Source organism: Lactuca virosa, chromosome 5, assembly GCF_052849685.1.
Source record: "Lactuca virosa cultivar CGN04683 chromosome 5, Lactuca_virosa_CGN04683_v6, whole genome shotgun sequence".
Lineage (NCBI taxonomy): Eukaryota > Viridiplantae > Streptophyta > Magnoliopsida > Asterales > Asteraceae > Lactuca > Lactuca virosa.
Genome location: NC_136430.1, coordinates 140,991,934 through 141,136,112, shown reverse-complemented (window position 1 = coordinate 141,136,112; position 144,179 = coordinate 140,991,934).

Sequence of the window (144,179 nt, the reverse complement as noted above, 5' to 3'; positions counted from 1 at the left end):
TGGTGGACAACAATATCTTTGGTCGTCGTCAGCTGAATGGTCCTTAATTATCTAGGAACTTAGGATCACATTGTCTTGTCACTTATAGTATGTCCTAATTTTGTCACAATCTCTCGTGTTTAAGTGGACCACAATACCAGCGATTGACCAGATCTATTCATGAAGGGAGAGGTACTGATAAACGGATAAAGGCTGTCTAAAAACTTTGATCCCAATAAAAACTAAACAAAAATTAGAAAATTAAAAAAAAAAATCCAAAAACATTAGAAATTCAGAAAATCCAAAAATATGTTGGTTATGGAATGTGCTTGCAGGTGATGTGATAAGAAGTGATATAATCATGTGATAACAGGCAATCTTAATTTGTGTAAGGGACTGAATCTGAATTGTCTAGGCTCTGTGTTCCATGCGCTGGTAGGCACGAGAGATTAAAATGGACTTGACTAGGCATTAATGAACTTAAGGAATCTAGAGACTTGAAAAATCTTGACCTAGATAGATCCATTTAGCCTGACAATACGACACTCAGATAGGTTGAGCAGGGATATATACATGATAATCCACTGGTCACATTAAATTAATTTGTATCTAGAACTGTGGTTTAACTCTTCCTCGATGTACGAACTTTGTCCTTAATTCCGGTATTGATGGGGCGACTGGGGAATTCCGATAAAGTAGGACTGTAGGAAATTATTTTCTTGCTTTCTTTCTGTTAGTCATATGTTGCCTCCTCTGCGTGATTGAAATACATCCGACCTGGACTGCAACATATGCAATTCTATTTCTCTGCATCTTCTATCTATGCAATTCTTCCTGTCTGTTAGTCATATGCTGTCTCCTTTGCGTGATTGAAATACATCCGACCTGGTCCTTAAGGAATATTATCTAGGAACTTAGGATCACATTGTCTTGTCACTTATAGTATGTCCTAATTTTGTCACAATCTCTCGTGTTTAAGTGGACCACAATACCGGCGATTGACCAGATCTACTCATGAAGGGAGAGGTACTGATAAACGGATAAAGGCTGTCTAAAAACTTTGATCCCAAATCACTCTTAAAGTTAGATATCTTTTTTATTTTTGTTAAATTTGTTCATAGTTTTCTTCTAATTTAAATATTAGGGGAGAATTAAAAATTTTCAAAACCAAACAAAAATCAAAAAATTAAAAATATTTCTGTTTTATTTCTTTTTCAGAAAATATGAAAAATCCAAAAAAATATTGTGTGCTAATTTTTCTTTTAGTTTTGTTTTGTCTTGAAAAGTGAATTCAGATGTAGATGAGACTCATGGAAACTGAATCGAAAATTTCTGAGCCAAGGCTTCATCTGTGAGCATCGAAGAATTCTCATTCGAAGGAGCAAGAAATGAAGATTATTCTTTCAACATTCAATCCTTCAACCCCAGAAGTAAGGTGAAGCTGATTTGAAGATTATGTGACAGATTGCATTGAAGCCTCCTCAATCAATTTGCTGCAATTCTTGAACCTGCTGAAGTGATCCTGAAGATTAGTTCTCTCCGATGTTCTCTCTGAAGATTCTCAAGCTGAAAGCGCTATCTTTCAAGAATCAGTACAAGAAGCCTCCTCACCCAGTGTGCGTTCAATGTCAAATTCTGAAGAAAAGCCCAAATGCTCAATATGAAGTCATTTATTGAAGATTCATCAAGTTCATCTTGAAGCTGTGAAGAAATCGAAGATAAACGCTGAAGCCAGGCTCCCAATGAAGATTGACAAGAAGAGCCAGCTACTTTTTAGGGGGAGCTTATTTGGTCAAACAAGAAAAGAAAGCTATAAACCAAGGGGGAGATTGGTGGGTCAAAATTTTGGTTTATACTTTGCTTTTCTAAGCATTTATTGTATTTATTATTTGGGCCTTGAGTTTGTAATCCATATATATATATATATATATATATATATATATATATATATATATATATATATATATATATAGATATATATATATATATATATATATATATAGATATATATATATATATATATATATATATATATATATATATATATATATATATATATATATATATATATATATATATATATATATATATATATATATATATATATATATATATATATATATAGAAGTAAGGGGTGAGGAGGGGGTGTGGCCTAGAGGAGAGTTATTGGAGAGGAGCATATTGTAGAGAGAGAAACAAGAGAGAAGAAGAGTGTGTGTGAGAGAATCTAATATGTATGGAGTATCACTCATATCTTTGAATACATCATAGATTCAAGTTATTCTTCTTCTCCTTCTTCTCTATTTTGATCTGGCATCATCTAATTGATTGGGATTCCGCACCATAAATTAGATCTAATTGATACACAAGCAGATTGGGGACTTACAGTTAGGGAACTGCGAGAACGACAAATATCACAAGACAGGCGTATGTACGAAATAGAACGCCAGTTAGCTAAATCCAGGGCCGGATCCAGTAGGAAGTAGATTATACTTTACTCACCCTCTATTTACTCTTTTGGTTATAGTTAAGTCTGCATATATGTTCTAGCGTTATTTTTCATGTTTTTCAGTACGAACGTGAAAAATTTCATTTTCGGTAGGTCGGTTTGATGTCGATGTTTTCCCAGTACAATGGTGTATTGTAGACCTGTTTAAGGTTAAATTTTTCAAACTCTATGTACTCAATATACCAGTATAATCGACATGTATTTTCATACTCTTTGAAAAATAACCATTCAAAATTCATAATATATTATTGCAAGATTGTATTTGCAGTAGACTTCTATTTCAAATTCTTTAAAAGATTCATATTGAACTAAGGTCAAATTTTCCAAACTCTATGTACTCAATATACCACTATAATCGACATGTGATGTCTCATATAAACACCCCTGGTGCAAGTGGATCAGGAGTTGGTGCACATCCCTCTAACGACGGTGAGAGTCACGGGTACTCACGAGAGTGTACCTATAAGGATTTCTCGAACGCCAAACCCAGGACCTTTAACGGGACTTGAGGAGTGATGGCGTTAAGACAATGGATTGAGAAGACAGAGATAATTTTCGAAATCTTCTCCTGTCCGGAGAGTAGCAAGGTCAAATTCGTTGTTTGTAGCTTTGCTGATAGAGCCCTAACATGGTGGAACGGCCATGTTAAGTCACTGACCTTGGTAGTGGCTAACTCTATAAGTTGGGAGAACTTGAAAACCATGCTGATGCGGGAGTACTGCCCGCGGGGTGAAATTCAGAAACTTGAGCAAGAGCTCTGGGGTCTTACTATGGTTGGTTCAGACATAACAACCTACACAAATTGATTCTGTGACTTAGCGATACTTTGTCCGGACATGGTTGCTCTGGAGAGCAAAAAGATCGAGAGGTATATTTGGGGACTGTCGCCCCAAATTTAGGCAAGTGCCATTGCTTCTAGGCCTGTTACCTTTGACAGTGCCAAAGAGCTGGCACAGTCGCTCATTGACCATGGAGCTCGTCAAATGTAAGGTCCTGAAAAGGATCTTTACCAATGATCAAGCAACAAACAATCACAGATAGAAGAATAAGAAGAAAAGAAATCGAGCTTGCACACGTTTATATTCAGAAAAACGTTAGGTACAACTCGATGGAACACTCTGTAAACGCAATGGCATCAACCACCGCACAATGACCTACACGTCTGTTATTTATACTAGACAGGACCGCAAACAGGGTTTACGACCGTAAACTGGGTTTACGGCCGTAAACGTGTTTACGGCCGTAAACTCTGTTTACGGTCGCAAACACATTTTCTGACCAAAGACACATAAACATCTCACAAACTGTATTACAGACTCCTACAGAACAAAATACAATGAAAGCCTAGACCAAACCATTAACTGGACTCTTCAATCTCCCCCTTGGTTTGGTGCTAGCTTGGACTCAGCTTTTGTCGACCACCAACACATCATATTTTCCCATAGCTCTGTTGCACATCTCCTTCTCGATAATCTCAGCAACCATCGAAGTGTATTCCTTTGCAGCGGACTCAAAAAGTTCTTCAGCCACCACGATCTAATGAACGGAGAGCTGATGTATATCCCACTTACCAAATTGAAGCAAATCCCTCTTGTCATACAAGCGGATACAATCGTCTTTAAGCTTGATGACAGCAGCAGTTGTGGATTCATCATACACCCAATATAGCATAGATGCGAGAGATCCATCTGGATAATTTTGAAGAACGGGAATCTGCTTAACTTGAGCAGTAGCGGGCCACATCACTGACCGAAGGGGATGACTTCTTTTGGGATCAATGATGTTAGAGTAAACCTTGATTATAGACTCAACAGTCTTCATAGAAGGGAAGCCCTTAGCTACTTGATCTTCTAAAAAGGATTTGAACTGAGTCGCCCTGTGATTGTTTGATGGATTTGAGAAAGGAGCTTTAGAGAGCTCCGTAAGATCAATCCTAGTAAAGGAATGAAAATCGTGAGCATCTTTGTATAATTCAGTATTGCCGCTCTTTCTTCTCACCATAAACATATTCATAGTGTCATGGAATCCCCACGAGATGATTCCTGACCTATCACCATAAACGTCTCTGAAACGATGTTCGCCCAGATCCGTAACGGTGATCTGTGGTTGATCCCAGGGGGCATTATGATCTGCGCTCCTTTTGAATAGAAGTTGACCCTTTTCAGCTGACTTTGCCAATTTAGCGCGTTTTAATGCCATTACACTTGGAGCCTGAGCCGGTTCTTTCTCAAAACGATTAACGATGGTGGTCGTCCTTGTAGGTTGTGGAACTATGGGAGTATCTTGATCAGGAAGATAGATCTTTGGCTCGTCAACAGATGACTTGAATTTGTCGCCAAAGTTTTCTTCCAGCTTCTTCTTAAGATCGTAGTAGTTGGCGGTCAACAGGCCGAAATGCGTCTGAAGGTCAGTAATTTGCTTCGACTTCAGAGCTTTGTCTTCAATAAGTTTGGCGACTTGAATATTGAGCTTTGTATTCTCAGTCTGAAGGTCTGCGACCTTGATATCCAGCTCAATATTTCTCTGATCTAAATCAACATTTTTCTGATTCAGAGCATCGATCTCTTTCTGGAGTCCAAGAAGTGAAGGATTCTCTTCTCCTGAGCTGCCACCCCCAATAGAAATTCCTTTGCCATGTGAGGGAGGCGTTGTGAGTTGTTCTCTGGCCAAAAGCCTGGCTAACTTAACCGAGGCAACATCATGCTCTGGCTTGGGAGGAGAGAAATCCGTGGGGAAGGAAGATCCACCAGCTTCATAGAAGGTACTAGGACCTTCACTGATAGGTTCAGATGACACGATAACTGGAGTTGTTAGTGGAGCTATAAAACTTTGAAGTGTACCCGAGTCAAGAATTCCCTGTCTAGGGTCAAGTCTTCGTCTTTTTGTTGGAGGTTGAGAGACCTGTGTAGTTGGGTGATCACTTTCCAATGGCTCAGATGTAGGTAAAACAACATCAAGGGGAGGAATCCCTGATACTGTCACCATAGGAATTGCTATTTCCGCCGTTGGATTGGTAGGAGGAGGCGTGGCTTCGAGAACGTCTTCTTTTTCCCTTATCTCCGTTGCTGGATGAGCAACTTCATTGATATTTTCAAGCAGTGTGTTGAGGTTTACGCCGGTCATGAAATCTTCATTGCTACCGAAGTTGAGAGGAATTTCATCGTTATCGAATCCTGTGAGGTCGAGGCCTTCGTACAAATCAGTCTCCGTTCTAGACCCCTCATTGTAATCTCCTTGTACCTAAACAGATGTCAATTCGTGTTCCTCAGCTACTTGAGCATTAGCAGCTGGAGTTTCTTCTTCATCAGGATCTGAAACTGTGATGACATCTTCAGAAACAACTCTCTCGGAGGAAGTGGGCTTAGAAGACATCTTGTCAGACGTTCCCATGAGATTCGGAAGATTCATCTATTTCAACAAATTTTCCGAATTTCACGAGAGGATGTAAGCCTTGGAAGACGACTTTGCCCTTTCGATTCTGCTTGATGAGACCAATCGTGTGTGGGCCTAATGACTTTATATCCAGCTTGTCACCATCTTTGATCATCTTTGGGAATTGGTTGTCGATGAACATCTGAATAAATCTCGAATATAGCAAGAATGCATCTCTGGTCTGCCGGCTTATAGCGTTGATATTTACCAAGAACTCATCCAAAATGAACTTCGAGAAGTTGAATTTGATGCCAGCAGCCAGTGAAACGATTACCCCTGTGTTCCTGAGAGAGATTTCATCAGCTCCTGATCTCCTTCCCGAGATACAGCTCACGAACACATGCGTCAAAAATCTCCAGTAGGGAGGCAAAAGCTTCTTCACCGTGGGAGGGTAGATGCCCTCATATCCCATCCTTTTGAGAATCTTTTGAACATCATCAATCCCAATTTCAGTAGGAAAATCGGGTTGATCATTGATCATCAATGTTTCTCTGATATACTGCTCAGTGATTATGATCTTGCATCCTTTAACCACAGCTTTAACAGCGAACGCACCATTGTCTTTTGACATCTTGGCCGTCTGCCAGAACTCCCTGACAATGTTCTGATAAATGATTGGATTCACAGTGATGGCACAAGCCAGGCAGCATTCTCTTAGTCTGTAGATCATTGATCTGAAATCTCCATGAGCAACAGGAGGTTCATCCAACACAATTGCCAGGTTATGCATGTCAGCAAACTTAAGACTCGCCATTGATCTGCACTAAACCAGGCCAAGTAAGAAAACAAAGTTTTTAAACAATTAAAGCTTTAAGTTTTCTTAATTAAACAATTTTATTTTGGCCTTAAAAAAAATTTATTTTGATCAAAATTTTTTTTGAGTTTACGGTCAATATTGGTCAAACAAGAGTTTACGGTCCAAAGTGGGTTTACGACCGTAAACCCATTGCAATGGCCACCTGACCGTAAACTGAGTTTACGGTCGTAAACTCAGAGGAGCTTACGGTCGTAAGCCCAAAAGGAGTTTACGGTTCTTGAATCTCCCAAAACCGTAAACCCTCCCCAAACCGTAAACGCCGACGAACACATAAACGACGATTAATCCTCTAGTTTCAGTCGAATCGATGAACCAATAGCTTTTCCCCAGTCGGTTTTAGCATACCTTCGAAGTGAACTTACTGATTTCGCAAAATCTCACAGAAAATTTCAAGGATGAGAGAGAGTAGAGAGAGAAAGAGTTTGCGGCCGCAAGGAGAAAAGGAAGGTGAAAAGGGTTTACAGTAGTAAACCCAACCTTTTATACCTCCTTAGAGTTTATCTGTCTCCCACACAGTATTATGCACAGTCCAAATCCCGATTAAATTTTCAAAAATAAAACTTTTTGAGGATATTAAGATAAAAGTAAAATTAAAATTAAACTAAAAATAAAATAAACTAATTTCTAAAATTTAAGAATTAAAAAACTTAAAAATTAAATTTTTGACAATTATAAAAATAAAATTAAAATAAAATAAAAATAAAAATAAAATTAGAATAAACACAGACAAAATTTATCTCAAAATTCACTGAAAATTATTTTGTGACACTGGGATCAAAGTTGTTAGACAGCCTTACTCCACTTGTCGGTACCGTCTATCTTCACGTCTTTGTCTGGTTGATCGCCGGTATTGTGGTCCACTTAAACACGAAAAATTGTGACAAAATTAGGACATACTATTAATTATAAGACAAAGTGATCCTAAGTTCCTAGATACTATATCTTAAGGACCATTCAGCTGACGACGACCACAGATATTGTTGTCCACCTAAATTTAGCAGCGAGATCTATAGACAATCTGTGAGTGTTCAATTTTAATTGTACTGGAACATGTTTCCCGCTTCCTGATATGCTCCAGTAATCAAGGACTTGAAGAATACTCCTTACATCGGGTGAGCAGACAATCATTAAGAGAGAATATAGATTTAGAATGCATATGCTATACACCCAGGTCGGATCTCTTCCAATCACACAGAGGGTGGAACATATGATTAACTGAAGTTTTAGAGGGATTGAGAAGTAGAATGGTGCATATACTGTGTACCAGGTCGGATTGTGAGTCACACAAAGGAGACAGTATATGGCTAACAGATAGAAAGAATTGCATAGATAGAAGATGCAGAGAAATAGAATTGGATATGTTACAGTCCAGGTCGGATTTTGAGTCACGCAGAGGAGGTAACATATGACTAACAGACAGATAGAGAAAGAAAACAATTTTCTACAGACCTAATTCATCGGAATTCACCAGTCACCCCATCAATACCGGAATTAAGGACAGAATCCGTACATCGAGGAAAAGTTAATCCACGGTTCCAAGTACAGGTTCTTTAATGTGACCAGTAGATTCCCATAGATATCTCCCTGCTCAACCTATCCAAGCGTCGTATTGTCAGGCTAAACGGATCTAACTAGGTCAAGATTTGTCAAGTCTATGAATTCCTTAAGTTCAACTCTGCCTAGTCATGTCCATTTAGAATCTTTCGTGCCTACCAACGCATTAAACCTAGAGCATAGACCCTTCAACTTTGGGTACGTTACGCAGACTCAGATTGCCTGTTATCACTTGATAATATCACTTCCCAGTACTATATCAACAAGCAAAACTGAAAGCGACAATATTTTTGATTTTTCTGAATATTTAACGTTTTTGGATTTTTGAATGTTTTCTGAAAAAAATAAAACAGAAACAAGATGTTTTTGGATTTTTTTTAATTTTCCAATTTTGTTTGGTTTTTGTTTTGTTTATTTCTCCCCCTAAATTTGTGCATGGGTGAGAATGAAAACACTAAAATGCGCAAATTTAAACTAACCTAATGAATAACAAAAATTTAATCCTCAAAACGAATCATTTTTATAAATCCCACAAGCACATCGAATCGAGCTTTGTTAAAAGGCTTGGTGAACAGATCCGCCACATTGTTGGCAGTGGGAACCTGTTCTAGCCTAATGAGCGAGCGCTCATAACAATCTCTGATAAAGTGAATTTTGATATCAATGTGCTTGGTTTTGGAGTGTTGGACAGGATTTTTAGTTATTTGAATTGCGGCCTCATTATCACAGTGAATTGGGGTTTCTAGATAATTCAAATCGTAGTCCAACAGCTGATGTTGGATCCAGATAACTTGAGAACAGCAGGCAGATGCAGCAACGTATTCTGCTTCTGCTGTTGAGGTAGAGATGGTATGTTGTTTCTTGCACTGCCACGACACCAGCCTATCGCCAAGGAATTGGCACCCTCCTGATGTTGATTTCCTGTCAAGCTCACAGCCTCCATAATTACTGTCAGCAAAAGCATATAAATCAAATTCAGAATTTTTCGGATACCAAAGACCCAATTTTGGGCTGCCTTTGATATACCAAAAAATTCTTTTGACAGCAATAAGATGAGAGAGTTTAGGATTAGCCTGATAGCGAGCACATTGACAAACTGCAAACATGATGTCGGGACGACTTGCAGTAAGATACATCAACGATCCGATCATCGATCTGTAGTGTGTCTGATCTACGGATTCGCCATCAATATCTGGATTCAGCAGGGGTCTTTCAGCCATTGGTGTCGATGCAGGTTTCGCGTCTTGAAACTCGAACTTCTCAAGAATATCCTCCACATACTTAGCTTGATGTAGCAGGATTCCGGTTGAATTTTGTTTGACCTGAAGCCCCAGAAACATGGTCATTTCACCCAGTGAACTCATCTCAAACCGCTTTTTCATCACGCCTTCAAAGTCTTTGCAAAGTTGTGGACAGGTAGACCCGAAGATAATGTCGTCAATGTAGATCTGGACTAGTCTGATCATTACCAACATGCTTGATGAATAAAGTTTGATCAATAGTGCCGCGAGAATATCCATGCTCGAGCAAATGCTTTGTTAGAGTCGCATACCATGCTCGAGGAGCTTGATGTAACCCATACAATGCCTTGTCCAACTTGTAGACATGATTAGGAAACTTGGAGTTAACGAACCCAGGAGGTTGATCAACATAAATTTCTTCCTTCACCTTGCCATACAAGAAGGCAGTCTTGACATCAATTTGGTAGACCGTGAAGTTCATGTAGGAAGCATTTGCGAGAAAGATACGAATAGCCTCCAATCGAGCCACAGGAGCATAAACCTCTATATAGTCAAGACCCTCAACTTGTCGAAACCCGCGAACCACCAACCTTGCTTTATTGCGCACTATTACACCAGAATCGTATTGCTTGTTACGATAGACCCAACGCGTGTCAAGAGACCTTTTGCCCTTCGGTAACTCAACCAACTTCCAAACCCCGAGCTTTTCAAACTAATTTTGCTCTTCATGCATCGCATCTACCCAGCTAGGCTCATTCAAAGCCATGTCAACGTTCTTGGGCTCTATTTGAGATATAAAGCAAGAATAGAGACATGCATTGACATCTCCACTCTGACTTCTGGTTTTAACTCCGTCACCCAGCTGGCCAATGACGTTATCGATCGGATGATCGCGTTGAATTCTTGAAGGAATGTCTTGGCTGATATCATTGAGTGAAACAGGAAGAGTGTGAATGTTGAAACCTCCATCATTTTCTGATTGATCCACATTGGATGGATCTGCTACAAACTCATTAGCAATTTCTTCAGGAAAGAGTAGTTCCATAAAAGTTAGATTGACAGCGGAAGCATCTCTAGACATGAACTCTCTTTCAATAGGGTTAAGAGGTGTAGCATCAGCATCAGGAGTTCCATCTTGAACTTTAGACTCTGGAATATCAGGTTGGTCAGATGACTCCCCCTCAGGTGGAGCAGAGGACTCCCCCTCAACCGTTGGAGGTCTGTAAACAACTTCTTCGTCTTCGTCTTCAGAAACAATCTTCGAACCAGAAGAGGATCCATTTGAGCCATCTGAAGACACATTTAAGGATTTGAAAAGCGATGTGTAATCAAATAACCATTCAGGACCCACTCGAGCGTCTGTTTCATTCTCCTCCAACCATCGCACGTCATAGGATTCAACAATCTGCTTAGTCTTCATGTTGTAAACCCTATATCCGATGCGCGCAGCATATCCTATAAAGTAACAATCATTGGCTTTGGCATTGAATTTAGGGTTGGATTCCAAGTGAAGAAGGGTGCAAGGGCAGCCAAATACACGGAAATGGCTGACTAAAGGCTTGTGTCCATAGAGAATCTCGTACAGTGTCTTCATCTGTGCTTTGTTGATTAGAACACGATTCTGCACGTAGAAAGCAGTGTTAATCGCCTCGGCCCAAAAGAAAACAGGTAATTTTGAATCACAAAGCATTGTCCTTGCAGTGTCATTTAAAGTTCTATTTCTCCTTTTCAGCAACGCCATTTTGTTGAGGCGTGTGAGCATAGCTGTATTGACGCACGATCCCCTTTTCTGCGCAAAAATGGTCAAGAACCGCATTCTTGAACTCAGTTCCATTGTCAGTACGAAGCGCCTTCACCTGGTCGTTGGTTTGTTTCTCAATCATCACAATGAACTTCTTTATCAGATCAGCAACCCCCGCTTTGTTGGATAAGAAAAAGACCCACGTAAAACGAGAGAAATCATCGATCACAACTAGACAGTACGAGCTTCTGTTGATGCTCAAGACGTTGACCGGGCCAAATAGGTCCATATGCAATAGTTGGAGCACCTGACTGATTGAGTTGACTTGCTTGGGCAGGTGTGGTTTTCTATGATGCTTTCCTTGGGCACAGGACACACACTTGTCAAATGTAATGAAGTCTCTGGCAGGTAAGCCTCGGACCATCTCATTCTTAGCAAGGCGATTCAAGTTTTTCGCGTTAGCATGACCGAGTCGTCGGTGCCACAACATTGCGTTTTGTTCGGAGACTTTTGAAAATAGGCAAGTGACTTGTTCAGGGATGTTGCTGTTCATATCAATAATGTAAGCATTCCCATCCCGCTTAGATTTGACAAGAATCCACTCTTCCGGGATGACAATGCCTGGCTTGAGAATCATGCATTCTTTATCGGTAAAATGGGTAGAATAGCCTTTATCGCAAATTTGGGAAACACTCAACAAGCTGTGCTTTAACTCGGGAGCAAAGTTGAATGTCGCTCAATTGGGAGACGTCTCCAGTCATATGTCGGGAGCAGCCGCTGTCGACATACCAGGGACGGGCGACATTCCTCCGCAACTGTCCCTGCAAAATGTGTGGGATCATTTAGATTTGGGAACCCAGGTCATCACTGTCCTGGGTTTCCTTTTCGCTTTCTCTGATTTATCATATAAAGATTTCAAATTAGGATCCTCGTTCCTAATCACTTCAGAGGATGGAGATGATGGATTGGAAATTGATTTGGGCATCCAATGATATTTAGGTTTTACAACATTCTCAGGTGGTTTTGAAATAGGTTTCTTATGAGTTTACACAGAGCCTCTGGATGTTCTACCCGAAGTGGTTGAAGATCCAGAATTGCTTTTTGACGAAACCGATCTTGGCGGAGCCTTGTTCGGTTTTGGAAAACTATTTTCAGCTTTGTTAGTAAAAACCTTTTTATTCTTATGAAAAACAGCCCTTTTTCTGCTTCGATCATCATTCCAATCATCATTTCGAGAACGAGTTCTTGAGGATTTTCTAATTAAAGACCTTCCTCGAGATTCGTTCTCTCCTCTTGGTGACAAGTAGTTCATAAAGATCCTATTTTGACAATTCCTAGCTATATGACCACCAACACCAAAATTAAAACAAATTTGTTCATTATTTGAACTTGTACTACATTTCTCAGATTTATTTTCTTGACAGACACTCTTACTCTTCTCAGAAGAACATGCATGAGAAATAGGTTGTGAGATAAGTGAGGGTGCCTCAGATGGTGTGACTTGTGGAATTGATGGGTTTTCATGAGAATCACAAGCATCAGAATTACCAAACAATTCATCAAACATATCAAAAAAATTAAGTTCAACAGTAGCAGATGTGGAAACATCACATGAAACATTATTAGTCTTAACATCAGAACCACAAACATTTTCATTTGAAACAGAAATATCAGAATTAGAAACAGAAACAGATTCTCCAGCTGCAAGCTTTGCCTGATCTAATGGTTGATCTGCAGGGGAAGTAGAAATGTCAGTACATTCAACATTAATAAATCCTCCTGAAACGAAACCAGATGGCTTGCCATAAACCATAAACGGTTCATTGGCAATCTTATCCTTGGATAGGAGTTGATACTGATATGTATGATTATAAGGAGGAGGTACACTATCATATCCTAAACCCTTTGACTGATTTCGTTTGAACTGCATGCAGTGATCGATCATGTTGGCAACTACCTCGCTTGATCCATCAAATTTTCTAAAATCAAAATTTGCAGTTTCAAATTGTCTTTTTAATGTATCAAGCTCGGTAATTAGCGCATCATTTTGTCTTGTAACATAATCATAAAGCTCACACTTTTCACTGTATTCTATTTGAATTCTCTTAAAGTCCTTTATTTTTGTCTCTAACTGGGCCTTACGGGGTTTATGTCCTTTCCTAAGCTGATAACCCTCATATCTAAGGTCCTCTACTTCTCTACGTAATAATTGAATTTCATCATGAAGAAGTTTAACATATTCATTACAAGCCTGAGAACAAGACGGTAGATTTACCTCACTTTTCCTGGGCTCGGAAGTAGAAGACACCATTAGAGCAAACTGCAGCTCCATCATTTCTGCTTCGGGATCAGCTACATCATTCTTCAAGGAAGAATCATCAATCTGAGCTAGGTGAGCATTTTCTGGCCCTGAGATATTCAAAGCCTGAATCTGGTCCTCCCAGTCAAAAGACTGAGCGACCATAGCAGTTTCACAATTAACTGCACCACCTGCACGGTTGTTTCCCACTGCAACCATCGTCCTGTTGTTGTTAGTCCTACGATCTGGTTTTGGACACTCACGAGCAAAATGACCCGACTCGTGGCAGTTGAAACATCGCAACATGCCCTTGTTGAATCCCACCTTCTTGTCAGCATTCATTCCCCAGTTGCTCTTCCCTGTCTTCTTAGCAAACTGCTTGGCCCTGAAAACAGCCATAGCAATCTGCCATGTAATGTCCATATCTTCCACATCTTCAGGATGAATCTGATCCAGGTCGGCAAATGACAGATCAGGTGGAAGCTCTCCAGCTACAAAGGCATTGTAGCAGTTAACAAGCCCAGTGGCTAGAGCCAAATTTTCATCAGTGTCTTTAGTGTTTGAGGAAGAGGCTACAACAGGCACATTTGGAGAGGGAACAACTTGTGGAGTGATAAATGGCTGACTTTGTGGAATGGATGATGCAGCAGCAAAGGTTTGAATCTGAGGTTGTTGAGCAGCAAACACTTGGCCTGAGGAAGTCATGATTGATGAGAGAGCATTGTTGGATGAGATTCCAAGATTCGCAGTAGAGTACGAGTTCACATGGTTAATTTCTCTCTGTTTGTCATCAATATCACAAGCTTTGATGATCGCCATGATTTCAGCAAGAGTAAGGCGGTTTAGATCCTTGGTCTTCTTAATCACATCAACATTCATATCCCATGATCTAGGAAGAGCATTTAGAAGCTTCTTGTTAATCTCTGACTTGTTCAAGAAAATCCCAGATATGTTCATGTCAGTGGTGAGAGTTGTGAACCGCTGCAGCTGAGCCTCAAGAGTCTCTCCTGGAATGTAGTTGAACATATTGAACTTTTGTCTCAACATGTCCTGGTGACTCTCCTTCATATCTTCATTGCCCTCATATACCTCAATTAGGGCTTCCCACAAATCTTTAGTTGAAGTGTACTCTCGGAACCCTTGAGCAATATCAGGAGATAATGCCATGGTTAGAGTGGCTAAAGCCCTTTCCTGTTCTTCAACTTTCTCAAACTCCTCATCGGTGTAGTTTTCAACAGCCTTGTCAATCACTTGGCCTCCGATTGTCATAGTGATTCTAACAAGGCCTCTAAGAATGCTTCTCCAGACTTTGAAATTCTTCATTTTAATGTATTTTTCAATTTTGTACTTCCACTCAGGAAAACCATATGCAGACATTAATCTTGGAATACGCGTAGTAGTGCCCATGACAGTATCAAGTTCGTGAAAATGATTTTGACTTTGAGATTCCATTTAAAATTAAAGCAGATTGAAGTCACAAAAGAGTTTAAGGTTGATGATGATTACGACCGTAAACTGGGTTTACGGTTGAAGAGTTTACGACCGTAAACTTGGTTTACGGTTTAAGTGATTACGACCGTAAACTGGGTTTACGGTTGAGCTGTTTACGACCGTAAACTACGTTTACGGTTGATGAGTTTACGGTTTGTACGTTTACGGTTTAAGCGTTTACGGTTAATGAAGCTTGGTTTACGGTTTTTGAAGATTCACAGTTTACGGTTGTTGAAGATCTTGAGTTTACAACCGTAAAAAGGGTTTACGGTTGGCAGTAAACTCCCAGAAAGCCTTCAAAAACACGTTTTTGCAGTAGATTCAGTTCCTTTAACCACTAAAACACTAAAACCAATCTTCGAACAATAAGAATATCAGTTTAAGCACCCCAAATCTCGATTGAATGAAGCTTTGACACCGGTTTTTGCTCTGATACCAATTGTAAGGTCCTGAAAAGGATCTTTACCAATGATCAAGCAACAAACAATCACAGATAGAAGAATAAGAAGAAAAGAAATCGAGCTTGCACACGTTTATATTCAGAAAAACGTCAGGTACAACTCGCTGGAACACTCTGTAAACGCAATGGAATCAACCACCGTACAATGACCTACACCTCTGCTATTTATACTAGACAGGACCGCAAACAGGGTTTACGACCGTAAACTGGGTTTACGGCCGTAAACACGTAAACTCTGTTTACGGTCGCAAACACATTTTCTGACCAAAGACACATAAACAACTCACAAACTGTATTACAGACTCCTACTGAACAAAATACAATGAAAGCCTAGACCAAACCATTAACTGGACCCTTCATCAAAACTCTGTGGTTGCTGCTCCAGAACAGCCGAAGGGAAACAACAACAACAACAACAAGAACAAAGGTTGGAATAAGAGGAAGGGCAAATCTTCTCAGGAACCCTCAAAGAAGCAACAATTAGTGGCAGTCCATGCTGCTACTGTACCTGCTGTTGTTCCTGCTAACCCTGCGCCAGCTAAGCCTTATGCTGGTAATCTCCCCAAATGCAACAAATGCAATTTTCACCACAATGGAAATTGTCGGGAAATGCAGTGTCGTAACTGCAACAGAAAAGGGCATACTGCCCGATTCTGTAGATCACCACCCCAACCGATTAACCAAGTACCTGCCGCTGGAGTACGTTAAGCATGCTATCAATACGGTGAAGTGGGGCATTTCAAGAGAGATTTCCCGAAAGCTATAAATGTCGCTGGAGTTGGGAGGATTCTAGCATTGGGTCACGAAGAAGCGGTGGCAGACCCTGCCGTGGTCACGGGTACGTTTCTTCTCAACAATACTTATTCATGCATTCTATTTGATTGTGGTGCAGAGAAGAGCTTCGTGAGCCTAATTTCAAATACCTACTACATCAAAACTCCCAACCACTAAATGAAACTTTCACAGTTGAAATGGCTAACGGAAAATCTGAATCCACCAACGATATATATGTAGGATGTACCCTTACCTTAAATAACTTTTCGTACCCAATAGACCTTATGCCGGTCTCTATCAAACGTTTCGACGTCATAATAGGTATGGATTGGTTATGTAATAACCATGCTGAAATCCTATGCTATGAAAGAGTCGTTCGCCTGAACTTGCCAACTAACGAAACTCTTATTATCTACGACGACAAACCCGGAACGAACCTTCAGATCATTTCTTGCATCAAAGTACAGAAGTACCTTCGCAAGGAGTATTGTGCTTTCTTAGCTCACGTGGTAGACAAAAAGCAAGAAGTGAAAGACATCGCGAGCATTCCTGAGGTCTGCAACTTTCCCGACATTTTTCCCGACGACCTTCCAGGAGTGCCTCCCGAACGACAAGTCGAACTCAGAATCGACTTAATCCCTGGGACTACTCCTGTAGCCAAATCCCCCTATCGTCTTGCACCTTTTGAAATGCAGGAATTATCCAGCCAGCTTAACGAACTCCTTAGCAAAGGTTTCATAAGACCAAGCTTCTCACCCTGGGGAGCACCGGTTTTGTTCGTAAAGAAGAAGGATGGATCATTCCGTATGTGCATAGACTACCGCGAGCTGAATAAACTTACCATTAAGAATCGATATCCTTTGCCTCACATTGACGATCTATTCGACCAACTTCAAGGTGCGAGCTACTTCTCAAAAATAGACTTAAGATCCGGGTATCATCAGTTACGAATTTTGGAGGAGGACATTCCCAAAACCGCGTTCATAACTCGTTATGGTCATTACGAGTTTGTAGTGATGCCATTCGGATTGACGAATGCACCTGCTGTGTTCATGGACCTAATGAACAGAGTTTGTTGTCCATTCCCGGACAAATTCGTCATAGTCTTCATTGATGACATCCTTATCTACTCCAGAAGTGAAGAGGAACATAGCCAACGTCTTCGTCAAGTATTGCAAACTCTTAGAACAGAGAAACTCTATGCGAAGTTCTCAAAGTGCGAGTTCTGGATCAGGAAGGTTGATTTCCTAGGTCACGTGGTCAGTTTAGAAGGAATACACGTGGACCCTTCCAAAATAAAGGCAATCGAGAACTGGCCAGTACCCAAAACACCTACAGAAATCCGTCAATTCTTAGGTCTTGCTGGCTACGATCGCATATTCATCCAGACTTTCTCCCGAATTGCTAAACCTCTTACTACCCTGACGCAAAAGGTTGTAACTTTTAGCTGGGGAGAGAAGCAAGAAACAACGTTCCAAATGCTGAAGCGAGCTCTGTGCAGCGCACTGATCCTGTCTTTTCCTAAAGGGACAGAGGATTTCGTAGTTTACTGTGATGCTTCTAATCAAGGGCTTGGATGTGTTCTTATGCAAAGAGGAATGGTTATATCCTACGCAGCAAGACAGCTAAAGACACATGAGGTGAACTATACGAAACATGACCTTGAGCTAGGAGCAGTAGTATTTGCTCTGAAGATTTGGAGACATTATATATATGGCACGAAATGCACAATATTCACGGATCATAAAATTCTTCAGCATATCTTCGATCAGAAAGAGCTGAACATGAGACAACGATGGTGGGTGGAGCTACTGAGCGACTACGAATGAGAGATTCTTTATCACGCTGGTAAATCAAATGTAGTAGTTGACGCCCTTAGCAGAAAAGAATACTCGGGACGCCGAGTAAAGTCGTTGACCATGAAAATCCATTCACATCTGTCCACACAGATCAGAGAGGCTCAACTCGAGGCCTTAAAACCCGAAAACGTGGCAGGTGAAACCCTGAGAGGAATGGATAAGAACTTCAAAGTCAGGGAATGGATAAAATTCTTCAGCATATCTTCGATCAGAAAGAGCTGAACATGAGACAACGATGGTGGGTGGAGCTATTGAGCGACTACGAATGTGAGATTCTTTATCACCCTGGTAAAGCAAATGTAGTAGTTGACGCCCTTAGCAGAAAAGAATACTCGGGACGCCGAGTAAAGTCGTTGACCATGACAATCCATTCACATCTGCCCACACAGATCAGAGAGGCTCAACTCGAGGCCTTAAAACCCGAAAACATGGCAGGCGAAACCCTGAGAGGAATGGATAAGAACTTCAAAGTCAGGGATGATGGAGTCTATTGTTTCTTGAACCGGATTTGGACACTAAAGTTCGGTGGTTACAGAGACGTGGTTATGAATGAAGCACACAAAACTCGATACTCCATTCATCCAGGTTCAGACAAGATGTATCTGGATCTCAAGAAACTGTATTGGTGGCCTAACATGAAGGCCGAAATCGCTACCTTTGTGGGAAAGTGCCTTACTTTTTCAAAAGTTAAGGTAGAGTACCAGAAACCTTCAGGTTTATTGCAACAACCTAAAATCCCTGAATGGAAGTGGGAGCGGATTACGATGGATTTCATAACTAAGTTACCCAAGACATCGGGTGGTTATGATACTATTTGGGTAATCGTCGATAGATTAACCAAATCCGTACACTTCTTATGTCACACCCCCGAACTAGATGGCGGAAACGTCTGACTTAATGTAATAATCGATATTGGACCCAATCCTTGAATGGTTTATCTGTTTTGTCGTTAAATTGTAGTATAGGATTTAGAATACAATTAGTGTTTACTTTTTGACGTTAAAATACTTAGTGTTGTTTATAACGATATTTTTAGTTTTGATAAAAATACCATTTTTAAATCTTCTTGTTGTAAAATTTTATATCTTTAATCAAATTCTTTTAGAATTTACATATTTGACTCAAAATGTTTATTTGATCATTTTAGTCCCTTTTTCATATAAAATTTACATTTTCAGCTCTTAATGGTACAAAATGACACTTTTAGTCATTTTTTATGAAAAATGACATTTTATTCCATTAGATTATTTAACTTGGCATTTTCAGCCCAAATAAGATCTTAAATTAAAATTTCTGCCCAAAATACCACTTTTGACGTTTTCAGCCCTTATTTGCTAAAAATTTACATTTTGGCCCAAAATCTAAAAACTTTGCATTATTACTCCAATTTAGCGAAAAAGGACATTTTCAGCCCTTGAACTTAATTCATTCACGTATTTGACTTTGTACTTGGATAACATTACAATTTTAGTCCCAAACTTCCATATTTTCGCAAATTTGGGCCCAAAAACCGTTGGGCCCAAATATAAGCCCAATAAGCAAAAAGTTATGTTTTTGGTCCTTTGAGATGTTTTATTTCCATAAAATCATATTTTATATAGATATATACCATATTATCCTTGTAAAATCGAAAATGTCATCTTTTAACCAAATCTTTGTTATTTTTGCAAAAATGACACCTATAATAATCTTGGCCTTGTTTTTCACCTTTTAAACATAAAGATTCTTAGATCTTTGAAATATGTTGTTTATTTTTTTATTGTTCATGTATCCTTCACAATTTAGCCATAGATTTCGAGATATAGCAAGTAATATCATATTTTTACAACACAAACCAAAGAAATCACATATAACAAGCATACACACATAGATCAACACATAATACTTGTATTCTACCCCAAAAACAAGAAAAAACCGAAAACAAGGGGGTATGAACTCACCTTGGGGTTTGTTGGTTCGGTTTTGAGGACGATGTGGAGAGATTTTTGGTCATAGCTACAAGTTGGAGGTACTTTCGAACTTAGAGGAGTTCTAGGAAGCTAGATCATGAAACAAAGTTATGTAAGAAGGAGTTTTAGTAATAAGTTTGAAGTAGATGTGTGTGTTTGATACCAATATACCAAAGGTTGAAGAAAACTTGATGAAGATCCTTAAAAACCCAAGCAACTTCGAGATTTTGAGGGAAGAAGGAAGATGTTCTTGAGAGAATTTGGAAATTGTTTGAAAGTGAAATTTCGGTGTGGATATGTTGTGCTCTCGGCCGAGGATAAAAAGAGAGGGGAGAGAAGGAGATGTGATGTTCACCTAGATGCATGAGACATCATGCCTTGATATCCTTTGGATAAAAATGATGTGTCAAGACTTAATAATCCCCATTAATCCTCCATAAACCCCCTTTTTTTTAACTTGGGCTGAAATAGGCCAAAGAAAGAAGGAATGAGTTAGTTAGGCCCACTTCAATTCTTGGTTCGAGATCATGAGGTTTATAGAAAAATTTTCGGCCTATTGGGCATTTAGGGTAGTTCACGGCCCAAATTGTATAAAAGAATTGGTTTTATGGCCCATTAAAGCTAATTGAGTCAATTATGGCCCAATAAGGCTTATTGGAGTAGTTTATTCTATTTTAGGCCCAATATGGCCCAAAATGTTAAGTCTCATGAAAGTGGGTTGAATTAGAGCCCAATTAAGAGTTCTAAGCCCAAACTAGTCAAATTGGAGACTTATTGGTCCATTAGGCCCAATAAGAAAATCCTAGTCCATATTGGACTTAAACCGAGATTTTTAGGGTTTCCAATCTTTTGTTGACTATTTGAAGTGTTTGTATAGAGTGTTTGATGAAATTTTGGTGTCATTGAATGAACATCATGCATGTTTTCAAATATTTGGTTACAAATGTTATCATCATTATTGTTACAAAAGCATAGAATTCCTAGTTGTGACATCATCCCCCCGTTAGAGGGAATTTCGTCCCAAAATTCTCTTTGAAGCTAGGTTTAAGAATGCGAGAATAAGTGAGGGTACTTTTGCTTCATCTGCTCTTTGCGTTCCCATGTGAATTCCGGTCCACGCTTTGCGTTCAATCGAACCTTCACAATCGGAATGCGACTTTGCTTAGTACGCTTCACTTCCCTGTCCATGATTTCAACTGGTTCCTCGATGAACAGGAGATTCTCGTTGATTTCGATTTCTTCCAATGGGATGACGAGAGTTTCATCGGATAAGCACTTTTTCAGATTGGAAACATGGAACACTGGGTGTACGCTGCTGAGCTCAACAGGTAGCTGCAGCCTATAGGCCACTGGACCGATTCGGGCAAGAATCTCGAATGGCCCAATGTATCGTGGGCTTAGTTTTCCCCGTTTCCCGAAATGAATCACCCCTTTCGAGGGAGAGACCTTTAACAACACCTGATCCCCGACTTGAAATTCTAAGGGCTTTTGTCGTTTATCAGCATAGCTCTTCTGTCGGTCTCATGATACTTGAAGTCGAGCTCTGATTTGAACTATCTTCTCTGTCGTTTCACGTATGATTTATGGCCCTGTTAAAGCATTGTTTGGTGTCTATCCTCTTGCTAGTTGAGTGTCACCTACCTCAGTCCATTACAACGGTGATCTACATTTACGACCATATAATGCTTCGAAGGGAGCAACTTTAATGCTCGTGTGATAACTATTATTGTATGAAAATTCAATCAAAGGTAAGTGGATATCCCACAACCTTTTGAAGTCTATCACACATGCTCGAAGCATATCTTCAAGCGTTTGAATGGTTCGCTCACTTTGACCATCCGTCTGTGGGTGGTAACCACTGCTCATGTCGAGTTGTGTTCCCATAGCCTTTTGTAGTGATTTCCAAAAGCGTGAAGTGAATCTACTATCTCGATCTGAGATGATAGATATTGGCACTCCATGGAGTCTCACAATTTCCTTGATGTAGATTCTCGTCAATCGTTCCATCTTGTATGATTCCTTTATTGGCAGGAAATGGGCGGATTTTGTCAACCTATCGACTATCACCCATATGGCATCCAATCCATCAGTTGACTTGGGTAGTTTGGTCACAAAGTCCATGGTAATCCTTTCCCAATTCCACTCGGGTATTACCAGCTGCTGTAATAGTCCCGAGGGCTTTTGATATTCTACCTTCACTTTAGCGCAAGTGAGGCACTTGCCAACGTAAGTGGCAATTTCTGCCTTCATGTTAGGCCACCAATAATATTGCTTGATATCCATGTACATTTTATCTGAACCCGGATGGATGGAGTATCGTGTCTTATGAGCCTCATTCATGACTACCTCTCTGAATCCCCCAAGTTTAGGGACCCAAATTCAGTTAATGAAATAATATGTTCCATTCTCCTTGACTTCGAAATTCTTTTCCATTCCACGTAACACTTTGCTTGTTATGTTTTCTGTCTTCATGGCATCAAACCGAGCTTCTTTTATTTGTGAGAATAGATGGGATTGGATGGTTATCGAAAGAGTTTTCACACGACGATTAGAGTATTCTTTTCGACTCAAGGCATCAGCTACCATGTTAGCCTTTCCTGGGTGGTACTTGATTTCACACTCATAATCGTTTAGCAGCTCAACCCATCTTCGCTGCCTCATGTTTAACTCTTTTTGATTCAATATGTGTTGGAGGCTTTTGTGGTCAGTGAAAATGGTGCACTTTGTACCGTAAAGGTAGTGCCTCCAAATCTTCAAAGCAAAGACCACAACTCCCAATTCGAGATCATGGGTGGTATAATTCACCTCATGTGTCTTTAGTTGTCAGGATGCATAAGCTATCACCTTCCCACGCTGCATTAGTACACAACCTAAACCCTGATTCGAAGCATCGCAGTAAACTACGAAGTCCTCAGTTCCCTGTGGTAATGATAGTACTGGTGCACTACAGAGAGCTCGTTTCAGAGTTCGGAAGGCAACCTCCTTCTTTTTTGTCCATTCGAATGGTACGCCCTTTTGTGTAAGCATGGTAAGAGGCTTGGCTGTTCTGGAGAAGTTTTGGATGAATCTTCTGTAATAGCCTGCGAGACCCAGAAATTGACGAATTTTTCTGGGTGTCGTTGGGACTGCCCATCCTTCAATAGGTTTGATCATAGAAGGGTCAAATGTATCCCTTCTTGGCTGACAACATGACCTAAAAAGTTTACGCTACGGAGCCAGAAATCACATTTAGAGAGTTTTACGTACAACTTTTCGGCTCGCAGGGTTTCCAAGATTTGTCGGAGATGTCGACTATGTTCCTTTTCGCTTTGAGAATAGATTAGGATATCGTTAATGAAAACGATTACGAAGTTGTCAAGAAATTCTCGGCAAACTCGATTCATCAGGTCCATAAATGCGGCAGGGGCATTCATTAGACCGAAGGGCATTACAACAAATTCATAATTTCCATAGCGAGTTCGGAAAGCGGTCTTGGTGATATCCTCCTCCCGGACCTTGAGTTGATGATAGTCGGATGGCAGATCTATCTTAGAGAAGTAATTTGCTCCTTGAAGCTGGTCAAATAGATCGTCGAGTCGTGGAAGTGGGTAGCGATTTTTGATAGTGAGCTTATTCATCTCTCTATAGTCGATGCACATCCTAAAGGATCCGTCCTTCTTTTTAACAAAAAGGACCGGAGCTCCCCAAGGCGAGAAGTTGGGTCGGATGAATCCTTTATTCAAGAGTTCGCTGAGTTGGCTTGACAATTTTTGCATCTCCGCAGGATCCAACCTATAGGGAGATTTGGCGATGGGTGTAGCTCCTGGTACAAGGTTGACTCGGAACTTGACTTGTCTTTTCTGGGGGTATCCCCGGATGATCTTCAGGAAAGACGTCACGGAAATCGCAAGCTACTGGGATATCTTGAATATTAACCTCCTCCTTGGATTTATCCACAATGTGAGCCAGAAATGCGAAGTCTCTCTTTTGTAGACACTTTTGTGCCTTAATACATGAGATAAGACGAAGGTTCGTACTGGGTTTGTCTCCGTATATGATTAGGGTTTCGTGGTTAGGGAGATGAAGGTGAACGACCTTCTGTCTGTTGCCTCCACCATTGTTTTCATTGTGAATCTGCGCCAGTGTTGCTGTGACAGCAGCAGATACAACTGCTTGAAATGCAACTGAGTTGATTTCTGGTGGTGGCGGTGGTTGATTGTTTCCACGGTTTGGTCTTTGCGGCATCTTGCTGTTATGGAACATAAAGATGTTGAGTACGTGTTGTACTTAAGTTGGGAATTCCGTGAATCGATTGTGCATCTAAGTGGTTCCATATATTTGCACCAAACAATAAGAATATAAAACACATAGCAGATAACAACATCACGATAAAACACATAATGTCTTCAACTAATAATATCCGTACTTTGATACATGAAAATTTGCCCGAAAGGGCATACATAAGGGTACAAAGTTCGACAGCATAACAACTCTATGAGTAGTGTAATCACTTAAACATTAAGTCGGTAGTACATAACATGGTAAACATAAGAGAACATAGTAACACTGGCATTTGGTAAGGCTGGTCCTAATCACGACGAGATGCATCGGGGGTGGTGATGTAGATGTGGATGCTCCCTGAAGTCGTGCCACCTGTCGCTCCATGTCTCGAAGTCGGGCCTCCCACATCTCCAGTCCCATGTGGAATTCCCTGATAACTTCCTGCGTTTCCTGCGCGGCCCTTGCAACTCTCTCTCGCATTTGATGCATGTGGTCAGCAGTGTTCTGAGTTAGGTTGTCGGTATCCCTCAATCGTCTTACCACAACAGGAAGTGCTCGGTCTGCCGGTCCTCCATCCCTCAGGTCATAGAATTCCCTTGCCATGTCGTACGGGGGTCGCTGACCTTGCTGCCTACTCCATCTCCAAACGACAACTCCCCATGGGGGTATAGGGCCATTAGGGCCCATCCGATGTGCTGGCACCCTAACTGGAAATGGTGGGTTGATGACTACGGACTCTGCGTCCGAGTCATCGTTACTATTGTTGCTAGATTCTTCCCCTCCAGAGGCAGCCACAGGCTCCGCAGGTCCGTCTTCGATCCCATCCCCTTGTTCCTCCTCAGGTTCCTCCTCAGACTCCTCTTCAAGTTCCTCCTCAGACTCCTCTTCAGGTTCCTCCTCAGGTTCCTCCTCAATCCATCCGTTATTCCCATGATTAGGGAAATACGGATCTCCAGGAAGATGGAAGCCAACCATACTGTCTGCAAGAGGGTATATAAATAAACCATTATTATTCCTAAGATATTTTAGTTATTATTAAAATTGGTTTGATGTTCTCCTCGTGGTTATCAAAAGGGTATGCCTTAGGGTTACTGACCATTGCGATTGCTCCATGGCATGTGATAGTTGTATTCTGAAGTAAATGTAGTTGATCAGGCTACATTCATCACTAATACAACTGTGAACAGTCCTGGCTTAACCGAGATGTCAGGATTTTCCCAATGTCTTATATGAATTGTTATTATGTTTATTTTTCTAAGTCGCACAAGTAAGAGTGTTTATTATTATATTTTATTTGTTTTGTTCAGAGTTATTTAGTCCCTCTTTGGGTTTATAGTTGCATATCAATGTGTGGTTAGATATGCTAGTTCACTATAAACAAAGCTCTAATACCAACCTGTCACACCCCCGAACCAGACGCCGGAAACGTCCGAGGGCTCGTGTGACTTACATTGAAATATCATCACAATGAATATACATGAAACATAACATAAGCATCACCATGCATTAATACATTACAACCGTCATTGTTCACATCAAGTACATTGTTTACATTACATAATCCAAAACATAAATTGTTTATCGATTGACATTACACTAAAGACATTTCAGAAACACGCTTGATAATTCTTCAATCTAACAGTTACCTGAGAACACAAGTTATTTTGAAAACGGTCATCATATATAATTTTGGTGAGTTCATAAGCAGGTTTGATGTAAAAATGTTATGTATTGTTTGTAAAACCCAGAAAATCCGATATTTTCTGTAACAAAAACTGTTTACGAAAAAGGTGTGATGATCCATAAGTATACGTGTATATGATTTCAAAACATGTAAAAGTGAAATGCCTTTCATAATTGTTCCTTGTATCATAGTTGTTGTAAGTAGGAGTGAAAAATGTCGTTCCTCGGAAAACCCGATGTTTTCCGATTTAGATAGTATGATAGTTTTGTATTATTGTATGATCACTTTGCATCGTCACAGCGTATGAATATGATTTCCCATGATTACTTAGATGGTAATGGATCTCTATGTGAGTCGTTATAACCATGCATAATAATGACTAATTCGCCTGTCTTGGCATTTTATCGAATGCCGGTTTTGGATTAAGATTTTGGCACCCTAGACTGGCCAAGTCTAACTGTACCGAACAGCTCAGGTGTGGTGGAGTCACCCCCCTATAGATCTATACACAAACTCTCGCTCTCCCTCCAGAAGACTCTGATTATAACTACAGAGTACGACCGACACTTATTGGTGCCACCCGTTATTTCTCACTAAATCCAAATGAAATTGAATAACATTGTTTTATAACCCGATTTATGTTTACGTGAATATAAGGTAAGCCTAACAGACAAGAAAGAGGACAACGGAGGCCCACTAACTTTGTATGTTATTACAGGCTTTCGAGTATGCTACAGACACGTTATAGCCCATTAAGGATATGATGAATGTTTATGACCATATTAGCAATGCAAATGGGCCACTAAGGCCCAATAGCATGTCGAAGCTAATAAAGGCCCGTCGGGCATGTAATTGGGTCACCAAGGCCCAATATACATGTTTTGTTTATATCTGGCCCAATAATCGATATTGGACCCAATCCTTGAATGGTTTATGTGTTTGGTCGTTAAATTGTAGTATAGGATTTAGAATACACTTGGTGTTTACTTTTTGACGTTAAAATACATTTTAGTTTTGATAAAAATACCATTTTTAAACCTTCTTATTGTAAAATTTTATATCTTTAATCAAATTCTTTTAGAATTTACATATTTGACTCAAAATGTTTATTTGATCATTTCAGTCCCTTTTTCAAACAAAATTTACATTTTCAGCTCTTAATGGTGCAAAATGACACTTTTAGTCCTTTTTGATGAAAAATGACATTTTAGTCCATTAGATTATTTAACTTGGCATTTTCAGCCCAAATAAGATCTTAAATTTTAATTTCAGCCCAAAATACCACTATTGACGTTTTCAGCCCTTACTTGCTAAAAATTTACATTTTTGGCCCAAAATCTAAAGACTTTGCATTATTAGTCCAATTTAGCGAAAAAGGTCATTTTCATCCCTTGAACTTAATTCATTCACGTATTTGACTTTGTACTTGGATAACTTTACAATTTTAGTCTCAAACTTCCATATTTTCGCAAATTTGGGCCCAAAAACCGTTGGGGCCCAAATATAAGCCCAATAAGCAAAAATTTATGTTTTTGGTCCTTTGAGAAGTTTTATTTCCATAAAAATCATATTTTATATAGATATATACCATATTATCCTTGTAAAATCGAAAATGTCATCTTTTAACCAAATCTTTGTTATTTTTGCGAAAATGACACCTATGACAATCTTCGCCTTGTTTTTCACCTTTTAAACATAAAGATTCTTAGATCTTTGAAATATGTTGTTTATTTTGTTATTGTTCATGTATCCTTCACATTTTAGCCATAGATTTCGAGATATAGCAAGTAATATCATATTTTTACAACACAAACCAAAGAAATCACATATAACAAGCATACACACATAGATCAACACATAATACTTGTATTCTCCCCCAAAACAAGTAAAAATAGAAAATAAGGGGGTATGAACTCACCTTGGGGTTTGTTGGTTCGGTTTTGAGGAGGATGTGGAGAGATTTTTGGTCCTAGCTACAACTTGGAGGTACTTTCGAATTTAGAGGAGTTCTAGGAAGTTAGATCATGAAACAAAGCTATATAAGAAGGAGTTTTAGTAATAAGTTGGAAGTAGATGTTTGTGTTTGATACCAACTTACCAAAGGTTGAAGAAAACTTGATAAATATCCTTAAAAACCCAAGCAACTTTGAGATTTTGAGTGAAGAAGGAAGATGTTCTTCAGAGGATTTGGAAATTATTTGAAAGTGAAATTTTGGTGTGGATGTGTGGTGCTCTCGGCCGAGGATAAGAAGAGAGGGGAGAGAAGGAGATGTGATGTTCACCTAGATGCATGAGACATCATGCCTTGATATCCTTTGGATAAAAATGATGTGTCAAGACTTAATAATCCCCATTAATCCTCCATAAATCCTTTTTTTAACATGGGCCGAAATGGGCCAAAGAAAGAAGGAATGAGTTAGTTTGGCCCACTTCAATTCTTGGTTCGAGATCATGAGGTTTATAGAAAATTTTTCGGCCCATTGGGCCTTTAAGGTAGTTCACGGCCCAAATTGTATAAAAGAATGGGTTTTATGGCCCATTAAAGCCAATTGAGTCAATTATGGCCCAATAAGGCTTATTGGAGTAGTTTATTCGATTTTATGCCCAATATGGCCCAAAATGTTAAGTCTCATGAAATTGGGTTGAATTAGAGCCCAATTAAGAGTTCTAAGCCCAAACTAGTCAAATTGGAGACTTATTAGTCCATTAGGCCCAAGAAGAAAATCCTAGTCCATATTGGACTTTAACCGGGATTTTTAGGGTTTCCAATCTTTTGTTGACTATTTGAAGTGTTTGTATAGAGTGGTTGATGGAATTTTGGTGTCATTGAATGAACATCATGCATGTTTTCAAATTTTTGGTTACAAATGTTATCATCATTATTGTTACAAAAGCATAGAATTCCTAGTTGTGACATCTTACCAATAAAAGAAACCGATAAGATGGAGAAGCTAACAAGAACTTACCTCGAAGAGATCGTTAGATTGCATGGTGTGCCAATATCTATTATTTCAGACCGAGATAGTAGATTCACCTCTCGTTTCTGGCAGTATTTACAAAAATCTTTGGGAACTAGGCTGGACATGAGTACAGCCTACCATCCACAAACCGACAGACAAAGTGAGAGGACGATTCAAACTTTAGAAGACATGTTGTGAGCTTGCGTGATAGACTTTGGCAAGGCATGCGATACTCAATTACCCCTTGTCGAATTCTCTTATAACAATAGTTATCACACTAGCATAAAGGTTGCTCCTTTCGAAGCCCTTGATGGCCGCAAGTGCAGATCACCTATGTGTTGGGATGAAGTGGGTGACACGCAGCTAGCTAGAGGTCAAGTTCCTGATAGTACTCTTACTGGTCCGGAAATCATTCGCGAAACTAAGGAGAAAATCGTACAAATCCGGGAGTGACTTAAAGCTTCTAGAGATATAAAGAAAAGCTACGCTGACAAAAGAAGAAAACATTTGGAATTCCAGGTTGGTGACCGCGTCATGTTGAAGGTCTCACCCTGGAAGGGCATGATACGCTTTGGAAAGCGTGGCAAGTTGAATCCAAGGTACATAGGACCATTCGAGATTCTTGCTAGAATCGGTCCAGTAGCTTACGAACTCCGACTACCAAAGAACTAAGTAACATACATCCTATCTTCCATGTCTCTAACTTCAAAAAGTGCTTATCCGACGAGACACTTGTTATCCCACTCAAGGAAATCGAGATAAACTAGAATCTCAACTTCGTGGAAGACCCCATAGAGATCTTAGACAGGGAAATAAATAGAACCAAACAAAGCCATATCCCGATAGTGAAGGTTCGCTGGAATGCAAAGCGGGGACCGAAATTCACTTGGGAGCGCGATGATCAAATGCAACAGAAATATCTACATCTTTTTCCCTAATCATTCTGTATCACTTTGATCAAAATTTCAGGACGAAATTCTCTCTAACGGGGGGATAATGTAACATCCCATTATTTTATGTTTGTAAAGTCAACCCTAGTCCACCAAAGTCAAACGAGGGTCAACTTAGGTCCTTTTTATTGTTTGGGATTTTATTTAGGTTATAATAATAACCTTTACTTGTTAAAAACCTTAAAATAATTACACTTGAATTTAGAAGGAAAAGGCTTAAAAACCTAGAAACTTCGCATCTTATTCCTTCGCTTCGGACCGCAAACACTTCGGGCCGCAAAAAGGTTTATAGCCGTACACTCCTCGGACCGTACACTCCTCGCAATCGTAAACCCTCGCAGCCGTGAACGAGGCCGTAATCAGACTTCGGCCGTAATCAGAATTCGGCCGTAAGCTCTCCGAATCTTAACGCCTCAGAAACCGAACCTTTTCGCATTGGGGCATGTTCTCGGTCGTAAACACTAGCCGACCTCGGACCGTAAACGAGGTTCACGGCCGTAAACCCTCGGACCGTGAACCCTAGCATATATATATGTTCCAGCTAGTTTTTACTTCATTTCTTCACTTCCACTTGAGATTTCAAGCCTTTTTCTCTAAAGTATCATCCACCAAGAACATCATATCTCCTCAAGAACACAACAAGATCATCCTTGTTCATCTTATTCAAGTGTTAAACACTAGTTCTTCACAAGATCTAACAGGTATAAATTCTTGATCTTCTTATCACTTCAAGAACACCCTTCCATCTTCATTTACTAGGCTAAAATCCATTGATTTCACTAGTTTTCATGAAGAACACGAAAAACACGTGAAGAACATGAAGAAAAAGCACCTCAAAACCTTTGAATCTTCTTAGAATCTGGTCTAGGATCATCAAGTGTTCATCATTCTTCAAGAACACGTGGTCGTAAACTCCTGGCCGTAAACCCATTTCAGCCTCCAATCTAGCTTCAAACACTTCAATTTGACTGGTTTTCTTGTGGGATTTCACTCGTGGAACTAAGCATCCAATATCAAATCATCATTTGAATCACCCTCCAAAAGGTGAGTTCATACCCCCGTATTTTCATAGCTTTTACTGTTTTAACGGGGTTTGGGGGGGGGGGGTGAATACAACTCTAACACAAAGATTTTGTGTTATAAACAATTGGTTTCAAAATATCATATCAAAATGGATTTCAGTTATCATCAAATCAAATGTTTTCAAAAATTGTGTTAAAATGACATCAAGTCACCAAAAGCATTTCAAAATCTTAAAACATCTTTTAAATGATTTTATAACATTATGCTTTCCCCAAAAATCATATATATATATATATATATATATATATATATATATATATATATATATATATAAGATTTAAAAGGTTTAGGACTGATAACTCACTTTGGTCCCTTTTCCTTGTTTGGATGTGGGATTATAAGTATCAGTTATTTGTATGAATGTCATTTATATTTTACTTATATATATTTGTATATGTATATAAATATAAAAGTTATTTCATTCAGTTTAGATACCCTTTGTAACAAGCTGAGCAAGGGGTTGCATTCATGAACAATTAGTATCAATTCAGAAACTACATATAAATTATAATAGGTATAATTTATGATTCATAGAACAATAATTCATGATTCAAGTATACTAAAGCACACTGTTTTACATGAACAAAGGTTTGATTCAAAACTAATCAAGAGTATACATTTTTCATATACTAATTCAAGGGCATACTGTCAATCATTCATTTCAGAATGATTGGGTTTTCACTTATATTATACATGTAACGTCTATATGCTTTTTATGAGTCATTTGATTCAGGTTGTTTAATTCATTTAAACAATATAGTTAAAGTCCTGATATTATAACCAGAATCTCCAGTCGGGGATCGAAACAATGTGTGTATAGATCTATATTGGGATTGACAACCCCGCACTCAGACTGCTAGCTACAGTGAGGCATACACGCCTACGAGTGGCAGTTGTTATCAACAGCTTTAACGCATTCATAGCGTTGGGTCAGGCCATCTAGTCAGTATGGTTATAATAACTTATTAAAAAGATATTAACAATACGTTAGTGTATAATTAGCTAAACATAAGTACATTTTCAAAGTACTAGTTTTACAAGATACAATTTACAGTATTACATTACAGTTTACAATAACAGCTGATGAAACTAGGCACACTCACAGTTACAAGTTTTACATAAAGGAATACAAATACAGAACATTGGTTTACAAACATAATGGTTTTATGAGATTAAAACTACTTTTCATATACAATAGAAAATGTAGGATTTTCTGAAACATTTTACATATTCAAGAAACAGAAACATACTTTCAAACATAAATACTTATGCACTCACTCAACTTTATGTTGATACACTCTTTTCAAATTACTTGTATTCTAAGGGAGTCAGTAGACAGGTACTCCCCGAGCTTTTGAGAAGATGGAGCTATTTTGAGTGTTGTCTTCTTCTTTTGTATAACTATTTTGGTTTCAATATACAATGATTGAACACATGTAAATACTTATACTTTTTAAATACAATAGTGTTATGTACCATGATTACTATAATGCATTTGTTGTGATACTACAAATGAAGTCATCCACCCCCGGACGTTTCCGCCGTCTGGTTTGGGGGTGTGACATGTAGCTAGCAGTTTGGGTGCGGGATTGTCAGTCCCGTATAGATCTATACACAAATCTCCCGCTCTCCATCCGGGAGACTCTGGTTATAATTTATAGGACTTGAATATGTACCCTGATGGGTACCCGAAGTAGTGCCTCACAACCATGTATTAACTAGTTTACGTATAGTGTTATAGTGTTCTCTTGTAATTGAAACTGTATGTATTACCTTGTAGCGTAAAATAATTATACTCAAATATTTATTTTAGTAGTGTATCCTTGTATTAGTGAATTAGAGTAGTATTCCATAAACTATACCTATTATAGTTTATATAATTTTTTCTGTGTAGTGTCCTTGAACTTTGTAAAATAATGTTGCGTTTTCCCCAAAATATACTTTTAGTAGTTTGTATGTATGCTATTGTATCATTTCTTGAAATTAGAAAAATAGTGTATTGATTCACAAACTATACCTATTATAGTTTAAATGTATGTCTGGTATGCAATGAAAGTCTTAGTAATTTAACAGTTTGAATAACACGATAAGACGATAAGATAAGTACCCTTTTGCTCGAGATGTTACAAAAGGGTTAAGATTTTATTTAGATAAGATTTTATTCAAATATGCCGAAGGCATATATATATATATATATATATATATATATATATATATATATATATATATATATATATATATATATATATATATATATATATATATATATATATATATATATATATATATATATATATATATATATATAAAGATGCACTTTGGGATAATAAAAGTATAAAACATTTGCAGTAGTTTGAAATATATTTTAAAAGTGTTTGAATCAGTTGAAAGGATTGATATGCTTTAAAACTGTTTCTTGTCACTTTGTCCGTGAATAACATGTTTCTTGTCACTTTGTCCGTAAACAACATTTCCCTTTTACTTTTGGACCGTGAACTCCATTTAATGCATTGATTTCTTGGTGAAAACTCAATTAATGAGGGTTATTTATGTTTTAAACCCTTAGTATTTCAACCTATTTTCATTTATAACACCCTAATTTAGCTTAACTTTTCAATTCATACCTCTTTGTTAACTTTTTAGACAAGCCTTAAGACTATAAATGATAAAATGCAACACGGATTGCACTATGGTTTCGCTTGTACTAGGTTAGGGTTTTGACCATGCTAGGTCTAAAATTTGGAGTTGTGACATCATCCCCCTGTTAGAGGGAATTTCGTCTCGAAATTCAACTCCTAAGTGGTTACTCGTGAACTAGGGGGAAGGTGGGTACTTCGATTCTATCTGATCCTCGCGTTCTCCAGTGAATTTAGATTCTCGTTGAACGTTCCAGCGGATCTTCACTGTTGGGTCTGTTGTTCTGATTGGTGGAGGGTGTGTGGGTTTGGATTACTCGTCTATGTTTATCCAACTGGTAGGATGTCCACTCGTAGTTATGGGCAGATTTTGTCCTGAAGTTCATGGTTGGACTCATACTTGGTTCATCTATCATCGCCTCATGTATACAAGTCCCTAGCGTCGCATATACACACATCCTAGGTCCGTATAATCTTAATTATATACCACCCTCGCGTATACACCTAACAGTGACAGGTTAACTGTATTTGTCCCTAGCCTTCGTGCTTAAACTTGACTTGCTTCATATGGGGTATTCCCAAAAGGTCTGTTGGGGATACTTCGGGAAGGTTACGGAAGGATATAATACTCTTCGCATGAGTACTTCAGAGGTTTGAAACGAAAGACGATTCTGAGGTTCGTATCTGGTTTGTCGTTAAAAGTGATGAGAGTTTTGTTAATTCGGTTGGTTAAAGTGAAGGGTCATTTCGATAGTACACGTGAATGGTATGGTGAGGACTAAGCCAATCCATGTCGGATGACAACATCGGATCTTCTTAGTGAAAAATGTATTAAGCCGGTTCGAGAGAGACGTTTGTTAGGGCGATAGTGCATCTTGCGTGTACGCGATAGTCCATTCTGTGTGTACTCGATAGTGCATTACGTTTTGATCAGTGTTATTATTACTGCAATTGATTCGTACCACAGCAAGCGAGTACTTGCAGTAAGAGTATTCTGATAGCTAGTGGTTATACTTCGTATTATGATCCCTACCAGATCCCTCTATGATCGTTTGGTGTATACAAGTCATGTGTAATCCAGATTGATAAGACCATCGGCTAAGTGACTCTGTTCTAAATCTAAAACCAGACAAGCAACATGAAGTAAGGCGGAATCACTCACTCTAATCCTGCAAGATCTTAATTATACCTAACCCTGATGTATACACTAAGTCATCACAACTCACCTGCAAGGATCCTAAGTATATATATGTGTATAAGTGTTGTGATCTGATTGAACGAGAGAGTATTTTAACTACTTTTTAAAAGACAGTAGTTTTAGCAAACATACCACGTACCATACAAACATATGGTACTTAAATATTCTTGTTTTTGAAACACTCCCAAAAGTCCTAGTAAGGTTCTTTGTTGCTTCTACTGGTTCGGTCGTCAAACTCCTCCTGCCCCTCCGCCATTCCTCTCAGTTGGACAGTCCCTCTTGAAGTGCCCCGTTTCACCGCATAGGTGAAATATTGGGCTCACACTGGCATTGGTGTTCGAGGTGATGTGTCGAGCCGGTGTCCTACAAAAACGGGCAGTGTGCCCTTTCTTGTTGCAGTTCTTGCAATATTTCACCCGTTATACTTCCTTGTGATGGAAATTGCACTTGTCACACTTCGGGAGTGGTCCATCATATCGAATGGTTGGTGCTGGAGTGGCAGATGTTGTGGCGGATGTTGAGGCAAATGTCGTGACTGGTGTGGTGACTACAGGGGCAGCCACGGGCTGTTGCCTCTTAGCAAGTCTTTTAGATACGTTACGTTCCTTTTTGTTCCAAAACTTTCGTTTCTTCCTCTTAGGTTTGTGGTCTGAGGTGTCCTTGTCGGTAGATACTCACTGGTGTCCTTGATTGTTATCACGATTAGTATTGTCGGCACCGCTTCCGCTTCCGTTGGCATTGTTAGCATTAAGTTGTGCCATGACGGCAGTTACATCTGCTGTAACTGCAACTTGAAAAGTGGTGGAGTCTATCTGCAGAATTGGTGTCTCACCGGTTGGCTGATTTCCTCCTTGTGAAGACATGATTATGTTGCATGACGAGAAACGATCTCGTGAGTAGTGATGATCATTGCTAGTTGCATTCTCACAATTTATATACACATATACAAATTTCGAGTTTTGCTGAACTATTCTCAATGTTTCTGTTAAACATCCCTGAGATGGAGTTATGGTAGTGGGTAGAAGAAGGTTTCGTACGAGTGTTAAGTTTACCCAAGCATGCTTATTTGCGGAATTCTGATGGGATCCGGTGCATTAGTACTGGTATGATTGCAACCTATAGGTCTATGAAGAGGCATCTTTCAACCATAAGGTTTACAAGATGAAATCGTAATAAGTCTTTAGTAGGGGCTACAAGTCGAGTGTTATTTAAACTAAGCTATCTTAGTTCCGATTGTATCATGTTCCGACTCTTATAGTGTTCTGAAAACAATTCATAACAGAGGTCTATATAAAAAAGACTTATGAATTAGTAGTGGCTACCATCGAATGAATTTCCAGTGGATTGTATAACTGTTACTAGTTGTTATGAAAGACGAGTTAAACCTAACACATAGTGTGAGAAGTGTAATCACTAACTCACTAGGTTATATTAGTTTATTAAGTGTTAGTGTGACGTATATAGTGCTTGGTCCCTTCGCGTATCTCGTGAGTGGCTTCCCTTGTTCTATGTCCTTACTATGATTATCCTAGTTTCGGTTGGTAGGGATTGGTTGCCTCTGAGCATTCCTATGGTGTTCGTGTTCTCCACGGGTGTGTTGAATCTTTGCTATATCCTGCTTCAGGCTTTGTTACTGATCTCCATTGATTTCACAACGGAGGGTCGGACCCCGAATGTCCGAGCGAGTTTCTTATGTCTGATCTCGCTATTGTAAGGTTTAGTAGTGATTACTCTGGTGTCTTTCTCTGCGGCTGATCCCTTCTTATAATCCTCTTCATGAACCTCTTCTTTTTCTTCCTTGACTCCTCTGTCGGTTGTTGTAGTGGAGTGGCTATATCTATCTATGTTGATTTTGCGAGAACGGGAGAGTCTAAAGAATCTATGAGATTTAAAATAAACAATTTTATCTTATGGGTGACCCTTACCAGGTCCTCCTATAATCATGCAGTGTATACAAGTTGTATATAACTTAAAATTAATCAGACCTTCGAATAAGTGACCCTACTCTAAAACCACAACTAAACAAGGAACATGATATAGAGCGTAGGTCACAAATTCTAAGTCTATAAAATCTCAATTATACACAACTCTAGAAGTATACACTCCGCAATCATAGACTTTCTAATAAGGGTCTTTTAAATTTTCACATATGTTATTTATAGTGCCTAAAATACTCCTATAGTATTTTAGTATTGTATGCCTGATTCTAGAGCTTCTTGGTATATGTACTTGATAAGTTTTAAACTTGTTTTCATCTTATAGTACCATAAAATACTCCTATAGTGTTTTAACTTTATGTTTTGTTCTAGAGATCCCTTGTATTTAGGGTTGGTAAGTTTTAGACTCGTTGCAACACCACTATCACTCCCAAACACATGTTGGTCATATCTCAAATAAATATAGTTGATCAGGTTATATTCATCCAAGATATGATTACATACCTGCCTAGGTTTGACTATAGTGTGCAACATCTAAATACTTTTGTTTTGTTCTTCTTATGATACTTGTTCTTAGTATGTATGTACGCATGTATGTATACTTATATAAGAATACTTATATTTTAAAAGTATACTTTTAGTCAGAGCACTTCGGCCCCATTGTATTTATAGTCGTATATCTTTTATGGGTTGATATACTTAGTTCACTATAAACAATGCTCTGATACCAATCTGTCACACCCCCAAACTGGAACGGCGGAAACGTTCGGGGGCGGAGGACGTCATGTATAGTATCACAACAATTGAATAATAGTAATCAAAGCAACCACAACCATTGTATTGATAATATAGTGTTTACATTGTATTTGAATCACATATGATTGACTCCATAAGTAAATTGTAAAATAAAGACTTGAAGCTACCATGCTTTGACTTCTAGAAACTATGCAAGTGCCTGTTTACTAGTGTCCTGAGAATACAAGTGGTTTTGAAAGAGTGTCAACATTAAAGTTGGTGAGTTCATAAGTATTTGTATTTAGAAAGTATGTTCTTTGAAAACCTTGGTTTGTTCCTCCAGAAAATCCTATATCTTATGATGTAAAGAAATGAAAGTTTTGTTGACTCACACATGTAAAAACATTGTATTGAAGTTATGTTTTTATGCAAACCTTTTTGTATGTATGCCCTAGTTAAACGTACTTACAAAAAAGTATGTTCTGAACTAGAAAATAGTATGTTGTTCTTGTATTTAGTGACCTTTGTTGTACTTATATTTAGTGACCTGACCCATACCTGTTCCCCCCTATGTTTACTTAGTGTATACAGATTATACATTAACATGATCGAATAAGTAGTAGATTGTGTGAATATGCTCTAAGTCCAGAACCAAACAAGGAACATGAAATGAAGCAGAAGTCACTCATTCTACTGCTTATCGTATCCTATATATATCACCCTGGTGGATAAACTAAGGGATCATAGAATTTGCATTATGGTTCCATTCTTAATGTATGTTCTTGTTACTAAAAACGTAGTATAGTGTTTATACTGTAGTAGTGTCCGTAGTGTCTGTAGTGTCTGTAATAGTGCCTGGAATCCACCAGAAGTAGTGTAAGAGAGTGTACTGTAGTTTGACTAATTATCAAAACGTTTGTATGAAATCCTTTTCCCAATACGTAATTGTATTGTACTAGTAGTGTAGAGAGATTTGATATTAACATAAAAATCTTTGAAGTAGTGTTAATCCCGTAAACCTTGTTTATACTATTGTGAGTTTGATATAACCATACTAATATGACCTATTGGCCTCTACGACGTTCTTTAGGCGTCGGTATTTATGACATTTGTCACACCCCCAGGCATGCCTGCCTAACTGTAGCTACCAGTTTGGGTGTGGGATTGGCAGTCTTGTATAGATCTAAACACAAATCCCATGTTCTCCATCCGGGAGACTCTGCTTATAATTTATAGGACTTAAACCTGTACCATGTTGGGTACCCGAAGTAGTGCCTCAGAACCTTGTATTAAGTAGTTTACGTATAGTGTTATAGTGTTGTCTTGTAATTGAAAATGTGTGTATTACCTTGTAGCATAAAATAATTATACTTAAATAATTATTTTAGTAGTGTGTCCTTGTATTAGTGAATTAGAGTAGTATTCCATAAACTATACCTATTATAGTTTATATAATTGTTTCTGTGTAGTGTCCTTGAACTTTGTAAAATAATGTTGCGTTTTCCCCAAAATATACTTTTAGTAGTTTGTATGTATGTTAGTGTATCGTTTCTTGAAATTAGAAAAATAGTGTATTGATTCACAAACTATACCAATTATAGTTTAAATGTATGTCTGGTATACAATGAAATTCATAGTAATTTAACAGTTTGAATAACACGATAAGACGATAAGATAAGTACCCTTTTGCTCGACATGTTACAAAAGGGTTAAGATTTTATTTAGATAAGATTTTATTCAAATATGCCGAAGGCATATATATATATATATATATATATATATATATATATATATATATATATATATATATATATATATATATATATATATATATATAAAGATGTACTTTGGGAAAAATAAAAGTATAAAACAATTGCAGTAGTTTGAAATATATTTTAAAATACTTTGAATCGGTTGAAACGACTTGATATGCTTTAAAACTGTTTGAAATCTTTTCAAAGTTAACATAAAAATTAGTTTGTGTTTTACTTGTATTTCCCCCCCCCCCCCCCCCCCCCAAACATTGGAAAATAGTGAAAACGTAGGAGTATGAACTCACCTTCGTTACGTGTTCGTATATTGGATAGTGAAGCGGTAGAAGCGATCATCGGGCTAGCGCACGTACGAAAACGTTACCCTAAAATAATTATATTCGACGTCGTACTTAAATTAATAAGAATGTTAATTTAAATAATGTGTTAAATAATAATTTAATTATAGGGAAGACTTACAATTAATTTGGAAATTAATTGGAAATGTTGGAATAGAGTTTTCACTTGGAAAATGGGGTTTACGGTTGAATGAAATGGGTTTACGGTTGGATCTTAGGAAAATATGAAGATTTGAAGATTGTTTGAAGATTTGAAGATGGGTTTTGAATGTTCTTGACAGAAATATAAAGATTTGAAGATTTGTGGCCGTAAACTCTTGAAGATTGAAAGAAAAGGGGGTGTACACGGATGATAGTTGAGAGCAATTTGGGAGTGGTTCACGGTTGGAAATGTGAGAAATTAATTGGTTTACGGATGAATATATATATATATATATATATATATATATATATATATATATGTATATATGGAGTACTTACGGTTCAAGTGGTAGTGGGCCTTGATGTTTACGGTCCACAAATGGACTTAAAATGGGTTTTTAGCCTATTAAGGAGGTGTTCACGGTCATGCTTGGTCGTGAACAACATGTTTCTTTTCACTTTGTCCGTAAACAACATTTCCCTTTTACTTTTGGACCGTGAACTCCATTTAATGCCTTGATTTCTTGGTGAAAACTCAATTAATGAGGGTTATTTATGTTTTAAACCCTTAGTCTTTCAACCTATTTTCATTTATAACACCCTAATTTAGCTTAATTTTTCAATTCATACCTCTTTGTTAACTTTTTAAACAAGCCCTAAGGCTATAGATGATAAAATGCAACAAGGATTGCACTGTGGTTTCGCTTGTACTAGGTTAGGGTTTTGACCATGCTAGGTTTAAAATCTGGAGTTGTGACATAATGTAATGATCATATCCCAATATATCAAAACATTATGTTATATTTGTTACAATGTTCGACTATCCAAATACTAAATCCAAATCAAAATCCCATTTCTAGAATAATAAAGTCCTATAGCTGAAGTGTGACCACTCATACTTAGCTTAAAAGGAAAGACTTTATGAATGGAGTAACTAAATTTAATTTGTGTCAATTCTTTGAATATTATCAAATCCAAAGGAATCTTATATTTTTGAAATCTTTCAAGATATTGTTAATTTATGCAAAAAAAAAAATTAAAACATTAAACATTCATCTTTATCTGTTTATATAGATTTTACATTTCAATAATGTATCTTATCATTCGTAAGTTTTTAATTTTAGAAATATTTTCCAATTCAAGGTGATACAATTGTTCTTAGTCGAAATGTTATTTCAAATGATTAAGTATGTCTCATTCGTACAAGATTTGGAATATCACTATCCTCCCATAAGTTCTCAGTAAGCATACATGTTTCTTTCATCTTGATATAAACGCATACCTTGTATCTTCATATTAAAATGACTATTCCAACCTGGAGGTGTTTACTTTATATCCAAAAATAGATCTTAAGCTTTACGAATTTTTTTAGGATAACAGGGATTAAGAAAATCGCTAGGGTAATCTATATAGATATCTTTTAGTAGATGTCTATTAATAAAAGTTGTTTTTCTTGAAAAATATATGGCATATCTCATATTAAGAATATGTAGTTATGATTAATAATAACCTTATCAATCTAATCTTAGCTACTTGTGAAAAGGTTTGATCATAGTCAATGTCATGAGTATGATAAGGACCATAGCCAATGACATGAATATGATAAAAGTATTTTATTAAAAGTCTTGCATAATCTGTATAGACATCCATGCATGTATTCATTCTATAAGAATTTCTTACTCCTTCTATCCTTGCTATAGAGAACAAGATTAATCAAGCCCATACTTGATTATTACACATGGATTACATCTCAATATTTATGACTCTAATTCATTTATCAAATTCAAGATTTGGTATATCATCTTGGTAGTTGATGGATTCATTAGAAACCATCAAGAAGAACTCATCAATGAGATACTCCACATTTCTACCTTTATTGTGAACAATTTGTGTTTGTGAATAGCTATTATTCAAGTTCAACAATTCCTTATTGAAACCAGGGCCAACAGTTGCTACATCAGGCTTACTAAAAGCTTGCTTTTTACCGATTTATCCCTCAGAAGAATAAGAGAACTTATTCTTGGTGGGTATGTATAATCAAAATTCCCTTTTAGAATATTCTTCATATATGTAATTTTTGGTGTTTGTATTCAAGATACAATTAATAGTGATTAAGGTATAATACCAAGAGCATAAAGGAAGATAAATTCTACTGATTATAATGTAAACTTTATCTGGTAATGTCTAATCCATCCTTTATTATCACTTAAAGCTTTAGATGGTTTTACTGGATTGTATCTCAACTTTATATTTAAAACCTTCAACCAAGATTTCACAATTATACTTTACCATGTAAAATATAATTATGACTAAAATAGTTGTTAATAAAGTTGATTGGTATCTTGCATTAAATCATACACATTCACTAGAAAACAAGTCATACATCATAGTACATAGTTCCTTAATAATTATTTCCTCGGCAGATTATTGAAAAAAGGATTAGTAAACCTTTATATATAAATAAGATTCACAAATGTCAAATAAGCTACATTATTTGCCTTTAAATATCTTTTTCTTGAAATTGGAATATGTGTACTTCATTAATATAATAAAGATAACAATTTCTTAGATAAGTTTAATTTAAAACAAGTTTAAGTCAAAAGTGGTTGCATATAGTACTTAATTTTATTTACTAAAATATTTATATTTAATTTATAACTCTATTAAGAGATCCAATATCATAAATAGAAGTTAATCATTTAAGAATATGAACACTTTCGTTATGAAAAAGGATCACGTAAATAATCAAACATTTAAACAAAATAACTGATATATATACATATATATATATATATATATATATATATATATATATATATATATATATATATATATATATATATATATATATATATATATTAACATGCCAAATTTAAAACACACATTATTCCAAAACATTGTTTTATATTAGAAGTAATTTATGCTCTAAGCATAAATAATGAACTAAACTACGACAGTGTAGTTCCAACTTGCTTGTGCTCAGCTGGTTACTCATCTGTAAATATATGCAAACAAGTTACAAATATTATATTTAACATTTAAGTAACAATTACTTGAGTGTTATATGAAAATTATAAGTTTTATCTAGTAAATACCTAAAGTACTAGTCTCTTCCAAACTTTTCTTTCAGATAAGAGGAGCAGTTCCTCTTCCAGTATCTGGTTTCTCCATAAAGAAACTAGATCCATCCTAGTGGACCTTCTTGGACTTCTTAGTCTTAAAGGTTTTCATTCCATAAAACATGGGCATAATATATCACACAAGGTGACTCTTTTCAACCTTGCATTATTCCATTGTTTGAACTAATTTAAAACAAATATCACTATATTTATTGGAATATTGCTTAACGTGTTATATCAACAGATATATATCAAAATTATCGAAGACGTCCTGGAACTTTGGAATAACTATTCCTAGTGTGATGTTAGAAGCTTCTTGAGCATCATAGTGATTCCTTTACTATATATCATGTACACAATTTCACATCTCTCATGAGATTGTCTCTCAAGACATGAACCCATTCATTGAAGTTGTATCCGTTGAATGTTATTGTTCCCCTAAGTCATTTAAAGAAAATGACAATTCATGATTATGAGAGTGGATTATTTATATATATAAAATTTTAACAAAATTCATTTAGTATTTTAAATATTTAATATTTAATAATTAATACCCTTTTACTTTCCTAAAACATGAGTTATCCAAGTCTAGGATCCAAGTTGCAAAACAAATAAATGGTTAGGTATCCTTTATCCCATCCATTTGAATTCAACCTGGTAGATATCGATTATCAATTGTATATTACAATATAATTCCTAGATTTATGGGACCATTAATAAGAAGATTAATTAGACTTGTTTGATCCCATCTATGCCTCATAACTCTCTTGCTTACGTGTCCTTTATGAAGAAAGTTTTCTGATCAAATCATCTAATTTGGAAAACTTGTGTAATCAACCTATAACTTGGTTATAGAAATCGCAAAAACACCTCGGCCGTCAAAAGGTAACGCTAAGCGGTTAGGTATCATTTATCCAACTAGTGCATACAAGACATGCGCGAGTGTTCTTCAAAAAGGATTGCATAAATTTAAGGTTTGTAAGAGATCTTTGATGTTTTTATAATTCTTGTTTAAAAAAATATTATATCATGGTTATTGCATGCATCCAATAAACCATGGTATACTTTAAAAAATCATATTTTATGTAAAATCACATTTTATCAATGTTCTTTTATAAATCCAGTTTATAACACTGACGCGATGAAATTTTAATAGCTAGTATTAAGTTTGATGTTTGAGCGCTTTAGAACATTTGTAAACCTTTTAATGAAACTTCCTTTTATAAATTAAGATTTGGAGTTTGATAAGTTTATTTATGTTTGAATATTATTTTTTAAATTTTAAAAATTAATTTATCAACCATAACAATAATAATGACATAAATATAAAACAACACAAACATATTAAAACACATGTGCATAAGCCAACCAACTAATTAAATTTTGTAAGCCCATCAGAAAATGATAAGTCTTAAAGGGACATTTAAAGGGACCAAAATTCTTCTAGTAATGTTGTTGTATAAGCTCCCACTTGAGAAAACACATTTGCTTGAAAAAGTTGAAAAGCTTCTTGAAAGTAATATTTCAGCAACATGCAACACTTTTCACAAAAGGTTGTAGAAAGGTTGCATTAAGTACAATAGCTCCAAGGCAAGCTACCAACATCAACACCTTTTGCAACAGTTTGCAGAAAGGTTGTCTTTGCCCCTACACACTTTAAAGTTGCGAAAATTACCTTTTGGTCTTCAAAAAATGGGTCTATCTTCATTTCTTGTTACATTTTTGTACAAATAAATTTTTTCTAGAAAATAATATATTATTTACAAAAATAAATGAAGAAAACTAATCTATTTAATTATTACATACCATATGAATAAATAAATATTACAACCACTTTTTCAACAAATCAACACAAACAACAACACAAAGGTCATTGGCTAGTTTATGCACATCATACACTATTATATACTCAAAATTATATAAAAACAACTGTTTGTTTTTCTAAGACAACTTTTACGACTAAAAAGATGCATGTAAACTTTTAGTCATAAAAAATAACAATTATAAAAATTTTAAAGTTGTAATAGAAAATATGTATGGATTTTTGTTGAAAAGAGAAAATCATCCCTGTTTTCCAAAAACAAAGATTTCTTCAACATAACAAATTACCTATCTAATCTTGCAAAAATGGATCTGATACCAATTGTTGGATTTTTATTAAAAAATTGTTTCAAAAACATAAAGATGGAAATGGAAGACTTTGATTTTGAACAAAATAAAACTAGTTTTATTCTCACCAAAAGATCATTTAGAAAGACTTAGAATGATTAAACATAACAAACCAAGAAAAGAATTACAACCTTTGAAGATTTTGGTTCCTTTTGGCAATTAGGAAGTTGATGAAGATGACTTTAAGCGCATAGGAAGACGCCCCCTAGAAGTATCCACCAACATTTAGCCAACTTGATAAGATGCTAGTCTTCATCTTGGAATAAAAGAATCTCTGAAGCCTTTAAGAACAAACAATGTTTTTTTTCTAAAGGAGAATTTAAGTAAAGTATCAACTTCTTCCTACTTTGATCATAACACTTTAAGAGACAAAACTAGAGAGAATATGGTGGTGAGAAGTTTAAAATTTCGTGGTTTTCAATTTTGAAAGAAGGGAGAAAACTAGTTCTTTTAAATCCTTACTTTAAGCTTTTATCCCATGGGTCTTAGCACTTTAAGACTTGTGCTTTATCAAATAAACTAGTCATGCTACCTAAGAGCATGGTGTGTTGAATAAATTAATCAAAAGCAAATCCTCTTTCTTCTTTATGGTCTCCTTGAATAATTTTTAAAAAGGAGTTAGTTTTTATATAAAATCTATTCTAATTATTATAACTTATAAAACATATAAATCCATATAAGAGAAAAATCCCTTTCGATCCAAAAAGATGTACATGACACAATAAATCATACCTTATGATATATATTACGATATGTTTTCATACTTAAGTTATAAAATTAATATTTCCATGAAATAAATATTTTCCAATTAATTACAAAATTATTTTTATTTATCAAGGATCAAAAATCTTATAATAATATATTTGCATCAAGTTGTTTTTAGTGTGACTCTTAAGGACCATATATTTACTAGAAATGTCATTGTATAATGACTCTTGGGCAAATAGATATTTCAAAAACATTTATCTGGTTTGATTCCTTATGCAGGATTACCTGGGAGTCATGGAGGACATATGGATATGGATGAAACTTCACTTTCCATAAGATAATCAAGAGGTACCACGTATACCAGAGACGGAGGATGAGTTTGATCCCACAATGCCATTACCAACCAAACCTATATCTGTAAAAGAGGACCCTGATGAAGAAGAGGAGGTTCCCTTCGAGGAAGAGGAATCCCTCGAAGAGGATGAGTCACCTGATGGAGTGAATGAGGAGAACTAACCTGATAGTTCCCATACCCGGATTCATCATCTAGTTATGACCCCGCAAATCATGTTAAGACGGAGGTTCAGGTGGGGGATGACAACACCAAAGAGAGTGACTTAAAGCACTTACAGCCAATAGAGGTTCTATCATCTACACCATCACCTTCTCACAGGTCTTTCAGACTACGTATCGCAGGTCGAAGACGAAAGAATACCCCTAGAAAATCCACTCCCATTCCTTCCCGGAAGAGAGAAACATCACCTCCATTATCACCTAGAGGCACAAAAAGTCTATGCCCTACCCATAGATGGACCCCTCATATTGATAAGTGGACTGAGGAGGGCATCATTGGACTTTATGAGGTAGGTGGGTCATCTCAAGCCCCATTACGAGATCCCATCTGAGATTCTCCAACCGATAGGGCAATATCAATATTAGTCCCATAAGTATCTTGACATGCATATAGGATACATCATACAAAGGATGATCTTTGGTCATTACGGAGGGATGTTAGATTGTTGGTTGATAGAGTTCGTGAGCTAGAGCAGGGTGATATTGATGAGATGAGAGTCCTTCATGCCTACGGTAATCTTGAGGAGGCTCATTCTCAGATTCAGTCACAACAGCTCGAGATAGGAGAGTTAGACCATCGCGTGGAAGGGTTAGAGCAGAAGGTTATGGTCTCTGAGATCAGGGCGGTTACTTCATAGGTCATGATCGATTATCTTCATTTCCAGATGGCACAATTACGTGCATTGGTAGTGGTTTCCTTTGGGATTTGGTAGTTAGCTCTAGCGATGGATGGTAGTAGCTATATTTATGGGTTTCTAGGACGTAAAAGTTGTAAACAGATAGTAGTATACTGTTATATCTTTTGTATGCAAAATAGATATTTTTCCTGTTCAAACCACTCTTTTGCATGATTTCGAAAATCATGTCGTAAAAAGGATCATATTTATAATCAAACTTAAGTAAATATATGAATAATATGTGTTTCCCGAATGAATATCTTGCATTGTGAAATGATTACGTGCGATATAACAAACATACCTGATTGATATTTTTTCGCGACCCTCAAAATATTCTAAATCCCGCAAATAATAAGAAAAACGGTCAAGGAATTCTAATATCTAACAATTACCTTAACATTAATATAGATTCATGTATTGTACAAGAAGTAACCTAAGAACCCAAGCCAACCCATATCATAAACCTATGAACCCAACGGCTATTGAAGCGCTATTATCCCAAAGAGTTGCCGCTGCAATGGCTAATTTGGAACCTAATAGAAATACATGATTAGGAGATGGAACTGGAGGAGAAAGTTCCCAGGGAGACAATCAAGTTCCACTTAGGACCTATACTTACAAGGATTTTATGAACTGCAGCCCAAAATCCTTCTAAAGGAATGAAGGTGTTGTCGGTTTAACCCCATAGATAGAGAAAATGGAGTCTATTTTGGAAATTACTTTTTGTGCAGATGACTGCAAAGTACAATTTGCTACCTGCACCCTGGTAGATGCATCCCTAACCTGGTGGAATAGTTATGCAAAGACTATGGGCATCATCGTTGCTAATGTCATGTCTTAGGATGAACTGAAGAAGCTCATGATACAGGAGTATTGTCCATGCGAGGAGATGTAGAAGATGGAGCAAGAACTATGGATTTTGGAGATAAAACAAGTCGATGTTAATGCTTACACAAACCGATTTAATGATTTATCTATCGTGTGTCATGAAATGGTTACTCTGAAATATAATAAGATAGAGAGATACTTTTGAGGACTTCCCTAACCCATTCAAGGATTAGTTACTTCCTCTAAGCCGACAACCTAGGATAGTGTTAAAGGGTAGACTTTCAGTATGACAAACCAAGAGATATGTCGTGGCACCATGGTTCCAAAGGTTTATCTATAAAAGGCAGCGAGTAAAAAGAGGAAGTTTGGAAGAGAATCCAAGGGAAGGGCTAGGAAACAATCAAAAAAGAATCATGAAGAGGTTTAGAAGTATGCAGTTACAACGATAACAATCGAGACTACGAACCTGAGACAATATATAGGGGGTAGTCCAAAATACAATCAGTGTGGTTATCATCACCTCGGTGCTTGTTGGATTTGTAGCAACTATGTCAAGAAGCGCTACCTTATTCAAAAGTGTAGGTTCCCAACACCTACACCATCACTTGTGAGGAATTAAGGAGCGTCACACCAGTAGGAAACAAAACTCGTTATGAATGTGGAGAGATTGGGAATTACAAGATGAAATGACCAAATTAGGAGCAGGGGATGATGTCCATGTGCCAATAGTGGTCACTGGTAAACACTTCATTAACAATCTATATATAAACATACTTTTTGATTCTGGTGCCCATAGAAGCTATATTACCCATAAGTTTAGGAAATTAGTGAATCATCCATCTACTAAACTTCGGGAAACATATATAGTAGAAATAGCCAATAGTCAAATCGATAACACACATGAAGTACTAGAGAATTACACTTTAGAGTTAAATAATCACACATACCTTGTCAACCTCATGCATATGGTCATTGGAAACTTCAAGTCATAACTGGCATGAATTGGTTATACCTTCATCACGTTGAGATTTTATGTTTTCTGAAATTAGTACGTCTTTCTTTTCCGAACGAAGAATCCTTAATCATCCACAATGACAAGCCTAGTAAGAACCTTAGGATCATTTCATGCATGAAGGCCATGAAATATCTACAGAAGAAGTATTTCGACTTTCTAGCGCACGTTGTCGATAATAGAGACAAGAAGAAAGAGATAAAGAAGGTACCTCAGGTGTACGAGTACCCTGATGTATTCCCTAAGGATCTACCTGGATTACCACATTCACATAAAGTAAAATTTTAGATTGATCTGGTTCCGGGAGAAACCGCAGTAGCAAATTCTACCTATAGATGTTCACCATGACAAATGCAAGAGCTCTCTAGCCAACTACAGGAACTTCTGGACAAAGGCTTCATCAGACCAAGCTTTTCACCTTGGGGAGTACCTGTAATATTTTTCAAAAAGGAGGATGGATATTTCCGGATGTGCATTGACTATCGCGGGTTCAATAAACACACCTTCAAGAATCTATTTTCTAATTCCCCGAATCGACGAACTTTTCAAACAACTTCAAGGATCACGTTATTTCTCCAAGTTAGACTTGGGATTGGATGGGTAACCGTGTATGAAAACCATACTTAGATAAATTTGTGATAGTATTTATCAACGATATTCTGATATACTCATGAATCGAGCAAGTGCATGGGCAACATCTATGGATGTTCCTAGAATTGTTAATGAAAGAAAAGTTGTACGCCAAATTATCTAAGTGTGAATTTTGTATTAGAGAAGAACACTTTTTAGGGCACATAGTTAGTAATAAAGGAATTAATGTTGATCCTTCCAAGATTCAAGTTGTGCAGAACTATGAAGTGCCCAAGACACCAACCGAAGTGCGTTAATTCCTAGGTCCCACATGATATTATATGAGATTCATAGAGATCTTCTCCTAAATAACCAAACCTCTCACAACATTAATGTAAAATATGATAAAATATGTTTTGGGAGACAAATAAGATACTGATTTCCAAATATTGAAGGAAATGTTGTGTAGTGCACCAATAATATCCCTTCCAGAAGGCACATAATACTTTGTCATGTATTTTGACGTTTCACATCAGGGATTAGGATGTGTATTAATTCAAAGAGATAATGTTATAGCATACACCTCATGAAAACTCAAATGAGAAGTACTACACTACACGGATCAAAAAAGTCTTAAGCACATCTTCGATCTAAGAAAGATGAACATGAGGCAAGCAAGATAGCTAGAGGTGTTGAATGATTATGAATGTGAGATATGTTATCACCCAGGAAAAGCTAACGTAGTGGCTGATGCCTTAAGCCAAAAAGGGTGAGGCAAACCCCGAAAGGCTAGAGCACTCACCAGGACTATTCAGTCAAATCAGACCATGCAGATTCTAGATGCTCAAAAGGATGGTCTCACGGAAGAAAACAAAAGTATAGATGATCTGCGTGGGATAAAAAAGAAAATTAAATTTAAGAATAATGGAGCAAGGTATTTAATAAACTGAATTTGGGTTAAAAAATTTGGTGATACTAGGAAACTAGTCATGAATTAACTTCACAAGAAGAGATATTCCATTCAACCCGAAGCAGAAAATATGTATTTTGATTTTATACGTATGTACGCAAGTGCCTGACCTTCTATAAAGTCGAGGCAGAGCATCAAAAGCCACCAAGATTGTTACAAAAAGTTGAAATCCCATAATGGAAGTGGAAACAGATTTCAATGGACTACATAACAAACTGCTCCGAACATATAGTGGTTTCGATACTATATGGGTAGTGGTCGATACACTGATCTAGTTCACCCACTTCCTACCAATGAATGAGATAGATAAAGTAGAGAAGCTTACCGGGACGTACCTCTAAGAGATAGTCAGGTTACATTGGGTGGCGTTATCCATTCTCTCAGAGAGAGATAGCATATTCACCTCATGATTCTTGAGAAGCTTATAGAAATATCTTGGTACGCATCTAGACGTGAGCACAACCTATCATCCTTAGACCGACAATCAAATTGAAAGAAAATTCTAGACATTGGATGATATGCTTAGAGCATGTGTGATTGATTTTAAACATGCATGGTACACTCATCTGTCACACCCCAAAACCGGAACGGCGGAAACGTTCTGGGGTGGAGGACGTCATGTCAAGTATCACAACATATACAGTATAGTAATGAAAGCACAACAACCATTGCATTAATAGTAATAATTTTACATAGGTTACATTTAATAACAACATCAAAAGTAGATATAGGAAATAACATAAGCTGCATCTTGGTACTAGGCTGACTTCGCAAAAGCTCCCGGAGTGTACCTGTCTACTGATGACCTGAGAATACAAGTTATTTTGAAAGCGAGTATCAGCATTTTAATGCTGGTGAGTTCATAAGTATTTAATGACATTGATATAAATACATGTTTTTCTTCAAAATAATCTCACTAGATAATGGTGATTTAAGTTTACAGAGTATCAGAATCCTTTCCAGAAAATCCTATACTTTCTCATAAAAGTAGTCTTCTACCAAGACCCAATTGTTTTATGTTTAAGGAGTAATTTCCCCCAAAGGTAACTATCATTATCAAAATATAGTTTATACTTTAAGAAATATGTGAGAAGATCACAAGCAAAAGTACTAGGGAAAATACTATTTTACCTCAGCAGTAACGCTGCTGACTAAAAGTGAATAAAACATAGACTCCAGGTGGTATCGAATGAACCATACGCCTCGTAGAGTCTAAAGGAATGAAGTATAGACTCCAGGCGGTATTAAGTGAACAATACGTCTCGGAGAGTCTAAGTGAATGAAATATAGACTCCAGGCGGTATTAAGTGAACAATACGCCTCGGAGAGTCTAAGTGAATGAAATACAGACTCCAGGCGGTATTAAGTGAACAATACGCCTCGGAGAGTCTAAGGGAATGAAGTATAGACTCCAGGCAGTATTAAGTGAATAATACGCCTCGGAGAGTCTAAGTGAATGAAATACAGACTCCAGGCGGTATTAAGTGAACAATACGCCTCAGAGAGTCTAAGTTAACCTTTAATCCTAAGTAGGTCAGTTTAAAGGTTTAATATGAGGCCTAGTGTATAACTAGGAAAATATATTATGATGGTTTCATATGTAGAAAATACCATGATAATACTTATTACCTTAAGGCCATGAATTATAAGGTGATTGCAAAGATACTCGTAACCATACTGATTGACGGATGTAAACATGACGACCTGCTGGCGTCGGAATGAATGTGACATTTGTCACCCCTTGGCTTGGTCGGCCGGGACTGTAGCTAGCAGTCAGGATGTGGGATGGTCTGTCCCGTATAGATCTATACACACAATGCCCGCTCTCCCTCCAGGAGACTCTGGTTACCACTCGACAATGGTGAAATCCGCGTCATCAGGATGTATCTCGTGTTTTGATTTCTATATACCTTTTTTGTTACTATATGTACAAGTTCTTAGAATATAGATATAACTAAGTTCTCCTTCATGAAAGTTATGGTTGGTTTCTAAACTATACCTATTATAGTGTACTCGAGAGGTTATCTAGACGCCTTTGCTACCCAAAGGTGTTGAACTGGAATAAGAGTATTAACATCTAACCAGATATACATAATATATAACTAGGACTTCAACGACACTCGGACAAATAACCGGATGCTCTAAGTCCACAACCAAACAAGGAATAGGAAATAAAGCGGGTTATCAGTCCTAAGTCCTTCAAACCCTACTTATGTAACTATATCTATATAGACATGATTCTATCAAGAATATAGGTTTAAAAGACTTTGATAAAAGCTTGGTAATTTAAAAGAGATTTTGGTACTTTAAAAGAGATTTGAAAACAAAATTTGGAAACCTTTAGCTGGATAAAACAGTTTAACATGCATAAATCTTTTTGCTATACAGTTATTAATCACATGCGATTGATATAATAACTTTATAGTTCAACTTGTATTCCCCCCATAAAAGCATTTAAAATCATTTAAAAAGGTTGATTAAGGGGTATGAACTCACCTGAAGTGGGTGATTCGGATGAACGGGTGGTATAGGATGCTAAGTGTCAAGTGAGGACTTGAACACACACGCGGATCCTATTGAGCATGCAATGATACATTTATGTATCTAATTAGTCATTTAATAACTAATTAAGCAAGTAAAGACACTGAATTACATGAAAACACTTTGTTTCAAGTGCTAGGAGTGCTAAGGGTTGCATCTTGAGAGAGTATGGCCTCACATTAGAGTTTACTCCCCATATGGTAGTATCATATGGGTTTACGGTTCTGGGACCATTTCCCCCATGAGTTTACGGCCGTAAACTCATGGTAATGGTGCCATTGGGTGCTTTAAGGTTCTACACCACACAAGGAAGTAAGCTAGACTCGAATCCAAGGCTTAGGAAGTGACTAGGGCTCGAAATCGCCCTTCTTTGAAGTTTACGGTCCTTACACCACTCCTTGGGAGTTTACGGTCATAAACACATGTGTTTACGGTCGTAAACCCATGAGTTTATGGCAGTAAACTCATGGTTACCCAACCATTTCATGTTTTGGTGTTTCTAGCTCATGCATGCAAGGTTCTAGTCCTTTATACAAGCCATAGAAGGTGTTAGGGGCACCTAAACCCCACTTGAAGGTGTTTACGGTCTAAGGAGATCTCCTTGAACCGTAAACACATATGTTCTTAGGGATTTTGATGTTCTTCAAGGGTTTAACATGTATTCTAAGCAAACAACTAGTTAGGAGGAGTGTACTTACTTATAGGAAGCTTGTAGGAGTGTTTAAGGGCCAAAAACACTAGTGTGTGTTCTTGGTGTTTTGAAGAACACTTGAAGATCTAAGAAAAGAGGAGATTTCCATGGTTGAAATCGAGTATAAACACTAGATAAAGTGTTATTTGAACGAAACAAGGAAGGAAACACTTACATTTTTGGCGGATTTGAAGAAATGTGATATGATACTTGAGAGAGAATCTTGGGTGTTCTTGAGTTAGGAAGTGAAAAGTGAGCTAAAAATGACTAAGTGTCATATTTATACTCTTTAGAGTTTACGGCCGTAAACTCCATGTTTGGGGCCGTAAACTCCAAACTCTTGGAGTTTTGAGACTTACGGGATGCACGACAACCTCTAAAGTATACTTCCTTTTATTTGTTCGCTTAACGAGTATAAAAATAAAACACCCAACGGACTGAAAACCGGCCAAAAACGTACTAAAATGAATTTGGATTTAATTTGATGTGCTTGACTGCGGAGTTTATACAAATGAAAATTTCGGGTTGTCACATCATCTGCCCTTGATCGATTTCTCATACAATAATAGTTATCTTAGAAACATCATGGTTGCACCATTTGAAGCTCTCTATGGTCGAAAGGGTCGATCAACAATATGTTAGGCAGAAGTAGGATATATACTCGAGTAGCAAAAGGAATTCAAAGGAGATACCTTGCTAACACGCGCAAAAATCAACTATGAGACCACTAAGAAGATCGTGGAAGTACGAGAGCCTTTGAATACCGCTCGAAGTCGTCAAAAATCAACTATGAGACCACTAAGAAGATCTAGGTTGGAGATAGGGTTATGCTAAAAGTCTCTCCTTGGAAAGGATTCACAAGGTTCCAGAAGCGGGGTAAGCTAAATCCAAGGTACATAGGACCTTTTGTAATCCTCGAAAGGATCAGTCCAGTAGCCTACCAACTCAAGTTGCCTCAAGGACTCAACAGTGTGCACGACTTTTTTAATGTGTCACAACTCAAGAAGTGTCTCTCTGATGATGAACTTATTTTTCCTTTCATTGAGATTCAAGTCAATGCCAAGCTAAACTTCATCAATGAACCAATAGATATTATGGATCGGGAAGTTACAAGGCTTAAGCAAAGTCGTATGCCCATAGTAAAGGAACGATGGAACTCTAAGCGAGGACCATAGTACATGTGCGAACAGGAAAATGTAATAGAAATTAGTAATTAGTATATCATGATTTTAGGTTAACGATATATTAAAGAACGTTGTGAAGAACATGAAGGTACAAAACGCTTGTTAAATGGTTTTGTTGATATTAGCGATTTTGATCTGATAATCAACATATAAAAGATAATTACGGTGTTTGTGATCAGTATCCAAGGAGTGGAATTAAGAATTGAACACTATGCATTGGAGATTCGCTATTTGAAATAGAAACTGTGAAGTTGAGTGTAATGGTCTCGCAATTGTTTCATAGTAGATTTAGTTGATAACGTGTGGTGGATGTCAATTTTGGAATCGAAAAGGAGTTGATTCTTATCGAGTAGGTCAAAGCAGAATCGAAAGTTTCAAATTTTGATTTGCGTTAATGTGTGGTAACGGAAGTCTTGGAGAAATAAGAATGAATAGATGATATCGATGTGATATGGAAATCGAAAGTGAATAAGTTTGAGTATCGAAAGTTTCGATTGAAGATGGGTTGGAGGCGAATGTTTGAATGTCAACTATGGAAATGAAAATCTCTTTGATTTCAATTGTGAATGCTCAAAGGAATAGTTTCAGATGTGAACTTGGAGATTCTGAGTCAAAACTTGGACTATAAAGGATCAAAAGTGTTGGAAAAAGGGCTTGGAATCGAAAGTTTAAGAAATCAAAAGAATTAGATTGTGAGCTCAAATGATTAAGTTTCAATACTGAAATGTGTATTGGAGATGCGAAGTCTAAAATCAAGGCTTTGAAACGAAAATGATTATGTTTAAGAGTCGAAAGTAATCTTTCGATTGGTGATAGTCGAAAGTTGTTTGCTCGGTATTGAGAGTTATGAACAATGGCTTGGAGTCGAAAGTAAGGTTTCGACTACGGTGATGTTCTTTCATTTTGCATCTACATCTGGAGTTGCATTTGGCGAAGATACTCAATTAATTCATATTCAGTCCCTCAAGTTTTAGTAAAATGACTCTTTTTATCCATAAATCATAATCTTGTAAAATATTGAATATTTTTTTAGGGTTTTCAAATAGTGGTCATTTTTGTAAGAATTTTTCAGAATATTGAACAAGTTTATTTAAACCTTTTTTCACAACTTCAGAAGATCGTCAACATTAAAACATTCATTTATATAGACAATAACATTTGCATAAGAATCATTAGGTATTTTATCATAATCATCTATCTTACTTTCACAATCATAAGTAGTCTCATCTATTTGTTCTCTTTTGAAAGCAAGAAAAGGAAGTAATTTCCTATGTTGTTCATCACATATATCTGTCGAATGATAAAATTCACTCAATTTTCCATAAAGTCTTTTGGTTGAGTTATAATAGATGTTATGTTGTTTCACTAACATAATGTTATCCATCCTAATTGTGTCTCTTTCTACTAAACGATTTGTGATTCTAAGCTCTAGAGACTCAACTAACCCCTTATTTTCTTCCAATTTATTTCGAGCTTCGTATAACATGGACACGGATTTCTCATCTTCACTACTAATGGAAATTAGCATGTCATGAAGATAATCACAAGTATTATCAAAATCAGACAAAACAACATTATAAGAAGTAAGAGGATCATGTACCTTCGCTGTCATTGGTGATTTTGTTGCATCAGTCGATAAAAAACACTTTCCTGAAACTCTTTCATCCTCACTCTCAACATTCAAACTCATCTCTTTTCCATCTTCCTCTTCAAGCTTTGCATACAAAACGCCATGAGTAGGGTGGTGCATCTCTTAATCATCTAATCCTAAAACCAGATTTGATAAGTACCTTCATCTTCATCATTCCCATTAGTAATCAATGAGGTTTTCTTCATTTGAGAACGAAGTTCTTCAATCTTCTCCGCATAATAAGGTTCGCTTTCACTCTTTCCTCTTCTCTTCTTTCTACCTTAACATGTAGTCTTTTGTTAAATTATTGTGCCCATTACAATAGTTACAATTGTAACCATAATCACCTTTCAACTTGATTTCTTTCTTCTTCTCACTTGAACTCTCGACCTCCTTCTTTTCAACTTTCACTACTTCCTTCACACCTTTATCAGACATCGACACTCCCTTACTCTCAGAACTATTTTTGAACTTTCCATTGAATGGATTCTAGAAAAACGTCTTGACTTTGTTTTTAGAGTAATATGCAACTGCTTCGTCATCTGAGCTAAGTAAGAATCCGTCTTCACCATCTTTTTCATCTTCATCAGATTCAACTCCCTTGCGAGAGACTTTCGACATTAAGAACAATTGTCCACCCAAACTTCATTTGTTCTCTTCAGCAATATCTTTAACCTCATTTTCATGAGCTTTCAAGATGTTGTAGAGATTCGACAGTGAATAACCATCAAAAGTCTCTTGTGTTTTAATCATCAAAATTTCGTTTCGACATTCCTTTCTCAAACCCATGAGAAAAGTCAAATTGAACTAAAGTGTCGAACGAGGATCTCCATAAGAAGTACACGTGAAAAACAATTCATTCAATCGATCATAATATGATTCGATTAATTCACTTTCCTTCTGCTTGAACTCGCCTAACTCCAACAAGCATTGAGTAACTAAACTTTCCTTCGTCCTCTTGTTACCTTAATACTTCTCCTTCAAATTGTCCCAAATTTGTTTTGTATTTGAACATCCATGAACATAGTTGTAAAGCATTTGTGGAAGAGCTCCACGTAATTCATGCAAATACCTTTTGTCATTTTCTTTCATCTTATTTCCTTGCGTTATAATATCTTCAGTAGTAGCAGCAGTTCCAACAACAATTAACATCTCCGGATGAAATGGACATGTATTGATTGACCTCATCAGATCTTCATTAATATCATTTAAGTAATCCTCCATTATGTCAGCCCATTGTTCGTAGTATTCAGGAATCAACATTGGAATTTTTGTTGTGGATCAAGGAAAATGAGAGAAGTTCGTCATCGTGTTCAAGTTGAAGTTTTCCATTGATGAACAATTTTTGAAGAAAGAAAATTTTGATTTAAAGAAATATCAAAGGGAAATTAATCAGAGATCAATTGATTAAACACACAAAGTGAAGAATCGATACAATTCAATCGATTGACACAAGTTTTCTGTTTCAATCTGCGAAATATTTGAATCGGAAAGAATGATTCAAAAATATGGAAAAATACGAGAATAGAAAACTTCAATCGATGATATGAACCCCGCTCTGATACCAAATGTAATGTGTTATAAATGATGATCTAATCAATTCATTATGTAAAAGCAATAAAAGACACATAATAGATATAAATATAATCTGTTTGGCTCAAATTCACGTCTGAAAGAGAACAAAGTGTGAGAGTACAATATGTGATGAAAATGTTCGAACCGCTAATATGACCTAAGTACTTACCTTTTTTATAGGGTACATCAGACATACAAAAAATACAAGGAGTATACATGACATATTGAAACTCTAATTGCCTTGTAAGTAGATTACATATCGAAAGTGCTCAGCTTTCGATACTTACAGACACATGACACAAGATATAGCTTTCGACTCTCACTACCTACTTTCGACCCTACACCACACCTCTGTAGATGCATGTCATATCTTACTTCCATGATTTAAATATCAAAGTTCTCTTAGTTTCTATTCAAATGTGGGGTATTCTTGGAGTTTGAGTAGAAATTGTGCGGCGTTGTTGGAACTTTTTTTTACACAAAGACACATATATGGGATTTGTCCCACACAAGAAGAAGAGAAAACCTTCTCCACTGTATATGACTTGTCCTAATCATTTAATTAATAGGAGCCAGTATTGTTTCAATCATCTTGTGTTTGAATTGTGGTGTTGGATTAGTCATATAGAGCTAGCAAAGACTTGGATTTATTATATTTTAATTGTCAAAGAAAGGGCCTTGCACCTTGGGATTCCTGTGCTCTTCTTGACTACATATTATATTTTATTATTAAATATCTAAAATTAATTATTAATTAAACTTTTGGTTAGTAAAAACTTTTATTAATAAAAGTCAACTACATGGTAGTTTATGGAAGTTATTTTTGGTTGGTGCTTTACAACCACCATTGGCACCCTATAAATACTTGGAGTCTGAAAGAATTTAGAGGCTAATGAACCACCCACACAATCTATACATTTTCGTGAATAAATTTTTTTATCCTCCAAAAAGCCCCATGCAAGGGTAATTTCTATCTTAGGACACTACAATTTGCAGTCCTCAATCCATATATTTTCATTGTTGTAATTTTGTTGTAAACATCAACATTCAAGTATGTATTCTGATTTGTGAATCTTTGATATATAAATTAGATTTGTTTTTTATTTTGTTTGTTAAATTTCGTCTTTGATTACTTTTGTTGTAGCGATCGAAGAGAGAAAATCAAAAGGCTGAAGAATGGATCAAAATTTCTTCATCAAATCACATGCAGAAAAACCTAAGAAATACTAAAGCTCATATTTTCAGAGATATTTTTTATCTAATAACTCTTGATGTTTTCAATGTTCTCACCGATGATTCTCCATCCCCTCCCACTGGTCCTACCACTACTTAAGGAACAAATCCACCCAATGCAGGCCAATTAGCAGAAAATATAAGGGTTGTGGAATCCTAGATTTAGATTGAGTAAAATTGCAGAAATTCTATTATGAATGGCTTGGTTGATTTTCTTCTTGATATCTAATCTATCACTCCTATTGCAAGAGATATATGGGAATCATTAGAAAAGAAATCCAAAACAGAAGTGGCATATTACAAGAAATTCATGATTGGAAAGTTCAACAATTTCAAGATGGTGGATGTCAAATTTGTCCTCAAAGAAGTGAAGTAACTTCATGTAACCACTCATGATCTTGAAGTTGAAGGTGTGGGAATAAACTCTAACTTTCTTGTTGGTTCAATCATTGAAAAACTTCCTCCTTTTGGAATAATCTCAAACTATATCTTAACTAGTTAACTAATGACATTAGTTTTGAGCAATTTGTGTTGAGAATTCATGTTGAAGAAGATAACATATTGAATGAGAATGCTGATGCGAATTGCTTGGAACCAAGTGCAAACTTTTTTAGAGAACCAACTGTTGGATTAATGTCTAAGTCCATAACTATAATTGGTAAGACTTGACCCGACCCGGCATGGTCCATTTGGGTTGCATGGCATCATGTATTTGGATAGACTATAATGAGAGAAATAAAACTTAAGGTTGGTTAATATATTATAAGTTCTAATATATTAATAAGGTTATTTAATTAGTATTGATCAAGAATTAATTTGGAATTAATTAAGTGATCAAAAGGAGACTAATTAAATATATGGGTTGATTGTGTAAATCATTCATTCTTATATATGTGGGCTTGTGATCCACGATTCCTTATGTTGGAGTAAGTCCATGGGGTGACCCATGGATACTCCATGGAGGTTAAAATCCATGGAGCATAAGGAATGGGTAAAGTTATGAGTTACATGGTGTAACCCTAATAGCCACCATATAAAAGAATCCCATGGCTCAAGAAATCGTGCACTAATGTGTGAGTGTGAGGGCTAGACGATTTCAAGGAGTGTTCAAGTTTCTCTCAAGTTATTCCAAGTGTATTTGGTGTTGTGTGAACCATTTGAGGTGTCACACTTAGGGCACTAGGCACTCAAGCTTCATGAAGACATTCTACATCAAAGAGGTATGTATTCTATCTTGTTATATTTATTATTTTGTATGCTAGATTAGGATAATACCTTGGATGTTCATAATTGTATGTATAATAGAGAAAACATAGATCCAAGCTATTTAGGGTTGCATGTACACTTAGGAGTGTTAGAATGCTCATAACCCAACAGTGGTATCAGAGCCTAGGCTTGTTTTCTTGTTATACTTGCAAAAGTAGCTGAAAAATCGAGTTGGATGCATATATTCGATTGTTTTGGCTGGAATTGGACTAGGAACATTACCCTAAGATGTTTTCGGACTTATAAACTTGTTTTTGATGTGGTAATGTTCATGCTAATCCAATTTCTAAGATAATTGTCATAATTTCCAGATTTGTATTAGTTTGTATGTTCATGCTAATTTCTTGAAGATTGATGATTTGAATTATCTTGTTCTCATGAGGTTCTTAGATTAATAGAAAAGTTGTGTGAAATAGTTGTTTTCAATCCATTTTAATCTAAGAGTTGATTCCAAAGTGTGTTTTTGTAACTTGTCCTCAAGTTATATGAAAAGTCACATTTAAGAATCATAAAACTCATAAAAGTTGGCAAAGGTTACAAAATGAAGAGTCTAGTTCTAATTAAATGGTTTTATGACTCCATAACTTGTCCTCAAGTTATGGAGGTTCAAGAGTCTCTTCATTAAATTAAAAAAAAAGTGTAACCTTAATTAGTTCCATAAGTTACAATAAAAAAAAGTAATTTTTTTTTTATTAATTAGTTTAAAGTCTTCCATAACTTGTCCTCAAGTTATGGAACTTGAAGAGTTTTTTTTTTTTTTTTTTTTTTTTTTTTTTTTTTTAATTAAAACTACTTTAAACTCATAAGTTATGGAATTAATTAGTTTTGAATAGTTTCAAAACTTGCCCTCAAGTTTTGGAATTTGAAAAGTTTTCACTTATGAATACTTTAATTCCAAGTTAGCCCTTAGAATTTTAAAAGTTAAAATTCAACCCTTATACTTTATAATATAATAAGTTAATAATATTTATATATATATGTATAAGAGTAAAGTCAGTCTTACCGTTAGTAGGCCTCATTCACGAAGCCGGTCTATAAGGGGGTATAAGGTTACTGCCTATAAAATGGCAGTTTAATGGGTGTCCACTCTCACCCACCGCTTCCTTGACTGGTGGAGGGTCGTTAGCCGAACGGGTAGGACAAGGACTATAATTCTCCTTTCATTAAAAGTATTAATGATAAATACTAAGTAACTAAACTCTTATTAATACCCAATCTTAGTTACTTAGGAAAATGTGAATTTGGTGCTAACCCATGAAATTACACTTTGCACTTTGCTTAAGTCGTTGGTGGAGCGTGTGTGGTTAACCGGCACACTAACCTGGACTTAACAAGGTAGGCAAAGGGTAACTTAATATTTATCATAGTATCGGTGGAGCGTGTGTGGTTAACCGGCACACTGATTAAGGGGTAAATATTAAGGGTACCAAATATATTTGCATGGTTATTCACACCTTGTTTTGTGATCCTCGGCATCCCAGTCACAAAACCTGAAGGGCACACTCGAGATTGAAACATGCCTTTGAACAGTTCAATGAATCTCAAAGATCTAGGACTTTCAAATCCAATTAAAACCTAATAAATTATTTCATTTTTCATGGTGGAAATTGGTGAATCGTCATTCACCTACCTTCAAATATTTTATAGCTTGGTTTACGGCATCCCTCTTCTAAGTTATAAAATAGTTTGTTGGGTCCTAGCCTTAATATTTCATATTGGGTGTCATATTAAGGACTTTAAATCAACTATCTTGAATATCTCCCAAAAAGATGTCTGGTCTAGACATTTATGATCTTCCCAAATCTCTTGAAACAAGCTTTCCTAAATGAAGATGATGTCCCATGGATATCATACTTCTTTCACCTCCTCCAATTATTCTCCCTAACCCACAAGTTCCTAAAAAGTTCAAGGTCACTCAAGCCCTATTGGCAAGGCAAGGTCTAGGTGTGATCACATCTTGGAGATGTAGTCACATATTGACAAGCCGGGAGAGTTGGGTGTCAAAGTCTTGAGAAAGTTGGTGGCTCAACTACTTTCTAAGTCACATAGTGAGTTCTTTTGGGAATCCTATGAAACAGACTAAGACAAGACCCTTAATGATCTTATCTATTTGTTAAGATCAACTTCCTAAAACACTATGGACATTGACAATGATGACATTGCATATCCAGTAAAGCTCTCTCTTCCCAATGGAAAGGGATCGGCCATAGTCAACTCGGTTGACCCAATGGTAAAGAGAGAGGCGAAGTCTGAGATAGTCCCATTATCAAGGGTCCATAGGTAACTATTGCCAAAGGAAGGGGCATTGGTTACGAAACTGCCATATTTACCTAAGGATGTTAAAGTCAATAAGTTTGGCTCTACTTCAGGTAAAGTCCATTGTCTAACTCTATTAAGTACATGCTGATTCTGATCGCGAAGATGGATTTCAATCGCATGGTTCGGTGATCAGAATTTTGGGCTATTACTTAAGAGTTATGATATTTATATTGCTTAGGAATAGATAACAACAAGGTTTTCATATGGATTGTAAGGATAAGTTTTTCCGCAAAGTTTTAAAATAAAAGAAAAAGGTTTTGATTTTATTTATTTTAAGTATCCTTACAATGGCATTTGTGAAAAGTTGTTGCTTATAAGATTCCATTGATAGCAATATTGGAAAAATGGATTTGATTCTTTCGGTTGTGGTAGTGTCTAATATTACCAAATAAGGAAAGATTCTCATCACCCAAGGTTCAATTGGACCGAAACTTGGAATCATGCAAGTTGTATAGTATGATGAATGAGAACTTTCAGCTTGGAAAATTAAGACTAATTCCTTATGTGAATAAGGAAAGGACTAAGGGATCGAGTACACATTCTTGTGCACTGGTCAAGTCCACCACAAAAGATCAAGAAGACTATTCGTCATGATTTACTTAAGTTCAGTAAATATGGTTATACTTATAAGTTTAAGTATAAGTCTGTAGCATTGGAGAAGTTTCAATGTGAGACAGAACGAATAAGAAGAATCAAAGTATGGCAGAAAGATAAAAGTTTCTCAAATCTGAAAAGATGGGAGAGTACTTTAGTATCATGTTTATGATCATCTTAATGATTAAGATACCATATCACAATTGGTCCTCTAAAGTCATCTTAGTGCATTCTTATGACTAAGAAGAGGAGTCATGAATTGTTGAAAGGGTTAAATAAAAAAGATGAGTCATACTTCGTACCAAAACAATTCTTAGAGTCATACTCCAAGATTGTAACTTGAGTGACATATCTTAAAGAGGGTTTGTTAACACTAGTCAAATGTAAGATTAAAAGGTTATCTACTCTTGTACATTTGAAATTGGTAAGTTGTGATGTTTTGGATAAAACAGAGACCAACTTAGGCCAATTGTGTAAAGTGTTAGTCTTGATAAAGAATCCGCACTATCTCTTGAATAATTGACAAGGGAGTCTTATATGTCAAGAGGACAGTGGGAGTCTTAAAGCTCTTGAAAGTTTCAAGACTTAATCAAGAATAAAACCTAAAGTCTTCACTAGCACACGACTTGAGGTTTATAACCTATCGTGTTGAAATTTTTGTGCCTATTCAAGTTGGCTTTGCATAGGAGTTCTGAGAGTTCTCAATTGGTTGCACAACTACTTGGAAGCAATGGCAGGCACCTGAGCTGCCAAATGGCAAGAATTTAAGATTGCACAAGTTTAATCAATATGAGTTTGGATTTGTCACTAACCTTGTCTTGTGATTATGGTTTTGACAAATTCACATGGATAAGAACACATACACTATTAAATCTAAGTGTCATAAGGTTTCTCTCCGATTCATGAAAATGATGGTGAGGAAACTCTTTCACTAAGTAGATTTTAGCTAGATAGCAATTGTGATATTTGCATTCTCAAAGTCGTTAGTGGAGCGTGTGTGGTTTACCGGCACACTAACATGGACTTGTGAGAAGTGGCAAAGGTCTAAACAATTGAGACTATGATGACGGCATCCCTTTTCATAGTTCTAAAATTGTTTAGACACACATGTGAGCTATCTAAGAGAGGTGTATGATTTTGATAAAGTTTTATCAAAACAATCTAGTATCAGAAATCTGAACTTTTGTAAGAAAGTCAGCTGATTTCTGAGTACATGTCAAAGCTAGTGGGAGCATAAGTGTTATGCTAATAATCATCATGTTAGTGGGAGCATGATAATTATGACAAAGGTTGCAAGTTAGCAATGTTAATTATAGAAAACAAAAGTTTCAATTTGTGAGGTTTCAGGGGTTGAAAAAGTTGTTTTGCTATAATTAAAGGAGAGGATATACTTCATTTCAGTTCTAAAGGCTTAGATTGAGACCTTAATCATCTTTAGTCAAGAATATATATATGAATTTCATGTTGGATTGGTTCAACTTAAGGAAATTCTATATATTGCGTTCTCAAAATTCGATTATGATTACGACATCCCTCTTCATAGTCAAATTTTGAAAACATGGCAAATAAAAATATTGTAGCAAAAGACTGGTCTAGAATCATGTCTTTATGTGAGACATCATGAATCGTGTACCATTTGCTTTGGGTACAAGATCGATTGCATGTGCTATAATATTTGTCATTTCTAAATTTTTCCAAATGCCCAGAGGCATTAAGAAGGGAAAAGGTCTAGAATTGGATATGACTAAAATGATTAAGCAATTGTCGAGGACAATCTAAGGTTTACCAAAGATTGGTTGCTCAAGGACAGTTGGAAGTATAATGTTAATTCTGGAAGGACCATATTGACATAATCTGTAAGGATGCAACTCTTGTTCAGAAGTGATAGTCAAAATGGAATATGGAAATGTTTCAAAGTTAGAAATTATTCAATCTATGTAAGATTAGGAAACTTAATGAAAGAAGGATGTTTCCAAGGAGCTGATCTCCTTTGGAATGCTCTGTAATGATTGTTGTCAAGTCTTTCTGACTTCGTGCATAATCATTAAGAGGATCAATGCATATAAGTTTAGAATCTAACAGATTTCAGTAAATGGCATGAATTTGGAATTCTTGCATTTGCAATAAGGATTTGGGACTGTGAAAAGAGGATCATTGGAGTGATGTTCAATTGATCTATTTTACAAAGTAAAGATCATAGACAAACATAGTATGCATACTTGGTGTATGGCATGACTAGTGTTTAGAAAACATAGTGTACATGTTTGGAGCATGGGACAACTATTGTTTTAAATTCAAGTATAAAGTTGATAAAACGAAACAATGAATAATGAGTAATCAGTATGGTGATAAATAAAAGTGTTTATTTATATTCATAGGGTTTGATACCATATTTGATTCATTTATTCTTGTGTTTCACTTTGCATGTTTTGACTTCCAGAATAACTAAGTCGCTCTTCCTGAATGATTAAGTTATTCAAACCATCCACAGTCGGTCATATGTTGGAAGTAGATATGAATCAAGACTGTCATGGGTTGGTTTGTAGAGGTCCAAGTTGGTGGACAAAGTGGTGCTACAACACTCATGAGTGCTCATAAGTTCTGAGTATTGGATCCAACCCGCGCTCATTTGAATCACTTCATGGATTTTATCACGAGTGATCATGAGACGATAATATCTTATATTCTTCAAACCTAGAGATATTAGTTGTTACTATGAGTTGGTTATACATTGATTGCACGAAAACGCATTGGTAACTCGATGTTATAAAACGTGCCTTTGTGTATGATTCAACAAGTAGTAGAACAAGCCATATGAGTCGAAGTTTATCCATTCCTTTTACCTTCGGGATAAAAGCGATATCTGTGGGCCCCTCGATGATTTAAAGATGATACATGTGAGTGCTTGGCCAAGCCAGGACATATTTGATCTGTTTAATCAGTCAGTCATCATGAATCGGAAATCGGGAAACAACAAATGGACAGAGAGAATGATTTTAATCCATGTCTCAGTCCATATGATATCTAGAATGGAGGAATATATGATCCCTTATCTAATGGACAAGTCATTGATAAAGGTCAGAGTTCGACAGAAGCTTTTGAGAGCTACGATTGCTGATCGGTTCCTGAAGTCATACGCAATAATAGTTTTAGACTTATCCAAGTGGGAGACTGTTGGATTAATGTCTAAGTCCATAACTATAATTGGTAAGACTTGACCCGACCCGGCATGGTCCATTTGGGTTGCATGGCATCATGCATTTGGATAGACTATAATGAGAGAAATAACACTTAAGGTTGGTTAATATATTATAAGTTCTAATATATTAATAAGGTTATTTAATTAGTATTGATCAAGAATTAATTTGGAATTAATTAAGTGATCAAAAGGAGACTAATTAAATATATGGGTTGATTGTGTAAATCATTCATTCTTATATATGCGGGCTTGTGATCCAAGATTCCTTATGTTGGACTAAGTCCATGGGGTGACCCATGGATACTCCATGGAGGTTAAAATCCATGAAGCATAAGGAATGGGTAAAGTTATGAGTTACATGGTGTAACCCTAATAGCCACCATATAAAAGAATCCCGTGGCTCAAGAAATCGTGCACTAATGTGTGAGTGTGAGGGCTAGACGATTTCAAGGAGTGTTCAACTTTCTCTCAAGTTATTCCAAGTGTATTTGGTGTTGTGTGAACCATTTGAGGTGTCACACTTGGGGCACTAGGCACTCAAGCTTCATGAAGACATTCTACATCAAAGAGGTATGTATTCTATCTTGTTATATTTATTATTTTGTATCCTAGATTAGGATAATACCTTGGATGTTCATAATTGTATGTATAATAGAGAAAACATAGATCCAAGCTATTTAGGTTTGCATGTACACTTAGGAGTGTTAGAATGCTCATAACCCAACACCAACCACTTCCAATAAAAATCATAACAACAAGAAAAGGAAGAATGGCTACAAAAAAATCTTCCAAAGATGGCAAAAACCATGGCCCTAACAATAAGAATTTGAATCCAAGTTATGTTTGTGGTAGAAATGGATACAAGGCCAAGGATTGTAGATTTGGGAAGGGCCGAGGAGGCAATGGTGGAGGAAACCATGGACACAACAATGGTAGAGATTCTGGTGCAGGAACTTCTGGTCAAACGAATATGGTTGCATCATCAAATCAGTTTGTTGTAGTGATTCAAACCAACATGGATAGAAATTGTGTGGATTTGTTGATTGATACTCGAACCATAAGGAACATTTGCAACTCTCGAACCATGCTCTCTGTATACTAGAACGTCTCTGATTCTGAACCAATGTTTATGTGGAGTGCTATTAATATAAAAATTGAAGGAAAGGTAAAAGTGAGGCTGAAACTGACTTCCGATAAAGAACTTCTTCTTATTGATGTCTTGCATGTTCCTAAAATTACTAATAATCTGATTTCTTGTCCTATTATTCATAACAAGCGATTCAAATTTGTATTAGAGTCTGATAAGTTTGTTTTCACTAAGGGTGGGGTGTTTGTTAGAAATGGATACCTTAGTGAAGGTCCCTTCAAAGTGATAGTTTTACCTATGTACTATGGTGTTTAAACACCAAACAATTATGATATAACCAACAGTAATGCTATGCAATAATAGGCACCACCAACCCTTCTTCCATGTATATGCATGATCCTTCAATTTTATGACATTCTCGATTAGAATTGTCAATTTTCTTTCTATTTAAAGAATGGGAAACTTTGACATGTTGACAAAATGTTCATTAGATAAAATTATGAAATGTGAATTTTGTGTAGAATCAAACTTCTCACAACATCCATATAAATCAATTGAAAAATCTAATGAAATTCTTCGCTTAATCCACCCTGATTTATGTGATTCTTGACCAACACATACAATAGGTGGAAAGAATTATTATATATTTTTTATTGTTGATTACAGCAAGTATTGCTATATTTCTTTGTTAAATACCAAAAATGAAGCCATGAATTCTTTTAAGAATTATAAGGCTGAAGTTGAAATCCAACTTGATAAAAATATCAAAATTTTAAGGTTGGATCGAGGATGAGAATATGAGTCCAAAGACTTTGCAGAACTTTTTGTTTACATGGTATTATAGATCAAAAAATTGCTCTATATACACCTCAACATAATGGAGTGGTTGAAAGGAAGAATAAAACATTGAAAAACATGATTAATTCAATGCTAATTACTTCTGGAGCACCACATAATCCGTGGGGAGAAACATGTCCTGCAGCAAATTCAATACTTCATGGAATTTCTCATAAAAAGGGTAATAAATCAACCTATCATTTTTGGAAAGGGAGATAACCCTCTTACCAAAGGAAGAGAGTGTGGGGTTGCCTTGTTAAGGTATAAGTACCTCTTCCCAAGAAGACCAAGCTTTAACCAAGGACCATATATGGCATATATATTGGACCTACCATGAATAGTGTAGCCTATTGGTTCTTAATATATAAATCACATTTAGTGTTATCCATAACAACACCATCAAGAAATCAGCAAAGGTTGAATTCTTTGAAAATGGTTTCCTTTTAAGGAAAAAGGGAAAAAGGTTTCATACTCTAGGAAAAGACCTCTAGATGATAGACTAAATGAAACCGATAATGATAACAATTTATAGTCAAATAAAGAGAGTTATTCATTGGTTCAAGAAGAGAACTTAAAACATAGAAGAAGCAGTTGGGGTAAAATTGTTAGGCGACAACAAAACAAGTTAAGCACTTCAGACAAATATCAAAATTAAAAAAAAAAACTTCGGTGAACTCACAAAACTTCTGAAAAAAAGTAAATCAAAAGAACACGATATTTAACGCTGTAGGGTTTCAAAGCACTCCGTGGATGATGGCAATGGGCCCCTTGATGAAGTGTAGGTTAAAAGCCCAAGACTTGTATTTTCCCTATAAATAGTCATGTATTATTCATTATTAGGGTTAAGAGTGAGGCAAAATGTAGCCGCCACGTGAGGTTTCTTATGTAGTGTTAGATTCTTTAGTCTATGCTGAAAGTGTAATTTATTCCTCATCTTTTGAATAAATCGAGTGATCATTCGACATATCTTCTTTATTTGTGTTTGTTCTTATTTTCCGCATCTTGTTCATCAAATCTCAATTAGGGTTTTAATCCCAACAAGTGGTATCAGAGCGGGTCTTTGAAGATCTATTGATTTTTGAAGTATCGATTCTTGATTTGATGATTTTCTGCAGAAGTTATTGAAGATTTTTGGTGTTTTTGCTGTTTGGAATCAAGATTTCTGTTCAACTTACTGTTCATGGGGATTTATGATGTTCATTTACTGTTCATATGGGTATAATTTCGATCCAATTCTCCTGTTATTTTTCATTTGTCTTTGGATCTAATCTAAATTCGTACCCTAAACCAAATCATCTAGCCCAATTTTTTATTCATATTCATTCAGCCGATCCTATATTGATTCATGAGCCCATTATTGTCGCTGTACTGTTCATATGTTTAAGCCCATCTATTGTTCTTTGAAATCGTTAGTTCTGAATCACGCAAGTCAAGACATCTCAAAATCCTTTGTTCAAATCAAGCGATTCTTCTGCTTGATAACATGTTCACGAATCTTGTTCGATTGACCAATTGATTTGTTCTTAATTCTGGTTTCATGTATCTATCTGATCATGAATTGTTCACATTCGAGATTCCAGATCTGATTCAATCAACCCTGTCTTAACATTGATTTTGTTTTCTAATTGATAATGATTTTTTTGGATGTTATTAAATGTGAATCATCTCTTGTTATTGTTAAGATCGATTGTGATTTTGGGGTCCAAATTTGTCATCCGATGTTTTTGAGTTTAAAGAACAGATGAAGTACTGTCAAGAACAGATGAAGATGGTGATAAATTCGATTGAAGTGATGTTTGATCTTTAAATCGATTTGTGAAAATCAATTTGGTGTTTGTCAAGTATTGGGTTCCGATGGCCAACGTTTTTCAAGATTCAATAAAGGAATCTGATTTGATTTACGATTTGGAGACTAAATCGAAATTATGAAAATTTTGTTTGAATTCGCAACGATAATGAAATTGAATGCTTGGAATTGGAACGCAGGCGATCTGAACGAAGGGTGTCTATTTGTGATCGGAAGGAATGGATTATGAACGCAATCAAAATGAAGGAATCGGAACAGATACATTTTCTGTATCTCGATTTGAATTGTCAAACAAGAAAAGTCAAAATTGTTGTGAAAGCCTTTACCTACGAACAAATGAAATCGTATCTCAACTTGGATGAACAAGGGTCAAAACGAAAAGTTAAAATTGACTGTGAACATTGGAACGAAATCACTTGGAACAAAAGAGGGGAGGACCGAAAGCGACCCTATGGTTCGGCTTGGCTAAGGTTTCGCTCCTTATTCTCATCGTGATGCTCGGTTTCGTTTTTGTATCAATGAACTTGGGTTCGCTTTTTAATGGTTGGAGCGAACGAAGGATGAACCGAAAGCGAAAGGGTGATTCGCCTGAAGGCGCTTGAAATGGAAATAGAAATGAAAGGAACCAACCTTCGGTTGGGTTCGCTTCAGGTGAATTATTCTTAAGCTTGGAACGAAAGAGGGGAGGACCGAAAGCGAACCTATTGACTGGGTTTCGCACCGAGACTGTAACAATTTGGCACCTGTTCTTTGTGGTGATCCGGCTTGGCATCGACTACGAAATGCTCGGATTCACATCTTCATTCTCGGAACGAAAGTGTAATTCGTGGGTGTTGATTATTTGGATTTGTGGTCTCGTATGCGAACATCCGTTTGAAATCGCCATTCCAGTCACCGTTTGTTCGTTTAATCAGTCGTTGCGTTCTTATAATCAGGGGTAAAGTGGAGAAGAAAGCTTGTGTTACATTAATGGTCCTTGCAACTTCAGCGAATTGACTCTTTTGGTCCCTATACCTTTCATGCCTTGGCAGTTTTGGACCATTTCCAGATTTTGTAACAAATAAAGGGGTATATTTATGCAGAATTACCATTCCAGCCCCTGAATTTCAGCAAGTGACAATTTCAGCCCATTTTTCGAAAAAGTTTGCAATTTTAAGGGCTGGTGAACAGTTTTGGATTTTTTAACGCACATATTTTTTCGTGAAAAGAAAAATTCAAGATTCCATCAAGTCTTGGCGGTTCGGAAAGTCGTTTTTCGTGATAATGTCAAAATTTCATGACTTTTTCGGATTTTATGCTTCATTGTATATATCATTTTGTCGCGGGGGAGCATATTAATTTTTTATCCATTCAAGATCATTCTCATGACCATTTGAAGGCTTTATAATGACGTTTTCGATTATAAATCGGGGGAGAATTTGGTGTGGCCATTTGAAATTGGATTTGTGACTTTCCAAATCCAATGATTTTTGATAAAGCTTGTGGTAGAATTATGAAGGTAGCTTTTACAGTGGAAGTTCTTCATCGAGCTCTGCTAAAGCTTTTACAGAGAAGTATCTTTACAGTAGAAGTTCTTAATCGAGCTCGGCTAAGGACTTGTTATATCTCCGACTTCTAGTATTTTCTCGATCAAGTGGCGTTACGAATCTTAAAATTTGGGTTGTTACATGATAATTTTTGGTGGCTTATATCATTAGCTTATTTGAAGATCATTGTCACTTGGAGGGGGAGCTCTTCAAAGACAAGAAGTGATTTGGTTTCTTTGTTCTAAAATGGGTTTTTATGGCGGGTTTGGTTTTCATGAAGTTTTTTTTTGGGATTACATTCAAAATGAAGTTTAAAGACATTACTTCAGTGCTTGATTTATATATCCTAGAGCCCGTGTTTGAAGACTATTGAAGAATCAAGATTCGTGGATTGCTTCATCTATTCATCGTTGCAAGATCTTTTTATTTGCTAGATGCTTGTTTTGGAAGTTAAAGCATTGTCATCCATTCCATACTTTGAGGGGGAGATTGTAGGGTTTCAAAGCACTCCATGGATGATGGCAATGGGCCCCTTGATGAAGTGTAGGTTAAAAGCCCAAGACTTGTATTTTCCCTATAAATAGTCATGTATTATTCATTATTAGGGTTAAGAGTGAGGCAAAATGTAGCCACCACGTGAGGTTTCTTATGTAGTGTTAGATTCTTTAGTCTATGCTGAAAGTGTAATTTATTCCTCATGTTTTGAATAAATCGAGTGATCATTCGACATATCTTCTTTATTTGTGTTTGTTCTTATTTTCCGCATCTTGTTCATCAAATCTCAATTAGGGTTTTAATCCCAACAAACGTGGTTCGGTCAAGAAGACCTACATCCACGGGCGAACGATAGAGATACAAGATTTTTTGAACTTTATGGAACTATTACAAACTCTCATAATTGTATCTCACTTTGAGCTCTCGCATAAATATAGAAATTTACAATGATGAAGGTATGAGCCTATTTATACTTGAGCATCAGCAACACACATGATGGAGCACCTTGTGCCATAGTGTGGCATGATGATGTACAAGTTGCACATCATGAACACAAATGGCCCAACATTGATCATGGTGGCACGACATGGTGTAATCCTTGAGAAATACCAACTTCTAAGCATCATTGAACGATCTTGAGCATCATAGAGGACTTCATAGCATACTTGGCTCATCAGGGATACCATGGCTCGTCAAGGAACCAAAATCACCCATCTAGAACCATGATGACACAACACGTGCGAGGATAACACAACATGCTTCAAGTGTGGTACAAGTTCTTCTAGGTTGGAGCAACATCACCACCTTGGCGCAACACGAACATGCTTGGCACAACAATATAATCCATGGCACAAGTGGAAACCTTGCGGCGCAACAACATCGTTCTTGGCCCATCCCTTTATCAGATGATGTAACAAGGTCCCCTTATTGCTCCATATCAATCCTAAGTGCTCCAAACCTCTTCCAGGTGCTCCAAACACTATTTGGCACTTGATTCGTTCCTTTGTCAGATGATCCATTCCTTTGTCATATGCTCCGTGAACTCCAAGTGTTTCATTGTGATCTAAGTGCTCCATGTTAGACAACACTTCATACCCAAAAATCTCTCACTTGAAGGGTTTAACAACTTCATCCGCCATTCAAGTTTCACCATTCCTCATAGAACTCCCTCGCTCTCTGTCTCTCTCTCTCTCTCTATCTCTCTCTCTTTCTCTGCCAAACCCTTCTCTTCAAACTTCTGAAAGGTCAGTTGAAGCAATGCAAAGCATCAACTTCTCAACAGTAACCACCTTGGTGAACATATCGTTTGGATTCTTCGTCCCATATATTTTCTTTATGTTTAAAGTTCCTTTATTGATTAACTTTCGAAGGAAATGGTACCTCATTTGAATGTGTTTCGTTCTGCTGCTAAACACTGGATTCTTTGCTAAGTGAACTGCACTTTGGTTGTCACAATGCAGTAGACATTCTTCCTACTGCAGTCCATGCTCTGACAAGAAACTCTTCAACCATATGAGCTCTCTGACAGCTTCTGTGAGTGCCATGTATTATATTTCTGCGGTAGAAAGAGCAACACTCTTTTGTAACATTCACATCCAGTTGATTGTTATACCTCCAATGGTGAACACAAAACCCGTTGTGCTCTTGCCTAAATTTGCACATCCACCTAAGTCTGTATCAACGAACCCTTATAAAACTACTCATTTTCCTCTGAAACATAAGGAACACTCACTTGTTCTTTTTAATTAGAGTAGCAACCATTTTACTCATTCCCATTGTTATCTTCCTGGATTTGACATGAATTTGCTCACAACTCCTATTGCATGATAAATGTTTGGTCTGGTGCATACCATCGCCTACATTAAATTACCAACTATAGATGCATTGAGAACTTTAGCTATGTATTCTCTATCTCGCTCTGTTTTTGGGTATTGCTTCTTGGTAAGTCTCAACTAACTCCCTAATTGTGTACTTCTAGCTTTCGCATCTGCCATGCTGAACTTTTCTGTAATTTTATTCATGTACTTGCCTTGTGACAGTTTTAGTGTACCGGTAACTCTGTCCCTGGCTATGCTCATTCCCAATATTTGTTTAGCAGCCCCTAAGTCCTTCATCTCGAACTCACTGGCCAGGAGCTTCTTTAGTTTGTTGATCTCTTGCATTTCAGATCCAACAATCAACATGTCTATAACAATAGGATTATATAAGCAGAGTTGAATTTCATCAAATAACAACAATGATCCATCTCACATCTGATGCACCTATTCCTCTGCATGAAGCTATCAAACTTCAAGTAACACTGCCTTTGAGCCTATTTCAAACCATATAGACTTTTCTTTAGTTTGCACACCAGATTTTCCATTCCAAATGTAGGAAACCCTTCTAGTTGTGCCATGTAGATTTCTTCTTCAAGGTCGCCATGGAAAAAAGTTGTTTTCACATCTAGTTGCTCTAGATGGAGATCTTTAGAAGCCGCAATTCACAAAACCATTCTGATTGTAGTCATCTTTATAGCTGGAGAAAAGATTTCATTATAATCAATCCCCTGTTATGTTGGAAACCCTTGACTAACAACCATGCCTTGTATCTCTTTTTGCCATCAGTCTCATCCTTAACCCGAAGCACCCACTTGTTTTGAAGTGCTTTCTTCCCTGCTGGTAGCTTGACCAAGGACTAAGTGTGATTCTTGTCAAGTGAGCTCAATTATTCTCCTATATCCTTCTTCTACAATATGGTTTCTTTCATCCTCAAGGCTTCTGGATAAGACTCAGGATCGTTATTCTCTATCGGCAATAAGAAGTTTACTGAAGGAGAATACCTTACTGGAGGTGTTCGTACTCTAGTGGATCTATGGACAATAGGAGTTTAAGTTTCTACATCTTCATTCTCTTAACTACTATCATCTATGCTCCTACTATCTCCAGTTTCATCAGAGCTCCCACTGCTTACTGAACTTTCACCTATCTTTGGAGTACTAACATGTTTTCTAATGTTTTCTAATGAAGTTTCTTCTAACTCAACTTGTTCTTTGTTTTCTGGTTGTTTGTTACTGCTTGGGCCTTTAGCAAGTTCATCCTTCTATAGCACATTCTTATTGAACACCACATACCGACTTCTGATAAACTTTTTGTGCTTGTAATCCTAGAAGCAGTATCCCATATCGCCCAACGCATAGCTTATAAGGTGCACTTCCTTGACTTTGCCTCTAGCTTGTCTCTCATAGACTGTTTGACTTTTAAATATGAGAGACAATTGAAGAACTTCATGTGTTTGAATGAAACCTAGCGACCATGCCATTCTTTCTCTGAAATCATGAACCCTATGGGAACTGAGGGTCCTCTATTGATTAGCTATGCAGCTGTGTTGACTGCATCTGCCCAAAACATCTTAGGTAAACCTGCATCCAGTCTCATGCTCTTCGCCCTTTCATTCAATGTTCTGTTCATCCTCCTAGCTACTCCATTCTGTTGAGGTGTTTCTGGAACGGTCTTATGCATCCTGATTCCATGTTCAGCACAGAAATCAATGAATTCTTTGCTACTGTATTCACCCCCATTATTGGATCTAAAAGACTTGATTTTCAAGTTAGTTTCATCTTCCACAATTCATTTCCATTTCTTGAAAGATCTAAAAACTTCAGACATATGCATCAAGAAATAGACCTAAACTTTCCTAGTGCAGTCATCGATGAATGTAACATAATATCGGGATCCTCCCACTGAAGCAACAGATGTGGGACCATAAACATCTGAATGAACAAGCTCCAATTTCCCTGTCTTGGGTGGATGTCCTACCTTCACGAAAGTAACTTTCTTCTGTTTTCCAAGAACACATGGCTCAGAGAAATCTATTGTCACGTTCTTCATATATGGAATTCTTCCTTTGGGGGAAGCATCTTCATTCCTTTTTCACCATCCCTCGAACATCATGTGCCTCATCATCAGAAACTTCAACCATGTAAAGTTTTACCCCTCTTCTGACCTCTAACAACCACCAATTTTCCCTTTGTCACCTTCCACCGATGATCACCAAAAGTGACATGGTGACCTTCATCATCAAGTTTCCCTACTGATATCAACATTCTTTTCAAGTCTAGAATGAACTTGACATTCTTCAAAGTTCACTTCGTGACCAAAGTAGTCTTGAGAACCACATCCCCAACACCTGTAATATCAAGGCTCTTGTTTTCTGCTAGTCTAAGCTTCCCTTGGTACTGCGTGAAATTCTACATTACATCTTTGGAATGACTAGCATGGAATGATACACTAAAATCCATGATCCAGGATTCATCTGAGTTTTTTAACTACATAGATAATGGTATCTCCTTCAGAGTCTGGTGCAAATTTCATCTCATTCTTTCCTTTATCTACAAGAGGCTTCAGACATTGATTCTTGAAATTTCCATTTTCTTTGCAGTTCCAATGGGTGATGTCCTTCCTGTTTTTCGATATACCTCTTTTCCTCGACTTTGATCTTCCTCTACCCCCACTCCCTCTATTGGACTTCCTTCCTCTTTCCTTGGTACTAATAAGAATGTTAGAGGATTCTACAGCACTTCGTATGCGCACATCCTCATCAAGGATTAAGTCGTGTATGCCTTTGAATGTCAGCTTGGCACCTCCAGCTGAGTTGTTGACTGTTGTCACTGTTCCTGATCAACTTTTAGGTAATGATGATAATAGTAGCAGTGGTTGGACATCATCTTTAAATTTAATCCTAACCGATGTCAAAGAGTGACATAACAAATAAGAAGAATCTGTTAGGCAGAAAGATAAAGGTTTCTACAATCTGAAAGGAAATGAGAGTACTTTAGTATCATGTTTTGTGATCATCTTAATGATTATGGAACTATGTCTCAACTGATCCTCGAAAAACATTTTATTGCAATTGTTTGACTAAGAAGAGGAATCATATATTGTTTAAATGGTTCAATTGAGAGATGGGTCATAATTCGTTTCTAATCAAGTTCTAGAGCCATGCTCTAGTTACTTTGAATCGTATCTTGAAAATTATTTCATAATAAGTCGGTTTATAACACCTCCTGAAATGTGGAGTACTAATTTTTTCTTACTCTAGCACATTTGGAATTGGAAGTTATGATGTTTTGATTAAAATAAAGGATGAACTAAGCCCAATTCCACGAAGTGTTTCTTGTTGGGAATCCACATTAACTTTTTAATATTAGTTTTTTCTCGTCAAGAAATGTTCCTTGAGAGAGAAACTTATATGTCAGGAAGTCAGTCAGAGTCTTATGATCTTGAAAATTTTTAGGAGTCAATCAATAATAAACCTTTTAATTATCACTAGAACACGACCTGAGGTTGATAACCTATCGTATTAAGTTGAGACATTCTTGTATCAGTGCACCTTCTAGTTGGGTTGACAATGCTTATGAGTTCTATGGTTCTTATTTGACTGCAAAAGGAAAAGCAAGTTGGTCAGTGAAAGTACATTGATCGAAATGGGTGAGCTGCTTAACAACATTGAAGCACTGGTAGGCCCTTGTGCTACCAGATGACAAGAAATTAAGAATAAGAAAACTTCAGTCCATGAATGCGAAATTTGAATTTGGTTTTGTCATAAACGTTGTATATTATTTTAGGTTGGAAATGATAGATTCCCATGGATGGGAATTTATACACCATAAAATCTAGGTGGCAAAAGGTTTCTCTCGAATTCATGAGAATGATTATGAAGAAACACTTTCGCTAGTAGATTTTAAAGATATGATAAAAATCATTATGGTTAGTAGTTGTGTTAATTGTGCTCTCAAATTTGCAATATGATTACGACATCCCTTTTCATAGTTTGAATTGTGAGAAATGGCAAGGAAATGTTTGAACTTTCAAGACTTATGGCTATAAGTTTTAAAAGGTTTGAACACATACACACACATGTTATCTAATGAAGGTGTATAAGCTTGAGAAGTCTAGTTAGAGACTTGTTGAAGAATTACATATCATAAATCTATAGTTTAGTATGAAAGTCAAGAGCATTGATTTTTAAAAGTCCAGTTGATTTCTGGGAACATGTCAAAGCTAGTGGGAGCATAATTGTTATGCAAGTGAGAGCATAAGTGTTATACTAGTGGGAGCATAATTATTATGCTAAGTGTTGCAAGTTGGCAATACTATCTGTAGGAAACAAGATTTCAATTTGCAAGTTGAAAAGTTTGGAAATTGTTTCACTATAGTAAGTCTTAAGGGAGCATACTTCGTTTCAAATATAAAAAAAATTAGATTAAAAGATTTAATGGAACTTATTCTTGGACATATATGAATATCGTGTTGAAATGATTCAGCATAGGAAATTCGATATATGAAAATATTACAGCAAGTGACTGAAAAGATATCAAGTATTTATGTAATACATAATGAATCGAGTCCTATATGTTTCGAATATAGGATCGATTACATATGCTATAATATTCACTTGTTCTGATTTTTCCAAATGCCTTGGGCATTGAGAGGGAAAAAGGACTAGAACTTGGTGTGACTAAAGTTGTTAAACAACTGTCAGGAACATTCTGAGGTTTACCAAAGGATCGGTTACTTGTGGACAGTTGCAAGTATGGTTTGCTTTGTAATAACCATATTGACATGTTTTAGACTGGGATGATTCTTGGTTAAAATTGATGGTCATATGGGAATATGGAAAATTTTCCATAATGGGAGTTGATTATTAAAATCTACATGATGTGAGTCAGAAACTTTAATGCAAGGAAGGTGTTCAAGGAGTGTATCTTGAATTTGAAACTTCATTACTTTGGAATTGTCTTTAGTAACGTAGCTCCAATGGAACATTTTGTGATATCGTCGGCTAAGTTTCTATGTCTTTGAAGCCTCAATATCACAGAAGATCGATGCATGTAAGGTTGGAATTCTGACAAAATTAGTAGTGACTAGAATTTGGAATTGTGAAATGAGCATCATTGGAATTCTAGAACCTCCCATAAAGAGGGGAAAGAAATCTAGAAGCCTTCTAGGGTTTTCTTGGGCTCTAAGGGTGCCTTGGATGCCTTAGGGAGGAAGTTAAAGGATTAGGGTTATCTTGGAGATACCTTCCTTATCCAACACCTTCCTAGACTCCTATATAAACCCCTAAGGGTTTGATATTTCGTTCGTGAATTTTCCAATAAGCTTAGGGCTGAAATTCTTCTCTACTCCTCTCTATCTCTCTCTCTCTCTCTCTCTCTCTCTTCAAGATCCTTGGTTGCTAGGGTTTGGATGTGAACCATTAGAGGCGCGACACTTGTGGCGCTTGCTACTAAAGGTTTTCAAGAAAGGATTCAAGATTGTTTAAAATAAAAATCTTTAAGGTTAGTTTTCTTATCTCATGAATTAGTTTGTTCATAGGAAAGTTTTGTGGATTATACTTGAAAGACATAGATCAAACTAGGTTGCATGTGCCCTAATTAATTGAATCGTTTGAATAAGTTTATGCTTAGTGCATTGTAGATGTAACCCAAATAACCCATCAGCTGCACCAATAGTAGCCTCAGTTACAGCGCCACAGCACTCATTCAAAGTCTCAAATAGCATGGTTGTTGCGGCCACCTCGGCGGCAACGACCCTACGGATCTCATCGTTACTAGTACTCAGCCTCTCGGGGTCACTGGAGCCTGTACCTCGGGTAACCACCATACTAAAACACACAAGAAAACCATCAGAAACAGGATAAAGTGCATACATAAACACTTACACACTCCAGTAAGTTCCTTAGTTTCCTAATATTCCTTCTTAAGTCGCGTACGGAACCGGTGCTTTTAGTAGTAGGGGTCCGATACTACGTTCCGCACTTACCCGTATTTGTCTCAAGTCGTCCTCTCAAGACCCTAAGTCACAAGAACTCTATTTCTCAAGAGCATTTATACACCCATCATGTCAGTTCCTCAGAACCACTGCTAAGCATCTAGGTACTCTTTCTAGACTGCTTCCCAACACCGCCACACCTCACAATATCTCCGATATCCTCTTCATTTGCTTCGCGTATGCCAATCGTACACAATACAAGACTCGATAGATTGTCGAATAAATTATTCCACCTTAAGTCCACAACCAAACAAGGAACAATAAGAAAGGCTAAATAAAGCATTCTAAGGCTATAAAACCCTAACTATCTACAATTATGCAGCATACACTAAGAAAATAGTAATGATAGATTCAATCTTATAAAAGCAACTTCCTAGGCTAAAGGCATCACAATTCAGGCAACCCTATCACACTTTTCATGTAGGATTCTTAGCTTATCACTGGCATGCAGTTCTATCAGTTCATAAGATATCAGCTTTACAATACTCATAAAATAAATAGAGATATATTGGAAAACTGCCACTCGTGCTCTAGCTGATTGAACGCACTGTTTCACCGGGGTTTTCTCCTTTGAAATTCTTCTTTTCCTTTAGAGAATTTATTATAAAAATTCTCAGATCCTTAGTTTGAGATTGGAATTCCGCTAGAGTTCATCCAAATCCCTCAAACCCCCGCTCTAATACGAAGTTATAACATTCAAATTTTCAAACCAAATTTTTCATTTTTAATTTCATATAAAAACATTTTTCATAAAACCATCTCAAGAAAGCCATAAGGTCAAATCAACATAAAAATATCAGAGTGTCCCAAAATATCTGGTAACATAATCTTTAGGCGAATGTGTACAATCAAGTATTCGCTTTCCCACAATCCTCAGAATTACCTAAAACACATTTAGTCAAAAACTGTAAGCACAAATCCTACTGAGTTCCCCAAAATACCACATATAACACAACACAAAATAAGCAACCATGGGTTATCATCAACCCTGGGGACAACCAAAGTCTCAGTGGGCAAACAGCACGCCTAGTGGGTTACGAACAAACCTGGAGACTACCCGAAGTCTCAGAACAAAAAATAACACATATCATAGTAAATAGCATATATAGCCAACCGGTCATCACATAAATAAACACAGTTTTCCAAACATGTAAGAATAGTGAGGAGACTCGCCTTACACAATTAACTGATAGAACTCACACCCGAATTGTTGGAACTAGACTCTGGCTAATTAAATAACCCAATTAACCTTAATTAATAATTAAGTAATTTACCACTCACACTACTTAGATCAAGACAAGTCTAGTCCATACATAGAGAAAAATGTCATTTTGCCCCTACAAAACCCCTCACAATCCACCTAAGACACAAGTAGTCAAAGTCAATGAAAATCAACACCTTACCATGACACTCGGTGTACTCAACTCTACGTTGGGCGTAGAGTGCAAGGCAAGAGGGACGGGCTCATATCTGGCTACGGATTGCATAGCCAGACGTATGCTTAACGTATGCGGATAGATGTCAAAACCTCCTCTTTAACATCAAAATCATTAAGACATTCATTCCAAACTCAGATTTTGCCCCTGAAGAACGTCCTAAACCATAAATTCTCTGACTTTAAGCCTTTTGCATGGCTAAAGAGAGCTTAACGTTAAAAACCCTAACTTTAACATCACCAAAAGCTCCAAAACACTTGCTTGATGGGAAGGAGAAGGTTAAGCTACCATTTTTATGACTCATAGAACCTAAGACCTTTGAAAGGATAACTCAAAAGCCCTGGAGTACTTCATACTCACAAGGATCTGAGTCTTGGGATAAAAGAAGCATCAATCCATGAAAAAACAAGATCTAAAAATATAAGTTCCAAGTTAATAACTTTATACCTTCAGAAGATGGATAAAGAGGTATAGATTCTGGATCCAAAGACTTAAAAACACCACCACTTCTTGAATGATCCTTCCTTCATAACCAAAAGGCACTCAAAGGTTACTCTCAGTCTCTAAATGACACTCACAAGGCTAGGGCATAAAGGGAATGGAGGCTAGATGATAGGATATCCAAGGAGGTATAAGGTGATTAAATAGGGGTCACAACCCTAAAATTTAGGGTTTAGGAACTATGCGAGTACACCTGGCGTACCCACATAACGCCCATCGTACTCCCTCCTCTGCCTTGACTTATCTGCTGACTTACGCCCGACATACAAGGATAGTACACCCAACATAAGTAGCCAAACTACAAGTAAAACAATATGAATGGCTAAAAATGAAAGTATCTAGAAACGAGTGTTACAACAAATCAGATAGATGTTGCAGACAGATCAGAGTCGGAAAAAGAGTTATGCCAACGGACGTCGATCGAAGTTAGAGTTCCAAGTCGGCGATATGGTTCTACTGAAGGTATCATCCTAAAAGGGTGAAGTTAGAGTTCCAAGTCGGCGATATGGTTCTACTGAAGGTATCACCCTGAAAGGGTGTAATACGCTTCCAAAAGAAGGGAAAGTTGGGGACCCGGTATATTGTGCCATTTCGAGTGCTTACCAGGGTTGGCAGGGTAGCTTATCGGTTGGATTTGCCTGAGGAGCTCAGTCAAATTCAAAACAACTTCCACATTTCTCAGCTTCGGAAGTGTGTGGCTGATGGTTCAACTATTATTCCTATGGATGATATTCAGGTTGATGAATGCATGAATTATGTTGAGAGACTAGTGGTGATTTTTTATATGAAGTCGAAGGCCTTGTGCAACAAGGTGGTATCTTTGGTCAAGGTATAGTGGCAACATCGGAAGGGTTCCGAATGGACTTGGCAACCCGGGATAGAGATGCGGGAGCACTACCCTGCGTTGTTCACAACAACGGAGTTCAAGGACGAAGTCTGCTTCAAGTGGTGAAGAATTGTAACATCTCGATTCCAGGTATTTTTTATTTTGACCCTTGTTATGAGAATTTCTAGCATTTTGGTCCTAATGGCATTTTTGTAAATTTTGGGAGTTGCCTGCGCAAGGTGGGTGTACCCAAGTGTACGTTGGGCATATGTGCCCAGGGGCCAAACCCTAAGTTTTAGGGTTTGGAACCTATTTAAATGTGACAACCGAGAGGTTTTCGCCCCTGATCATCATTAGGAAAGAGTAGGAAAATAGATGTAATAGCTTAGTATTGTAATATTTAATTTTTGAGGTAATAAGAATCAGGTGTGCTATTACATTTATTGGTTAAAAACGTCCATTAGGCTAAAAATATTAGCGTCTGAAAAGTTGTAACGTTTTCTAAGAAAGTTAACGTACTTGGATAGTACTCATTAACATGATCTCAAGGATATAAGATTTGTAAAAATCCGACACCAAAATAGAGTGTTATACATTTTTGTAAAAATAGAAATAACTTGCGTAATTAAAATTAATTACATCAAAAGGGTCTTAGAGATTGGTTGAGTTTTGACTAAAAGTTAAAAAATGAGTTTCGTAGTACTCCTCGAGATATAAAATTTAGGAAAAAGTTTGCCGAAAATGGAGTCCATACAAGAGATATATAATTATTATAAAATCGTATATTTTTAAGTCCGTTAGGCACAAAAAGTTAAAACTAGCCAAAACAACGTAAAGTAGAGTTGTTGTACCTATTGAGAACATCACATAAATATAGAGAGGGCTTAGATCGGAGCTCACTCGAAGAATTTATGATTTTTTGCAAATATCTTTCGTGTGCGACGAATGCACATTTCCACACACCGCACACCTGACACCGGATTCGAGTAGATTGCGAGAGACATACCCGAGTGGGGGAGTAAAACGTGGAAACTTTCGGATGGAGCCACGATTGTCACACGTGGTGCACATAGATATTTGTCTGGCGCACACCTCTAGAACTCGACTATAAATAAAGGGTTGTGCTATTCTCAGTCCTCACACCCCATACACTTCTCTCTCTCTAACTCTTGAAGTAGTTGACGTCTAGAGCGATCCCTGCAGTCCTAATCCCGATTCAACCCTACATCAAAGGTTTCGCGCGACTAGAGTGAGTACAAGGCACCTATTTTTACTATTTTAAATGTTTTACGGGAGCAAATTGTGACAACCCAAAATTTTTTTGCTTTTAAAGCTCAGTCAGTCAACTCATCAGAGTGTCAGACTCATTGGTAATGAGTTCTAGCCTAGTTAAAGGTCATCCTAAGGAGTTTTAGCCTAGTACACTTAAGGAATAAGTGTTGGGAAGTACCTGCTAGAGACATTGTGCAACATTCGAGCCTTAATCCTCATCAAAAAGGAGTTCACGACCACAACACTTGAGTTTATGGCCGTAAACTCAAGGTGGGTCGTAAACTCCCCCCATATAGGCTCATATCCTTCAACTTTCTTCATTCTCTCATTTCCAACTGAAGAACACTCCAATTCTCTCTCAACTATCATCCCGATTTTCATCCTAGATCTTCAAAAGTGGTAAGTGTTCTTCCTTGATTTGTTGTTACACTTCATCTACTAGTTACACTCTTTGATTTCATCCATGAAAAATCAACTTTTCTTAGATCTTCAAGTTTCACCAAGAACACCAAGAACACACACTAGTGTTCTTGGCCAAAATTGACCCTTTCAAGCCTCTATATCGTAAGTACTCTTCCCTACACTTGATACCTAGTTAAGACTCATGCTTAGATCCTTGAAATCATCAAGAATGAGGGACCAAAAGGAGTTTACGGCCAAGCCATCTCCCATGGCCGTAAATCCCTATAAAGGTACCATTTTGGCCCTAAACTCCTCCTAAGGCTTGGATTTGAGGCTAGAACACTCCCTTGTGCTTTGTAAGACCTTGAATCATCACCAAACTCATCATTTAGAGAGTTTAAGGCACAAGAGTAAACACCCTTGGCCGTAAACTCCAATTATGGTCAAATCTTGGACCTTAAACACTTCTAGACCCTTGCTAAACCTTAGAACACTTGAACCCTTGAGACTCCTTACCTTTAAGACCCTAAATGTGACCATTTAGAGAGTTTACGGACAGGAGTAAACTCCCTTAGCCGTAAACACCTCAACTCTCTCCATTGAGTTGGTCTTTCTCATCAATGTGTAGAGAAAAAGTCCCTCAAGCTTCCCTAGCCTTCAAACACCCTCATATGCATCTTTGACCATGAGTTTACGGCTGTAAACTCCCTTGGCCGTAAACACATGGCCGTAAACACCAAGCCATGGCCATAAACACCCTTTAGGTCAATCACATGTGATTCCAACACTTTGTCAAAGTGTTTCCTAGTCCCGTGAGGTGTTTCCTTGCATTTGGTTGCTTCCAAGCACTATATTTATGTCAATATATGCCAATGTATGTCATTTAGGACTTGTTGTGTTTCGGGACTTCATTCGTCGAACTTCTCATCCTTACGTGCATATTCGTAGAATCACCCACATCAGGTGAGTTCATACCCCGTAATGAATCTTTTAACTGTTTTAAATGCTTTTAAGGGGGGAAATACAAGTTGAACACAATGATAATTGTGTAAATGTTTGTTATAAACATCTTTCAAAAGAATGCTTATGACTATTATAAGTGATCAAAACATTTCAAAAACTCTTTTAAAGTTATGTTGTTTTATAGTTTAGCCGAACTCCATTTTTAAAGTACAAGCATAATTTCGTAGATAAAGGAGTCTTTTCAATAACAGCCCAGGTAAACATACTAATAAACTATAATCGGTATAGTTTAGAGACTCAGTTCATACTAGATACGATACATGATAATATAAAGAGAACACACAATAAAGAGAAACAGGGAGGAACATACTATAACAAGTACAAAAGGGGAAACATACTATAACTAGTACAGAGAGAAACACACCACACTAAGTACCGGGGAAAAGCACGTAAAATATATCTTTCCGGTTTGTGTTAACTTTAGTACGATTACACGTATCTGGATTAGCAGACACGAGGTGATAAAATATAATAAAATAAACAGACCACACTAAGTACCCGGGAAAAGCACGTAGAATATATCTTTCCGGTTTGCTTTAACTTTAGTACAATTACACGTATCTGGGTTAGCAGACACGAGGTGATAAAGTATAATAATATATCTTTCCAGTTTGCGTTAACTTTAGTATGATTACACGTATCTGGGTTAGCAGACACGAGGTGATAAAATATAATAATATATCTTTCCGGTTTGCGTTAACTTTAGTACGATTACACGATTCTGGGCTAGCAGACACGAGGTGGTAAAATATAATAAAATATCTTCCTAGTTACAAACGAGTTCACATTTAAACCTTTAATTAACCAACTTGGGATTAAAGGCTACTTTAGACTCCCCGAGGTGTATTGTACATTCAATACTACCTGGAGTCTGTATTTTATTTCTTTATAGACAGCAGTGTCACTGCTGAGGTAAAATATTATTTTCCCTATTACATTTACTTTCTGATCTTCTCACATAATCATTAATGTATAAACTATATTTAATTAATGATAGTCTCACTCAGGAAAATACACACTCATACAAGAAACGAACATACATAACATTTGATGCCTTGGTAGAAGGCTACGTTTAGTAGAAGGGACCATAATGCTAACCTTATGATTCCTTAATGTATACATCAAAGGATATATATATCAATAGGATCCGACAGGTAATAGGATGTGTGCTCTCTGCTTCATTTCCTGTTCCTTGTTTGGTTGTGGGCTTGGAACGAATTCACCCAGTCTATTTTCTATTCGATTCTAGATATATATATATATATATATATATATATATATATATATATATATATATATATATATATATATATATGTGTATATATATATATATGTTTAGTATACATTAAGTCATCATAAGGGTACCAGGTATGGGTCAAGTCATAGGACACAGAGTCAATGCACAGGTTTCTAGTACAGAACATACTTTCCAAATCAGAACTTTTGGTACACAACACTAGAAACTTACCAGTTAAGGGTTTAATCCATTTTATTAAACCAGGATAAACTTAAAGGACCTTAGGTGATTAACTCTATAATACTTTAGTTTATACAGCATGGTTATATATCATTGATACCCAATAGGTAGTTGGATATGTGTTTTCCGCCTTACTTCCTATTCCTTGTTTGGTTGTGGGCTTAGGGCAGATTAACCCAATTAACTCTCTATCCGATATTAGATCATATATAGCCAGTATAAACTAAGTGATTATAGAAGTAAGCACTGTGGTCACCATTTTATTATAAGAAATAAGAGTTTTTCTTAAAGAATCTTTTCATTAAATATAAAGAAACCATTACAGTTAACTCCATGAGTAACAAGTGAGCACGCCAGAGTTATATACAACAATGATCTAACAAACAATGGGATGTGTGCTATCCGCCTTACTCCCTGTTCCTTATTTGGTTGTGAGCATAGGGCAGATGCGTACAGTCGATTGCTTGTTTACTCTGAGTTTTATATCACTTGTATCCATTTAGTACTCATAGAAAGGATTTTAGGATCATTTTTACGTATCTTTCATCAAAGTAGGAAATATAGGATTTCCTAAGAGGAATAGGCGAACTTTTCTGAACAGAACTTACAACTCACTACATTGTTCAACTACCTTTTCAACAACATTTTACAACTTACTTACATCACTAAAATCTTATGAACTCACCAGCTTAATTGTTGATCAACTCTTTCAAATAACTTGTATTCTCAGGAAACTAGTAGGCAGGTACTCGCTCTGGGAATTCAGAAGATGGAGCAGTATAGCTTCAAGTCTTGTTTTATTACTTGCTTATGTATTCTATGTTTTGTGAACACATACCTTGTAAACACTTTCCTTCTAATGAAATGGTTGTTTATCACTTTGATTACTATGATGCATGTTTTGTGATACTAAACATGATGTCCTCCACCCCAGAACGTTTCCGCCGTTCCGGTTTTGGGGTGTGACAGATTGGTATCAGAGCATTGTTTATAGTGAACTAAGTATATCAACCGATAAAAGATATACAACTATAAATACAATGGGGCTTAAGTGCTCTGGATAATGGTATAGTTAAAGAGTATAACGATAAGTTATAAAAAATATACCTACTTGCTTATACATGTACATACTAGACCAAGTATCACAAGAAGAACAGAACTAAAGTATTTAAAGGTTGAACACTGTCGTCAAACCTGAACAGTTATGTAATCATAGCTAGGATCAATATAACCTGATCAACTATATTCATTCGAGATGTGACCGACATGTGTTTGGGAGTGATATGGTGTTGCAACAGTCTTAAAACTTACCTAAACACCAGTCAAGAGAATACTAGATCAAGTACATTAGAGTTAAAATACTATAGGAGTATTCTATGATACTATAACGCGATAACAAGTTTGAAACATACCAAGAAGATTACATTAAAATACTATAGGAGAATTTTAGGCTCTATATAAACAACTAACATGATAACTTAAAGGACCCTTACGGATAGGTCTATAATCTTACAATGTATACTCCCAAGGTTTTATATAATTGAGATCTTATAAACTTAGAATTTGTGATCTACGCTTCACTACCCATTCCTTAATTGGTTGTGGTTTTAGAGTAGGATCACTTATTCGAAGGTCTATTTAATCTTGAATTATATACAACTTGTATACATTATACAAATATAGCAGGACTCTCTAAGGATCGCCACATAAAGTTACCTTAAATCTCATAGATTCTTTAGTCACTTCCATTCTCACACGACAAACCCAGATAGATGTAACCACTTCCTCGTAGCAGTCAACAGAAGAGTCAAGGAGGAACAAGAGTAAATCCAAGAGAAGTTTTCAAGGAAGAATCAGCCGAAGTAACCACAACGTCATATGCGTCACACTAATAAATAATAATCTCGATTAACTTAATGAGTTAGTGGGAACACTGCTCACATTATGTGTTACGATTATTTTCTTACATGTAGCTGGTAATAGTTATTCAGGTAACAGATATTCATTCGAGGATAACCATTTCAAATTCATAGAGTTTATTAGATATAGGCTCCTTTATGAATTGTTTCTAGAACCCTGTGGAAGTCAGGACCCGATACACTCAGAACTGGGATAACCTTGTCTTTTCAGCTTTCGGCTTGTGTCCACTGCTATAGACTTATTCCATCGCATCTTTGTATCCTTTTAGAAAAGATGCCTTCTTGCAAATCGAACAGACGCACTATTCCGATAACTCCAACTCAACCGCCACTACCCCCGCCGCAGTTCGACCTAGCTGCTTTTCAGGCAGCAGTAACAGCAGCAACGATAGCCGCTCTAACCCAAATTCGCGCAAGTGGTATCAGTGGATCTGGTAGCGGTGCTCACCTAAACAACCACGGAGATACCCACGAACACCCAAGGGAATGTTCGTATAAAGACTTCATGAAATGCAAACCCAATTCCTTCGACGGAAATAGTGGAATCATCGCTCTGATGCAATGGTTCGAGAAAACAGATTCGGTCTTCCAAATCTGTTCATGCCCAGAAGGGAGCAAAGTCAAGTTTGCTGCCTGCACCTTCTCCGAAAGATCCCTAACATGGTGGAATGGCCATGTTAAGTCATTGACTCTAACAGTGGCAAACTCTATGGGTGGGGAAAGCTTGAAGGAAATGATGATGAGTGCCCAAGGGGCGAAGTACAAAAGCTGGAACAAGAGCTATGGGAGCTCAAGATGATTGGATCAGACATAGTGGCCTACACTGACAGGTTTAGCGACTTGGCAGCACTATGCCCCGGGATGGTTACCCCGGAGAGCAAGAAGATAGAAAGGTACATCTGGGGTCTGCCTGCTCCGACCCAAGGAAATGTGTTGTCTTCTAACCCAACCACATTCGATAGTGCCAAACGCCTGGCCCAGCTACTCATCGACCATGAAGCCCGCCATGACATAGAAGTACCGATTACCGAGCCATCGAGGGAAGAGGACTATGGACAGAAGTCGGGGAACAAGAGGAAGAAGAAGCGAACAACACAGGACACCCCGTAGGAGGAACGAACGAGTACTATGTACACCGCCACAACACCTGCTACTCCAGCACCTACCAGTCGTTATGCTAGAACCCTTCCGAAGTGTAGCAAGTGTAACTATCACCACACCGGAGTATGCCGGAAAATGCAGTGTCTGAACTGCCATAGAAAAGGGCACACAGTCCGTTTCTGCAGGGCACCGGCTCAACCGATCTCCCAAGTCCCCGGAGTTGAAGAAAACCAAGCCTGCTATGGCTGTGGTGAGACTGGACACTACCAGAGGGACTGTCCGATAACAAAGAACTCAAGCGCGGATGGAAGAATTCTGATGATCACCACAGGAGAGTCGACCTCGGAGTCGCCATCGAGCAGCGGTACGTTTCGATTTAGAATATGCTTTGAAAATTAATTTATATTTATATAAGATTAAAACTTGGGGATAACACATAAAAGTAATTATAATAACTCACTCATAGGAACAAGTCACAGTATTCAAGAGAACTAAAGGATCCATTTAGAGAAGCTACGATGGCTGAACATATACATCAGGGTTGTGCAACACTAAGATGTTTCAGACTTAGAGTGAGTAATTCCACCTTAATTCCTATTCCTTGTTTGGTTGTGGATTTGAGGCAGAGTTACTCAGTCGACCATCTTATTCACCTTAAATATTCATAACTAGTATATGACAGGCGATCGTAGTGGTACCGAGGGGGATCATGATATAAAGTATCATCACCAGTTATCAAAACACTTTCATTCGTATGTACTCGCTCATCGCAGTACGATACGTAGGAGTGCCAACATCAAGAGGAAAACAGAAAGTACTAGAACATTTACAAAAAGTACACTATCGAACACACTAAGAGTACACAGTCGAACACACTAGAAGTACATTGTCGAGCACACGAAGAGTACATTTTCAAGCACGCTAGGGATACATCATCGTATAACATACATTTCTTTCCAATCGGCAAGACTTTGTTCGGTAAAGAGTTCGTTACTACCATTCGTCATGAATTGGCGTGGTCCTCACCATACTAAGTTCATGTGTTTCTATCGCCTCGACCGTCAAGTCTCGAAACTTTCGTCATTCATATTGACGGTCCGACATAAACCTCAGTTTTATCTTTCCTATTCTAAAAACCCCGAAGTACTCATGCGAAGAGTACTTTGTCCCCCGAAACCTTATCGTCAGATGTCCGCAGACCGTCACGAAATACTACTCGTCCAGCAGACCAAGTTTGAGCACAGAGGCTAAGGACGAATACAACCCTCCTATCACTAGTGAGGGTATACGCGAGAGTGGTATATGATTATGATTATGCAGGTTTAGTATGTGTGATTCCGCCCTATCTCCTGTTCCTTGTTTGGTTGTGGCCTGGGTCAGAGTCGCACATCCGACCGTATTACTAATCCTAATTATATACTACTTGTATACACGAGGTAATGATAGATGGACCGAGTATGAATCCTATCATGAACAGTAGGGCAAAGTGCCAGGTCTACGAGTGGGTATTCTGCCAATCAGAGGAGTGCAACGCCAGTAGTACTACTAAGGAAGTTAATTTCGGGACGAAATTCCATCTAACGGGGGGATGATGTGACAACCCGAAAATTTTTTGCTTTTAAAGCTCAGTCAGTCAACTCATCAGAGTGTCAGACTCATTCGTAATGAGTTCTAGCCTGGTTAAAGGTCATCCTAAGGAGTTTTAGCCTAGTACACTTAAGGAATAACTGTTGGGAAGTACCTGCTAGAGACAATGTGCAACATTCGAGCCTTAATCCTCATCAAAAAGGAGTTCACGGCCACAACACTTGAGTTTACGGCCGTAAACTCAAGGTGGGCCGTAAACTCCCCCCATATAGGCTCATATCCTTCAACTTTCTTCATTCTCTCATTTCCAACTCAAGAACACTCCAATTCTCTCTTAACTATCATCCCGATTTTCATCCTAGATCTTCAAAAGTGGTACGTGTTCTTCCTTGATTTGTTGTTACACTTCATTTACTAGTTACACTTTTTGATTTCATCCATGAAAAATCAACTTTTCTTAGATCTTCAAGTTTCACCAAGAACACCAAGAACACACACTAGTGTTCTTGGCCACAATCGACCCTTTCAAGCCTCTATATCGTAAGTATTCTTCCCTACACTTAATACCTAGTTAAGACTCATGCTTAGAGCCTTGAAATCATCAAGAATGAGGGACCAAAAGGAGTTTACGGCCAAGCCATCTCCCATGGTCGTAAACCCCTATAAAGGTTCCATTTTGGCCCTACACTCTTCCTAAGGCTTGGATTTGAGGCTAGAACACTCCCTTGTGCTTTGTAAGACCTTGAATCATCACCAAACTCATCATTTAGAGAGTTTACGGCCCAAGAGTAAACACCCTTGGCCGTAAACTCCAATTATGGTCAAATCTTGGACCTTAAACACTTCTAGACCCTTGCTAAACCTTAGAACACTTGAACCCTTGAGACTCCTTACCTTTAAGACCCTAAATGTGACCATTTAGAGAGTTTATGGCCAGGAGTAAACTCCCTTGGCCGTAAACACCTCAACTCTCTCCATTGAGTTGGTCTTTCTCATCAATGTGTAGAGAAAACGTCCCTCAAGCTTCCCTAGCCTTCAAACACCCTCATATGCGTCTTTGACCATGAGTTTACGGCCGTAAACTCCCTTGGCCGTAAACACATGGCCGTAAACACCAAGCCATGGCCATAAACACTCTTTAGGTCAATCATATGTGATTCCAACACTTGGTCAAAGTGTTTCCTAGTCCTGTGAGGTGTTTCCTTGCATTTGGTTGCTTCCAAGCACTATATTTATGTAAATATATGCCAATGTATGTCAGTTAGGACTTTTTGTGTCTCGGGACTTCATTCGTCGAACTTCTCATCCTTACGCGCGTATTCGTAGAATCACGCACATCAGGTGAGTTCATACCCCGTAATGAATCTTTTAACTGTTTTAAATGCTTTTAAGGGGGGGGGGGAGGGGGAATACAAGTTGAACACAATGATAATTGTGTAAATGTTTGTTATAAACATCTTTCAAAAGAATGCTTATGACTATTATAAGTGATCAAAACATTTCAAAAACTCTTTTAAAGTTATGTTGCTTTATAGTTTAGCCGAACTCCATTTTTAAAGTACAAGCATAATTTCGTAGATAAAGGAGTCTTTTCAATAACAACCCAAGTAAACATACTAGTAAACTATAATAGGTATAGTTTAGAGACTCAGTTCATACTAGATACGATACACGATAATATAAAGAGAACACACAATAAAGAGAAACAGGGAGGAACATAGTATAACAAGTACAAAGGGGAAACATACTATAACTAATACAGAGAGAAACACACCACACTAAGTACCGGGGAAAAGCACGTAAAATATAACTTTCCGGTTTGCGTTAACTTTAGTACGATTACACGTATCTGGGTTAGCAGACACGAGGTGATAAAATATAATAAAATAAACACACCACACTAAGTACCCGGGAAAAGCACGTAGAATATATCGTTCCGGTTTGCGTTAACTTTAGTACGATTACACGTATCTGGGTTAGCAGACACGAGGTGATAAAATATAATAATATATCTTTCCGGTTTGCGTTAACTTTAGTACGATTACACGTATCTGGGTTAGCAGACACGAGGTGATAAAATATAATAATATATCTTTCCGGTTTGCGTTAACTTTAGTACGATTACACGTATCTGGGTTAGCAGACACGAGGTGATAAAATATAATAAAATATCTTCCTAGTTACATACGAGTTCACATTTAAACCTTTAATTAACCGACTTGGGATTAAAGGCTACTTTAGACTCCCCGAGGTGTATTGTACATTTAATACTACGTGGAGTCTGTATTTTATTAATTTATAGACAACAGTGTCACTGCTGAGGTAAAATATTGAGACAACCCTCAATTTTTGGCCAAGTCGAAGTCAACTAAAGTCAACAAGTCAAACCGGTCAACTCATCTAACCCTTGTATATTAGGGTTTCCATCATGACTCTTATTGTACCTACTCGCAATCTTAATATAAAGTATCACTTAGAGTTTTCACGTGTTCAGAAATTCTAAACCCTAATCAGGGCAAGTGATGAAACTACTCGATAAGACATTATTCAATAACCCTTAGGGGCATATAACAATCATAACGAGACTTAACGGGATGTACAAACCCTGCGTTGCAAAGCCAAACACTCAAAAAGGTCACAAAAGAAGTCTCTCCCAATCTCTTTCACTCTAACTCTCCTAAAACTCTCTAAGTATGAGAAATCTCTCCAAGTGTGTGAAATCCCTCCCAAAACTCTCTAAGTATGAGAAATCTCTCCAAGTGTGTGAAATCTCTCCCAAAACTCTCTAAGTATGAGAAATCTCTCCAAGTGTGTGAAATCTCTCCCAAAACTCTCTAAGTATGAGAAATCTCTCCAAGAATGTGAAATCTCTCCCAAATCTCTCTCTGTATGAGAAATCTCTCCAAGAATGTGAAATCTCTCCCAAATCTCTCTCTTTATGAGAAATCTCTCCAAGAATGTCAAATCTCTCCCAAATCTCTCTAAGTATGATAAATCTCTCCAAGAATGTGAAATCTCTCCCAAATCTCTCTCTGTATGAGAAATCTCTCCAAGAATGTCAAATCTCTTCCAAATCTCTCTAAGTATGTGAAATCTCTCCCAAATCTCTCTAAGTATGCCAAATCTCTCCAAGTATGACAAATCTCTCCCAAATCTCTCTCAAAATCTCTCTCAACTTCTTATAATCACTCGGGGCATCCCGACCCTCGAATTTGACGAAACCAGCTCGAAAACGGAAGTCTACGCGAAAAACAGCCTTAAGGAGCCGAAACTCGTCTTACAAACCGAACCTCCTCTTAGGAGCCGAACCTCTTAGAGCCGAACCTCCTGAGAACCGAAACCCTCTCAACCGAAATGGACCGAGCGGTCGGTCTATTTCGGTCCCCTGACTAATCAGAACCGAGACCTGACTTTCGGCTCTTCCCTCCCAACCTTCGGTCCGAGGAACTCACCTTCGGTCCGAGGACTTGACCTTCGGTCCGAGATCCTGACCATCGGTCCCTTCTGATGAGCATGCCTACAAGACCTCTCGGTTCCCATGCACAACCGAGCCTCACCTTCGGTCCGAGAGGCGACCCGCGCAGCCGAACCCCTCTCTCTCGGTTTCTTCTCCTAATTTCAGTTCTAAGGACTAGGACCGAACCTCCGGCCCCAAATTTCGGAATTTGGCAGTTTTTGTCCGGTTTTCAATATTTTTAGCGTTTTGAGCCCGTTTTTCGAGATTTTAACGCGGGATTTTCACCCAAAATCGTATTTTAACATAATAAACCCCAAATATTCATATTTTAATTATATTTTGGGGAAAATCCTAGCCTAAGAATAAAATCTAGTAGGTGAGATTTATGGTTGGAGTGTTGACTTTGCCTTAGTGTATGACACAAGGAACCTCCCCATACCTCCATAGTACAACCCCTCGTACCTCCCACCATACCTGGTCATTCAAGAGTACTTTCCCCACCATTTGACCAGCCACACTCTTGGTCAAAGGCTGAAAACTCCTATCTCTCCTCACTTTCCTCTCATTTCTCTCATTTTTCCTCCAAAAGACAAACATCATTCTCTCTCAATTCTCTCTCTAGATTGCGAGATTCAAGACCATTCCCGAAGCTTTTCTTCTACTATTAGTAAGTATCTTCCAAAAACTAGTTAACAGCTTATAACTTTCATAACACTTTGTATTATGTTGAGCAAAGTGTATAACAATAAGTTCTAAATATTGAATGTATTTTCTTGTTAGTTTATCATCATAAACTGAAATTTAGTCATTCATGATAAGGTTTACTCATTCATTTCGAATACTTATAATAAACTTCAATAAGCATAGTTTATGGATTTGTACTACATGAAAAAGGTTTTACTCTCAAAACAAATGGGTTTTTCATATCTTTACGTAATAAACTATAATAGTAATAGTTTAAGGATTTCATATCACTAATTTATTCAGAAAAGGTGATTTTACTTCCTTCATGGAAGAGGTTTTAATATCAAACTGTGTGTAAACTAGTTAACTTAGGTTGTGAGGCAATTCTCTCCCCGTACGTTCGAGTACGGGATCCCAATTCCTGTAAGTTATAACCAGAGTCTCTTGTAGGGAGAGCGTGATAATTGTGTATAGATCTATATTGGGTTTGACACCCCACACCTTGCTGCTAGCTACAGTGGGACCTGCAGGTCTACGGGTGACAAGAGTTATAGTATCTTAACGTCTGAAAAACATTATGCAGGTTATTTCTCGTCATAGTATGGTTATAGCGACTCACATAGGTAGTTAACAATCTTTTAAGTTTAAATGGAAACTTCTACTTTGAAAAGGGGTTTTACTTCTAAGCTAAACGAGTTTATGCCGATTTAAACTTGCAAGAATTACTTTAAGTATGGTAAAATACTTGTTTATTTTCGGTCCTGCGATTTACGACTACCTAACTTTAAAAAGGGTTTTATGCCGATTTAAAACCACTTTTATATCTTTAAGTATGGAAAATACTTGTGTATTTTCGGTCCTGGGATTTAGGACCACATAACTTTTATAAGGAAAATATAGGATTTTCTTTGGAATCATATCTCTGTTAAAACTATATTTCATCTAGAATTGTTAGACTTCAGCTATAATTGCTAAGTGTATATGCTAGAGTTATATAAGAATTTAGTCATAATCGACTTAGAATTGGTGGGCCCGCCTTACTTCCTGTTCCTTGTTTGGTTGTGGACCTAGGGCAGACCCATTATATTCGACGGTTTATTTAACTTAAATTTTATACAACTTATATACACTGGGCGATTATAGAAGGAATCTATGGGTCTTTCTAGGGTTCATTATCGCATAACATAGAAGCATTCATTTCACTTAATAAAGAAAATATTGGATTTTCTGGAAACATACTTTGTGGCTTTTACAAGGAAAACGATTTCTTTCTCAAACAAAACTCTTATGAACTCACCAACTTAATTGTTGACACTTTTTCAAAACTACTTGTATTCTCAGGAAATCAGTGAAACAGAAAAACCAACATCATTTTGAGGATGGGACGATAAATCGTCAAATAGTTCATTTTGTCATCATAATGTAATTGATTTTGAAACATGTAAACTTATTCTATGGTGTAACCTTTTCAATTATATTTATGATGGTTGTATTTACTTTGAGCACTATTATACTCGTTGTTGTGATACTATGCACGAAGTCCTCCACCCCCGGACGTTTCCGCCATCCTTGGTTTGGGGGTCTGACAAATATTAGTTTCCCTATTACATTAACTTTGTGATCTTCTCACATAATCATTAATGTATAAACTATGTTTAATTAATGATAGTCTCACTCAGGAAAATACATACTCATACAAGAAACAAACATACATAACATTTGATGCCTTGGTAGAAGGCTACGTTTAGTAGAGGGGACCATAATGCTAACCTTATAATTACTTAATGTATACATCAAAGGATATATATATATATATCAATAGGATCCGACAGGTAATAGGATGTGTGCTCTCCGCTTCATTTCCTGTTCCTTGTTTGGTTGTGGGCATGGAACGAATTCACCCAGTCTATTTTCTATTCGATTCTAGATATATATATATGTTTAGTATACATTAAGTCATCATAAGGGTACCAGGTATGGGTCAAGTCATAGGACACAGAGTCAATGCACAGTTTTCTAGTACAGAACATACTTTCCAAATCAGAACTTTTGGTACACAACACTAGAAACTTACCAGTTAAGGGTTTAATCCATTTTATTAAACCAGGATAAACTTAAAGGACCTTAGGTGATTAACTCTATAATACTTTAGTTTATACAGCATGGTTATATATCATTGATACCCAATAGGTAGTTGGATATGTGTTTTCCGCCTTACTTCCTGTTCCTTGTTTGGTTGTGGGCTTAGGGCAGATTCACCCAATTAACTCTCTATCCGATATTAGATCATATATAGCCAGTATAAACTAAGTGATTATAGAAGTAGTCACTGTGGTCACCATTTTATTATAAGAAATAAGAGTTTTTCTTAAAGAATGTTTTCATTAAATATAAAGAAACCATTACAATTAACTCAATGAGTAACAAGTGAGCACGCCAGAGTTATATACAACAATGATCTAACAAACAATGGGATGTGTGCTATCCGCCTTACTCCCTGTTCCTTATTTGGTTGTGAGCTTAGGGCAGATGCGCATAGTCGATTGCTTGTTTACTCTAAGTTTTATATCACTTGTATCCATTTAGTACTCATAGAAAGGATTGTAGGATCATTTTTACATATCTTTCATCAAAGTAGGAAATATAGGATTTCCTAAGAGGAGCAGGCGAACTTTTCTAAACAAAACTTACAACTCACTACATTTTTCAACTACCTTTTCAACAACATTTTACAACTTACTTACCTCACTAAAACCTTATGAACTCGCCAGCTTAATTGCTGATCAACTCTTTCAAATAACTTGTATTCTCAGGAAACTAGTAGACAGGTACTCGCTCTGGGAATTCAGAAGATGGAGCAGTATAGCTTCAAGTCTTGTTTTATTATTTGCTTATGTATTCTATGTTTTGTGAACACATACCTTGTAAACACTTTCCTTCTAATGAAATGGTTGTTTATCACTTTGATTACTATGATGCATGTCTTGTGATACTAAACATGACGTCCTCCACCCCAGAACGTTTCCGCCGTTCCGGTTTTGGGGTGTAACACAAATACATGCTTATCAAATGATTTTATCAAAATATATTTATTTTTGCAAATATCAAATCATTTTATAAAGCTTAAAGCGGATAATGTAGCTATAGATACTATGCCTAGTGTTAAGCTATGATATTATACTTAAGAGATATGATGTCTGATAGTCTAGGAAGAGATAATAATTTGATGTTATAATGGCCAATTCCCTCGGATAACATAGTACCTAGAAGTTATTCTGGTTAAATTTGGGGATATGCAATTAGGGGTGCAAACGAACCGAGCCGAGCCCGAGCCCGAGCCTGGTCAGTCTCGGCTCAGGCTCGTTTAAGTAATATGAGGCTCGAGCTCGAGCTCGGCTCGATTCGAGCTTCTTGTACTGAGCTCGGCTCGAGATCGTAAATAATTATACAAGCTCGACTCGGGCTCGGGCTCGGCTTATTTTTTGTCTGACGTGCCTAAATAAGCTTAAGCTCGGCTCGAGCTCATTAAGAAGCTCGATTACTATTACCCTAAATCCCTAATCCCCAAATATGTTTTTATTTTAATATATAAAAATAATAATAAATTATATTATATAAAGGCTCGTTTAGGCTCGCAAGCCTAATCGAGCTTAGTGGTATAGGCTTGAGCTCGAGCTCGTTTAATAAACGAGCTTAATATTAAGCTCGAGCACGGCTCGAGCTCATTTAAAATCGGTTTCGAGTCGAGCTTTTAACGATCCGATCTCGATTAGCTCACGAGTAGCTTGGCTCATTTTCACCCCTATATGCAATGTATTTAGTTGTTACTCTACCCAAATATCATGTTTTCAAATAACCATAATTAGGGTGTATATTTGAATACTTATATATACAAAATAATTATGAGGTCAAAGATTATAATTACCAAATATAAGATAAAAAACTTATATTGTGATAGTTATAGGAAATCGCTAGGAAGGATTAAGATAAAAGAGTATAACTATAAAATATAAGATAAAATATTTATATTGTGATAATTATAGGAAATCCCTAGGAAGGATTTAGATAAAAGACAAAAGATAAAAGATAAATACCTAAGGTCAGTGCGTTAGTGAGTTGTTAATTCATTCAAAGGCCTTGATTAAATTCGGCATTCCCCAGATACCTATAATCATTAATCTTACGAGAGCTAGAAAGATATGTATAGATCTATATGGGGTCTGACAACCCCACCTATGATTGCTAGCTACAATCCCGGCAGGATAACTTTCGTATTATTCACTCTTTGATGTCCGATGAAGTGTCGTGGTGGGGCACAACTATTAGTCAAACAACATCGATTATGGGGGCTCATGGTAATATGTTAGATCACCTTAGGGTATGACTACCATTAGGGACGCCTTAGAATGGTAGATAAAATATGTTAGGATCGTTAAATATCCTACAAAGATATTAAATTAGGATTAATAAATATATATCCTAAAAGATAATAAGATAGGATCGTTAGATATCCTAAAAGATAGTAAGTTAGGGTTGATAAACTACTATAGGAAAGGTTTTTCTATAAGAAAAATGATTCTTAAAATACTACAACCCAAATAAAGCTAAAAACTATAAAAACCTGTCCACTCACCAACATTATGTTGGCATTTCCAAAAATACATGTATTCATAGAAAGATGAGTGTAGAGGATAGTAGTGTCAAGGGGGAAGAGGATAGTCGTGTCAAGATGGAGGGAGCCTGCAAGGAAGTTGTTAGAGTGTAGTATCGTCTGCTTATCGTCTTTAGTCTTGTTTAGGAAGCGTGTTTGTCTTTTTAAAGCAATGTAATCCCAGAATAATTTAAAATCAATGAAAGAAATGTTCTTTCATGTTATGTGTGACAGATTGGTATCAGAGCTACAGGTTATAGCGAACTAGTAATTCCTTAGGAACTACGACTATAACCTAGGGCATAAAACTCTGAATTGGTTAAATATATTAAAAGTATTATTATTAATTATCGTACGGATAGACTACTACTAACGGGAAAGGTGCCACGGCTGGAAATAATTGTTGTTTGGGTTGCTGGATTAGAGAACAGTTATATGTCAAAATGTTCCAGCCCTCAGACTTTTCCTACCTGGCTGATCCTTGTAGTCTTGAAGTACTGAAATATAGAATTAACAAAATACCCTAATAAAACACTAATCAGATAAAGAGTTATATCAACTACTATAAATCCACTCGTATATCATAAAAACTATCCATTTAAATCACAACTTTTAGATTTTAGGTCAAAACGAATAATAGGGTTAGTCTAGTATTGCAGTCGTACCACAACTAGACATAGAATAGATAACTAAGTTTTATTATGGTCCGACCGATGCATGCCTAAACCTAAATGTCGTAGTTAACAATCTAAATATTTAAAGATTTATGGATCAGTAGTTTAGTACGCCTAGTTATAATATTAGGACGAGGCCTACGATTAGAGGATCTTCGCATCAGTAGCATAGATCGACTTCCTGAAGACTAGAGCCTTAGATTAAGACCTAGTGCAAGAGGATGGTACACCACGAGGATATCCGGAATAAAGATAGGCATACGACATACCAGCCATATAGAAAGTTACCTAAGATACGGTACTATCTACTCTCTCTCTCTCTCTCTTTCTCTCTCTCTCTCTCTCTCTCTCTCTCTCTATATATATATATATATATATATATATATATATATATATATATATATATATATGTGTATATATATATACACACACACATATATATATATATATATATATATATATATATATATATATATATATATACTATAATAAGAAATTATATGTATTATATATTATTTCTCATAAACATGTACTTGCTTCATGTCTTATGTAGGAATCGGAGACGATATGGAGGACATATAGGATTAGGTGTCGCATCCCTATCCGGAGGAAGATCAGGTGGTTCCATGCATGCCCGAAACTGTGAGCGATTACGATCCAGCAATTCCCTTACCGCCTACTCCAGTATCAGCTGACGATGAGCCATTCAAAGATGAGGAAGAACCCAATGAGGATGAACAGTCTGTCGATGAGACTGGTGGAGTACCTGCGGAGAGTTCACCCTATCTAGATTCATCATCCCACCAGGAGACTCAGGAGGAGGACCCTACTAAGTTAGAGTCATCACCAGAGATTGTTGCCCCACCTTCCCCCATCCCCTCTCAATATTAATACCCCAGGACGCAGGATTATTACTACCCCCAAAAAATACATTCATATCCCGTCCTGTAAGAGGGCAGCCTCACCACCATTATCCCCAAATCCATCAAAGAAACCTTGTCCCACCGACTGATGGACATCCCAGGTAGACAAGTGGATCCAGGAGGACAATATTTGTTTTCATGAGGTTGGATAGTCATCCCAGGCGCTGAGACGCGATTCCTTCCTATAGGATCCCACCGAGAGAGCGATCTCAGTGTTAGTCACGTGTGTTGCACGACACGAGGATCACGTACATTGAGTGGGGGAGGATTGCGACTCGTTGAGGAGGGAGGTCAGGATGTTAGCTGGTAAAGTTAGGGGATTAGAGCACGAGAGAGATTTTGATGAGATGAGGATCCTTCATTCTTATTCTCATCTGGAGGAGAATCATTTTTTCTTATAGTATCAACCCGTCGTGATTGTGAGTCTTGACCAGCGGGTGAGAGATACGGAGTTGAAGTTGTTGGTATCTGAGATAGGAGCGGCCACTGTGGAGGTGACGATCAGTTGCCTCCACCATCAGTTTGCTCAGATAGTGGCCTAGATATCAATCTGTTTTGGGTTATGGTAGATATTTCTAGCCTAGGGAAGCTAGAGACTGTGATTTTTTCGGTTTGAGGTTGGGAATAGTAATGTAGCCGATAATAGGATACCGCTACATATTTTGTGTAAAATCGATACTATTCATGCTCAAACCACACTGTTGTAGACTCTTTTGTTCTTAAAAATCCGATGTAAAAAGTTTGTGAAAAATTAATGAAAACTATGTGATCTTACTGTTTATTGTGTTTCTTGTTTTCTTTGTTATCTTGATAGAGTAAACTCCTCTAGCTAAAATATGAAAGTAAAACTCGAAATAACAAACTAACATATGCCTTAAAATTTAGAATCATGCCACGCACTATAGGGAACCCATGTCAACCCGAAACCAATCCCAAGCCTATGAGCTCAGCCACGATCAAGGCACTAGTGGACCAACATGTAGTTGATGCCATAGCAAGTTTAAAAACCTCTAGTAATTTAGGATCATGATGTAATGGAGGTGAGATCTCGCAGGGAGATAATCGCGGTCTAACTAGAGTCTGTTCATAAAAAGATTTTATGAACTGTAAGCGAAAACCCTTCTATGGAAACGAAGGCGTAGTTGGGCTGACTAGGTTGATGGAAAAGATGGAGTTTGTTTTCGAGATAAGGTTATGTTTGAAGGACTGTAAAGTCAAGTTTGCCGCATGTACCCTGGCAGATGCAGCTTTTAGCTAGTGGAACAGTTACACCATGACCATGGTCGTGAACGTAGCGAATGCCATGTCCTGGAATGAGTTGAAGCACCTCATGATTGGAGAGTATTATCCACGCGAAGAAATGTAGAAGCTAGATCATGAGTTGTGGAATTACATGATGCAAGAAGTTGATGTTGTTGACTACACAATCAGTTTCAACGACCTAGGCACCTTGCGTCCCGGGATGGTTACCCCGGAGAAGAAGAAGTAAAAAAGGTATATTTGGGGTTTGTCTCAGCCTATCCAAGGCTTAATCATTGCCTCAAATCCTACTACCTTCGACTGCGCCAAGAGACTAGCCTTTAGTTTGACCCATCAAGATGTTCATCGTCGAACGATAGTTCAGAAGGTTGACCATCCGAAGGTGGAAAGTAGGAAGAGGAAGTTTGGCAAGGAGTCCAAAAGGAAGGCTAGCCAACCAGCGAAGAAGAAGCGGGAAGTTATTCAAGCGTTTGCGGTTTCAACACCCTCAACAAGGACTACCTCATCAAATGTTTTTCTAAAAGAAAAAGGATTCTTAAAATACTACAACCCAAATAAAGCTGAAAACTATAAAAACTTGTGCACTCACCAACATTTTGTTGACGTTTCCAAAAATATATGTATTCTTAACGAGATGAATGTACAGGATAGTCGTGTCAAGAGGGAAGAGAATAGTCATGTCAAGATGGAGGGAGCCTGCAAGGAAGCTGTTGGAGTTTAGTATCGTTTTCTTATTGTCTTTAGTCTTGTTTAGGAAGCGTGTTTGTCTTTTTAAAACAATGTATTCCCATAATAATTTAAAATCAATAAAAGAAAGGTTTGTGATATTCGTTCATGTTATGTTATATATATATATATATATATATATATATATATATATATATATATATATATATATATATATATATATATATATCAACAAGTTTGTTGCTACAATGAGCAAACAAGTTCATTGCTAAGACAAGTAAAAAAGTTTCCAATAATAAAAGTTCGTTGCTATAATGAGAAACAAAGTTCGTTGCTATAATAAGTAAGCTAGTTTGTACGTATATGTGCAAACAATGAGTTCACAACCAAGCCTATGACTGATGCCCTATCAAGATCTATGTTTATGGTTCCATAGATGAATATGGTATCATGCACTCAAGCAATCGGGCGAGTGAGGAGTTGTGAATTCCTAATAGCGCTATCCATAATGACCATTGGCTCAAAGAGTTAATGGTTGGAGTAAAGTGAAAGGGACTTAAGACGATAAGGTCTCATGTTTCAAGTTGCATAACCATTCATAGCAAAGTATAGCAATCAAGTTTGATACAAATCAATTTAAATACAACGAACAATAAATAGTTTTTCGGACATGCTTTTCCACCCCAAAACATAAAAACCGAAAATAGGAGGATGCGTGAATACTCACAATCGAAATCTAATACTAGTATATTTACTACTACAATAAAATTATGCCAATATTGTGTCAAATTTAGGTTTTGTATCAGTTGCAAATACTTTTATGAAAATTCAGATTTCCATATACCAATTGACTTATTAGCATTTGCAAGTGACAAATCTCATTTTGTGTTATTGTTTGAAATATATTTTAGCACTTTTGGTAGGGCTTTACAAACTAAAAATCCAAAACTAAATCAAATCAGTTGTAAAAATTTCTGAACTTTACATTTTAGTTCTAAGTATAATTTAGAACTCTCTTGTAATTTTTCATGATTTTTAAATATGTTTAACTATTTTTCCACCATTTAATTCTTTGAAAAAATCATAAAATCGTGAAAAATAATAAACAGTTAATAAAAATTCCCAATCTTTTTGTGAAACTTTTATACAATGTATATAAACTGGGAAAACTACTTAATCTGACTTCAAATAGTTTAACCCAATTTTATGATTTTTGTGTATTTATTATAGCAAACATCAAAATAAATAGGAATCAGTTTATAAAATTCTCCAAACATTTTTTTCCACTGTTATGTATCATATATAAGCTGGGAAAAATATCAAAGTTGGTTTTCAAGCAGTTTAACTATTTTTCTTTGTTTTATTCATTTAAATAAGCATTAATTCGTGAAAAAATATTCAAAATTAGGTACAATTAACTAAACTTTTTGATTTATGATTTATATGTAATATAAGATATTAGCATGAAGTTTCATAATTTTTGGAAAAGTGTAGCTATTTTTCATCAATTTAATACCTTAAATATTTATTAAATCGGGAAAAATAAGAAATTGTCTTGCAAAAATCTGGAAAATTGTTTATGGAGTCTATATGATGTCTAAAAGATGTAAAAATTATGAAATATGGCTTTGGACATTCATAACGGTATTTTGCTATTTATTTCTCTTCATCAAAAATAAATCCGAAATCAATAGAAAACAGCCTTACAAATGCATAAAACTTTATAAAACGTCTTTACTCAGTACATAGGTGATATCAGAAATTTACCAGAATTTAGTAACCATCAAAAGTATTTTATATGAATTATTGCTCTATTTTCTTGTAAAAAATTACAATAAATCGAGAAAAACGATCTATTTTCTGAAAATATTCAGATCATCTTATTTTGTTATTTGGATTCTGGAAAAAATCGGATTTGAGCAGAAAAGAAGTTTTAGATATTTATTTATGAATAAATCCTTTATGAGAATTCTTAACTATGTACTTTGATCATCAAGCCTTTAAGCTTGATGTTCATCACATGCATTATGATTTGAAGACTATGAATGAACTTATTTTTGTTTAAAATGATGTTTCTAAATGAAAAACTTGAATGCATGTGGTTTTGAATCGTTAAAACTTGTAAAACTCAAGTTGATGGATTTGATTTAGGTTTTGATCATTGGATTTCACCTTCTAACAAGATGCATGTTGTTTTTGGGTGAAATCCTACCACCTTCATCATCAAATTTTTCATGCATGAACATGCATGTGAATAATCTAAAAGAAAAGTGTAGAAGAGGGAGAAAAATGAAAGAAAACATGAAATTTTTGAAAGAAAAGTAAAGAAAATATAAGGAAATTAATTTTACCTTAAATATCAACTTCAAATGATGAAGATTTTTGAGTAAAATAAGGGATATTTTATGGAGATTTCGTGAGTTTTGAAGATAATTCATAGAGGTAAAGAGTGGGGGTTTTAGAGAGAAGAAAAGAGAGAAAAGAGAGATTCCATCTCTCTGGATAGCTCATCTCTCTCATTATCTCTTTGGGCTTATACTCCACCAAAATTGTCCTCTAAAATACAGAGGTTCTTATGAACTCATGAAGAATTGAATGTAAAAATCTCTCCTACTGATATGGCTTCTAGCTTCGCCATTTGCAGAGAAAATGAAGAGGGAAGTTTTTAGAGAGAGAGAAAGAGAAAGGTGGAGTGAATGGGTGATCAAAATGATTAGTATTGGGAAGGGGAATGGTATGCCCGAAATTTTGAACTTATGAGGAGGGTTTCATTTTATTTTCTTTATTTATTTTTCATTAATTTCTTAATTTTTATACAATTTCTTTCAATTTATATAAAATGTGCATTTTATATAAATTTTGCTCATAACTCTTGGATTTTTAGCTTATAAATGTAAGGTTAATGTTAATGAATTAAATTAATTTCCTTGATTATATTTCCACATTTTAAATATATTAATTTGATATTATAGTGTTTATAAAAACTTTTATGGGATTTTAATATAAAACTTCATAAATTTAAGTTTTTAGGACTTTTAGGGTTTTAAGGAATTTTGTAAATCCTTGGATATCAAAATTAATTGAATTTTGAGACTTCAAACTATTTTAGTGTTTCATAGCTCTTCTTCAAGTTAGAAATAATGTTTGTAATTTATTTTTATCGGTTTATTGGCATTTCTATGTAGTTGATCAAAGATTCAAATGAAATTGAAGAACCAGGTATACTAGTCCTAGTTTTCAACTTTGACTTAAGTTCCTATGAGACTTTGACCTAATTTCTACTGCTAGGTCAAGTGCAAGAAGTGTCTACATCACTCATGCAAAGATTCTCCATTCAAGGAATGACCCAAATTTGGATAGGTGTTACAGTTAAAGTAGTTTAGGATTCACATATCAGTGTGAAATCTAAGTACATTATCCATTGGTTCTAATTGCTTCTAAGTCTCTAGTAGGTTATAACTTAGCTTCTAGTTACTAAGTCTAGTATGTGTCGTGCCTATACATGCAACTAAGTTTATCCAAATCTAGAACTGTCTCAAATTTTGACGGTTGTCACATTTGTGCTGAAGGCCAAGATACCTAGGGCGGTCCGGATAGGTTGTAGGCCCTATACAACGGTCCAGTCAGGTCGAAGGCCCATAGAGCCGTCCATATAGGATGTAGGACTGGCGTGGCGGTCCAGTCAGGCTGAAGGCTCATGTTTGCATGTTGTTATATGTTTGATAATGTGTGTTACCTTGGGGGAACTCACTAAGCTTTGGCTTACAGTTTCAGTTTATTGTTTCAAGTACTTCATACAATCCTGGGAAAGCGAAGGCGTGATCGTGCACTCATCCTCTCGAGTTTATGATTATGGATTTGGGGCCCTTCCCAAAAGCACCAGGGAAAGTGAAGTTTCTGGTGGTAGCAGTAGACTGTTTCACAAAATGGGTGGAGGTTGAGCCACTATCTATAATAACCACGCAAAAAATTATAAATTTCTTTTGGAAAAAAAATCATTTGTCGATTTGGGATACCCCACACATTCATTTCAGATAACGATAGCCAGTTTGCAAATAACCCTTTCATAGAATTGTGTGAAGACCTTCGGATAAATCATAGATTTTCTTATGTGGCACACTCAGAGGCAAATGGTAAAATAGAACTCATGAACAGAACGATAGTGCACGGCCTGGCGATGAGATTAGATGAGGCTAAGGGACGATGGGTTGACGAATTCCCAAGTGTATTAGAAACAGTGATACCACTAGAATTAATCATCTTAACAAATAGATTAAAGAATTTTCAAACAACAAACAATAACATGGATATGGAAACTAGCCTAGAAGTATCCATGTAAAGGAGGGAGATAACAGAAATACGACAAGAACATTATAAGAAGCATAAAACCACTATAATTAACGTGTTAAGTGTAGATCTTTCAAGGAAGGGGAACAAGTGCTGAGAAACAACAAGGGAAGAAGACAAGAGCCACAAGGTAAACTAATACCAATATCAGACATCCCATACAAATTACAAGAGGTGAATAGAGACGGATTGTACATTTTACAAATAATGGACGGAGAGACAATACCAAGGTTATGGCATGAAAAAAATAAAGAATGTTCTACGTATGAACAAATGTGAAAATGGAGAAAAGGTAGAATGATATAGATTTATGGGATATGAGAAACGGTTGCGACCGCCATTTCGATTTACGACTGAATAAAATTAGGGGCTTAACAAATTCTAGGTATGCACTTGTAACATCCCGTTATTTTTCTATATGTAAAGTCAACTATAGTCAACCAAAGTCAAACAAAGGTCAACTAAAGTCCTTTTTATTGTTTGGGTTTTGATTTAGGTTATGAAAATAACATTTATTTGCTAAAATCCTTAAAATATCTACAATTGAATTTGGAAGGAAAAGGCTTAAAAACCGAGAAACTTCGCATCTTATTCAATTGATTCGGACCGCAAACACTTCGGGCCGCAAAGAGTTTACGGCCGTACACTCCTCGGACCGTAAACTCCTCGCAGCCGTAAACGAGGCTTCGTCCGTAAACTTCGAACCGGCCTCGGACCGTAAACCCTCTCACATATAAATAGGATTTCTTCATTTTTCACCATTTCTCACACTTTCAACCCAAGAAACTCGATTTCTCTCTCAACTATCATCAAGATTTACACCTTGATCTTTAAATAAGTAAGTGTTTCTTCCATTCATTAGTTGATACCTTGCTTAATCTAGTGAAACCCTATGATTTCATCCATGAAATCATCTCTTTTGGCTAGATCTTCAAGAACACCAATAACACCAAGAACACACACTAGTTCTTTAGACCGTGAACACCCCATTCAAGCTTCAAAACGTAAGTATCCTTCCGTATAATGAGAGCTTCAAAATGTAAGTATCATTTCGATACAATCCTTGAAATCAACCAATTTCCAAGAACAATGAGAGTTTACGGCCATGAACATCTCCCTTGGCCGTATACCCTTGTTAAGGCTGCTAGTTTGACCATAAACTCTTCTTAAGGCTAGGAATGGGTCTAGAACACTTCCTTGATGCTTGAAAGACCTTAAAACCACCCTTTGGCATAAGACTTCATGAGTTTACGGTCGTAATCACATAGGTCCGTAAATCCTATGGCCGTAAAGACACAGGGCCGTAAACACATTGGCCGTAAACACCATTGTGTGGCCATACACCCCTTAGATGCAATCCTTTGTGATTATTACACTTACATATAAGTGTTTTCTAGTTCCTAAGGTGAATCTCTATCATGATTAGTTGCTTAAACACTAATTATATACATATATGTGTCATTATATGTTTAATAGGATCCATTGTGCTTAAGACTTCACTTGACACTTAGCATCCTACACCGATCTTACAATTGAATAACTTATAACAGGTGAGTTCCTACCACCATATTTTCATAGTTTTTACTGTTTTAAGGGGGGGGGGGGGGGGAATACAAGTCTAACACAAAGATTTTGTGTTATAAACAAATGGTTTCAAATATCTTATCAAAATGGATTTCATTATCAAAATGGATTTCAGCTATCATCAAATCAAATGGTTTTCAATGATTGTATCAAAATGACATCAAGTCACCAAAATGAATTTCAAATATTAAACTTCTTTGAAATGTTTTATAAACTTATATTTCTCCCAAAAATAATACTAGTATATATATATTTATATAAATAAGATTTAAAAGACTTAGGACTGATAACCTACTTTGGTTCCTTTTCCTTGTTTGGATGTGGGATTCAAAGTATCAGTATTTTGTCCGAGTGTCATTTAAATTTTACTTATATATATTTGTATATGTATACAAGTATAAAAGTTTGTTCATTTAGTTTCAATTACCCTTTGTAACAAGTTGAGCAAGGGGTTTCATTCAAGAATACTAAGTATCAATACAGAAAGTACAAATAAATTATAATATGTATGATTTATGATTCACAGAACATTAATTCACGATTCAAGTATACTAGAATACATTATTTTACAATAAAAAAGGTTTGAATCAAAACTATTCAAGTGTATACATTCTTTCAGATACATGTTAAGAATACTAATTCAAGAACATACTATAATTCATTTATTTCAGAATGAGTGGGTTTTCATAACTTTTATACATGTAACGTTTATATGCTTTTATGAGTCAAGTAGTTCAGGTTGTTTAATTCATTTTAAACAACATAGTTAAGTCCTGACATTATAAGCAGAATCTCCAAGCGGGGGATCGAAACAATGTGTGTATAGATCTATATTGGGATTGACAACCCCGCACTCGGACTGCTAGCTACAGTCAGGCATTCACGCCTGTGAGTGACAAATTGTTATCAACATGTTTCCAACGCATTCATAGCGTTGGGTCAGGCCATCTAGTCAGTATGGTTATAATAACTCATTAAAAGATATTAACAGTACCGTTAGTGTATAATTAACTAAACTTAAGTACATTTTCAAAGTACTAGTTTACAAGATACAGTTTACAGTATTACATTACAGTTTACTATAACAGTTGATGAAATCACACATACTCACAAATACAAGCTTACAAAGAGATTACAAATACAGAACATTGGTTTACAAATAGAACAATTTTATGTAACAAAAACTACTTTTCATCTACAGCAGAAAATATAGGATTTTCTGGAAACAGATTACTTATTCAAGAAACAGAAAACATTCTTACAAAACATAAATACTTATGCACTCACTCAACTTTTGTTGATACTCTCTTCTCAAATTACTTGTATTCTCAGGTAAACAGTAGGCAGGTACACCCCGAGCTTTTGAGAAGATGGAGTTATTTATGTCTTGTCTTCTTCTTTTGTACAACTATTTATTTTCAATATACAATGTTGAAACACATGTAAATACTTATACTTTTTAAATACAGTGGTTGTGTACTCTGATTACTATAATGCATGTGCTGTGATACTACAAATGAAGTCCTCCACCCCCAGACGTTTCCGCCGTCTGGTTTGGGGGTGTGACAGATTGGTATCAGAGCATTGTTTATAGTGAACACAGTATATCAATCCATAAAAGATATACAAACTATAAATATATTTGGGGCTGAGAGCTCTGACTACAAGTATACTTTTAAAAAAAATTAAGTATTTTTACAAGAAGTATACTAACATTTATATCTATAAGTACAATATCACAATCATAAGAGCTTAAAAGTATTTGGATGTTGAACATTACAGTCAAACCTGGACAGTTATGTAATCATATCTGGGATTAATATAGCCTGATCAACTATATTGATTTGAGATATGACTAACATGTGTTTGGGAGTGATAGTGGTGTTGTGACATGTCTAAAACTTACCAGTCATATATATTCAGAAGAACTCTAGAACATAACATAAAGGTTAAAATACTATAGGAGTATTTTAGGCACTAGATACTAATAACAAACATGTAAAAACAATAGAGCAATTAAGGGTAGAACTATAAATATTAAGGGTATATTACAATTATATATAATTAAAGTTATATAGATATAGAATATGTGATCTAGCTTCATTTCCTGTTCCTTGTTTGGTTGTGGATTTAGAGCTGAGTCATTTAATCGAAGGTCGATTATACCCAAGTTATATATAATTAGTATACACTTTATAGTTATAGTAAGACCTAGAACAAGTTATACAGAATACATTATTTGTTAACTGTAAATCCCTCTCGCAGAAACTTATATCCTTAATCAATCGTTACTAACTATATTTTATATCTCTTATCCCTATTCTCGCTTAGATAACAATGGTTGGATTTCACTTACCCGGAGACACTTACTTCCCCAGTCTAGAACAAGATGCAGAGCCAGAAGAAAATCACGAAATTCCCTTAGATGATGATTTTGCAGAAAATTTTCCTGAAGAAAATGATTCTGAATCAGAAGCTTATAATCCACCACCAGTGGCCCAAAATCCTAACCCTCGTCCGGCTTTCCAAGGTCCGACACCTCCGTGGGTAGAAAGCTTAGAAACATGGAGTCAAGAACAGGGTCAGCGTATCCCATACAATGGAGACAGAAGCTTCTACAACCTGAGCGAAGAAGGCTCAGCAGACAGAGTCCTACCAATTCTAGTCCGCAGGGTTGCCCGAAATGAAAGTCAGGGTAGAACAGCCATCAACCAAATCAGGGAAGTTGATGCCAATGCGAGAATTAATACAGTCCGCATTCGTCATCTTGAATATGCTAGAGAGAGGGCTACGAGAGACAATGAGTATCTACTGCAAGAGTTAGCAGAAACTCGAGCTGAAGTCATAGAGCTCCGAGCACGTCTGACAGTATACGAAAGACATATGCTTGCTGTGGAACGTTAACTGGCTGAGTTGAGGTTTCATCCAAGATACCCGTCGCCAGTAGAAGATGCTTTACTCGTTTCCTGTTCACTCTTTTGGTTATAGTTAAGTCTGCGGATAGGTTCTAGCGTTATTTTTCATGTTTTTCAGTAAGACCACGAAAATTTTATTTTCGGTACGTCTGTATGATGTCGATGTTTTCCCAGAATTTGGTGTATTGTAGACCTGTTTACAGTCAAATTTTCCAGACTTTATGTATTCAATATACCAATTTAATCGACATGCATTTGCTTACTCTTTGAAAAATAACCATTCAATTTCATATCATTCTGTTACAAGTTGTACTTGTCATAGACTTCTATTTCCAATTCATTACAAGATTCATGTTGAACTATATGTTTTAGTTCAGAGATATCAAAATTCATATTCACTCTTGATATCTTACCATCCTTGTATCTTTTGACTTTTATAGAAAAAGATGCCTCCTCGTAGAAATCCAAGACGTAACAATGTTAATGAAGCACCGGTGCCACCTCCGCCACCACCTCCTCAGTTTGACCCCGCTATGTTCCAAGCGGCGGTCACGGCGGCTGTAGCGGCTGCCATGTCTCATATTAATACTCCTGGTGCTAGTGGGTCGGGAGCTGATGCAAATCCTTCTAACCGTGGTGAGAGTCATGGGCACTCACGAGAGTGCACTTATAAAGATTTTCCCAATGCCAAACCCAGGACCTTTAATGGAACCGGAGGAGTTATGACATTAAGGAGTGGATAGAAAAGACAGAAGCAATTTTCGAAATCTGCTCCTGTCCTGAAAGTAGCAAGGTCAAATTCGTTGCTTGTACCTTTTCAGAAAGAGCTTTAACGTGGTGGAATGGCCATGTTATGTCACTTACTCTGGTAGTTGCTAATTCGATAAGCTGGGAGAACTTCAAAGCCATGCTTATGCGGGAATACTGTCCGCGAGGAGAAGTTCAGAAACTCGAGCAGGAGCTCTGGGGTCTCATAATGGTTGGTTCTGATATATCAACCTATACTAGTAGATTCTGTGATCTGGCAATTCTTTTCCCGGATATGGTTGCTCTGGAGAGCAAGAAGATTGAGAGATATATTTGGGGACTGTCGCCCCAAATTCAGTCAAGTGTTTTAGCTTCAAGGCCTGTTACTTTTGACAGTGCCAAAGAGCTGGCACAATCTCTTATTGACCACGGAGTCCGTCAAAACTCAGTGGTTGCTGCACCAGAAAAACCGAAGGGAAACAACAACAACAACAACAGCAAGAAGAAGGGTCGGAACAAGAGGAAGGGCAAGTTTTCACAGGATTCCTCAAAGAAACAATATCTAGTTATAGTTAATGCTGCTATTGTACCTGCTGCTGTTCCTGTTAACCTAGTACCAGCTAAGCCTTATGCTGGTAATCTCCCCAAGTGCAACAAGTGCAATTTTCACCATAATGGAAATTGCAGGGAAATGCAGTGTCATAACTACAACAGAAAAGGGCATACTGCCCGATTCTGTAGAGCACCACCCCAACCACTTAACCAAGTACCTGCTGCTGGAGTAGGAAAAGCGTGCAACAATTGTGGTGAAGTGGGATATTTCAAGAAAGACTGTCCTAAAGCTGGAAATGCCGGTGGATTTGGGAGAATTTTATCCTTAGGTCACGAAGAAGCGGTAGCAAACCCTGCCGTAGTCATGGGTACGTTCCTTCTCAACAACACTTATGCATGCATTCTATTTGATTGTGGTGCTGAGAAGAGCTTTGTGAGCCATAATTTCAAACACTCGCTAAATCAAAACTCCCAACCATTAAAAGAAACATTCACAGTCAAAATGGCTAACGGGAAATCTGAATCCACCAACGATATATACATAGGATGTACTCTTACCTTGAATAACTTTTCGTTCCCAATAGACCTTATGCCGGTCTCTATCAAAATTTTCGACGTCATAATAGGTATGGATTGGTTGTGTCCTAACCATGCTGACATCCAATGCTATGAAAGAGCCATTCGTCTGAACTTGCCAACTAACAAAACTCTTGATATTTACGGCGACAAACCCGGAACGAACATCCAGGTCATTTCTTGCATAAAGGCACAGAAGTACCTTCGCAAAAAGTATTGTGCTTTCTTAGCTCACGTAGTAGACAAAAAGCAATAATTGAAAGACATATCGAGCATTCCTAAAATCTGCAACTTTCCCGATATTTTTCCTGATGATCTTCCGAGAGTGCATCCTGAACGACAAGTCGAGTTCAGAATCAACTTAATTCCAGGGCTACCCCAGCAGCCAAATCTCCCTATAATCTTGCACCTTCTGAAATGCAGGAATTATCCAGTCAGCTTAACGAACTCCTTAGAAAAGGTTTCATAAGACCAAGCTTCTCACCCTGGGGAGCACCGGTTTTGTTCGTGAAGAAAAAGGATGGATCATTCCGTATGTGCATAGACTACCGCGAGCTGAATAAAGTTACCATTAAGTATCGATACCCTCTGCCTCGCATTGACGATCTGTTCGACCAACTTCAAGGTGCGAGCTACTTCTCAAAAATAGACTTAAGATCTGGGTATCACCAGTTACCGATTTTGAAGGATGACATTCCCAAAACCGCGTTCAGAACTCGTTATGGTCATTATGAGTTCGTAGTGATGCCATTCGGATTGACGAATGCACCTGTTGTGTTCATGGATCTAATGAACAGAGTGTGTCGTCCATTTCTGGACAAATTCGTCATAGTCTTCATTGACGACATCCTTATCTACTCAACAAGTGAAGAGGAACATGGCCAACATCTTCGTCAAGTTTTGCAAACTCTTAGAACAGAGAAACTCTATGCAAAGTTTTCAAAGTGTGAATTTTGGATCAGGAAGGTTGAATTCCTAGGTGACGTGGTCAGTTCAGAAGGAATACACGTCGACCCTTCCAAAATTAAGGCAATTGAAAACTGGTCAGCACCCAAAACACCTACAGAAATCCGTCAATTCTTAGGTCTTGCTGGCTATTATCGCAAATTCATCCAGAATTTCTCTCGAATAGCTAAACCTCTTACCACCCTGACGCAAAAAAGGGTGTAACTTTTAGCTGGGGAGAAAAACAAGAAACAGCGTTCCAAATGCTGAAGCGAGCTTTTTGTAGTGCACCGATCCTGTCTCTCCCTGAAGGGACAGAGGATTTCGTAGTGTATTGTGATGCTTCTAATCAAGGGCTTGGATGTGTTCTTATGCAGAGAGGAAAGGTTATATCCTATGCCTCAAGACAGCTAAAGAAACATGAAGTCAATTACACAACACATGACCTTGAACTAGGAGCAGTAGTATTTGCTCTGCAGATCTGGAGACATTACTTATATGACACGAAATGCACAGTATTCACGGACCATAAAATTCGCCAGCATATCTTCAATCAGAAAGAGCTGAACATGAGACAACGACGATGGGTGGAGCTACTGAACGACTACGATTGTGAGATTCTTTATCACCCTGGTAAAGCTAACGTAGTAGCTGATGCCCTTAGTAGAAAAGAATACTCGGGACGCCGAGTAAAGTCGTTGACTATGACAATCCATTCACATATGTCCACACAGATCAGAGAGGCTCAACTTGAGGCCTTAAAACCTGAAAACGTGGCAGGTGAAGCCTTTAGAGGAATGGATAAAACTTCAAAGTCAGGGATGATGGAGTCTATTGTTTCATGAACCGGATCTGGACACCAAAGTTCGGTGGTTACAGAGACGTAGTCATGAATGAAGCACACAAAACCCGATACTCCATTCATCCAGGTTCAGACAAGATGTACCTGGACCTCAAGAAACTATACTGGTGGCCTAACATGAAGGCCGAAATTGCTAACTTTGTGGGAAAGTGCCTTACTTGTGCCAAAGTCAAGGTAGAATATCAGAAACCTTTCGGTTTATTGCAACAACCTAAAATCCCTGAATGGAAGTGGGAGCGGATTACAATGGATGTCATAACCAAGTTACCCAAGACATCAGGTGGTTATGATACTATTTGGGTAATCGTCGATAGATTAACCAAATTCGCACACTTCTTACCAATCAAAGAGACGGACAAGATGGAGAAGCTAACAAGAACCTACCTCAAAGAAATCGTTAGACTGCATGGTGTGCCAATATCTATTATTTCTGACCGAGATAGTAGATTTACTTCTCGTTTCTGGCAGTCTTTACAAAAATCTTTGGAAACTAGGTTGGACATGAGTACAGCCTACCATACACAAACTGACGGACAAAGTGAGAGGACGATTCAAACTTTAGAAGATATGTTGCGAGCTTGCGTGATAGACTTTGGTAAGGCATGGGATACTCATTTACCCCTTGTCGAATTCTCTTAACACAATAGTTATCACACTAGCATAAAGGCTGCTCCTTTTGAAGCTCTCTATGGCTGCAAGTACAGATCACCTCTGTGCTGGGCTGAGGTGGGTGACACGCAGCTAGTTAGAAGTCAAGTTCCTGACAGTACTCTCACTGGTCCGGAAATCATTCGTGAAACCACGGAGAAAATCGTACAAATCCGGGAGCGGCTTAAAGCTTCCAGAGATAGACAGAAAAGCTACGCTGACAAAAGAAGAAAACCTTTGGAGTTCCAGGTTGGTGACCGCGTCATGCTGAAGGTCTCCCCCTGGAAGGGCATGATACGCTTTGGAAAGCGTGACAAGTTGAATCCAAGGTATATAGGACCGTTCGAGATTCTTGCTAGAATCGGTCCCGTAGCTTACAAACTCCGACTACCTCAAGAACTAAGTAACATACATCCTGTTTTCCACGTCTCAAACTTGAAAAAGTGTATGTCCGACGAGACTCTTGTTATCCCACTCGACGAAATCGAGATTGACGAGAGCCTCAACTTCGTGGAAGAACCAGTAGAAATCATGGACCGAGAGGTTAAGCAAACAAAGCAAAATTGTATTCCTATAGTGAAGGTTTGGTGGAATGCCAAGCGAGGACCGGAATTCACTTGGGAGCGCGAGGATCAAATGAAACTGAAATATCCTCATCTTTTTGCTTAGTTGTTTTTAATTGTCTAATTGCTTAAAACTTTAATTTTGGGACGAAATTCTCTCTAACGGGGGGATAATGTAACATCTCGTTATTTTTCTATATGTAAAGTCAACTATAGTCAACCAAATTCAAACAAAGGTCAACTAAAGTCCTTTTTATTGTTTGGGTTTTGATTTTGGTTATAAAAATAACCTTTATTAGCTAAAATCCTTAAGCTATCTACAATTGAATTTGGAAGGAAAAGGCTTAAAAAGCGAGAAACTTCGCATCTTATTCAATTGCTTCGGACCGCAAACACTTCGGGCCGCAAAGAGTTTACGGCCGTACACTCCTCGGACCGGAAACTCCTTGCATCCGTAAACGAGGCTTTGGCCGTAAACGTCAAACCGACCTTGGACCGTAAACCCTCGCACATATAAATAGGATTTCTTCATTTTTCACCATTTCTCACACTTTCAACCCAAGAAACTCGATTTCTCTCTCAACTATCATCAAGATTTACACCTTGATCTTCAAATAAGTAAGTGTTTCTTCCATTCATTAGTTGATACCTTGCTTAATCTAGTGAAACCCTATGATTTCATCCATGAAATCATCTCTTTTGGCTAGATCTTCAAGAACACCAAAAACACACACTAGTTCTTTAGACCGTGAACACCCGATTTAAGCTTCAAAACGTAAGTATCCTTCCGTATACTACTTATTATATAGGAGTTCATAACTTACATCCTCGAAATCAACCAATTTCCAAGAACAATGAGAGTTTACGGCCAGGAGCATCTCCTTTGGTCGTAAACCCTTGTTAAGGCTGCTAGTTTGAGCATAAACTCTTCTTAAGGCTAGGAATGGGTCTAGAACACTTCCTTCATGCTTGAAAGACCTTAAAAACACCCTTTGGCACAAGACTTCATGAGTTTACGTCCGTAATCACATGGGGTTGTAAACCCTATGGCCGTAAACACATAGAGCCGTGAACACCTTGGCCATAAACACCATTGTGTGGCCATACACCCCTTAGATGCAATCCTTTGTGGTTATAACACTTACATATAAGTGTTTTCTAGTTCCTAAGGTGAATCTCTACCATGATTAGTTGCTTAAACGCTAATTATGAACATATATGTGTCATTATATGTTTAATAGGATCCGTTGTGTTCAAGACTTCACTTGACACTTAGCATCCTACACCGATCTTACAATTGAATAACTTACAACAGGTGAATTCATACCCCCATATTTTCATAGTTTTTACTGTCTTAAGGAGGGGGGGGGGGAATATAAGTCTAACACAAAGATTTTGTGTTATAAACAAATGGTTTCAAATATCTTATCAAAATGGATTTCATTATCAAAATGGATTTCAGCTATCATCAAATCAAATGGTTTTCAATGATTGTATCAAAATGACATCAAGTTACCAAAATGAATTTCAAATATTAAACTTCTTTTAAATGTTTTATAAACTTATATTTCTCCCAAAAATCATACTAGTATATATATATATAAATATATATATATATATATATATATATATATATATATATATATATATATATATATATTTATATAAACAAGATATAAAAGACTTAGGACTGATAACCTACTTTGGTTCCTTTTCCTTGTTTGGATGTGGGATTACAAGTATCAGTTATCTGTCCGAGTGTCATTTAAATTTTACTTATATATATTTATATATGTATACCAGTATAAAAGTTTGTTCATTTAGTTTCAATTACCCTTTGTAACAAGTTGAGCAAGGGGTTGCATTCATGAATACTAAGTATCAATACAGAAAGTACAAATAAATTATAATATGTATGATTTATGATTCACAGAACATTAATTCACGATTCAAGTATACTAGAATACATTGTTTTACAATAACAAAGGTTTGAATCAAAACTATTCAAGTGTATACATTCTTTCAAATACATGTTAAGAATACGAATTTAAGAACATACTATCAATCATTTATTTCAGAATGAGTGGGTTTTCATAACTTTAATACATGTAATGTTTATATGCTTTTATGAGTCAAGTAGTTCAGCTTGCTTAATTCATTTTAAACAACATAGTTATGTCCTAACATTATAACCAGAATCTCCAAGCGGGGGATCGAAACAATGTGTGTATAAATCTATATTGGGATTGACAACCCCGCACTCGGACTGCTAGCTACAGTCAGGCATTCACGCATGTGAGTGACAAATTGTTATCAACATGTTTCCAGTGCACTCATAGCATTGGGTCAGACCATTTAGTCAGTATGGTTATAATAACTCATTAAAAGATATTAACAATACGTTAGTGTATAATTAACTAAACTTAAGTTCATTTTCAAAGTACTAGTTTACAAGATACAGTTTACAGTATTACATTAAAGTTTACTATAATAGTTGATGAAATTAGACATACTCACAGATACAAGTTTACAAAAAGATTACAAATACAGAACATTGGTTTACAAATAGAACAGTTTTATGTAACAAAAACTACTTTTCATATACAACAGAAAATATAGGTTTTTCTGGAAACAGTTTACTTATTCAAGAAACAGAAAACATTCTTACAAAACATAAATACTTATGCACTCACTCAACTTTGTTGATACTCTCTTTTCAAATTACTTGTATTCTCAGGGAAAAAGTAGACAGGTACACCCCGAGCTTTTGAGAAGATGGAGCTATTTATGTCTTGTCTTCTTCTTTTGTACAACTATTTATTTTAAATATACAATGTTGAAACACATGTAAATACTTGTACTTTTTAAATATAGTGGTTGTTTGTACTCTAATTACTATAATGCATGTGTTGTGATACTACAAAGGAAGTCATCCACCCCCGGACGTTTCCGTTGTCTGGTTTGGGGGTATGACAGCACTTATTATTTATAAAATGTAGCTCGGTCATCCGACTACATTCACATGTAGTTCAAATACTATATTATGACCTAGGCTACCTGCTTAACCACAGAATACATTTATTCTATAAAAAATGTAGCTCGGTCAGTCGACTACATTTACATGAAGTTCAAATACTCTATTCCGACCTAGGCTACATACTTAGCCTAAGAATACACTTATTATTTAAACAATGTAACTCGGTCATCCAACTACATTCACATGGAGGTTGAATACTATATTCCGACCTAGGCTACCTACTTAGCCCAAAAATACATATATTCTTTAAACAATCTAGCTCGGTCATCCGACTACACTCACATGAAGGTCGAATACTATATTCCGACCTAGGCTACTTACTTCGTCCAGGAATATACTTATTCTTTAAACAATGCAGCTCGGTCAGCCGACTACGTTCACATGAAGGTCAAATACTATATTTCGACCAAGGCTACCTGCTTAGCCTAAGAATACACTTATTCTTTAAACAATGTAGTTCGGTTAGCCGACTACATTCATATGAAGGTCGAATACTATATTCCGACCTAGGCTACCTGCTTAGCTTAAGAATACACTTATTCTTTAAACAATGTAGTGTGGCCAGCCAACTATACTTATATAAAAAATGAAGGCATTATTTTGACCCAGGATGCTTGCTTGGTCCAAAGATACACTTTCCCTTTAGAGTATCATCGGGCTAGCCAAATATATGACATCTAAAACCACCACATCGAGACCATATTCATATGTGACAACACAGTTAAAATTTATTTTTAACACAAACCGTCGCTAAGATAGCATATTCTCAAAGCAGGAAAATGAAACATAGGCTTCATATTACATACAAAGTTCATACAACCAAAAAACAATCATAGAAAGAAGCCAAAATATGCAAAAATATTGTCAAAAGACCATATTATGACAAAACAAGAAAAGATTTGATTATACCCATAAGAAAAGGTGAAGCCATTGCTTGTGACAACAAAAGAAGAGCATAGCCAACCCAAACTCTATGATTCATAAAGTCTTGGTAGCAAGCCAAACACGAAGCATACCATTCTCTCGAAGACATGCCTCTTAATCTGATTCCAAAAGAGACTGTTGATTCTCCAACATTGTAACCTTGTTATAAGCATCACCATACCGACCATATATATCAACATGCATCGCTCGAGCCTTGAACAACATTGATGAACCAAAGAATCGAGTTTAAAATGAATCAGAGTATCGAATCAAGTAAAAATGAAAAATTGAACATCGGATATAAATATGATCTTGTTTCAGCTCTATTACGCTTTCGAATGTTTACAGAGTACAAAGACAGGTCTGTAAAAACTCTTTTCTAAATCTAGTAAATATCCCTATTTATAGGGAACAGAAAGCGTACAAAAAATATACTAAGGCATGGACACTTAAGTTTCGAATAAAAGCGCCTTAGTAAAATACATTACAAAACATTCGAAGAGACAAAATATATTTCGACTAATTACAACATTTAACCCTTACAATCTCCCCCTTTGTAATCAAAGTCGAACATCTTAATTCGTAAGAAGCTGGATGGAATACAGCATCACTCTTCGAATTTCCGTGTACGAGGAAATAATCTTCTTAAGCTCTTTCTTATCTCCTTCATTGTTCTTCTTACAATGATTCATACGAACAATTAAGTTCGTATATTGAGACGTTGAATACCTTTCCACTTCGCATGCCTGGAACAAGAAACGTTTTGCTTTTTCAGCTTTGTCTTTTCCTGCGAAGACCAATCCAAAAGGCTTCAAGCAGATTTCACCATCAACATACTTCTACAATTCTGCCTGAGTCTTCATAGGAGCCATTGGAGCTTTAATTTCCATACCTTTAGCCGTAGCTAACTCCACATCTGTTAGAGCCAAGCACTCATAATAATTTTCGATAAAAATGTTGATGTGAGCAACCCCAAGCTTAAATTCATCAGGTTCCGTGTTTTGAAGATATGAAAATGATTTGTGTTTTAGAATCAATGCAACTTGTATAAGATCATACAAGTTCATTAATGGAAAATCTGCAATTGTAAATTCGCAAATATTTCCATTTGCCCTGGCAACCACATACTTGATATTTTGGACTGTGTTTTCGAATACCACATCCTTTTTCATACTGATCACTTTCTTGATCTTTATCAATGACCAAACTTCCTCAGGAGCTTTTGCAAGAACAGCATGAAATCGAATTTTCATGTGTGTACCATCATCCTTATCTTTGAAATTACCTTCTTCTTTAAATTTAGGCATGATGAACATCATTTCGTTTATCGGAAAGTCCAGCTGACTTGAATCAGTATTCGTAACCATATAACTTTGTTTTGGTTTCTTCTCAAACGAAAACATATGATTAAAAGCTACTTTGGCCTCAATTGTTTCATAATTGTAGTGTTTGGCCGGATCACCCTTGTCCATTCCCTTCGGATCACTTGCACGCTGAGTCATTATGCTTTGAATCAATCTTAGCTTTTCGATTTCAGCTTCTGCTTCGGCTTTCCTTTCTTCTTTCGATTTTTCCACCACAATTGTTTTCCCTTTATCTTTCACGACTGAACCATCTTTCACCTCCATTGTTTTCGAACTACTCCTAACATTATCAGTAGGTTTACCAATCACAATTCCTTTAGAAATTGGTCTTGTAATTGGCATGGTTGTTATGATTGTTGAAGTAATCGGCCCAGCAGATGCTATACTGGCTTTTTTGTTGGGATCTTTGAAGCAAACATCTTTCCTACAACCTTCGCATCATCACCACTGGCCTTCGAATCACCAGTTTTTCTTTCTCCCCCTTGCACCCCTATGAAAACAGGTGGGACATTTGTTGTTGGAAGAAGGTTGGATATGCGAGAGAGAGGAGCAAGTTGCTTGTTGAGAATTGCTTCGAATTGTATGAACTTTTGAGATAAAAATTCAGGAGTAATCAGGGAAGAGGAAACCGGCTGGACAGATAGGTCTTTTAATTCCTTTAGCAAAGTAGTCACTTCCAAAAAGTTGGCACTTTCTGTTGTTGAAAGATGAGTAAGTTGAGGACTCAACTTTTCATATAATTTGACAAATCTTGTGACAGCGTCACAAATAATATCAACCTTCTGATTCAGAGATGCATAATTTTGTTGAACATTTGCAATCTCTTTTTCCATATCTTCACGAAGTTCATGAATCTGCAAATTGACATCCTCCCTGACTTTCTTTACGTCTTGAATAAAGAGAACATGCCTTTCCTTTGTTGCATTCTTTAATTCTTTCAAATCTCCGACAAACTTCGAATTTTGAGAATTGATGCGTAGTTCATTTTTTTGATCACTATGATCAACCTTCTCCAAAATTCGAGATTCAGAGTCTGTAATCATCCCAGATACTTTACTTACAACTCTGGCTTCGAACATTTTCAACAATGAATCAACCTCTAAACTTGAAACAGACGAACCACCCCCCAGATCAACTTAAGATTCAATTATAGAATTCAATTTCTGATTCAAAATTTTAAATTGCTTCATTGTCATCAGCATATGATCTGGAAACTCCTCTTCATCTTCATGAAACTCTAATTCTTCAAACGTACCTCCAAAACCCTCATTATCAGTTTCTGTTTCCATAAAAACGGTTTCTTGAACGGTGGAATTAGGTTTGGGTGTATCAGTGGATTGAGAAGAAAAAATAGAAGTGAAGGGTTGATTGATAATGTTTTCGAATGTAGGATAATCAGTGGTGGAAGTAATTGGAATAATTGGTGGAGGTATGGAAACAGTATGTTCGAAAGTTAAAGAAGTTGGATGACCTTGATCTTCTTTATTCGAATCTCCTTCACCCATATTGACATTTGCATCCGTATCAGATACGTTTGCAGGGATGCCAGAAGTTCGTACCTCCTCAGAAACTGATTTGGCAACTGAATCTTCGGGTGGTGTGACCATTGTCTGCTCAGGAGTTGAACTTTCTACATGAAGAGTTACTTCTGGTGTTTTAGGAATTCTTTCATCATCATCTTCTGTAGACTCAGTAGAAAGCATAAGCTTTCGTGTCTTCTTCTTCTTCTTCTTCGACAAATGTTTGGCCATATCCTCAGCCCTTCGTTTCTTGGATAGTGGAGAAACAGGTGCTGGCACTTCTCGAATTAAAACACCTTGATGAGTGATGTGAGGTTTTCGAACCACTTTTTGTGATGGCCATATCCTCAGCCCTTCGTTTCTTAGATAGTGGAGAAACAGGTGCTGGCACTTCTCGAATTAAAACACCTTGATGAGTGATGTGAGGTTTTCGAACCACTTTTTGTGATGGAGACTTGCGTTTATGTGTTGACTTCATTTTGATTCTTCGAAACATACCAGTCTTCGAAGGAATGATCACTTGCTCTTGAGTTTCTTCAGCAAGAGGCTCAATCACTTGTGTCTCAGCAACAGACACTTCAACTGTTAGAGGCTTCTTCGTTGGAGATTTCAAAGATTTCAATTCTGTGATTTTGTCGTCATGAGAAGTAGTTTCAGTCTTCTTTGACCGCTTCGATTTCTTATCTTCCTTTTCCAATAGTATCCCAGTTTCGATTGAAGAATCAATAGTCTTCAAATATGTTACTAAAACAGAATTCGAAGGATCAACTCTTTTGAGCATTGCATTTGGAATACGAGCAACAGATGGAAAAACATCAACACTATCTGTGACATCCTTCAGATAGTGGTACGATTGAAAAACAGCTTTTTCTTCATCATTTGGTACCAAAATCCCTTCCTTGTTGTAAAAATGTTGCAAAATCAAGCTCCAGTATCTTGCACACGAAATACCATGAATAGCATTCGTGTGTTCTACACTCTTTTGGAATTCCTTCCACAATTGTGTAGAATAACTTGAAGATCATAGTATAGCCCAGCAACCATGGCATATACTTCCATTCTTCCTTTGTCAAGACCAACTGTTCTCCCAGTTAAACATCTTAGAAAAATACCAAATAAGAAATTCCAGAGACTTGGAAGACCAGATTTCTCAAAATCACTGATCTTGGATAACTGAGGCTGATATCCCATCTCATTAAACATATGAACTATTTGAGGAAATGTGAAAGCAACATACGGAGGTGAATTCAGAATTTCAAGAATTTGGCAAAAGAGTTTCTTTGATAATCTGACCTTTTTGTCATTCACCAGATGGAAAGTAATTGTATCAGAAGCTTTATTGTAAGTAGCGGCTGATCCGGCTTGAGAAAACCATGACATTGGAACAGAGAATGAACTGAACATTGCCTTAGACAAAACAGAGCTCTTCAAGGCAACGATTAACATCTTCAATTCTTCCGGGTATTTAGAAACATCACCCTCCAAGTAATAGTTAGTTGCTTGAATCTTCATAATTGGCAATGAAGATACATCTTGAGTGGTATGAGAAGGATCAGCATCAACAGGAACAGAAGTCGCCATTGTTAGGGTTTGAAAACTTTGAAGATCAGATAATTTGGGAATTTGTTCGTGTTGATCGCGTAAACTGATAATGAACCCTTGAATCCCCTTTTATATGTAACCCTGAAGTTTGAATTTGAAGCGGTATGTATATTTAATGATATCTGACGTGGCACCCTGAAAATCGGATCATTACTGCGTACAAGTAGCCATGCGTCAAAAAGTATCTGTCACATCACCTTGAAATCCGGACAGAATACCATACGTCATTAAAAACCAGCATGTATTGTTATCCCCAAGAAGATTGTAATCGTCAGAACCCTTCGTATGGAAGCAAGGCTCTTTCGCTTTTGGGATGAAAAGCGAAGTCATATGCCAGATGTTTGAAATCATCAGCCTGAGTTGGTATTACTCAGAACCTCAAGGATTTCGTGAGTGCAGTGTTCCAAAGAATTGAGACGAGAAACAAAGATAAGAAAATTTTGGGATATTGTGATGTCAAAATATTAATTTGACACAAAGGCAGATAAAATCCCGGGCAAAGATTGCTTCATTAATCATTAAGAGAAATGATCAACAGCTTGTGTAGGTTCCCGTGAAATACAATCGAATACTTGTAAATAAGTATCAAAGGGCTTCTTTTATAATGCTTCGTGGGTAGTTTAAAATTTTCATTACATGTCAACCTAAACATAAGGTGATAAAGTGTAACAAAAATTACTTGTTTGACCAGTGTAGTCAGGGACAAGTTTGTTTTGATAAATTTGAAGTGACATTGAAGTTCGAATGAAACTCACATGGAAATCATTTTCAAGGAAAAAATTTGTGTTGGATCTTGTTGGGTAACAAACATCACGGGTTTTGAATGTTTGATCAAGACCACTCATACTAATTGAATATGATTTGGAGTTTCGAATGTTGGTACTAAACCAAATGTTTCGTGAAAATGTGGAACATACTTCCCCGTCAATTCCTTAAAAGTTTAGAAAATTGGGTTTCTCTTTCATCACGGTCTCATGATGTCAGATCATAAACACAGATTTTTGATATATCTAAGTCTCGATGGGTTTGATCAGAGACCTCTCGGACATATGTCTTCGTGTGTGATCGTGTCAGAACTTTATGGGTCAAAACGATTGGTGTAAGACACAAAAGGTACCTCTGTTATGTTTGGACAAAACAGTAAACTCTTAACTCATTTTGAGAAGAGTCAGGTAGCTCAGAGACTAATGTGAATATAAGCCTTATTTGGAAGAAATTTTCGTATGAATAATTTCATTAAGGCTTTCGTACACACACATTGAGTCATTGGAGGCGTTGGACAACATGCAGCAGCATGCTTCTAGGGACAACTTAACTAGTTCAAAATATTGAAAATTTATCGATTCGTTCGAAAAATGTACCTGACCCTAGAACTGCAAGCATAATCCACTGTGTATCATCATAAATATCTGCAACAAAATACTACAAAGAAATTAGAACCAAAATATTTTTGTTGTTTTGATTTTTAGAAAATAGAGAAAGAACTAAAGCAAAACAAAATCTTTTCGGATTTTTAAATTTTTCGAAAATTAAATGACAAAAACAAACGAAAATCTTTTTAGATTTTTAATTTTTCGAAAAATAAATGACAAACACAAACGAAAATCTTTTTGGATTTTTAATTTTTCGAAAATGAAAAGCTAACTGTACTTGTTGCATATACACGAAATTTTATCATCCCCTGATAAGTAACAAATTTACGAATTCGAAGGGATTCGAAGCGTTGACTATGAACAGTAACCTCTGAACGTTGACTTTTATTGCTTTGTTTTTCATTCAGCGCCTCTGAATCATTCCTGGTCAATTATTATTCTCCTTTTTCGCATGGAACAGAATTTCCATTTATCATTCCAAGTCCTTCTAAAATTTTCACAAAGGATTTTTCATCTAAAGGTTTCGTGAAAATATCAGCTAACTGATCAGTTGTTTTCACGAAATGTACTTCAATATTTCCATCCTCCACGTGATCCTTGATGAAATGATAACGAAGAGATATATGTTTAGTCTTCGAATGCTGCACAGGATTATGACAAATTATTATTGCACTTTGAGAATCACAATATAATGGAATCTTTTTCATATTGATTACATAATCACGCAATTGACTTTGAATCGATATAATTTGTGATGTGCAAGCAGCAGCAGCCACATATTCTGCTTCAGCTGTTGAAATTGATACACATGTTTTCTTTTTCAACTACCAGCTCACCAATTTGCCATCGAGAAATTGACATCCGCCACTTGTGCTTTTTCTATCAAGATTACAACCACCCAAGTCTGCATCCGAATAAGCTTGTACAAAGAACCCAGTTTTCGAAGGATACCATAATCCTAACGAAATTGTTCCTTTAATATAACAAAATATATTTTTCACAGCAGTGAGATGTGGTTCTCGTGGATTTGACTGATACCTAGCACAATTACACACAGAAAACATGATATCATGTCTACTTGCTGTAAGATAAAGTAGTGAACCAATCATGCTCCTGTAAAGAGTTATGTCAACTGCAGGTTTATCTAACGAATGTGTCAACTTTATGCCAGTTGCCATAGGAACTCGTAACTTTTTGCTATTCGTCAATCCAAATTTCTCTAGCAGATTATTCGTATATTTTTCTTGATTAATAAAAATTCCTTCTCTGCTTTGACGAATATTCAGTCCAAGAAAATTATTGATTTTTCCCATCATGCTCATTTCAAACTTACTTTTCATCAAATCTTCGAATTCTCTAGATAAAGCAGGGTCAGTTGAGCCAAAAATAATATCATCAACATAAATTTGAACAAGCATTAGCTGATTCCCAACGTTCTTTCGAAATAATGTGGGGTCAACAAATCCTTGTTTAAATTTAGATTGTTTCAAAAATGAAGTAAGAGTTGCATACCATGCTCGTGGTGCTTGTTTTAAACCATAAACTGCCTTATCTAAAATATTAACATGATCTGGATATTCTTCGTTAATAAAACCTGGGGTTTGTTCCACGTAAACTGTTTCTTCAAGCTCTCCATTTAAATATGCACACTTCACGTCCATTTGATAAACATCAAAGTCTTTGTGAGCTGCATAAGCTAGAAATATACGAACAGCCTTGAGTTTTGCGACAGGGGCAAAAGTTTCTTCATAGTCGATTCCTTCTTGTTGTGAATATCCTTTAACAACAAGTCTGGCTTTGTTTCGAACAATATTTCCATCTTTGTCGGTTTTGTTTTTAAAAATCCATTTTAACCCGACAATCGAAACATTTTCAGGTTTAGGAATTAATCTCCAAACCTTGTTTCGTTCAAATTCAGACAATTCAGATTGCATTGCAACAACCCAATCTGAGTGTTCCATTGCAACCTTAACTGTTTTTGGTTCAATTTTAGAGATGAAAACATTAAACATGCAAAATTCTTGATGAGTATTCAATACCTCATTCTTTGCACGTATTTGAGCTCTTGTTAAAACACCCTCTTGTGGATTTCCAATTATTTGATCTTTCGGATGATCTCTTGTCCACTTTTCCATTAGCGGATAAGCTCGATCAAATTCCAAAGGTGCATCTTCGTATAAATCATCATTCTCTGAACCTGCAATCGAACAAACATCATCAAAATCATTATTATTCTCAATGTTTTCTAAATGCTCCCCCTCAACATTATGCTCCCCCTCAACATCAGCATTCAATATTTCATTCTCCCCCTCGAAAGAATGCTCTCCCTCAACTAGAGTGTTCGAATCCAAGTGCTCCCCCTCCACTGGATTATTTTGCATACTTTCGCCTTTCTCTGGAGAAGTTGATGTTGAATCATCAGTAAGCTTCGTTAATTTAGAGAGATGATTATCATTTGCATTTATTTCAGCATCAACAGCATGATCTGAAATACCAAATATTAAATCATAATCAATATCTAAGGTCTGGGAAGATTCAGATTCATCTTGTATTTCTTTTAGAATAGGATGATTTTCACACTTCGTTTCAGTTTGTTTAATATAGTAATCATCAAATGTAAGATTAAAAGTTTCTTCAACTTTTCATGTTCTTTTGTTCAACACACGATATGCGACTGAATTATGCGAGTATCCCAAGAAAATCCCTTCATCTGCTTTAGCTTGAAATTTTGTAAGATTATCCTTGAGATTCATAATAAAGCACCTGCATCCGAAAACATGGAAAAATTTGACGTTAGGTTTTCGATTGTTAAGAATTTCATATGGAGTGATGTTAAAACGACGATGAATGATAGATCTGTTTTGAGTAAAACATGCGGTGGATATTGCTTCAGCCCAAACGTATTGTGGAAGATTCGCATATGCCAACATAGTCCTTGCCGCTTCGCATAGAGACCTATTTCTTCGTTCAACAACACCATTTTGTTGTGGTATGTATGGAGATGAAAATTTATGCGAAATCCCTTTGTCCACCAAAAACGAATCAAGAACATTGCTCTTAAACTCAGTTCCATGATCACTCTTAATTTTTCGAACAATCTTCTTCAATGTTGTTTCCATCTTTTTGATAAAGTCAATCATGATTTGTGCAACTTCGGATTTAAGCCTGAGAAAATAAACCCACGTAAATCTCGAAAAATCATCAACAATGACTAATATGTACTGTTTCTTGTTGATTGTTGAAACTATTGATGGACCACACAAATCAATATGTAACAGCTCCAGAGGTGCGACTATTTTCGAATCTATCGTAATTGGATGTCCTTGTTTATGTTGCTTTCCAACTTCACAAGCTGCACATAAAGAATCATTATCAAATTTAAGTACATGTAAACCTCTTACCAGATCTTGTATCACAAGTTTATTGATGTTTCGAAAGTTGAGATGAGAAAGTCTTCGATGCCAAAGCCAACTTAAGTCTGATGTTGCTTTTGAAAGAAGACATATAGCAGGTTTCCCTACTATCGGATTGATGTCCAAAGTAAACATGTCACCTTTCCTTTTGGATTTAAGTAAAACTTCGTTAGTGTTGACATTCGAAATAACACTTCCTTCTTCATTAAAAAGAACTTGATTACCAGTGCCCACAACAAGTTGGGAAACGCTTATCAAGTTATGTTGAAGACCTTCAACATATGCAACACGATTCACTGTGAATTGTCCGTTTGTGATCTTCACATATCCTTTGACTTGACATTTTTGATTGTTCCCAAACTTCACAACTCCAGCATTCTTTAGGCTTCGAAAATCACGTGAATTCTCCTTCTTCCCAGTCATGTGACGAGAGCAACCACTATCAATGTACCATTTATTATCATATTGCTCGTCACATAGTACCTACAATTAGTGGAAAAGTTTAGGTACCCAAGGCTTTTTGGGTCCTTGGAAATTAGATTTCAATTTCGAATGTAATGAAGACCTTTTAACCCAATCACAAACTTTGGTTTTGAGACTATCAGTTAATTTCACATCTTCATTTAAAGGAACTGAAACATAAGATTTTGATGGTTTCGAATGTTCACTGATATTACCCTTCGTATTCTGAGTTGGTGAATGTACATTCTTTGTTTTGATTACTGGTTTCCATGCTTTGACAGATATGTTCGAATCCGTAGAAGATAAACTTCCATTTGATGAAGTATTTACATACTTTTCATAGGCTTCGTGAATTTGTTCCTTTGAAAATGTATTCGACTGATACATTTTTCCTTTGCCTTCAAGCCGATGATCAATGTTCTTCCTTGAAGTTATCCCCTTTTCATGTGAAATTTTCATAGTTTCTTTCTTCGTATGATTAGGAAAATTTGGCTTTTTAGGAACAAAATCAACTTTTGGATTGGTTAGAAAAGATTCACCATAAGATGTATCAACAGTGGATTTAAAATCTTGACGTTGAAAGAATTTTTGATTTGGATTTGATGTATTTGAAATTTTAGTTTTTGAAACTTTCGAAAACTTTGGTTGTTTATTCACTTCAGACCTTAAATGATTTGATTTTGATGAATGTTGATTATTCGTTGAAAAAAATATTAGCTTTAAAAACATTTTTGGGTGATTGTAATTTAGACATCTTTTGAGACTCAATAATCTGCCAAAATATTTTCTTCCTAGCTTGTCTTTTTGAAATGTTATTTTCCTTCGAAAATTTGTCAATTTGATCTTTGAATTCCGTGGAGTTTAGTTTGACAACTTTTTCATTTTCCTTTACAACTTGTTTTGAATTCTCTTTTTCAACTTTTGATTTTTCAACCCATTTTCTTTGCGGTTTTTTACGGTGAAAAACATATGAATTCTTTGCTAGGTTATTTTCAACTGTGCTTTGATTTGCAAAGAAACCTTCATCAGTTGTTTTCAAATTATCTTCTTCAACTAACTTCTTTAATTCTGGTTTGATATTCTCAACATTTCCAGTAGTTACGAATACTTGATTTGGAAAAATGACATCATCTGTACACTTGAAAGTTGGATAAACCACAGTATTTGTTTCAAGATAGTGATAACCTTTTTCATTAATCACTTTTTCAAACTTTTGTGTATCACCATACACTTGATCAACCACTATTCGAGGAATTTCTTCTTCCTTTGAAGATTTCTTTTCCTTCGAAATTTCTTCTTCTTTTTCATCATCGCTATCATCAGTTTGACTGTCTCTAAGATCCACGAAGTCCATATCACAAACTTTCGAAGTTGAGTGTATATCAGTTTCTTTCTTAACCATCAAGTCCTTAACTTTTTCTTTCCCTTTAAATGTTGATGCAACATTAACAACAGACAACTGGGAACAGTCAACATCCTCAAGATCACTAATTTCACTAATATTGTCAAAATTATCTTCAATATCAGCAAAATTAGATTTAGAATCAGATGTTGAATTCTCAGTCTTTTTCAAAATTTGAATTTGTTCAGATTTAGTCAAAGTATCATTCACTATGTTAACTAACTCATTCGCATCAAGACATTCATCAATTTTGACAATTCCATATTTATATCTATCATCAGGAACTTTGTCAAAATCAGCTATTATTTTTTCACAATCATACAAAATATTATCTACCTTAGCTCTTTCGAATGCTAGAAAAGGTAGTAATTTTCTATGTTGCTCTTTACTTATTTCACATGAATGATGTAAATCAGTTAATTTGCCATAAAGTCTCTTAGCAGAATTACAGTATATGTTTCTTTGTGCTAGCAAAAGTTTGACTTCATTTGACAAAGTATCTCTATCACACATAATATTCGTTATTTGTAATTCTAAACAGTCAACTTTACTTATTTTCATGTCTAATCGCTTTTTGGTCTCTAATAGCTCCATGGACAACTTGTTAGCCTCATTGCTAGCAAACACAACAATTGAATCAAAATAAGTAACAGTCTTATCAAAAGATATTAGTTCAGAGTCATAAGCATGTGTAGGAATATTAAAAGATTCGAGAATATTACGTACCTTTGTTGTCATTGGAGATTTGTCTGTTGTCTTGGATACGAAGCATCTTCCTTTCACTTCGAATTCCTCTTCATCTGAGTCCTCCTCCATTTTCGCATACATTCCTCCATGTGTTGGATTCCTCATTTCTTCATCGTCTGATCCGGATGACCAGATTTGATATGTTCCATCCTCCTCCTGTTCACCCCTTGCAACCAGTGATAAATTCTTGGCTTTCGCACGAACCTCCTCAAGCCTCTCTGCATAATAACCCTCATCTTCGACTTTATTCTTTCTCTCATCCTTCTTCCTAAGCATACAATCATTCGCAAGATGATTGGCTCCATTGCAATAATGACAATCAACACCAGCATCACCTTTCAGCTTTTTCTCACTCTTTCCTTCAGACATTTTCGAATCTTTCTTCTCAACATTCTTTTTCTCCTCAACAACAGTTGTACTCACAGCACTTCCTTTTACCTCAGCAAGCTTAGCCTTCGGATTGAACGGCTTTTTGAAAAACTTCTTGACACGATTATTCGAGTAAAATGCTATTGCCTCATCATCCGAATTCATGATGAATCCCTCTTCTTCCTCAGAATCACCATTTTTAGCTTCTTTCTCAGATAACTTTGACACAAGTGCCAATGGACCTCCCAAATTCAGCTTCGTCTCCTCAGCAATTTCATTTACCTCAGTTTCGTGTGTTTTCAACTGATAGTACAAATCATTGAGAGTTGATGTATCAAAACTTTGCTGATTCTTCACCATCATACTTACGCTTCTCCATTATTTTCGAAGACCAATCACAAAGATGAGATTGAATTCCATTGAAGTCCTTGTAATTCCATAGTGATTACAACGATAGATTAATTCGTTCAGTCGATCATAGTAGACTTCAATTGTTTCACCTTCTTTTTGTCTGAAATCTTTCAGCTCAACCAAACACTGTTTGACTGAATTGATTTTCGTCTTCTCACTCCCTTGAAACTTATCTTTCAGATTGTTCCAGATCTCCTTTGCAGTTGTACAACTCCTTACATAATTGTACACAACTGGAGGTAAAGCTCCTCGCAATTCCCTTATACACCTCTTCTCCAGTTTCTTCAGACGATCAGTTTGATTATCAACACCAGAACTTGTAGAAGATGATCCCATTGCTTGAACATTCACCGGAACATTGACATTTCCAGTGATACATGACCATAATTCTTCATCAAGACCATTCAGATAATCCTGCATACGATCAGCCCACTGATCATAATATTAAGGGATTAGCATTGGAATTTTGGTTGATGATCCTAACAAATGAGAAAACGAGGTCATCGAATTGAGATTGAAGCTCGTCATTCTTGTACGGAAGATGACTTTGAAAATTTTTAAGAAGATTTGGAAATTTGAAAACAAACTAGTTGAATCAAATCGGAATTACAAGAAGAACACTCGATTCAACAGTTCAAATGCAGAATCAAATCACAAACTAAAATCTAGACAAATTTTTCACGAGCAAAAAGTGCGGAAACTTTTGAACCAAAAATTTGATTCAAAAACTTTTTGAATGGATGAAAATCAGATCACAGATGTGATTCCTGCTCTGATACCAATTGATGAACCAAAGAATCTAGTTTAAAATGAATCAGAGTATCGAATCAAGTAAGAATGCAAAATTGAACATCGGATGTAAATATGATCTTGTTTCAGCTCTATTACGCTTTTGAATGTTTACAGAGTACAAAGACAGGTCTGTAAAAACTCTTTTCTAACTCTAGTAAATATCCCTATTTATAGGGAACAGAAAGCATACAAAAAATATACTAAGGCATGGACACTTAAGTTTCGAATAAAAGTGCCTTAGTAAAATACATTACAAAACATTCGAAGAGACAAAATATATTTCTACTAATTACAACATTTTAACCCTTACAAACATTTCTTCTACTGTCAACTTCATACTCTCTACAGCCCGTAAATTAACTTTAGCAAAAAGATATCGGTACCACAAGGTTAACTACCCATCAAAAAATTCCACCTCCAAGCCAAGAATGGTAGATATGATACTCTCAACATGAGCAATGGAAAGACACACCTCATTCAGCTCCTCTTGGAATTGAATACATGAAGAACAACCATATACACAATAAAAGTAACATGTTATGATCATATTAATATTAGAAACAACAAGATACAAGACATACCAACAACAACAGGTGAATTATGATCGGGGGACGATGGGGACACACAAAGAAGACCACCCAAAACTTCACACAAAAATGCTCGAATTGGTGAGGTGTTGTTAGGGTGCAAAGTCACGCTTGGATGTAATTTGTGCTTACCCTCTTGTATTCTGTTAGGAGTTGTCTTTCCTATAAATAGGAAGTGAGTGACACTCATTTATGTAATGTTCATTTGGAGAATTAGACTAGAGAAAGAATTATACAAGACCCACTTTGTATTTTCTATCTAGATTTAATGAGAGCTTAAACCATATTTATTTACTCCTTGTGTTCATTATTCTTACAATGATTCACTAGATCTTATCAATTCTGCATATATCATCATAATCAACACCACTACAATTGGTACCAGAGCGGGTGTTCTTGATTTATCAAGAATTGATCCATGATGACATTCTAGATTTGGTGATTCTTCATTTGATTTTTGATCTTCATATTTTAGAGAGTTTTTGGATTCTAGAAATCGAATTCTTCCTTGATGCATTTCATAATTCGATTTTCTTCACTAGAATTCAAGTGATTTTTGCCTTCTCTCTCTAGAAAACCCATTCAAAATAACTTTCTCTCTCTAGAAAAACTCAAGATCTTATCGATTGATCAAAGTTTGTGTACTTGCATTATGATTTTTGGGTTATGATCATTAAAGATGTCAATTAGAAAGTCAACGAAAATCAATTCTATGGATTATTGTTGAAAGGTGGCTTGATTTCATGGGATACTATGGTTTCTTATGGAGGTTTGAAGGATGATCATGGAAGATTGATTTTTCAACCACTTTCTCAGATTGGATGCTTGGTTGAAATCTCCTTGATCATGGTATCTTGGAGTGAAAATCAAAAGGAAGGAGAAGAAAGAGATTTGTTTAATAAGAAATACATTACTCTTATTGAAAACCCAAGTGATCTTAAGTATGTTGAAGTTCAAGACTATGGAGTTCAATGTGATGTTCATGATGTTCTTGAAGTTTATGATAAGAAGATTCAAGTTGATTCTCATGAAGATGAAGTTTTTTGCTCAATTGGATTTCAAATCGATGATATTTTGTGTTCTTGTGATTTGTTTGAAGGAATGATTCCTTATCGAAAGCCCTTAATCCAAGAAATTCACAAATAACAAACTCCAAAAGATATGATCCAAACTTGTCAAGTTGAAGTTGTGGAAAGTGGGTTTGTTCATGAATTCAAATCTTCAAGATCCAAGAAGATGAGAAAAAAAAAGAAGAAGAATATCATACGTAAAAACAAGCGGGTTTATGTACAAAAATCATCAAATGTTGTTGTCAAGCCAAAATCCATGAAGCAAATTTGGGTTCCAAAGCAACAATCTCCAAGGGTTGCATTAAATTTGAAGTCAAAACCCAAATATGTTGATGGTTCTTGTGAAGATGTTCTTAGATCGTTGAAGAACATGAAGAACGAGTTGTACAACACGCATCGTGGGTAGTATAATGTTCAAATTGGAGATTTTCTCGTTCCAACAAAAGAACCATGATCTTCAAAATTTGATTCGTTCGTTGCAAATGGAACTCGAATTGTCAAAAAGATATCTCAAATTCTCAAATGGATTCCAAAACCTCCATGATTTCGATTCCTGTTTTGCATTTTTCATTTTTGATCGCTTTGTCTCATTGGATCAAATCCGTTTCTACCCCATTGAGTGATCCAATTATTTTTGTTTAGATCAGAATTCCAAAAATCAAAATCATATTTTCACATTTTTTAAAGAAAAATCCAAAATTCACTCTTCATCATAAATGATTTAGCCCACAATTTGTTTCTTGATTCAATTTTTCCATCGGTTACTGTTCACGAATTGAGTCCAAACAAATTTCTATTCGTTTTACTGTTCATCAAGCCCAATTCGAATTCTTTTCTTTTCATGTTTAGCCCAGCATCATGTGTTCAATTGTTTGATATTAGAATCAGACGATGAACAATCAACATAAAAGTCAAAATCGACTTGTATTTGTGTCTGGTATCAATCGAAACAAATGGCTTTGAAATCGATTTCGATGTTGGAAATTGATTTGGAATCGTGTTCGATGTCTTCTCATGAAAAGATTATCCTTGGAGTCTGATTGATAACGAAAGGGAAAAAGGTTCAATAGGTTCGATATCGACTGATGATTACTCCTTGGGATCGAATGGTTTGAATTTTAAGTCGAGATTTTAAGCATTTGGTGTCGAATTCGATCTCATCTAATATTGATAAACTGGTTCAATTTCAACTTTTGATGTTGATTTCGACTGATCCCATTTTTGATGTTAATGTTTGAGACTTTGAATCGAATGTTCATATCGACTGGTATGATTCGATTTCAATCGTGATATTTGTTGTCAACAGTCGAATGGTCAAAAGCTACTCGGATTTCGAATGAGGATAATTTGGAATTCGAATTGGAGTTGCAATTACGATATGAACCAACATGATTTCGAATGGTCGACATCTAAAGCAGATGGAACGTTGTGTGATTGAACGCTGAGTTTTGGAGTCGATGATTGTAAGATCGATTTCGAAGGCTTGGGTTAATCGATCGTCGACATCAAAGGGTTGTGATTCGATTTGGAATTGGTATGTCGATGTCGATTGTTGATTTTTGATTGTTGAAGAAATGCGTAAATTGGATTTCGATTTTGGGTTGTTCAATGTCGATGGCTATCCACTAAAAGCGAAGTCCATGTAATGAAAGCGAAGCAATGGATCGATAGTTGATTTGGGTCCCTGTAATGTCGATAGTTTGTTGTCGAAGGGTTATCGAGGACTCGTGAGTGATTCGTTATTGATGACCATTTGTGCTTCGTTAACGAAGGGTTGAGTTGAAAAGCCAATGGTTGAATTTTGGGTTGATCAAACGTGCTTCGTTGTCCATGACCAAACACGGTTTGTTAGCGAAGGGTTGGAATCAATTGATATTCGTTAGCGAAGGTGTAGTTCGTTGTCGAGTTCTTGATGATGAAAAGGGAAGGTGATTTGTTGTTCGCTTTCTGTGAAACGAATTGGGAAGAAGAAAACAAACAGTTTCGATTTGGGTCCCTGATCTTTCAACGATTTCGCAATTTTCACCCAAATTCGAGTTGAAGTAAAAACATTGTGAAGAAGGAGTAAGTTCTCTTTTAGTCCCTACAGTTTCGAAATGTTGGCATAAACTACCCAACTTCGAAATAGAACTAAAAATTCCGAGAAATGGAGAAATTTACAGTTCATCCCCTGCAGTCTATGTGAATTAACGCTTTATGCCCAGTTTCACAATTGGGGGAGTGTTTCACATCTTAGACTATTTTTGGCGCAACGGGTCCCTAAAGAATTCTGAAAGTGGCAGTTTTTACCCGGTTTTTCGAAATTCTTGCAACTCTCACCCAAAAGTCAAAAAATTTCATAAATTTGGAAATTTTTCGTGAATTTTTCGTGATTGTTTTTTCATGCAAGTTTTTCGCGGTTTCATTTTTGGCACACATCAAGGGGGATTTTTGTGAAGATTATTCCTCGGGTGCTTCTCAACCTTAATGGGTTTTATAATCATTTTTTGATTATAAATATGGGAGAATGAAGAGTGGGTATTCAAAGCTTCTCGGGTATTCATTTCCGGATTTGAAGACCGGTATTACTTCGAGGCGGAGTTGGGTCTTGATCGTGCGAGCTCGTTGGATATTGAAGCCGGGATATCCAATTCTAACTTTGATGGGATAATGTTAGGGTGCAAAATCACTCTTTGATGTAATTTGTGCTTACCCTCTTGTATTGTGTAATGAGTTGTCCTTCCTATAAATAGGAAGTGAGTGACACTCGTTTATGTCTTGTTCATTTGGAGAGTTAGACTAGAGAGAGAATTGTACAAGACCCACTTTGTATTTTCTTTCTAGATCTAATGAGAGCTTTAACCATATTTATTTACTCCTTGTGTTCATGATTCTTACAATGATTCGCTAGATCTTCTCGGGTATTCATTTGCGGATTTGAAGACCGGTATTACTTCGAGGCGGAGTTGGGTCTTGATCGCTCGAGCTCGTTGGATATTGAAACCGGGATATCCAATTCTAACTTTGAGGGGGATAATGTTAGGGTGCAAAGTCACACTTTGATGTAATTTGTGCTTACCCTCTTGTATTGTGTAATGAGTTGTCTTTCCTATAAATAGGAAGTGAGTGACACTCGTTTATGTCTTTTTCATTTGGAGAGTTAGACTAGAGAGAGAATTGTACAAGACCCACTTTGTATTTTCTTTCTAGATCTAATGAGAGCTTTAACCATATTTATTTACTCCTTGTGTTCATGATTCTTACAATGATTCGCTAGTTCTTATCAGTTCCACAGATGTCATCATAATCAACACCACTATAGGTATTTAAGGTCGCTTGCATTTGCGAGTAAGAGGTAGGGCAACATAGGAACTGACATCCACACGACTAGCAGACTCAATAAGGGTCTAAGCATCCACAGAGGGAAAAGAAGTCCCTAAACATTGACCAATGGAGAAAGCGTCTTATCCAAACCCGGGTAATCTCAAAGGCAACCTATGTATCACTTCTACCGTGTCTGAATCTTTTTCGGAATGACACTTTCTAACATAATGGCTTCAGGGGATATATCACCAGACCAATATGTAGTCAAATTGAACAAGCATTTACTAGCATCTAGGACATTTAATAAACAAAGATAAAATACATGCAAACAACATTTATATCAGGAGAATATGTGAGAATGATGCAGGAAAAAGTCTTACTAAATCAAGTAAAAGGAATGACGAACTGCTAAAACTGGTAGTTGACCTCGATCTTTCCAAATCGGGCTCATATGACATAACGCAAGTACAACTTCTGGAAAGAAAGACCTTTTCACACCAAAACACGAAAATGAAGGTATATATGCTAACAGCTCCGCGGATAAAGATACTGAATCATCTACTAGAGGCATATGCACATGAATGAAGGGGAGACAAAAACTATGAACATCTACCCATCAAAACTTGCTTTTCCATCCGCCGTTTTTACCTGACAAATTAGGAGAGAGTGGAAAGTGACGACTACTAATGGAGTATTATATTTCTTCAAACAATAGAAATAACGGAATAACATAACGTTCAACGGAATATGACAGGTTACGCAGAAAGATTCAATAGTAAGAATCTTTGATATAACATTTTGGACAAAGTTGCGCTAGATGAACCTTATAAAAACATAGCAACTCCAGAAGGAAGGAGGAAGGAGGTAATCTTAAACCACATACCAAGTGTCTAAGATACAACCCTACTTTTCCAGACGGGACATCAAGAATGCATGAAGATGGGAATGGAAGTTCTATACCATGAAGTTGAGACAAATGATATTAATGCACGTAGTGATCTAAAATAAGGCTATCCACCTGAGAAAAGCACAGACGACATGTCAGAAGCCACGACAGCCATGATGTGAAATAAGAAGGAAGACAGAAAAATAGAAGTTTATAACACGTAAGGATTATCCGATAAATCAAGAGGAGGACCGGTAAAAGCATTAATTAAACCAATCCAATCAAATTAGCAGACATGACATACCGACGACACAAGCATTTACTGTAAACGTGCACACAACATGCGTCAGACATTTCAACAAGATTTTAAAGTGTGGACGGAAAAACAATTTCGCGTCATTCTTTATACCTTGAGGGCTTAATGGTGTACCCAGGCCGGTAAGCCAATCAAGTCCACTACCCACCAGGTCGGCCCACAACAGAGAACTACGATTACTGTTCATCATAAACGAATCTCGACCCGACTAACCATGCACAAACTCCTAGATCGACAAAAGACAAGTTGATAACAATTAAACTCACAAGACATTACTATCACCCTAAGGATAAACAACGACATGTGAAAAAAATTGAGTAGTGGGTCGCCAAACCACTCTTCGCAAGGCATGTTAAGCATGCGTTACACCACCCCCCCCCCCCCCCCCCGTCTTCGCAAGGCATGCTAAACTTCTCATTAAAAAGTTGAAATACAGATTTTTTTTGTTTTTTTTTTATTTACTAAGTAATATTTTCTTTTTATTTTTTTTCAAAAGACTCTCCATACTTGTTGTTACATATTTAATTTATCTAATTTTATTGTTAGATGTATTTACTTTAAAAATATAAGCTTAAAAACAAAAGAAAAAAAATTTATAAGATGCTATATAAAATATTTCACAAAAGAAAACATATTTATTAATTAAAAAGTAAAGTTTAAAATCGATCAATATTTAATTACTATTTAGGAAATTGTGGATATTTTTAAAATAACGTTTGAAAAAAAATAATACAAACAAATATGAAAAATAAAATCGTTATTAAAAGTGGGAAAAATAATTTATTATTGTAATTAACTTTTCATTTTGTTCACATTTAGACAATTTTTTTTTTATAAATTTAACAATTTAACTTGTTAATGTGTTCACATATTACTATTATCACCTGCTATAGCCGGTGCCAATGATAATATGTGAACACATATAACAAGTTAAATGGTCAAATGTGTATAAAAATAAAAAAGTTGTATAAATGTAAATAAATCACAAAAATATTACCGTCATTTTCCTCTTAAAATATTATAATTTCTTGAGTAAATAAATCACAAAAGTTGTATTATAATTTCTTGAGTAATAAAATGTCATTAAGTTGAAAATCATCAAAGATCACCACTTAAATAAAAAAAATTATGATTTATCTCGTTAAATTTGAGGAATTTTAAAATTATTAAATTTTCAAAGATCACCACTTAAACCAAAATATAATTATTTATCTTGTTAAATTTGACGGTTGGGCTGATGCTTAATTTTTCTTTTTCAAAATAGATAATAAATTCGCTTAGCAAAATTAAGCTATTCAACAATTCGTGAGTAAAAGGGAAATACCATTTGTTTGACACTAGGCATCCATTATCTATTAAAACGATTTGAGTGGTCGAAAACTACACTTAGTAGATAAAGATGATAGAACCTTGGGATATTATAATTTTAAGGTAAAATTAATCAAAGTCATATTTTAATTAATAGGACAAATGAGAAAATTGGAGTAGTGTCTTTATCTAAAGCTCAATTACAATCGTATTTAAAAAATAGCTTGAGCTATTTAATAATTATGATATCTAACAACGTTAACAAATTTAATCTTTATTAAATAAATTAAATCATTACTACATCGAATTTATATTATTCAAATTTCATGATTAACTAATAAAATCCCAATATAATATTAAAAACAATATCAATAATTTTCTTTTGCAAAAGTAAATTATTATTATATAATAGTTTTCTTTTTATAATACCACATATAATACTATCATAATAGTCATCAAATTATATCCAATAATAATACAAATACAAGTATTATAAATATAGAAATGGTTTGGAGACGGATATATAAGGCCGGATAATCGAAGGGGCATATGCAATCCCATAAAATATTAAGGAAAATAAATAAAATAAAATAAAATAAAATAAATAAATAAATAAAAATAACATATACAATCCCATAACTATACCTAAAAGTACAACCCGTTTTAAAAATGTCACGTTTAAATATTTTTGCCATTTCTAATCAAAACCAACTAAAACTCTAAAAGTCATATTATGACTAAATAAACATATAGATATAAATTTGATAACATTCCAATTTTGAGTTAAGATTAAAATTTATAGTTTTTTTCTTAATTTATAAATAAATTGTTCTAAATATTATTATAAAATGTTATAATGATAATAGAGGATCACTATATTAATAAATTGAGTGAAAAAAAAAAATTATATATCAAAATATAAATGTTATGAGTTTCACCATACTTATTTTTTTATAATTGTTTCCACCTAATATAATATAAAATATTCAAAATCGACTTATAAAATTTCCCTTCAAACTTTGGTATTGCTCAAATACGTGACATGTTGCTTTTCTCTGTCCAGCTCGGCAACCGCTTAGGATTGAGTGGATATGGTTTTGGTCGGTAGTATTATATGTATTCTTTTATTTTTAATGTAATATATGAGGAAACTTCATTGGAACTTATGTAATTTGAAGGGCGATGTACTACTCAAATTAAAGATATGTTCATATGAATAATCTATCTGGCGTAATAAATAAAATCTAAAAATATTATGACTCTTTTCTAACATTTATTTTGACATGTAACATTTTTCTATCACTTCTATAATTTCTGATTTTTTAGTAGCATATCAATTTTGATTCAAACTTACAAAAATATTATCCTACTAACATTTGTGTACAAAGAAGTAGTTAAAGTATTAAGGTTATTTTACTTATCAAATTAATTCATCACTTATAATTGACAATTGC